Source organism: Gambusia affinis, linkage group LG11, assembly GCF_019740435.1.
Source record: "Gambusia affinis linkage group LG11, SWU_Gaff_1.0, whole genome shotgun sequence".
Taxonomy (NCBI): domain Eukaryota; kingdom Metazoa; phylum Chordata; class Actinopteri; order Cyprinodontiformes; family Poeciliidae; genus Gambusia; species Gambusia affinis.
The window spans coordinates 4894875-5035934 of NC_057878.1; the positions used below are offsets into that span (position 1 = coordinate 4894875).

The following is a 141060-nucleotide window of genomic DNA, read 5'->3' on the forward strand; positions in this document are numbered from 1 at the left end:
AGTGTCAGTGTAAACAGGCCTGCTCTGAGAGCCGCATGCTAACACTCAGGGTAATAGGGAGTGAAGGCTGCAGAGGTAAATTGGGGGCAAATTCACGGTGGATTAGCCAATGCAAGATTTCCAGCTGATTCTGCACACTGCGCTGAAGTAATCCAAAAATAACATCAAGAACCAAGTGATTACACCGTTCAGTAATGTACTTTTTATGACTCAGTAATGTAAATCCAGAAGTCAACACTTAGGGCTCCATCATAGCCTCCAGACTAAAAGGCTCTTTTTCAGGAATCGACCCAAACAAATTTGTCAGTACCCTCTGTCAGAGGTTTTCACAAATCTATTCTCCAAACGCAAGTCAAGTCTTTTGTTCCAAGCTGAATTTCCATTAAAAAGACTTTGTTGATATTCTAATGTTGAACAAAAAACAACTATGCAATTGAGGCGTTTCCATTGCATAAGAAATGCAACTAAAATCACAATGAATAAGTTTGTTCACGTGTCATTAGAAAACGTGCCGTGATCCTCAAACTACTTCCTGTCCAATTCTTCTTTGTGACTTGCGCGAGTGGCAAAATCCACTGTTGGCAAAAAAATAAAATAAAATACCTTGCAAACTTTGCAAAATTTCGATACGGCCACACACAAAAAAATCATCCCAGCCCCAAAATGTTTTCTTTCTTTTTTTTTTCTTTTTTTTTATGAAAAGACAATTTTTTTTGTTTTTTAAACTGGTATGTTGCCATTAAGCAAATTTACATGGTCAGTGGAAAAGCAGATACGATCTATGGTCACTTATCTGTGCTGGGTCGTGGGAGCTGGTGCATATCATAATCGAGAACTAAACCCTGGATAAGTTGGAAAACCATCACAGGACAAACAATACCGACTTTTCATATTTATCAATTGTCATTTCTTCTTTTGAATATGCAATTTGGCAAGGAAAAACTGCAAAGGTCTATTACAATAGTAATAGACGCAGGTATTCTTAATCAAAGAGAAGTATGAATAGATCAAAACCTGTGAATGTTGAATTTCTAAATGAATAAAAATGCTTAACCCTCCTGTTATGTTTGTTTCTGAGGTACAGCAATAATGTTTGTGGGTCAATTCGACCCGGGGAGTGTTTAATCATGCAATAGTGTCAGAAACCAAAAAAATCCTCCAAAACATTTTTGTATTTGATTATTAACTCCAATACTAATTATTTCAATCAGTATTTGTGCAATGCTGTTTTTCCATTTCTCAGAAATTAAGGATCAATGACGACAGCCTACTCATTTGGACATAAAAGTGTAAATCACATAAATAAACCTACACACAAAAACAATAATTGTCCTTGAAAGTGATTTTTTTTTTGTATTACAGTTTTATTTTTATTTTTATTGAAGGGCTGATCTTTCTAATTGATTTGTTCTGGGCCAAATTGACCCGCTGATTAAAATCAAGACAAACGAGTCATGAAGATGATCTTCCAGCTGACTCTACAGAGTAAACCTGCATGCTCAAAACATAGCTGGCTTTTGTGTCACATGCTGCCCAGATTTTTATGCCATATTTAGCTGGTTTGGAAGGCATTTACTGCCTAAATGAGCAGCGACCTCTGAATGCCACAAGTCTTTCCTCCACTGTGACACGATGTCCTGGGTTACAGAACAGGGGACGTTGCAACCCACATGTTCCACACTGTCCTAATAGCTGCTAGTTTGTCTGTTTCCCATCTTGTCTCTCGATTGTCAAATCGGATTACTCTGGAGAAAATATGAAAAGTCTCCATAGGCATTGTGGCCTGAAATATTTCCCATAGACTGGCTGTTGATTCATCCTTTGATGCAAATGCATTTGATCCAGGTTCCTTCAGGTTCTCTCCAGAAACTTGTCTTCCTTCTAGATTTGTTATTTTAAGAATGATTTTCTGTATTGCACTAGCCATGAGTAGCTCAAAGACTGACTTGATGTCTGTGATGTGAGTCACTGCCATCCTAGTCGGCCCTGGCTATTCTTGATTATATTTTCTGCACACTGTTTTCCTAGGTGCTTACTTACCAAACTGAATCTTGCTGTGAGAAAATATTTAAGTTGTGAACTGCAAAGAGTGGTAACCTGATGCCAAAGAGTGAAAATTTCTCTCACGACGGATGATGGGTGAGCTTGGGCGTGCATTTATTTTTCTTCGGAGACCTACATGCGTCACTTATCTTTGCATCTTGCTTTCGTAGTACTGCTGACCTTTTGAACTCCACGTCAATAAGGTTCGTTCCCTTGTTGATTCAAACGTGCATGTGCAAATTAGGACACATGCATGTTGCTGCAGCGTTTGCAGAGAAACACTGAGATTATGAATATTTGTGGTTTCTAAAAGCATAGAATTACAACACTTTGGTCTGATAGTTGGGCCGTACATGAAGCCTGCTCAGCAGGAATCATGCTGCTGCATGCTTATCATGGAAACTTTTTTTTTCCCACTGGGGTCAAACTTTCAAAAAGAACGTCACTTTTCAATCACGTTTAATTATCTTGTGGGTTTGGCCTAAAATGTGTAGTGCACGCAAGGATACGTTCATTATTGCAATTGCAAGGTTTCTTATTATTATTCTGCCATTTTAAGTGGCTTTTTGTAGGCCGCAACACGTTCAAAACTCACCTAGCGTCAACTAAAACTGTCCCCTGCGACAATTTTTCAGATTTCGATGGAATCAGCAGATGAGATCTGAAACCTGGTACATAAAGCGGGTTTTTGTAGCAATGTTCAAGATGTCAGCAAACTAAATAGGTGGAGTTTCTATATTTGTTAAGTCAGCTTTAGAATTGTGAATTTTACAAGTGTCTGTATCAACACAAACCCATAATTAGGTTAGATATGACGTGGCAAATGACAAAATTAAAGGTTTTCACCTCTTACACTTCAGTGGGGGGAAATATGAGCACATCTGACAAGATGACACAACTGGGACATGTTGAGTTGACAGAGAAGAGCAGCAGAAGTGATTTTTATTTAGTATTTTTTTGACTTTGATTTATGAAAATATTTGTTTCCCGACCCACATGATTTCCTGGCGAACCAACACTTTCGCTCGCAGTAAAAATGTGAATAGTTGGAACGAGACCTGAATCTAATTCACCAGACTCTAGCGTCTTGTTTACCCCCATTCGAGTATCTTCATCTTTATTGTTTAATTACAGAGACACACAAGTACACGCATGTTTGACGGTTTGTGTGTCGGCGTTTGAACTCCAGGCAGCAGAGCAGCGAGCCTCATCGCTGCCCCGGAACGTCGGCGCAAGAAACAAGAGCCTGAAGAACGAGCAGCTGGAGAACGTGAGGCAGAGTTCAACAGGGATGACGTCTCTTAGTCATGTTTGAGATTACACTAGCGCTAGGATGTGTAATCTCTCGGTCACTGGCAGTGAGCTGCACAACAGATGTGGAAGTGATAGTTAAGTGAGAAAAGACTGTTAAGATGCAGGTAATGCAGGTTTCACGGCTTTAAAATTAATTGTAAAAACATAAAAAGATGTCCCTGATAAAAGTGTGAATAAATATAAACCAAAAACACAACTGCTACACTTTACATGATCACCAGCATCTGGTGGTCATGTAAATAGATATAATAAATATATAAACAATATAATAAATATAAAACATTCAGTTTTGATTGGGTCTGAAAGTTGCAGTGCTGCTCTAAAGTATTTGCTTCTTACATTTTTGTTCTATCTTTGCTGGGGGTTTTTTTTTTTTTTTTTTTTTTTTTTTGAGGTTTCAAATTGCACAAAATTTTACAATCACACAAGGTTGACCATAGAAAATACAAAAAGAAATGTCGTTTTGCATCATGGATGTTTGTGTCTTTTACATGTTGAGCACAGCAAAATTATTAAATTTGAACAACTTTATTATTTTCATTGCATGTAGTGAGTGCACAAATGCATGCTGTAAAAACAAAAAAGGCGTTAAAACTTAGATTCTATTATCCTAAATACTAAATCCTGAATGGCTCCTGTCAGTATCAGAGACATTGATCTTGTTTAAATTAGGACACCGAAGCTGAATTAACAGATTTTTGCTAGAAGTCAGAAGTTTTAATACTTTATTGACTTGAATCCAACCGAAATGTATTAAATTCAAATCTATCTTATTGATCCCAGATGGAAATTAAATGTTGTAACTCTTACTAATTCAAAGCTTGTCAAAGCGTTACTGTAGATGGTGGTGACTGTGGGCATGAAAGAGCTCCCGTAATGGCCTATATTACTGATGGCACTATTAGAGCGGCAGTTTGTTCCTATTTACAGATTAAAAACAAAAACAAAAAAATCAAAGGAAAAAGTCCTAATTTCACTTTAATGGTCATAAAATGGTACCACCATTAAAGTTTGCTATGTAAATAAAAGACATGTTTCTGTAGCGAGTAATCGCCTCTACACTGTAAAAAGTAATAAGTTCACTTTACTTAAAAAAAGTTAGGAAACCGATTGCCTCAAAATCTTCAAGTAAAGTAGCTAAAAATAACTATGTTTAGACCACTCAGATAAAGGCAGTAAACCTGAGTGCCGTTAACTCAAAATCATTAATTGGGTTAACTGTAAAATATTCATTCAGACAACTCATGCAATGGCAGTAAACTTGAGTGCCGTTAACTCAAAATCATTAGTAAAGTTGACTATAAAATGTCAATTATGACTACTTCAAATTGTGAGTTATGTCAATTAAGCAGTACTCATAAAAATAAGTTATGCTTACATGTTTAAGAGTTCACATTACTTGCAAAATATCAGGAAACCGATTGCCTTGATATGTTCAAGTAAGATGAACCAAAAGTGTTAAGTTATTGGAACGAAGAGCCAACAGACAACAGTTTGAATGGAAAAAAAATGTTTAATAATTAAACAAGTTTACCTTAAATACAAGGTTCTCAAGTGTGGTTACATACACACTAACCTGGAAACAAAGTTTTCCATAGACTTTTTTTAGGGAAAAAAATGACATGACTTTTTTTCTAGGGTAGCCTTCAATCTAATATTGAATCCTTCAAATGGCCCTCAGTCTTTAAAACTTTGAGAATCCCTGCTTAAATGTCTTTGTTGACTGGTGTGAAACAAAAACTCAATTCTCAATACTAGAGCCTAACATTTATCATAACATTGATAAAGTAAATAGTGAAGTAGTGAAGTGAAGTAATGTTTCTCCTCATTAACATAAAACCATTTAGTAGTCTGCAAATGCAATGATGCTCTCTCCAACAAAAAAGAATCAAACAAGAAATAAACATCACTTTTCCAATAAGGGTAAAGGTATCAACGTTGATCCATAATGTCACATCACATTCACTCATTGCATCAGAAGATTTTTGAGTGATTGTATTTTTTGGTTTTAGGGATTTATGTCCAAGTGAGAAGCACCCTGTGGATGAAGTCAAAGGTGTACTTCAGTTGTTGAGGGTACTCCAAATTCAGAGAATAAATAAGTCCAAAGAGCACATGGCATGTGGAAGATTCCCAAGATCATTCATGACAAGACTTCCTTCCAAAATGATGGCAGTACTTGAAGACTGGAGGTGCAGTGAGTCAGTGGAGGCATGCCTGTCCTCAGGAATGATGGTCAGGATCCCAATGGGGTGTGAGACACGTCTGGGTCTTCGCAGTCCTAACAACAATAGAAGCAACACCACAATTACATATCAACATAACACTTCTTTAGGGTGACCAGGCGTCCTCTTTTTCCCGGACATGTCCTACTTTTCAGACTTAAAAATGTCCGGGGGAATTTAAAAATCGTCCAGGATTTTGGTCAACTGCCTCAAAACACATTACATAGCTTACAGTGCATTGTGATTACATTGCCACTCCGTTCCACTACTCCATTCCAGGTTTCTTTGTATGGAAAAGAAATCGGCAGCTTATGTACACACATGTGCTACCGATTTTGTGCTACCGCTGGTTCTACCCCCACACCCCGTTGGCGCATGTGTGTCCGCCGATTCGACCCTCCCGCCAACAAAAAAAGTGTCCTCCTTTTCAGAAACCCAAATCTGGTCACCCTACACTTCTTCATCACGGCTGCTTCTCCTACAGTTTACAGCTGTCCCACCTATGGCAGTCTACTCATCATAAGCCTTCTATAACAGTACAGCGGCTTTTTTAACCCGCCAACATCTTTATCCTTATCCCTTTTCCTTTTTTTGTTTTGCGCCCCGGACAGCTTTTTTGCTCTGCCGCTCCATCTTGTCGCCACTAAATAAACATGATATTTTCGACTAACGTTAGTCCCAGGCATCGCTAAATCATTACACATAAAGTTAACCTCAAAACCTGGACTTACGGATGAATTATATGGCCGAGATAACGAATATAAGTTTGCTAAAAAACAGTGGGACTTACCGTGACCAAACGTAGCTGCAGCAACCGCCGTATTGTTGACAGTTTGGCGTTTCTTTCAAACACGTCGTCACTCGTCAGTGTCCAATGCGCATGTGCGTTCAACAGCTGCCGAATGATGCCGAGTTTTTTGCTGGTTATGCAGATGCGTTTTGCTCACTCATAACTCCAAGTTTGGGTTACTTGCTGCTGATGAGTTTGATTACTTGCCTCAGTAGAAAGTTGTCTTTGCTAAGTTTAAGTTAGTATAGTCAACAGAGTAAGCTGGAATGAGTTCAGGTCACTTTTCTTTTTGAGTACACTTTACTTTTACATTTTACAGTGTAATATGTTCAAAATTACCACTCCACCTCATTTTTATTGCAAGAATTTGCCTTTTCCCAGGGCGCAGTAATGTCAGTGGGTTTTCTATGTGTACATTGGCGCCCATGGTGTTTGTGTTTGACAAAACGACCTGAATACTTTTCTGCAGCCGCTCTTGTTGGAATACAGTCTCACGTGCCGCTCCAGACCGGCACATGAGGTTTTTAAAACGCTCTTCATCCCTTTGTAAAGTTAAGGGAGCGGCTTTTACAGGTTTTAGGCTCTACCTGCCGATCGGTCCTGGAACAGAAGGTAACTCCGGTTATTGTTGCGTTCCCACAGACACGACACTTCAGGAAGCGTTATTCGCGCTCGTTTCCTAAAGCAAAGCCCAGATTACAGGGCAATGACTGCGCCCGTGGTGCGCCGCCGCACTTCACCACCGCATTTAGCCTTTCGTCACCTCTGACACATCCACCCAGGTGTGTTTGGCTGCCGTCACTGTCACGGTTTTTACTGGGCCGCTGACTGACAAGTAGGCAGTCTGTCTCTGTCAGGACTGTAATTATGGCTGCCGCTGTGGGAGCCTGTGGCATTGTTGTCATTGTTTCTGTTGAAGTGACACAGGCAGAGGGAAAGAAGAAGAATGATAAAGGAGAAACTGTCTGGATGCCAGAGGGAGGGAGCAGAGCAGGTCAAACACGTCTGAGATGACAGCAGACACAAACAGAACTGCGATTGGCAGATGATCATATCTGCATTTTTTCCCCTCCAGGGGGTCTTTTGTGGGCTCTAGTGTTCCTTATATGACAGTAGGCTGACAGGAAAGGGGGAAGACATGCAGCAAATGTCGGTCAGGTCCGGGAATCGAACCCGCGACAGCCGCGTCGAGGACTCAAGGCCTCCAAATGTGGGTCGCGCTGTCCCCTCCGCCATCACAGCACGCCCTGCATTTGTATTTCAACGAGTCTTTTTAAGATTAACAACACAAATCATGTTGAGGTTAGAGGTGGAGAACTTAAAATCAGGACATAAGATTTCGGCTGAAGCGAGGTTTTGGGTCATTTGTACTACATGCAAAAAAATTAATTCCTTGGATTGAGGGTGGGCATTTATCGTATTGTGTATCATTTATGTATCATAAATGTTGTATCGTGGTAAGAATTTTGATTTATAGTCACAGTAAATTCCAATTAATGATGTTTAAAAACCTCCAAATACGTTTTTCCTCCAATGTTTCATCAACAAGAGTATCAATAAAAATCAAAATGCAGTCACTGTGTGCAGTTTAGTGATACGAATCACACTTCTTTTTATGACCGGTGGCCTAAAGGAGCGCATTACAAATAGATATGTTTTTCAAGACCGTTATTTGCTTTCCTGGGGCTATGAGTGTTGTGACATGCAGCCACAGCTGTACAGTCACCGAAAAACAAATTAATGACTCTTTCTTCATCATTATCACAAAATGTTGAGATGAAACGTTAAATCCACATCACCCATAGTGAAACAATTAGGACGCCCTTTAAAAGCCTTTGTTTTTAACAACATATTTGGACTTATGGACATTTAATTCAATTTTATGAATTCTAAAGAAAAATTTAAGTTCTATAATGAGCTATAAAAACTGAAGAAGGGATCGTTTAACATTGTCTGTAAAAAAGGAGAATAAATAATGCAACTCCTGGAGATGAAAAACTGGAACACTGGTGACACAATAACCAGAATAACATCTTCTATCACAAACTAAATTGAATATTGCATATATCTTTTGGAACATAACTACACACCTGTGCATGCAAGCTGTATAAATCAGAGTGTTTTATACACATTGATTTAACAACCCAAAACATTTTTCATACTGAGACATCAAAAAACTTCTAATAAAATGATAATTTCATGATGCCTGAGTCTCATGACCTCTTTCTTTTCCCCTTTTTCTACATTACACCTCATATTTGATTCCCTTTTTTTTGTTCTTTTCAGTCCAGGCTGAAAGTATCACACCGCTGCCTCTGGGCTTAATGAATGAGTCACCACACATCGTGTGAGAGTTTTCTGTAAAGCCACGGCTATTTAAAGTGGCAGGCTGACGCCTTTAGTGCGTTGTTTATTGGAAGGAGAAAGAGTTGCTTTTCACTTTATTCCAACCTGAACCCATTGAACTTTTAAAGTTTCCAAAAATAGATTAAAAAAAATATTGGAGCAGTTCAAAGCTTGGTAAAAATGAAAGCCAACACGTCCAGGTGTGAGGTTTCCACCCCAGTTCTTCAGAAAAGGCTGATGAATAGGTCGTTGATTTCCGATTTGGTTGAATGGGAAGGTGTGAAATTTTTTGGAGCTGCATTTACAGATGAATATTGTTAGACTTGTCTAATCTTGTTGGCATAAATGACCAAAACAACTTCAGAGCGCAGTTCTCAAGGTTAAGGATAAGGATATCTTTGGATAAGCAGCTAACGTGCAAAAAATTGTTTAAAAAAAAATCCGAGTTCAAAAAGAAGAATTGGTTCACAGAACTCAAAGGACATGACGAATGACCAGAAAAATGTCCTACTTCTGCAACTCAATGGGTTTTTGACAGGAATCTGTCAATTAAACTTTCTTTTATGTTTTGCTTGGCTGCTAATGCTATCATAAACTTAGGAGGTCAAAGAGCTTTACTTCCAAATAGAGCTGACGAGAGAACAATGCACTTGAGCATAAAATTAAGTTTAACTCAACTTATTGCTAGTGAGAATTTCGATGATCCCAAAAGGAGACGTTTCAGTCCGTAGTTGTCAACTCGTAAATTGTGCAACCGCTTTAAGACTAGAGTCAAATTGATGAGGAAAAAAAGTCAAAATGATGACAAGAAAGTTGAAATAAAAAGTGTACTTCTATCTATATACTGCCTTACACACTTTCTCACCAAAGCTGGGGGAAAGAAAAACTGGAATGCCCTGGTTAAGATGTAAACATTTGCACAGTATTGCTGCAAATGCTCAAGAAACACTTGGTTTCTGTCACTTACAGGTTCAGTGCTTCATTTCCAGCTCAATTTGTTCTCTAAACAAACAGTCACTGAAGGTCCTCTAAACCTCCACCTGTTTCCAAATGGATACAGAGTTTTGTTTATATTGTCCTCTTCATATTTAAGATAAAGTCACAACAAAGTAGTCCACCTTAGTCAACTTTAGCTCTTAAACATAAGCTCAGTTGGAGTTAGTGAACGCTTCAGAAAAATTTTAATATTTATTTTTCTTAGCTAATTTAGCTTCATGTTAGTTAGTATCGAAGTGCTCACAATAGGTTTGTCAAAGGACTATTGTGCCACACAGTACAGTTTCTGTTTCCTCAAAATCTGCGGTGTCGGTTGCAGAACCCCGTCGGTGGGCCACGAGGGCACAAACCACCAAAAAAGAGGGCAGCAGGTCATGACCTTTTTAATAAGCACTCATTAAAAGCAACTCAAAGAAATGAATGCAGCCAGTGAATGCTTTCCCCTCTATCAACCCAGAGTCTCTGCTCCCTTTCTCAACCTACCAATCACCACGGACACGCTGGCGTGCACGACTGTGGACTCGTTCACCCGTGCTTTTTCACGCATTGGCCGACCCCTTATCTCTCAGGTTTAGAGGCATAATTAGGAGTTGGAGCCCAGCGGCTGACAAGGTACCAGTCGCAGGGACTTGTAAAGCTGGACCGTTTTAGACTGATCTTGCTGACCTTACACTCGCACAAATCACAGGGATCAAGGAGAGGATGGGAGATCAGCTCGTTAGACCGGCTAATTGGTCTGTCGTTGAGGATTTAAGTGATCTAAATTTTTAAAAAAATCTCATCACTGCCTGTGAGTGTTTTTATACCAGGCCACAAGGCTTCAACACAGAGATGCACACAAGACAAACAGAGAACAATATTCCACTTGTCTCGCTTTGCTACACTTGCAGAATGCCAGGCCTGCTTTCTCAGCACTGATACGAAACATTTCTCAGAGAGAGCCGGGGGTTGGCACCGAGTTGCTGTGTGTCCGCGGAAAAGAGATGCCCTTTTATTGTTTTTTTTTACGGCATTGGTGAGAAAAAGCAGGAATAAGTGTTACAGCCGAGTTTATGTGTGTGTAATTGTCGGCTGTTGTGGTTGGATGAAGGCCTTGGTCTTGCTGGGTGGGCGACAGAAGAGGTGAAGAGGTTGGTAGACTGGGGTTGTTGGCTAAATTGCCTTATCACAAGATGGAAAGACAAGCCCGCCCCTTTCCAACTGAATGCTCTTAGAAGTTGGATAAGCTGCTTTATTCCCATCCACAGTAAAACGGGGAAAAAAAATTGTAGTGTCCATGAAGAATTGGTTTAATTTTTACAGACCTTCAGCTTGAAAAACCTTAAATATTACACCAACTTTGATACACACACAAAAAAAATGCTCCACTCTGTAAATCTGAACATCTGTTTCCACGCCTCATTTGCCCTCTGGCTTATGGTGAAATGTGCAGCCGACAGATGTCTGCTCATTGCAAATGTGACTATTAACTACATGCAAGACATTCAGTACAACATCCTGTTCTGTCACTGATATGCTAATAATTTATTTAGTTGGGGCGACATGTTCAGATGTTGTCTCTTCTGACTACAGCACCTTCTTCCACCGCTGCGTCCCCTGAGCAAACTGCGAAAGGGTTTTCTTATGGCTGGTAGCCGTGGTAACTTTGTTAAAGGGTTTCTGATGATGCATAGAGCGGTGTTCAAAGATTGGTATATTGTTTTATAACCCGCTTTAAACTTTAGCTACCCCTATTGCTACTCAGGGGCAAGATGATCATCAAGCTTCAAGCTTTTATTTGAACATCCCTCTCGTACGTGAGGCTGTAGTAATTGTTGGACTTCAAAATCAAACAGTCGACTAACACCATCCATCAGTGAGTTACCATGGAGACAAAAATGTACCGTGGTGGACGGACATTATTAGTTAGTGGAAGAACTACGCTGACTTCTTAGCTGTTGTTCCTGCTGTCAGGAGATGCTCTGTCTTGAGCTTTACATCAAGTTCTAGAGTTATTAAACATACCTGGAGTGTTGCCCTGATTATTTCATGCATGTTCTTTAATCTCCATGGACACCATTCAGCAGTGCAGAACATCTGGATGGACCTAGCCCCGCCTTTGAGACACAGCTCCTCCTCTGAGCTGCAGCTTGCAATTTACAGAGCATCCCTGCCCCCAACTATCCCACTCAGCTCCTTCAGACTAGCCAGCAACAATTTGCAAAAGCTTGGTGGAACTGAGCATCAGCTGCACTCATTATATCAGCTACATCTCAGTACAACGCTGGTAAAAACATTGTTAAAGAGGAGCCATGTTGTGATGACTTCCTGAAGGCGGAGTTTAAGAAAAAGCAGGAGTTTCCTGAAGTCAAATTTCTTTAAAGTAATATTTGATATATAATGCATTTTTATAACAACAGAAGGTAACATAGTTACTTGATTGTGTTATAAAATTGAATATGTGCCTGGAAAATACATAATACTTTAAAATCTGTAGAAAACGTTGACTTTATCAATTTCCTATGCATAAGAGAAACACAATTTCATTTCATTGTATATTTTTTGACATTTTATGAAAAGGCAGTAAGTTACTTCTTTGGATTTTTATCGCTCTAGACTATCACAATAGGCCAGACAGGAAAAGATATCTCAGGGCTTCTACTGAAAAGGCCGCAGGGTTGAAGTCTCTCAGAGGCTTTGTATTGGAAATCTATACTGTAGACATAATGGGTAGTTTCTCAGCAAATACGGAGTAAATAAGAAACATTTCCAGTCACTGTTAACATCATCATCATCATCATCATCATCATCATCATTGTGCATTTTGTGAACTGGTGAGGTCATTTCATATGAAAAGGTCCAGTGCCTGTTTGTGTTAGCTGACCTGGAGTTAATCATAAGCACCATTTGCAGGCAGATATCTGCCAAAGGAAAACTGAAAGCTGACTTAAGAGACAGGGCTGCACAATGGAGCAACTAGCACTCTTGCCTTGCAGCAAGAAGATCCGGGATTTGAACCCTTGCCTACATAGTTAGCATGGGTACTCTCCCTGTAACACCTGCTGACGTATCAATCAATAGGTATGTCTCTAAAGGACTTCAGAGGTATGAAGAAGAGTAAATCATACAAACTTTCCACATGCCTTGTCAAAACAAATTGTCATGACTTACTTTGTGTTATATTGTTTGGTGTTGGCTTTGTGAGGAAGTAGGTCTTCCCTTAATCAGACAATGAAAATTGGGTATCTATATCAGTCAAATGTGGCCAAACATTTAAAGTCAGTTGATAAATCTAATGTTCCCTGAAAACAGATACATTCATTCCAAGACTTTGTGCAGACATCTTTGAGTTTTTACATTAAAATGTTCATCAGACGTTAAACTTCAACCATGTAACCCGACTGTCACAGAAACCCAATACTCCTTTGTTCTCCGTGACCCTTGAAAGCACGAACCAGCTTTTTTTTTTTGTTTGTTTTCAACGTGACCTTTGAGACACTGCTTCCTATAGTTATCATCTCAAGTCATATAAAATGATATGATATGTGAAATGCATGTGTAACAATAAAATGCTCAGATGACTGCTCAAGGCTTGGGTAAAGACATCAAGGGAGAGCTAATGAGATACACGGCTTAATTAAGAGCCTCTAATGAGCAAACTATCTGACAAGGATCTTAGAGGGGGTGCAGGCGGGGTCGTTGTTTCCTGCGTAAACACGAGGAGGGAAATCACCCCAGGTTAGGAAGTGACCCACATTTTGCAAGAGGGACGATGAGGGGGTGATGCTCGTTCCCGTATTTGCTGGCACCCCCTCGCAGGCAGACTGCTGATTGGTTCAATACCCTTGGTAAACACACACATACAACCCCCCACCTTGGCACACACACTCACCAAAACGGCATCCCCGCCCCCCATTTTTCAGCTGCCTACTGTACAGATTCCTCTAGCCAGGAAATTCAGAGCCCCTCACACTCTTTACTATCCCTCAATCTGCTGGAATGTGAAAAGTGTTTTTTCTCTCTAGACATGAAGTTTAAAACACTGTACAGATGTTTCACATCTTAAATAATAAAAGACACTTTTTTGTTGTATTATTTCTGCTTTTTGTTGTATAAATTCTGTTTTCTTATATTTAAAATATTTTAACAACACTTTTTTTTCTGGATGAGCCATATACTGTTTAACATCATCAGACAATGATATTATTTTTTTGTCTGCTCCTCATTAACTGACAAGTAGATCTTTATACCCCGAGGCATTTCAACAACTCACACCAGGGTGGCTTCGCTTCAGATTAAGGCAGGGAACATTTCTCAGGTGGGCACGTATGTTGTTGGGGTAGTGGCACAATCAACTCACGCGCATTCAAGCAGATCTCTAAGGCTTCATCCTGCCAGTTTTGACTGGAAAACCTCCTTAATAAGGATGCAATTTGTTTCTTCCCTGCTGGGTTCTGGATGGCCGCTCTTTGAAGGTTAAACTTTTGGCTGCGTCACATACAAGACAGTTTACCTTTACCATCTGATGTCTGCGCCTCTCCGCTCGCCACTTGTTGTCATTTCCAGTTAATTCTGCTTCACTGGGTAGCTGCCCTGGGTCTGCAGGCGACAGTGCTTCTGGCAGCTGCGCTCAGATGGAATAAAGGGCCGACAAAGTGACGTTGGGTCTGCTATGAAGCATTGCTATAAGCCCAACAGGAAACAGAGGAATGCACCAGAGTACTTTTAGCATGCTGTAAAATGTTAGAGGTAGAGTGGTGGATTTAATGTGTTTTATTTTTTAAGTCACATCGAGACAATAATAAAGGCTGTTATTCATTTTAAACTTGTTTTTACACTGAAAAAAGTGATTTTGGAGAGTGGTAAATATGATCTATACAAATCATATGAAATTTAATTAATTTTTTCAGTCAGCCAAGGAATTACAAAATAATGGGTAAATTCTACACATGCTACCCATTCGTTAACATTAAAAACCACTACATAGGAAAATACAGTAAAATATACCCCCGAATCTTAAGTCCGGTGCTCCAACGTTGCGCATGCGTCAAACCGCGTTTTTGAATGAGCGGGACAGGAAACTCTGCATCCTTTACCAACGAACCGTGAGCTGAAGGTAAGCTATTTTTGAATAATACCGCGAAGGCAAATTGTAATATTTGAAATGATGAGATATTACACTTCACTTATATTCGATGTGCATCTGTGTAACATGCCATTACTTGAAATCAAAGTTTGAATCTGTCCCTGGCGCCATCATGGCTGTTAACTGTCTGGACAACTGCAGGTACGTTGCAATGAAATGTGTTCGCGGTGTGCTTTTCACAAGATTAGCCAGCATGCATGACTGTGTCTGACCGCTAGTTTTAAGGTTATAGTCAACGCCAGTTTTTTGTAATATATTGAATGGGCTGATGTTTAGGCAACACATAGACTGTAGAGGGGATAGTTCAGCTTTTGCCGAGTGTGGTTAAGGTATAATAGTCATTAAGTATCTGCAGGTCTCTGCTCCCACATCACGCTGCACCGAGACACAGGCAGTTGTTGTTTACCCGTTAGCACCGTTGGCTCCCTCAACATGGCTGCTAGAGTCGGTCTCCGCCGCGGTCTGTTTAAAAACAAAATGATTCGCTCTCCAGATTACCTGCATGCATGTGTACTTGTGTCTCTGTTGTTAAAGTTTAGCGTTACTTCTCAGAGTTTTATTTTTACAATCGGAACTCTAAAGACTCATGTAAATATGACGTGTCGCACGTCTTTTCCGGTCAGTCGTCATGGAAACAGGACGCTCATCCAGCGTGCTGGATGTGGACCAGAGTGGAAACAAACATGTTGTAAAATGAAAACAAAGTACCACTGTATCCCGCCTTTATGTGTGTAAACACCCACTGTTGCTGCACCAAAATTTTTTAAAGGAATTGTGTGTTCAAGTAAAACATTTTAGAATTGATTTTATATTATAAATGTTTTCAGAATCTTGTAATATTGTTTATGAAGCATATTACATCTATAAATATGACATCTATAATAATGACAATCAAAGATTACTTATTCAAATCTCTACTGAACTAAATCTCCTTTTATTTCTTTGGCAGAAGAATATTGAAGCAAACCTATTCAAATAATCTGATAAACTATTAACAACCTGTCTCAACTTATTTTCTTTCTCTGTCTCTACAGCTGAGGAAGCACACACCAAACAGCAATGGCAGTCCAGTTAAGAGTCATTTTACAAGAACACAGCATTAAGAAGTTGACACTTCCAACAGGAATTCCCAATACAGTAGACGATCTTGTTTCCATAATTACTAAAACTTTCCAATTGCATGGGGAATATGGACTACTATACCAAGACAAAGACTTTGACAATCAGTTTTTCAGTGTCACCTCAACTGCTGACTTGTATGACAAGGCCACTGTTAAAATGATCCTAAAAGAGCCTAACATCACCCTTGACCTACACCCAATATTTGAATCAGGACCATCATCTACATTGAGCTCTTTGAGTTCTGTGAGCAGCCATCTTGCAAGTACTCCTGAAACAAACATCTGCCCTGAAGATCATGATGCATCCTCACAGGTGTCCGACTCCACATCGTCAGATTCCAGCGACACCATTATTCTGCCTGATTCATGTCGCCTTGCTGCATGGCCAGTGCCATTTCAAGTACCTGAGTTTTCCAGAGACATACAACTAAACCTTGCAGAGGCAAACAACTCATATCATGCCACTGGAAGACACTTCATGGATGCCAGCGTTAAATCAGCAATAATGCAAGAAATGTTTAAAGAAAGGTGGCCAGCATTATTCATTGAAGCTCAGGTGAGAATGTATTTATAATTTTTCCTTCCCATCAAGAAAAATGTATGTGATTACTATGAGATCTGGTCTGTCATTTAAAATTTTATTTTTGTCCTTTTATTTCCTAGATCAAGGAAGAGTTCAGATGTATCACGACAGTTTCTTTGGAGGAGACATTCATGCTAAAGCTTGATGAGTACACACCAGGTCTTATGCAGCTTATGCGTGCTAAAGGAGGGGCTGCTGGTTCCAAGATGCACCCTCTGTTGGACACTTTAAATGACGTATGTTATTTTACTTTTTTTCACAAATATGTCATTATTGATATACGTGAATTAAAAGTGAATTAATTTGTAAAGAATTGCTTTGTTGTGCACAAAGTTGAGCTCCTTACCAACTTAAACTACCCTTTGGTTTTTAAGCAATTCGGTCTTAGTGTATGCAATTCTCTCCCCACTCTCCACTAACAGTCTTTTCACTACATTGTATCTCCCTACAGACACAGAGCATTGAGGAAAAAAGGGATGCAGTTGTCTGCTGCCTCATTAACTACCTTGGTGAAAGACAAGAAGATCTTTTCCATGACTGCCAGGTATGTCATTGATAACAGATGATTGATTAACTCAAGGGATCCTCTCCTCTCCACTCCTTTCCTCTTTCTCCCCTTTTCCTATTATCTTCTGATCACTCCCCTCTGCTCTCCTTTAGATAAGTTGAAATGTATTGAAACAGCATCTTCAATAAAATTAAAAATGTGTATCTTTTTTGTTTCTTTCTTTTAACATGTAGGAATGTGAGGACTACACAGACAAAACAATGAAGGTGATCGTGATGCACAACATCATGGCTGAGGAGGATCCATCAGATGTGTCGATTGTGATTGAGGGAAACCAAGTGATGGAAGGATGTGGAAGGCGAACAAAGGCATGTGTACTGCTGATGGGACTGATATATGCCCTCAACCTTGACTATCCAAAGCAGCTCAAGAACACATTTGAAGCTTTTCAAAAACTCTTTTTGGAACTTGATGGGGAAAAACTACTGAAGAAGGTCCACAGCCTCAAAAACAAGCTCGTGCAATAGACATACATTTCCCCTCTTGTTCCAAGAGGAACTTTTGTCTGGACAGAGAGTTTTAATGGAGTCTAGTTTTATATTTTTGTTCTCTTCCCTCCTCTGCTCCACACACAGACACAGAAATATATGTACAGATGGATACACAAGTATGTTGCAGCCTCTCTCAGCCCACTCCATTGTTCTCTGATTTCTCCACATTGACAGAAATGGAAAAGCAATAGAAACTGGCCAGTCTGGTCAATACCACTGACTGAATCCTGAAGAATTTTGAACTCACCCTCTTTCCCTCCCCATTTGTTTGTTTCTTTTATTCTCATCCTGTCTCTGAGAGTGAGAGCAAGCACAGAAACTAAAGGATGTTGGTTTTCTGATCTGTCTTTATCCAGATGTTTGATACTGTACACACAGAAACAATCTTGTAGAGTTTGTGTGTGGGTTTTGTGGCTTTTAAAATAGAGTAAGGGGCCTCTGAAAGTGTTGTTTGCATTGACCAATTATCCAGAAAGAACATTTGAAGCCTTTAGCTTAGTGAGTTATAAAACGGGTTTATTCATTGAAATGTTGTGTGAAGGTGTGTACTGCACTTTATTCATTTTTGGATAATTTAGTGTATTATTGCTGCATATAAACAAGGCAGTTCAGTTATTTGTTGTGTATAAATACACCTGCAGATTGCAGATTTGCTCAGTCACTGTTGTGTGAGGCTGAAGAAACACAAGTAAGAGTTTAGATACAAGAAAATCTTCATGTGATTGGACATCCCTTGCACCTCTGCTCTGATCACCTCACTTCTCCTTTTCTCTGATCTACTCCTTTATTATTGAGCAGTCTGGATGTCCTAAAACAAGGATATGTTTTATTGTCCAACATTACTGAAACAGCATTTGAAGTTGTTAGGTTATAACACAGGTTCATTATTTGAAATGTTGTGTGACACTGTTGTGCTGCAGTTTATTCTGTGTTTTTGTTTTTGATGACTTTATGTATTAAAAACATTGAGAAGGTGTATGATCTGAATGTCTTTTTTGGGGGTACATCTTACCTTCTCTGAATAAGTAATGGTTATTAACTGATTTTAATTAACTTTGATTTGTAATTATCAGGTATTACCTACTAGCAAACAAGAAAAAGTTTTACCTAATTTAACTGAGTAAGTAGCTGTTGAATATATACATAAATATTGGGTAAATTTTACCCAATTTCTTTAAGTATTTCATATATTTTTTGTTCAGTTAATTTATACTCAATATATGGAATTGAATCTACCCCAACAGAGTAGATGCAAATTGTTACCTCACATTTATTAGGTAAATTCTATAGGTTACTTTTTTCAGTGTATGTGTAAAACATAAAACATCCATATAGCTTATCACACTGAACTCTAGAGGACTTAAAGAATCCTATTTCCAACTACGATAAACGTGATTCCAGTCATGTATGTTTAGTTATTTTCAGACGGTATGTGAGTAGCAAATGTTTTCAAATTTCATGTATGAAAGAGAATGTTTCCAAATTTTCAGAGGCCTCTCGAGGAAGCCCTGCATGTCTGACTTAGTCTATGGCGCCCCCAGGTGTCCGTAAAAACACTGCATGATCAATTTGTTTTTCTAAAGCATTTTACTGGGCAAATGTTTATGTGAACATTAATTATGTCCAATTCCTTTGGGAATTCTGACTAGCCGTACTCAATAATTGTTCAAAATCCAATTTTTCCAACCAAAATCATTTAATAATTTAATGTGTAAAATGAAATGTATTGGATGTGGTCAGAAAAGTGAGGTCCTATTTTTAGAAGTGGTCTCTGTGTTGATAAGGATGAAATGTGGCAAGGTGTACATGCTTACAGCGTTACAAATCTATTTTAAAATTAACACATTTTTATACCACCATGTTTGATAGGTTTAAAGAAAGACATTGATGTTCATTTTGTATTTTTCTCTTTTTCAGAACAAAGAAAAATACCTTTGGAAAAATATACAGACATTTATGTGTTGTCAATAAATTCACGAGTAAGAGGTCTCACTGGTAAAAAATTTAATATACAAGCGTTACACAATGTGTTAAGACATGGTGACAAGTCAAGCTAACATTGGAACAAACGTTTGTATATTTGATGATAGTTTCATCTACATGAAGATTGATATGTATATGTTTACCTGCGTGTTTTCTTTTAAGATGCACTAGTTTTCTATTAAATAAAGGCGAATAACATATAAGTGCTTACAACAATTGAAGACGCTTCTCGTGCGTCTGTGAACGTGCCAGTGTAGTCACGTGACGAAGTGAGCAACCTGCGCAGCGCCATCTTAGGTGGAACAGAAAAAGGAAAATCCAGCTTCTGACGACGTTAATGATGGAGAAAGGCGATAGTCCCAGTGCTGCAATTTGCAAACTATGTGGGAATGCATTTAAACTTCCAGGTAGGATATTTACAATGATTTTAATACTGTTTATCTTTGATGTGTCACGTTTTACGTAAAGTTTGCTTGGCACTGCTGCCAGCAGGTGGCTAATTTTTTTTAGCCACTTACTAGCAGTGCGCGTGCACAGACGTTTAAAATATAAATACGAAAGATGCGTATTAATTATGAGTAACTTGATGGTTGCAGTTTTTTAGAGGACGGTGTAACCACTGTAATATCTTACCCAGAGCATTTGGTGTTAGCAAATGAAAGCTAATTATACTACACTAAAATTCCCACTTACGTCAAAGTAGGACATGATGCGTCTTCTTTTTTTATTTTTATTTTTTTTTGTTTATTTATTTATTTATTCTTATGATGCGTCTTCTTACCGGAAAGGCGGCTCGGCTACTTGCGCCTTTTTTTAAAACCGCCAATACGCTTCCGTGTACGGTAGTTCCCTAATCGGAGTGTGGAAGAAACTTTATTTGGTTTGTTCTATCAAAATTAATAAGACAGGAACAAATGGTCTATTCTTCTGTAGCAGGATTTGTTAGAGCCAACTGTGAGTGAGGCGAGTTCAACCGCGGAGTTAAACATTCAGGCACTAAATAATCACGTTCAAGTTTTGATTTCACTATAAAATGAAAATAAAAATTTTTGGGGCTCTCGCTAGTCTCAGCGTGTCGTCATCCAGATTATGATATCCATAATATACATTCAGTTTAAGTGAATCGGGACTGATTTCCCATTATTATTACTATTTGTTTTGTTTTGAATTTTTAACTATAAGTTGGTAGTCAATCGTAAAGAGAAATGAGACTGTACTTTGTTTTTAAAATGCATTTGGATGAATGTTTTAATTTTTGGAACCAAAAAAGTTGTTCCCATTATGTTGAATGAATTAAATCTGGTCTGCCCTCCTGTAGTCAATGCTTACTCTGTTCTATCCATTTTACCACCTTTCAGAGGATGAAACCGATGGTAATTTGCCCCGTATACTTGCATGCGGCCACATCTTCTGCACAAACTGCCTTGAGTCCATACAGTGTGAAGGTGCCATAAGATGTCCAGATTGTGAGGTAAAGTCATGTTGTAGGATCTATCTTTCCCTCTGTCTCTTTTAGCCTCTTTTAACTGCTTACACGCACAGGCTGCAGCTTACATGACCATGTTTATGTGTGACTGTCATACCAGCCGCAGCTCCAGACAAGTTTAAGGGGACGGGGGCATCGGCTTATTTTGGGGGCGGTGGGCAAAATGAATCTATGTAGCAATAATATAACTTAAGTAAAAGAAAAAGTTACAGTGCAGTAAAATTACTCATATAAGTACCTTCTAAAAAAGTCATCTTTTAGCTAACATTATCTGTATTGAACAGCTTTACTCAGCTCAGTCGGTTGGTTTGGGGGGGAAAAGCTTTTCCAAGGTTCTTTGCGTTTTGCTGGTTTTGCTGCCATGATTCTGACACACATGTTGACAATTTGTTTTGGGTTTAACCAGGATTTGCTTAGGACTTATTATTTGGGATATTATAATCTAATATCAGGTAACTCTTTTAGTTGCAGTTATTTCATAAATCTAGTTAGCATTTGGTTCAAAACGGACTATTTGTGGACGTTTAACAGAATGGACTCTATATCCCATGATGCTTTAGAACTAGTAGAAGAAGAACTTGAGGTTAAACGAAGAATTAAGGAGGGTTTTTTTCCCAGAAAAGAGTTATGTGAGCTGAATGCCTACACTCATATATTATTATGTACGATTCGTTCATCCTTTATTTTTATTCACTAAAGTTCATCTGAATAATCCACCTGACTCCTTTTTGTCTTTGAATTAGTCGAATATACAACATCACACCTGCAGCAGGTCTCCTTCGCTGCCACACATGCTCATGTTGCGTTTAGAGGCGGCTCGGAAAAACAGGTTACGACGTGTTAACAGCGGATTAAACAGTTTTAACTGCTAAAAAAAAAAAGGCGACAAAAGGCACAGATATGGGAAGTGCGGAAGCCCCGACTGTATCAAGTCGATATAAGAATAACAGAGAGTTGGCCACTTATAGGTAAAAGCAACAAACAGCTTCCAGTCCAGGGGGGCAGGAGGGACACGGCGGACTCGGGCAATGGCCCCCAATACCCACCCACGCTGCCGGGCCTGAGTCATACATAAACAGACTGAAACTGATTAGACTACCTTCTAGGGAGGGAACAGATTGCAGAGAAGAATAAAAAGCTAAATTCGCGCTACAATCTTTGCCTCTCTTGGTTCTATCCATAAGGTGAGTTAAAGCCCCTTTTGCACTGCACTCAAACGGAGCCAGGCCGGACCCTGCAGTGTGGCCCAACGCTGGACGGTGAATGTAACTCTGTATCTGTTCCTTTTGTATGACATGTGCAGCTTGTAACATTTGACCATTTTTTTGGCATTAAAACCTGCTTTTATATTATTTCTCAAGGTCATTTACACTCAGGGGTTAAAACTATTCTGTTTTGAGTTGAGCTTAATGTTCAGGGTCATTTTCTGTTTTTACTGGAAACAGTTGCATGCCTTTACCGTTTATAAGTCATCCAACATTTTAGTAAATTCAAGCATTTTGTGGCCTTGCGCAAGTGTTGCGTGCTTAAATTTTTGAAAACCAATGATGATGTTAACGAGATGGACGATGTATTTCCAGTTTTGGGCAACCCTTCCAGAAGGGGGGGTTAACGGCCTGCAGGAAGAAAGCAGAATCATTGGTCTGATTTACACTGCTGAGATGAACCAGATCAAAAGGTAAAACAGTTTTCCTTACACGTGTTTTACCAAAATATAACAGCTGGTTTTCTTCTGTCAATTCAGAAAACTACATCATTCTAATATCCATGTTTCTTAAAGCCTCCGCTGCAATGTGCCAAAGGTGTGCCAGAAGAACAGATCACCTCGTGCAACGACTATTTCCAACAGTGACGTTGTGAAGCAGGTAGGTTTTAAACTATTATTGCCGTAATCATTTAAAGTTGCCTGTTTTTTTTCTTTGTGAATAAATCTGTCCTAAAATATACTTTACAAATGATTGTTCCTGTCTTTTTTTATATATCTTGAAAGTATTTATTATGTTACAAACTAAAACTCTGAGTAATCAGAAAATAAACAAATTTGAACTTTTAATTTTTTTATTATTATTATGTTTACTAAGCGTCGCAATGTACATGACGAAATGGTTGTGATCACAAAAAATATCAAACAAAACTTGTTTTGACTTTTACGGTTGTTTCCCCAGAGCTCTCAGTGTCTTTGGTCTCATCAATATTTTGATCAGAATCCAGAGATTAAAAAAAACCCCAAAAACAATTTTCTTGATTTTCACTTTAATTTACAAAATGTGAACTTAAAATAAAGCCATCATTGTTTTATCTGTTTTAAACAGATACAGAAAAACTTTTATCTAGTTAAATATTTACACTATTAAGAACACTAAACACAGATTTTTTCATTTTCCTTTAAGCAAGCACTTAATGGTATTACTACCCTAGTGTAACTTTAGGAGCTGCTCATTATTTTGCACATCTTGAACAGCCTTCAAATTGTGAACGAGTAGGAAATGTTTCCTTGAATGTGGTTTAGTGTTGGTCGACAGACAAACTAACAGAATCTTATTTTACAGTAGCTGCAGAAAACGGCTTCCTGCAACGTGGCATTTTATTTCCATTTCTTACCACCACTTAGAATCAAACGTCACAGACGGTCACAAATTATTGGCTCTTCTAAATACTGCATAATATATAAATTATATCGAAAGAGAAGCGTCATTAAAGTAAGCTTCAGATGATTGCATATTCCGATGCCGTTGTCAGAAAGTATGACCGCATATCTGCGTTAAAGAAAACAGGACAAACCTCAAACTCAATGTAATCGACACTCCCTTCTTCCTGCATTGTATAAAAACCCTTCACTTCTCACATCAACAGAGTTTTTTGAGCTTGGTCATGAGAGGTGAGTCTCTATTTTTTGGTGCATGATGTGAATGATGTTTTTTTACACTTTGGAGGTAAAAAAAAAAAAAAAATGAGAGTAAACTCTTTCACTTGATTACTTTCATGTCCAAAGTCTGGACAGATTAATGTATTCATAATACAAGTTCAAGATGGAGGCCACGTGAGCATTTGGACATTTAACTGTTTTTCTTCATCTGTATCGAAATTTGAATTCAAATTTTCGTATTTAGAACGGACTGGTTTGAACAGAGAATTGTGTTTTCTGTAGCCAGCAGACATTGAGAAGATTGAGAAGACAGTAGATGAGTCATTGGTCCAGGCTGCAGAAAATCTTGCCCAGCTGGAAAACATCTACGAGGTAAAAGCAGCACTGTGTCAAATAATCAGATTTTTATGATTGTTGTAGTTCCTAGAAACAAAATATGCCTCTATGAATTGCCTGTCTGAGGCTCTTACTGGGATGTGGTTGTGTGGATTGACTGGTCTTCGCCTGGCAGACCCTGACAGCTGACCTGGCGGAGCAGGTGAAGAGAGAGAGAACCCGACTGGAGATGGAGATCACCCAGGCCTCAAATAAAGCCATGCACACGATTCAGAAATGGTATAAACTATAACACAAGACTGTGCAGGGTTTCCCTCAGTGTATTATAAGCCTGGCGGGCCACCAGGCTTTACTTGTGTCCCCACCAAGCTAAGCATTGGTTTTTTACTTAAGTCTTTTTAAAATGTTTGCATTTTTAAGACTTTATAGTTGGTGTTCAGGTATTAATCTTCAATCTTTCAATAACATCTATCAAGTGATATTTTCAAATTTCCTGTCAACTTTAAACATATTTTTACTCGAAAACCCGACGGGCTGCTGGATGAACAGGCTTAGCAAGTTTTCTGGGGGAAACCTTGAGTATGCTTGTTAATATGATCTTGCATTCAGTTTCAAAAGTAAGACATTAAGTATTTGTTAGTTGATCTTTCCCTCTTCTGCTTAAAAGTCTGAAAGCAACAGATTAGTTTTAAAAAATGTTTGAAATTCCCAAAATATCTCCGTAATCCGTCATAATCTTGGAGTTTGTTGGTCAACAGGAAAGATACACAGTTGAACCAGCTAAAAAAAATGGAGACGCAGTTTCCCTCCAGCCAGGCAGTGGTGTCCCATGTCCAGGAGAGGATTAAAGCTTTGGAGATCGCCATGCAGATGGCCAGAGAAATACGCCGGGTGCCCTTCTTGGAGCAGTACTGCATCCTGGATAAGGTTGGAGATTTGATGGTGTTTGAAATCCTGCACGGTTGGAGTCCGTTTTTAGTCCCCGCAGAAATGTAAAGCTGTTGTGTTTGTTGACTCAATAATCACACTACTGATGTTAGCATTCACACTTTAATGGTCACCATTAACATAGTTAACATGCGCTTCTGTCACAACAGAATGAAAAACTAGCGCTCTAGCCCCGCCTCCCATTCCCTTACATCCAACACATGCGCAGTATGCTAATTACAACTTAGCAGCGTTTTGCATTTCTGAGTAACCCTCTACAGAAGGAAACGATCATGCTGGTTGTTTCTCTCATTAACAGGTTTTAGAAACACTGCAGACGCCGGTGGATCAGAAGGCCATTGATTTGAAATGCATCACTGATGGAACTGGAATGAGGTTTGAAACCAGATTCAGTTTTAATACAGTCACAGTGAAGTAGAGCTTTCTTATAATTTTGGGTTTCAGATAACAGTCTGTAAAATCTTGTCTTTAAAAATTGTTAAAGTTAAAGATTAAATTAAATATTTACACACGTTGTGTAAAAAGAACCGTTTTTTTTCCCCCCATCTGAAATCAAAGTTTAATATTCTTTTCCTGCTTTAGATTATTTAGGATTAACATGATTTGTCGTGGCTGAAGGCCAGATTATTTAGTTAGAACTTTGCATCACTTCGAACAATTTGGAAAAGCCCAGATGATGATGTCATGGCTTTGTTAGCTTCTGATAGGTTCATTCATAACATCTGAGTCAATTGTATTTACTTAAGACTGTAAATTTTTGTGTTATGAAGATAATTGAAATGTATCCAGTAACAAAATTTTGGGTCAGCAAGTCAGGTTCATTCTTGAAGTAGAATATCATGAAAAAGTTAAGTAGTTCTTGTCACTTATTTTATAGATTCATTACAGATGGTGAAATGTCAAGCCTTTATTTCTTGTCACTTTCATCGTTAAGGCCAACAGTTCATGCAAACACAAAGTTCAGAGTCCTCTCAGACAGACAGTTGCTTCTCTCAAATGGACGATGAGCGTAATCACACAGCCAGGTGTTGGTTTGAATAAATCCCTTCAGTTAACCTGACTAGGTTAACACAGGTCTTTCAGGGGGCGGTTACTGACATAAGATCTAGATATTTGAGAAACGTATGGACCAGCACCCAAATAGAGTTATAAAAAGAAGAAAGACAGTTCAGCAAAACGCGCCAGTGTGAATATAGACAAAGCTTTTTCAAACAGATGATGTCCAGCTGTGGTCTAGATTGAATTTCAGACAAAAACTAATAAGCAGAAGCTTTTAAAATGTGATGTCAAATGTTCTCTCTTTTGTTGTTCTTGCTGTCATTTCTCTGCATGTGTAGTGCATGTAAGAATGACGGCGCCTAAAAACAAACAACTGTTTCTAAATATAGATGTAATGGTGTCAGTTCACGGAATATGAAGTTTTGTATTTTATACTTGTCTTGTATTTCTTCTGTGTGTTACAGCTGTGTTTTTCAGTCAGAGTATGTGAACCGCTGTTTGACGTTGTCTCTGAAAATGGAGGCCTGCGGCTCAAACGCGTGAGTTTAAAACATTTTTAAAAAAATAATTAGTGTGATTCTAAGGCACGTGTCAAACTCAACTCTGGCCTGGCATAGTTTTTGATGTGGCCCTTTAAACTCCAAATTACATCAATTAGTCCCTCAGGTTTTCCACAAATCTGAAAAATTCATACAAAATCCACACAAAGTCAGCAGATCCCCACATTGTGTTCAGATTTTTCCTGCAAAGTTTTCTTAAAATTGGTCAAAAACATTGGGTTTAAGTGATTGCTGTCTCAGCCTTACTTGAGGTCAAGCTGCAGTCTGTGAGCGACATGGCGAGTGATTAAGAAGTGACATTCAGCATCAAATATTCCTAAATTAGCGCCACAAGTCAGCGAGATTTTGATTGAGAAAGAAAACAAAAAACCTGAATGGACTAACAAGGATTAATTTTAAGAAACTGAATACTGAAACAATCAGCTATTTATCAATATTTTAATAGTTTAGTAGGTTTTATTAATACATTCTGGGTCTTTAACAACGTTCAGATTTTTGATATGGCCCAAAATGAAAAGGAGTTCAATGCTGCTGTTCTATGTAATACTTAATGTTTATTCTTATTTTTCTGCTACTTTTTGGAGTCCTTAACATGTTTTCCTTAATTTATCAAGTTTATATTTGTGTACTATTGTCTGAACTTTCATAACTGGGCTTAAGATGACTGGAATAACACCACATCTGCTCTGATTTTGATTTTTTTGTTTATTATTTGCTAGCCATGACACTTTAAGTCAGTTGGTATATTTTGCTTGCTTGTATTCCAACATACAGTCTCCTCTTTGTTTACGTTTTTCTTTCTATAATAACAAACAGCTTTTTGTTCTTTTTATTTCAGTGTAACCAAGCAGCTAGTGGGAAACCACCAATCAGACGTCTCCATCAAAAGCTCTTCCAGGAAACATTTCAAGCACAGAAACAGCTGCTCCAATCTACCCAGTAGCAAGCCAGATAAATGGGAGCCAGAGAGCCAAAGGGCCAGTAGAGCATCAGCTCAAGGGATCCATCTGGTCCCACAGCCTAGCCCTAAGATCAGCCTTTCCCCCCACAGCTCGTTCTCAGACCTTGGAAGCCCCGATGTGATTATTGAGGAGTTTTTCGACGATAACCCAGAGCCTGGTGTGTAGCTCAGCCATGTGTCACTTTTAACTTGACGTCAGATTCAGGTGTAGTTGAGGCTTTGGTTTTTATTGTTGACATTACGTGTTTCCGTAGTGACTCCAACTGGACCTGAAATGGCCAACAACGAGTGGCGAACCCAGAAGAGACAAAAATGCCACCTGCGTGACAAAAAGTGTAAGGAAGGTAAGGAAGCAGCTCGCCAATCTTTGTTACATCTTTGTTTTGTAAATGTAAGACACCGATTTGAATCCGGCAAATAAAAATGGAATTCTATACGAGTGGAAGATTCATCTAGGAGCTACATCGAAGATTTAAAATAACTTCAAACACTCTGAACTGGACGCTCGCTTCATTTCCCAGTGTTGTCCATTCAGTTCTCCGTCTCATTGGGTTTTATTCAGTAACGTTTTTGTGCTGTTCTCTGCTTTAGTTACTCACTGGGTGGTGGTGACCCATGTGGTGAATCCCAGTCACTTCTACGTCCGCTATGTGGCTGAGAAGAAGGAAAGTGAGGTTCTGTCAAGGAAGATTAACGAACTCTGCTTTGGAGAAGGTTGCCAGTTTACACTGGGAGACATCATGGAGAGAGGTAACTGTGTCTCTGTCAGATTATTGCTTTCTGTGGCACTTTATCAAGCTCCTAGTGAAAACTAACCGTTAGTCGTATATTTAAGTGGCGGTGCAACTGTGTTTAAGTGACACATCTTTGAGGCTGAAGACTGCTCTTGATTTTACACGACTCTCAATGGCAGCAGTTCCTTCGCTGTGATAGTTGACACATAATTTTGTAACAAGTTTGTCTTTTCCTGAGTTGGAATATATAGCATATATTGTAGCTTAAAAGCTTCAGGTTTACAGTGTGATTTTACTTCTGAACATCCTTAGAAAGTCTTAAAAAAAAATCTTAAATCCAGGTCTCTAAAGTTAAATGAAAATGTCTTAAATTAATGAAAAAAATAATAATTTGGCCCTCAATAACTTAGTCACAGATCTCACATTTTATTTGTGTCTAGACTATTTAATCTTATATATTCAATTTATTTTATTTTTCTTGTTTACTTTTCTGTAAGGTAAATGATTGAGTCGCACGTAGAAGTTTTCATTACGTCTGCATTCATTACTCAAGCTGCTAATATGCTCTTGCTAGCTAGCATTTTATTGCCTCTGTTGGGGAAGTGTAACTTTGCTGCCAGTGGGGTGGATTAAGTTTATCTTTGCCACTTATTCACTTCCTTTGTACTTTTCTGTTGTGATATAGGTCTTAAATTTCATTCATAATGGTTTTAAAACGGTCGTTCAAAGCCTTAAATGTGATTTGGTGAAACCTGCAGAAATCCTGAATGGAGTTCCTTTCGTTCTATTTCAAAAGATTTCCTTTCGGTGTCCCTGCATATGACCTGAAACCCTTAAAAGATCCGCCTTTTGCATTTCTTCAGATTTGATCATAAACAAACATTAAGATAATCGAGTTTTGACTTTCGTCAGTCAAGTCACAACTGTTTGTGTCTTGATGTGTCAAAAAAACAAAATACATTTCTTTTCTGCCACCCTTAGTCTGTGCGAATATTCCTACGGAGATATTTAATTGTCGTTTTCCCTGCTCGTCTCCAGGCTCCGTGATCTTTGTGAAGTGGAAGGACGTGGTGTGGTGCCGCGCCACAGTGGTGGAAGTCTTTCAGAAAAGCTGCATTAAGGCTGTGAAGGCCTGTCCCGTCACCCAGCTGGCCAGTTTGCGGGTCTTCTTCCCAGATTATGGGTTCACTAAAAGCATCACCATCCAGTTGTACGTTGTAATTCGACCCGACTCTATTTGTGTGTTTCTCTTCGATAATACGACTGCAATATTTACTCTTTTTTTTTTTTTTTTTTTCTCAGCGAGGAGGCGGCTGCCGAGTCTTTACTTAAAGCTGTGAACAACCACCTGAGGAAAGTGGCTGAATCTGTGAACATAGAACTGAATAACTTTACTCCTCAGGCCATAAGATGTTCACTGAAAGACCTGGTCCCATATAACCTGGTAGGGTCACTCTAGATTCAAATGTTTAGAGCTACAAAAGCTTGATGTGAAATTGAAAGTGTGTGTGTGTGTATGTGTGCAGACAGAGGGCTGGAGCGAAGAGGCAAAGGCTGAGTTCTGCTGTGTGGTTGGATCTGCTGCTGTGGAGATGCGACCTTTGGGTCAGGACAGAGACTCTTTGCTGGTGGATCTAAGAAAAGCTCCCATGGAGCAATCCACTGATGTTCCCATCTCTGTCAGGGAGTACCTCGTTTTCATCGAGGTGGCCAGGTACACCTGCACACGTGTTTATTTTACCGTTAAGCATGTGTGACATGCTAAAAACCTGCTATAAATTTGAGATGTCGGAATCAGGACTTGTCCCCCAAATACTACACCTGGTTTTCTATCGTAGGTTTTACTCCCCAGTGACACTGGGCAGGAAGCCTCTGATGTACTACCCGCCTGTGTATCCGGAAGCCAGCACAGAGCTCGATGCTGTGGTCAGCCACGTCAACAACGTCTCTGACTTCTACATCCAGCTGGTATGAATCCAAGACACTAGAGATAGAAAACCAAAACAACTTCCCAGAACTGTTTCTGTAATCGTCACTTTGAGGAGGTTCGAGTCAGGACAGCTTTATATGCCGTATTTTCCGGACTACAGAGTGTACCTCACTATAAGCCGCATCTACAAAGTTGTTTTTTTTTTTAAGAACTGGAACATTTCATATATAAGCCGCCCGGGGCTATGAGCCACTGGTTCCTCCACTGCTCTCGGTTTTTCACAAGGACACAGCAGATTTATTAAAAAGGACGCGGCCCTGCATCTCCAACGCCGAACCAGGGATTTGTTCTCTGAGTTTACTCGCAGCGGCTCTATTTCCCTCCTGTACTACGAGATCGACAGCCCTCCACTTAAAAGCTGCATCATATGAACTTCTTTGTGTGGTTTGGTCTCCATGATGAGTTTGAAAACATTTCTCCGTCATGCCTGCTGCTACCATGTGCTTGTTCTAAACGAAAATCAGCACTTTCTTCTTTGATTTCCAATTTTGACTTTCAACAATTCACTTCCTGCTAAAGAGCCCCCTGGTGGTTGAAGAAAAATCCACCGAAAAGCCGCACCGGGCTAAAAGTGTGGGGAAAAAGTAGCGGCTTATAGTCTGAAAAATACGGCACTCCTGACTACTATTTTTGTTTTAATTCGCTTCTGTATCCCTTCTTGGTCAACAGGTTGACAACATGGAGTCCCTGTTGCTGTCAGCCAAGCTACAGGATTACTACAATGCACTGAAAGACGACGAGTTTCGGGTCTACTGCCCTGTAATAGGACAGGCTTATGTTGCCCGTTTTGAAGACAAGTTGTGGTACAGAGCTCAAGTCATAAGTAAGGATATCTTATATAAATTTATATCCTTATAAGGATATAAATGCTGTAGCATTTCTAATGTCTGCTGCGCCTACTGTGTAACTGCTGCAGCTAATGTGTTTATTTTTGATCCTTAATTTTCACTAACATGTAGTGATGTAACTGGTTTGCAGTTCAGTTGGATTTATGCTCCGTTATGTTTATAATAATCATACATACTGGGATCTCTAAGGCTCAAAATCCAAGGGTGAGAATCTTTATACAGCACATCTCTAAATGACTTGGTTAGAAATAAACATAAACGTTTGCAAAACAATGAAGGTAAAATATTCCCTTCAAATGAACAGTCGAATTAGGTTTGCATTAGATCTGTTTAGTTCTCTGAGATCTGGGGCAGTAAGAACAAACTAATTTTAAATCACATTGAAACAGTTGCTGTTTTCTTAGGTGCCTTTTTTTCTTTTCTTCCACTAATTATGTTGTCTAAATAGTCTCTGTTCCAACAGAAACTATTTTTAAGGCATGTGGAGAGAGTAATGTTTTCCTTTCTGATATGCATTGTGTGGGTTTAGGCCATCCCGGTGGACGAAAGGTGGAAGTTCGATATGTTGACTTTGGCAATAAGCAAGTTTTGTCAGTCAGTGACTTGAGGAAGATCAAAGATGAGTTCTTTGCTCTTCCTGCCATGGTAAGAGCACAACAAAAGCTCACATACCGCACAAAAGCAGCTACATAAAATGCTCAAGTTGCTTTGAAAGAGTGTGTGTTTCCTACTGTCCTTATTTCTAAGTTAAGTGTAATATATAATTCTGAATTTAGAAGTTTTTAAACAGAAAAGGCAAAAGCCGATTTGCAGCACAATATAAGGTTAACTTTTGGTGTCAAAAATGTAATTTCTGTGTAATGCTCTGAATGTTTGTGCGTGGCCCAGGGCCGTAACACCCAGTTAAAGTGAACGTGTTCCTCTTAAATCCAGGCAGTTCACTGCTGTTTGGCAGACGTGACTCCTTTAGACGGAGAGAGTTGGAGTGAAGCCTCCACCAAAAGATTCATCAGCCTTGCTCACCAACAACTGGTCACTGTCATGGCAAAAGGTGCTGACTGTGGGGTTTCTTTTAGAAACGTTCCTTTTCTTGTACCAAATCCTTATTTCAGATAAGTTTTCGTCACTGATTTTAAGTCTGTTCCTCCAGGAAAAGTGCCTAAGACTGAGCCTTTGCCCCTTGGAGTGTTTGTGGGTGGAGTGAACCAGCCAAAAACCAGCATAGCTGAGCTGCTGGTGAAAGAAAATTTGGTCTGCTTTAAAGAGAGGTAATTCTTGTATGAAGTACCTGGATAAATTGCAGTTTGATGACATCGAAAAATGTAAAGATTGCAGGAATATATGTTTTAGAATCAGTATTTCACCAGTATCAGTATGTTCTCTTCATTGTTTGAATGTTCCAGCCTAATGCTGGGTTGCTGGGTAAAAATAACGAAAAACAGCAACTTTTTAGCTTCATCTTGAATATAATGTGTATTTATCAGGCTATGGGAGACAAACTTAAGCTTCTCAGTTACTGAGAAGGAAGATGAAGAGATGAGCTGCAAGCAGAGGGTTATGTAATGGTATCAGTTTTAAAGGTGTAGTCCTCTGCTAAATCAACCTCTTTCATGAATGCTTGAGAAATTGTTTAATCTCCATGGCAACCATTCAGCTGTGTGAAACGCCTGCTGGACCTAGCTCTGCCTTCGAAGACGAGGCTCCTCCTCGGAGCCGCAGTTTCCAAACTTTCGCCTCACATAGCATTCCTCCCCCCACTCGACTCCTTCAGACTAGCCAGCAGCAATTAGCAAACACCTGGTGGAGCTGAGCAACTGCTGAGCTCATTATAGGAGCTGCTTCTCAATGAAACACTGGTAAAAATGTTGTTAAAGGGTTAATAAAGGGGCAATTTTTGTGATGACTTCTTGAAGGTGGAGTTTCAGAAGGAGCAGGAGTTTCTTAAAGAGACAGAGCCCCAAATTCAAGATTATATATTCAAAAGTAAAAATTCTTCTAAGTAATATTTGACATATTCAGCATTTTGATAACTACTGAAGGTAACGTAATACTTCCCCTTTAAATATTCTTGCTGATTCAGGAGCTGTACATGCACACTTATTGCTACCTACTTGTTATGCAAGCTCATCATATGTGAAAGGACTATAAAACCAATATGCTATATATTATTTAATTTCCCTTCCGGATCAGTAAAAGTATTCACAATTAAATTTAATATAAATAAACAAGATAAGATTGGAGACATAAAGTGCACAGACTAATATTTTTATCATGTTCTGTATTCATTCTTCCCTCTTCCTCTCTTACAGAGTCTCCATATTTGACTAATTTGCTTCCGCTACTGACCCCACCGCTTCCTCTGTTTCAGCAAGCAGAGCACCAAAAGCAAAAAGCCGTCTCGTCCCGATTCCACAGTCTGGGATCCTCCGCTCGAGCTGGGCGCAGCCACGGCGAAAGCTGAAGCTTCGGGTGACGTCACTATTGAGGAGCAAATCGACGAGCCTGTGGAGCTGCAGCTGCAGTTGAAGCTGCCGGACCAGCGCAAAGACCTCCAAGTCATGGTCACTCACGTCAACTCACCAAGCAGCTTCTATGTCCGACTCACCAATTCTGACCCTCAGCTTAAAAGGTGACCATCCATGACTAACTCGTGTCCGACATGATGTCTAAATCTACAAGATCCAATTACTTTGTGTTTATAAAACAACCCAATTCACCAGAACTGGGAGGGACTGCCAGCAAACACCTCAACTACAGATTCAGAAAGCAAAGCTACAGCTGCTTGTCCAACCCTGAATCTTTAAGCTCTGGACGTCAATAAAACTGTCACAAGCAACTTGCTGTTGAAGTAAATGTTTGATTTAATGTTTGTGCAGGATATGTGAACTGGTGAAGCAGGAGTGTGCCTCAATGGAGCCGCAAGACGTTGTGTGGAAGGCGGACATGTACTGCGCTGCCAACATTAATGGAGTCTGGGAGAGAGGACGGATCTGCAGCGACGTCACATCAAACAACACCGCAGAAGTATTTACACACTACAGACTTTCGTCTCTGACATCAGTTTACTGTAGCTGTTTCACTGCAGAACTGTCGAGAGGTTTGTTAAGATGTTGCAGCAACATGTAAGTAAATCTCTGAAAACTTTTACGGTACTTGGAGAGTGTCGGAGACGCATCACAGCTGTGATTAAGAGGTTTACACACACTTCCTGGAGCAGTGAGTGGCAAAGATTTTGGAGCTTTTAGTTCATTATTTTAAGCTTTTACCATACAGCAGCATACAGCTGGTAGGGATTTTTAAAATCAAGAACTGAAGCAAACTACGATTTGAAAGAGTACATTTAAATTAGTTGGTTACTTTCTTTACCATAGAAGAAGAATGGTTTCAATGTGACGAGTGGGTGACTATATGACCTAAACTTTGCGTCAGAATTCCCCTGTAGAGTTTTTGAAATACTTCAATGGTGGCATTAAATGATGACGTCTGTCTCTCTACTCACTGGTACCAGGTGAGACGGTGTGACCATGGCAACAAAGTGAAGATCCACGTCAGTAACCTGTACCCACTTCCGTCCTCTTTGATTGGCTCCCTGGCAATAGAGTGCACCGTGAATGACATCAGGTTGGTTCTGCTGACGTGTCAAAAGATCATAGCAACATATTATTCTACTACGTGTCCTTCGGTTGTTTATTGTTTTGCTTCTTCTGTTTATTTTTTCTTCTGCTCTATACAACACAACAGTCTTTTCCTCGTTTTTTTCCTATTCCTTTGGTTTCTTACTATTTTCTCTGTGTCTTCCAGAGTTCTGTCGTTGTGTTTCGTAACTTTTTTTTTTCTTCATTCCATTATTTCCTACTTACTATTTCTTCTTTCTTGTGACCATTTCATCCTTCAATGTGTCTTTGCTTCTTTTTTCTGTGTTCTTCATCACTTCCCTCTCCCTTCCCTTGATTTTGTGTCCTACTTCCCTCCTTTCCTTTTGGTGTCCTTCCTTCCTTCCTGTCTTAATTCTTGCCAAACATGTTATCCTAACTTGTATCCTTCCTCCCTTGCTTTTTCTCTTTCTGCCATATCCACATTTACATTTAACTCTGAAAGGTGGAGCCTCTGAATATATGGCAGAAATACAAAATGAGTTTGAATCCTGAACTGAGGAAAATCAATTGTTTGTTTTTTAAGGAAGACGCACCAGAGATAAATATTGCCGATGTAAATTAAAGAAAAAAAAACTGGGACAATAAAAAATATACCTTACCCTTTGGACAAAGTAAGGTAAAACATACATGATTCAACTTACAACGGCACCAAAAGCTGAATTATATTATTTAAAGGCACTTATATCAATTTGATAACTACAATAGAACTACTGAATATTAGACATTCCTGACTTTTTGAATAAAATGTGTGTATTTTGTGTCTCTTCCGACATCGAGACGTTCTCAATCTGTTTGTCCTCCAGGCCAACAGGCGGCCGATCGACCTGGACAGACACAGCCTGTGACCTGATCTCCTACTACCTGACAGGAGCTTCAGCTTTGATGACTATCAAGGTGTCTTACTCTCCTCTCCTCTTTTAATTCTTGCTGTGGAAACTAATTGCTTTGCGTCTCTGTCAGACGCCGTCTGCTCTTATGTAATGGGCTCTTTTGTGCTCGTTTAGGAGGAGACAGACGAGCATCCGCTGCCCGTCACGTTGTCCTGCTCCAACAGAATGGGAGACTACATCAGCATCGCAGACTTCCTGGTCGACGAAGGCCTCGCCTTCCGGGAAAGAAAGCCAAAGTCTGTGTGTTGTCATGAATGGCAAATTTCCAAATACATCCATTTTCTATCTCGGCTTGCCTGAAGCTTTGCTGTGTTTTTAATCTTGAGGGTATTCATGCTTTTTGTTGTTGCTGCAGGGCTGCAGCTGTCCAAAAGCCCAAAGAAACTGACACCCAGACTCCAGCCACGGACCCTGAAAGTTGTGAAAAAGAAAAACGCGCCTCCCCTCCATCCGTTTCTCCTTTCCTCTCCACCCAATCTGCTTCCATTCCTCCAAAGCCATTCCCTCGCTCAATTATAACAGCTGAAAAGGTGACATATTAGTGAGAAACTCACTTTACAACAGCTCGCCTCTGTTATTTCTCTTTTAATTTACGCTGAAGTTTTTCATATTTGCAGGTTTTATTCCTTGTAGAGGATAAAATAATGTAGATAAGCAGCTAAAGAACGGGGGACTGTAATGTGTGTTACGTACAGGTGAAGACTTCAATGTACAACCCTCCAGAGCTGCCGTGTCCTGGTCACATCCTCATCAATGTTTCTGCTATTGGAGACGATGGTGTCATTTATGCCAGAACACAGAGTGCAGGTAAACTAAAGAGATCCCTTAGAATGAGACAGAGTATGTGGAATACCCGTAGTGCAAAGATAGAAACCTAAGGACGGAGCATGAGGCTTAATATGCTCATATTTCATATTTACTTGTCTTGCCTGTGTGTGTTTTTCTCAGAGTGTCAGCTTGAACAACTGAAGGAAGGGATTCAGAAGAGCATCAAGACGTTACCCAGACAGAAGCCCTACACCTGGAAGTCGGTCCAGGGCTGTGCCGTCATCGGACCGGACATGTTGTGGTACCGAGGGCAGGTGCTGGAGCTGCTGGGAGGTCACGTTAAGGTCAGGAAGAACTGTGGAAACAGGATAAGTTGGATTGTTACTATGAACCATTTAAAGTGGATTTAATAGCTGATAACTTATTTTGAATATCCAACCACAAACAGTGGACAACTACAACAGATTATGTCAAGTATTGGACAAACGTTTGACATCGACCGTTTTTGTCTTTCTCCAATTACAAACGACAAGCGAATGTCCCGAACAAATCTATGGACTGATTTACTTCAGTTTTAGAGTGAGAGGACTCTGTGACGCCTTCTATTAAGTAATAAAAATTGTAAAACGTCTCTGGAAATTACAATCTTCATTTCCTGTGCAACAGCAGTGAGATGTTGCACAGAAACTGTCTTTATTATTTACTGCATCAGTAAAACCTTGTATTTATCAATGTCACTATGCAGGATTAAAAACACCATTACTGGTTTTTAGAGTATTCTAATTTCCGTTACTTTTAAGAGAGAAACATGTTTTCAGATGGATTTAATTTTTTTTATGCTGTTTCTAACTAACTCAATTAGTTCTATGAATTTCTGTTGTGGAGCGACTGTTGTTGTGAAATCAGCAGATAAAGAAAATGGCCGGCCTAATCTTCAGTGTGCATTCCCAAACGCAGATACAGTACAGACCAAACGTTAGGTCTATACTGTATCTGAAACCTTATGTGTGGATGGAACTGATGGATTCATTAATCTTTAATTTCATTAATCTTTCTTGTGAAAGTGCCTTTTAATGACTTTCTCTAACAGTTCGACCAAGTTTCATGATGTTGTGTTGTCAGGTACAATATGTGGACTACGGTCTGGTTGAGAACATCCCAGTGGTTCATGTGTATCCCATGCTACTGTGTGTGGAGGTTCCTCAGCTCTGCATGCCCTGCCAGCTCTTTGGCATCAGCCCGGTAAGAATGCCTCTCGTTTTGTTTGTTGTTGTTGTTTGTTTGTTTGTTTCACTTTGTTTACTCCAGTTGCTTCACGTTTGGACCGTTAGGTTGGTGGGAAATGGCAACGAGACGGAGTAGCATTGATGAGGGAGGTGCTACTGAACCGATCTGTGGGCATGCAAGTTGTGGTAAAGTATACTTTGGAATAAAATGCAAAATGTCAAACAAAAAGCAAACAATGTCAACTTGTCTGAGAATACAATTGAAAAGGACTTCTTGTGCTCCATATTTGTTATGCATGCAAATGCCAATAGTATATTTTCCTAGTTGGGTAGACTTATGGTACATATACAATTTTTAGTGGGCGATAAATTGTCGCAATAAATAATAATAGTGGTTTGAGACCATTTGAAGTATTGCTCTCTCAAACTTTAATTTCATAAAGAACATTTAAACCTGGACCTGGAAGATATTTTAAATGCCCCAAATAAAACACTGCAAACAAAAATCATAAATAAACCGCAAATAAAAACTACAAGTAACTGATTATGAAGTCTCTGTTAGCAAAGTTGCCCTTCTCAAAATCTTGATCATCTGAATGGAAATGATCGAGCTTGTTTTAATTTGTTTAATTGCTTATTGTGACAGGCCGAGTGTAATATCAGTCGCTGAGATTCTGACGCTCACAAAGGATGAATAATGAAGCAAAAGACAGGAAGGAAGAAAACGTATAATAAATGGAATAATGGAAATTTTGAGCAATTTCATTCTGTCCTAGTATTGTGCCGTCCTCCCTGTTACTCTTTGTTGTGAAGTTACATATTGGATAATCGCTACAAGCATTAGCAGCATGATTAGCAAGCAGCACAGAGTAGTGTCTGAAATCCAGTGTGTATTTACTGGCCAGGCGCTGCCGGCTGAACCCCGGGGAGCCCTCACAGTGGAAATCTTCCTGGATGGGATTAGTCTCAGCAGGATTCTGTGTCACAATGAACACGCCTCCATGGACGGCGCGCTCTCAACAGAAAAGGTCTTCCTCCATGATGCTTTCTGTTTTGATTTTCCTAAAGCAGACTTCACCACCTTCCGTTGCCTAGCGATATTTGTGCTCGTCTGCAGAGTCTGGTAGTGACGCCTCCTGCCTCCCTGCTGGATGTTTGGGATATCAGCACTGAGGTTTGGATCTAAAATGATGGCTGCAGATTCAAGAACAGCTCCTAGCTGTATACATATATACGGTTTTGGGCAGACATTTACCAAATTATATAGCATCAAGTTGTTTGGTTGGATATGAAACATATTTTTTTGTTTTGTTTTATTTCTTGCAGAGTCTAAAGGGCCCAGAGGAGCCAGTGTTGGGGTTCTTTGTCAGCCCAAACCTGCCACTAGAGGGAGAACACTTTGAAGTCAGGGTCACTCATTTGTGGACTCCCAATGAGGTTATCTGTTGGCTTCACTGTCACATCAAAAGTGTAGCAATACCGTACATCTGGGGTCTTCAACTCTGGTGTTCTGCAACTTTTAGCGGCGGCCCTGGTCCAACACACCTGAATCAAATGGTTGAATCAGCTCCTCAATAAGCAGTCATCATCATTTTACTCAGACGTGTTGAAGAAGTCACACAAATTAAAGTTGCAGGACACCAGCCCTTTAATAAGATTGCATACCTTTTAAAAATATGGTGGTTGTTGCTGATTCTTTTTGTTGCCAGATCTCTGCCTGTTTAAAGCTGGTCAGTAGTTTATTAATAGTGTTTCACCTTATCTGTCTTGTAGCTGTTCCTGTGGCCCCTGAAGGACACGGCTGGTTCAGAGATGATGGACGATTCTCTGGACGAAGCTTTGACTAAAATCAATGCAAACATCACCTCTATGCCACGACTGACCAGCTTTCCATATGGTAATGTTTCTCTAGATTCCCTTACCTTTTTATGAGGAGAAATCAGAGGTTTCTTATCAGTGGCCTTTGTGGAGAGGCTTCTTCTTCTTCCTGGCATCTTGAAATCATGGACTTGACTTCAATCATATCTGTATGCTAAGGTCAAATATATTACCTTAGGGGTGTGCGACATGACTTTTGTTTTTTCCAACAACTCTAATTTTTATGTCATTAAAAACAATGTTCTTACTGAAAACGTGTAGAGCACACAGGCCACTACTGAAAGACTCTGTTGTGCAAGAACCGACTTGTCATTTAATATTTGTCTTCTCGCACGTTTTTGCCCGAATTTAGAGATTTAGAGAATTCAATGACGGCAACATTCAGGATACATGGTTATGGTTGATCACCAAAGATATTATACTTGTGGAAGTAGTAGTATTGTAAAAATGTTTTATTTTTTCTGTAATAGATTATGTCTATTGGGGACTAATTACAGTCTGCAGCCTGAACCAACATTCCAAGTTAGTAAGTGTAAATAGGCAGGTGAATGTAGCGCAGTGTTTGTTTTTGTAGTTTGAAATCTGTTTGTGATCTCAAGATCTTTCTGCGTTTGCAGGTCGTCATAGTGGATTAGGGTTCAAATCAATCCTCAGGTGGTGTAACTCTGCTCCTGTGGGTACTGACACATTATACTTCATTTAAATACCTATTTTTGGTTTCCAGGTGGTCCATGTTTGGCAGAGTACAGCGATGGCAAGTACTACCGGGCCAGGCTGATAAAGTTCACCAGCATAGAGCCTCTGCTGATCTTGGTTCAACATGTAGATTTCGGATCTGACGACTGCCTGCCAACCAGCAAGTATGAATTTTGCACGGTGCCTTAACATTTCTTTTAACTGTTCCACTGAAATGCAACAAGTTTTCTGACTCCAAGACAAAAATCTATCTGGTGCAACAACAGTTTGATGTGGACCACATAAACCGAGGGGAATGGAGTATACCAGTTAGAATTGAAACAAACCCTGCTAGTTTACACAAACCAGGGTGTCGGCACATCCTTAAAAAGCCTTAAACTCATGTATCTAAATTTAAGGTCTTAAGACCTCTTCATTTTTTATTTTTTTTTAAGTAAGTACGTCTTAAATACATACATGTCGAGCCTTACATTTTGTTGTAATCTTCTGTATGTGTAGTTGGGGTTTTTTTCCCTCACAGGACTTTTCTATTTAAGTCGTGTACAGACGTCTTCTAGCAAAGGTAGAGCTAGCTAGCTTTTTTTTTATGTCCCTCACTGGTAAATGCAAAGTTATCTCCCATTGGCTAAATGACGTTCGTCCTAGCCATCAGCTCACTTCTGTTGCTAACCGTATGATTTATTTCTTTGCCATTTTCTTTTGTCCATTTCTGATACAGGTCTTAAATTCCATGCACAGTGGTCTTTAAAAGTCTTAAATTTCAGTCGAAACCCTGCAAAACAAAACTCCTGTTTAACTGACTGCTCTCTTGACATGTGAAGGTAGTGAAACAATTTGTGTAACACTGGATGCAAATGAATCTTGTGACATTACAGCACATTATCCGAAACAATGCCGCAGCAAAGTTGTGCTGTGATTAAAGTTAAAGTCGGCCTTTTCTTTGGCCTGGCACAATATATTCTCCACATGGGATTAAGTGACTATTTTGAGTGGTGTGCAGATTTTTGAGGGAAGGTGGATCAAATTATTTGCACTGAGGGAAACTCATTTCTGAATTCAAATGATAAGCCCTTGTAGCTGTGACGTACTGTAGACACAGATGTTTTTGTGTTTTTTTTTGTCTTCAAAATCTTGTCTTCCTGCCAGGCTGCGACAGATGCCTCCTGAGCTGCTGCTGTTTCCGACACGCGCAATAAAAGTCAAAGTCGCCGGCTTCAAGGCTCCGAGCGTGGAGCGGCGCGGAGACGTCCTGCCGTACAGCCCTGCGTGGAGCGTGAAGGCTGTGATGGAAATGACAGATCTGTTGCACAGCAACATCACAGCAACTGTTGTTGTAAGTAACGTGATTGTCTCTGACGAAGAAGAAGCAGAAATGTGTTAACTTTAATAAATCCGGGTAGTAGTTGTTAATTTTTCTTTGTTCTCCGCGCAGTCACGAGAGCCAGAGCTCAAAGTTCAGCTGTACAACGAGGACAGAGAGCTGGTCCATCTGCCTCTGGTGAGCAGCGGATTGGCTGAGCTCGACTAAAACTTACAGGTGAGCTTCCAGTTCTCAGAAATGAAAATGAACTCCTTAAATGGGGTCTTTAAACTTGACATGTTTTCATAAACAATACATCTCTTGTTTCCCAGGTGTTCTTGTTTCCATTGTTTTGGGCTTCAGATATTGTTTTATTAATGCTGCTCTGAGTTTTTACTTGTTGTTGGCAAAAAAAATAAGGTGCATCAATCTGTTGGCTGTTAAGCCGTGATTTAATTCATGTTTGGATGTTGAGTTTAAATAACCAATGTTTTCATGACCATTTGGGTTTTTTGGTTGTTTTTGTGTTGAGCTACACATTAAAAGTTCCCAAGTGCCAACTTGATGCCTGCTGAGAGTTTTCTTTTAATACACATAAATGGTTTCATACCTGAGAAACAGGAAAGAAAGTTCTTCAATAAAAATAAAATTTATTTAAAAAAATTTACATCCATCTACAAAAATAAATATTTAGTATTTTACACAATAAAAAAAACCATGTAAGTGTTAAACTTTTACCTAGTGCTTTGTTGCAATGCTTTAAAGAAGTGGAGGCACTCAATGAAAGTAAGCAGAACCTGGTTCCATCTCGGAACCTGGCTCCATCTCGGAACCTGGCTCCATCTCGGAACCTGGCTCCATCTCGGAACCTGGCTCCATCTCGGAACCTGGCTCCATCTCGGAACCTGGCTCCATCTCGGAACCTGGCTCCATGCTGGTTTGGTACACTAAGTTATACCCGGTTGTCCAGGACGACGTTTCCATCTTTGTCCTTGACCCTAAGCCGTCCTGTTGGGTAGCGAGTCTCCTGCCTGCCATCGGTGTAAACGGTCTTCACTGTGCCGTCTGGATACTCCCGCCTCTTGTATTCGGCGGTGTGTGTTTCCTTCTGGCCCGTGTTGAAGTGGATCTCTTTGGTGCCGTCCCTAATGCAAATAGAAGCTACAGCTTAATGGAAATCACCAGCGGTGGAACAAAACCACAATGACTGGGTGAAATTGTAACCAACAAGCTGAATGGTTTCAGCTTGCACCTCTTTAAGGACGGAGACCCATAAGGTTTATTATTTTAGAACTGAATCGAATGCTGAAAAAAACATAAAGTTTAAAGTCAAAAAATGTCAGACTAACTTTTACCTCAGTAGTTTCTTGGCGGCAGTTTTTAACCACAGTGTTTGAAGTATTATGAGTGAACTTACGGGTTGACCTGGATGATGGTCCCGTCGGTCAGCACGCTTTCCTCTCTGCCATCAGGAAACAGGTTCTTCACCGTCTGATCTGGGAAGGTGATTTCTTTGCGCCCATCTGGAAAATGTTTCTCTGGAACGAGAATAAATTATATTTGAAGAGTCTGCAGGAAGAAAATAAGTTAATGGGTTTTTTTTTATGATTTTGGTGCTAATTTATTGCTTTTGCAGCAAAAATGTTCTTTCTCATCTTCTAAGTTTTAATGAGTCATAAATGAATAAATCTGATTTATCGTCCATGATGCACTTTGAGTTGCAATGACTTAAGATTACACAGGGTGTCCGCACAGCCTTAGAAGGTCTTAACTCATTTTCGTTTTGGGCCAAATCAAGATCATGAATCAAATTTTATTTGTATAGCACATTTCAGCAGCAAGTGCTTTACATCATATCAGACACAAAAACACAATGCAACACAGAATCAACAATCAAAACAGAACATCAAGTCAAGTTCCGTCAATAAATTTGCAATCGATTACGTTTCGAATCCAACTCTAAACAAGTGGGTTTTTAGTTGAGATTTAAAGGAAGTCAGTGTTTCAGCTGTTTTACAGTTTTCTGGAAGTTTGTTCCAAATTTGTGGTGCATAGATGCTAAATGCTGCTTCTCCTCGTTTGGTTCTGGTTCTTGGGATGCAGAGCAGAACCAGAACCAGAAGACCTGAGAGGTTCTGGAAGGTTGATACAACAGCAGCAAATCTTTAATGTATTGTGGTGCTAAACCATTCAGTGATTTATAAACTAACAACAGTATTTTAAACTCTATTCTTTGAGCGACAGGGAGCCAGTGGAGGGACTTTAAAACTGGTGTTATGTGCTCTATCTTCCTGGTTTTAGTGAGAACACGAGCAGCAGCATTCTGGATCAGCTGCAGCTGTTTGGTTGATTTGTTGGACAGACCTGTGAAGACGCAATAATAAATGCGGCTGAAGATAAACGCATGGATGAGTTTCTCTAGATCTGGCTGAGACATTAGTCCTTTAATCCTGGAAATGTTCTTCAGGTGATAGAAGGCCGTCTTTGTAACTGTCTTTATGTGGCTCTGAAAGTTCAGGTCAAAGTCCATCACTACTCCCAGGTTTCTGGCCTGATCACTGGTTTTTAGTTGTAATAACTGAAGCTGTGCACTGACTCTAGATCGTTCCTCTTTAGGTCCAAAAATAATAACTTCAGTTTTGTTTCTGTTCAGCTGGAGGAAGTTTTGGCACATCCACACATTTATCTGTTCTAAGCCTCTGTTCAGTGATTGGATGGGTTCAATGAATGCTCTTACAGGGCCGGTTGTGCCAGAAGGTATTGACAAAACCTGTTCACAAACAGTTAAAATATCAATAAATTCTTAAAATTAAATATTGAACATCTTTCCAGTCCCTGCAGGATTTCACAATTGTTTTTGTGATTTATTTTGCTATGAAAATAATAGTGTTTGTGGTACTAATTTAAAAATATTTGCACTTATTTATGACAGTAAATGCACATTTTTATTACTTGTGGTATAGATTATGGGCTGTAATCTGGCATCAATTACGGCAGAGGCAGCTGTTTCGTGCAAGTGAGAAAGCTTTTAACAATTTTTGAGGAAAATTTGCAATAAACTCCCAATTATGTATTAGTGCAAAAAAGTGCAGGGATTTGTTGATTTTGCATGAATTTCCACAATAATTCTCAAGAAACTGAGAGGACTGATATAATATGCAGTAAATGGACAAAAACTGCATTGATTTGATTGATGAAATAATAGTTAAACACACTTAGTGATTAGTCTAGAACTTAGAAGAAGGGGTGCACCGAACAAATCGGCGGGCCGATAAATTAGTGCACTCCTACTTAGTGGGCTACATAAAAAGCACGTCTGCTCTCACCTGTCTGGTTGTTGGGAAAGTGCAGGACTTCCATACCGTCAGGATACGTGATGTGTGTGGTCTGAGCCTCAGCGTAGTGGTAGATCTGGTTGCAAGAAGCACATCGGAGACAATTAACACATCTGTTCTCCCCATAGCAAGCTTTCCATTCATTTCCCTCTAAATATTTAAAATGGATCATCTAGAGTGCATCAGGACTCTCTAGATGTCAGTCAGGTTTACTCAATACAGCTTATTGGAGGACAGAAAATCTCACCACTCTCTGATCGGCTGTGATTTGTTTTGTGTCTCCGTTGAAGAAGGTGACCTTGGCCGAAAGCCCGTCTGCCGAAACTTCTTTTCTAGTACCGTTGGGAAAGACGATGACGCGATCGCCGCCAGCCAGAACCTTCTCTACCTGAAAGCAGCACAGAGACAATTCAGTCAAACTCACAGGGCAACGATGCACCCATCGATCAGCTGTCTGGAATGGTTTTTTTTAAAAACTGTCCAACAATTTCAAAATCTGTCATTACATCTCTTAGCAACTAGAGATGGAGTTAGGTAAGTTTATAACTTTACTGATTAAAAGTTAATTTCAGTGTTTTGGCTTTAAAAGTGACTCATAAAACAGGAAGTTTTAACCATGACTTCCAACTAATGAAAATCTTTCTGATTAAGAAATGTCCGTCTGCAAACCTCACTGTGGTTGAGGAGCCCTTCATCACCACATAAAGTTCTTCTAAGCTTTTAAAGGGAATGCATATTTGGTTGTCTAACTTTTTCCATTTAAACCATGATTTCCTTGGCAGGTTTCCTCCAAACCTTTTCTCCAGTTTGACATGTTGCCTCACCTTGCCATCAGGGTGTGTGATGACCTCCTGAGGTGGTTCTGGATCACGGGCCTCGCAGCTTTCCGGTTGCTCTGGCTCTAGATCTATTCTCTGTAAACACACACACACACACCAGAGGTTCAGGTAAAAAAAAAAAAAATCTTAAAGGTATTACTGTATTGCTACTTGTAACTTGGAGAGTTCAATGAGCTTAAAAATACGAAAAGGCTTTTTATATCAGAGGTAAAGTTTTATCTGGATGCAAACGTGTTGTATTCCTCAACAGATTAACACAACATTAGAGTGAGCAGCTGTAATGGCGGCTCTTACTGGAGAGCAGTGGTGTGGATGCTCCAGTTTCTGGTTGGGTGGTTTTTCCTGGCTCCTGCTCGTAGGTCTGGGCTTTTCCTCCGTCCTTCTTCCAGAAAACGTCGTAGAGGACGACAGAGAAGATCCTGAACCGGCCGACCTCCTCAGGCTGCTTTTCATTCCTGCTGACGACCCGCAGAGCAGGAAGAACAACCATCATTCCGACTGCCGCCGTAAAACGGCTGCAGGTTGTATAATTTAAACATGTTTAATCTGAGGATATGTTTGTGTCTAAACAGGCCCGTTGGTGTAATTTCTAATTCCCCTGAAGACGGTTTTCCTTCCTATTTTTTTTTCTCCATATTTGACGGTTTAAAAATACTTTAATTTATACGTATTTCTAAATACGTATAATATTTTACATCTTGTTTCTCAGAAAAAGAACAAAATTGCTACCTCATAAAGACCTGCGTTTACATTGAGCATATTAACGGCTTTTTCAGATGTCGTAGGGTCTTACTTTGCACTCAAATGAAATTACTCCACTGTCCACATTAAGAACAGTTACGCAACGACGGGCTTTAACTTTGTATCACTCAAAGCTTGTAGAATCCGATTAAAACTCTCCGACTGCAGAACCTTCAAGTCTAGCTGAGGACAGCCTGCAGAGCGATTATGCAAACTGAAAACATCCCTTTATCCAGCAGAAACGACACACACACACACGACTAATAGAACCAGGGGAGAGGATTTCATCTCTAAATTATTGTAAGCATCTAAATCACTTGTCAAACTCGAGGCTCGCGGGCCAAATTCGGCCCGTCGTGGCTTCCTCTGTGGCCCTTCAGACTCCTGCGAGGCACCAAGATATAACCTTAAGGACAGTTCAGCGCTTAAATCAAAGCAGGTTTTACACTCTGCTTTTTCACAGAGAATCACGCAAACTCAACAGACCGCCACAGTTTTTCACGTTATTGTATAATTGTGAGCTTATTTCAAATTTTCTGCAAAAATGGTAATAATGAAAGAAAGAATTGCTTTTTGGGGTTTAGGTAATTGCTACCTCCCACCTGTAGGTGGCAGCATTCCTTTCTTCCACACCTTTCTTGATGTCAAGTCAGCGTTGATATGGCAACGAGTAACAAAGTCACATTTACTGTCAAACGTAAGTGCAAATATTGCTAATATTTATACATTAGCACCACAAAATCAATGATTTTTTATTTTTTTTGCAGGAAAGAAAAAAACTTCAGAAAAACAATCGTAGAATCCAAGATGGACTGATCAAAGAGAAAAGATAATTATTATTTAACTATCAACAGTACTTATCGAATAAGAGTGCTACTTGTTCATGTTTTAACAGTCTTGGAAAACATTTTATCAATACATTCTGGCACAACCTGCCGTCTGTCATTGTAGTAAAGTAAACCAAGGACAAGGACAACACTTGGGATGTTAAATCTGCTAGAGTATAAATATTCTTCCAGACTATAAATCCCATGAAGCTCTTGTTTCTACCTGTGGCTGCCTGGCTGTTATCCTTCGACTTCCTTCCTGCTGAGCTGAGCGGAGGGCTGGAGCCGCTTCCTCTAGAGTCCAAGGGAGTCTGAACGGGACGTGTCCACGTCATTAAAGTATTTTATCTGGCTTCTTTGCAAAGATTAACAACGTAAAACTAATTAACAGTCAGGCTTACCGCAAACGTTACTCCCTTAGCCACGCTGCTGTCTGAAACTCTGGGTCCGTCCTTCGTTTGGACGCCTTTCTCTGCAGAGGCGGAGCTTTTCCTCCAGGCACTGAGGCGCAGCTTCTCCAGCGTTCGAATCTTAAGATCAGAGGTCAAAAGGCGCGTGGCCGTTGAATGAACTGATTATGGGATCTACCTGGAGACAAACTGGACGTCGGGTTTCAGCGCAAGTCGAGCGGCTGCACCTCGTCCCGCAGAGCGGCGTTCTCCTGGTGCAGGGAGTCGATCTGCTGCCGCAGGCGGCCGTGTGTGGAGGCCCAGCGGCTCTCCCTCCTCTTTAGCTCCTCCTGCTGGGAGCTCAGCTGCTGCTTCAACAACTGTTGGAAAAAGGAGGAAACATTGCAGGAGGCGCGGTGGTGGGCATTTGTCGTGAACATTTTTATTTTTTTTTTATAACAATTTTGATTCGTCATTGTCGTTATAAATTTCACTTCATTATTGTCGAGTGTAAGTTCCTGTTTTCCCACACGAACATGAATAAACGGTAAATTCAACAAAAAGGAATTTACTGTTTATTTCTCAAATGTGAATGATCAAGAACAATATTTGTTTGTGGCTCTATGGATGCCGTCATGCATTCACAGCCATATGGTCGTCTAAGAAAAAAAAATAGTTTTATTGTTACAACAATAAATCCTCAACGTATCGCGATAAAATCTAAGTCCGTATCGCCCTCCTCTGGATGGAGGCTTAAGTGGCTCAGTCACCTGCTATGTGTGGGTAATGAGGTCTAACAGTAAAAGGATTACGATGACATCACAGTAGCTCCAATTATTGCATCAGCATGGCGAGTTTAAGATCTGACGCTGCGTTTGAAGTCGACATGTTCGCCCCAACGTTGGGATTAAAGATGAGGGAAGATTGAGTGGGGAAGAGGAAGATGCTAATCTTTGTTTCTGCTTTTTAGCGAAGTGGCTTCAAACACCAGCCTGTTAGTTACAAGTTTATCTAGTGAAATATTTAGGTGTAAAGACACAAAAGTATTTAAATGAGTGATGTGTGACATGGACCTGGATTTCCTCCCGTTCCTTTTTGTCAGGGATGGCTCTGGCCGCCGACACGTGCTTCTCAAACAGCTTGCGCTCTTTCTGCAGCTTCCTGTTCTCCTCCCTCTTGTACTCCTCAAAATTGGCCAGCTCCTCGGCTTTTGCTTGCTCGAACATCAAAAGCTCTTTCCTACAACATACAGAGGCAACTCTTGCAGGAAGCAGAGGACGAAATGATTCTTCTCAACAAAACAAAACAAAAAAAAAAAAACAATTCAAAAATCTTCCTTCCTTCCAGCCTCACCTGAGGTCTTCCTGTCTTCTCTCGTTCTCCTGCCTGAGCTTGGTCAGTGCAGTGTTCTCTTTCTTAAACCTCTCTATCTCCATCTCCAGCTCAGCCAGCCTCTCTCTGAGCTGTCTGGATTGGACCTGCTGGGCTGGAGATGAGAACAAGCACACACAGAAAAATAAAATAAAAAAATTTCAGAAAACACAACCCAGGTATCCACTAGTTTTACCTAAACTGAGCTACGGAAAAGTTCAATCACAGAATCTTAAAGAAGCAGTATTATGTGTCTTCTAGCCACTTAGTATCACTTTATAGCACAATCAAGTAATTGTTACCTTCAGTCGTTGTATGTATCAAATTTGACTTGAAAGAAATTTGACTTTGTAATTTAACGCATTGAAACCTGGTCTCTGTCTCTTTAAGAAATTTAAAGAGACAGAGTTTAACACCTGCTGCCGGCTAGTCTGAAGGATCTGAATGGGAGAGGGCTGCTTGGTCATTTGGAAACCCAGAAGCTTGGAAACTGCAGCTCTGTGAAGGAACTGCATCTTCAAGGTGGGACCAGATCCACCTAGGTGTTTTGCACAGCTGAATGGTTGCCATGGAGACTAAAAGATTTCTCAAACATGCGTTAAAGGATCAAAGCAACACTCCCATTTCATCTTGTTGGAATATTACAGCAAGATGTACAGCCAGAAAAACAAAGGTGATTTCACATAATACTGCCCCTTTAAGGATGCAAGTGTTGTCAGACCTGTGTCGTCCTGCTTCCTGTTCTCAGAGGGAGCAGGTGGAGCAGGTGGAGGTGCGCTCTGAGCTTTGGGCTTTAACGAGGGGAACAGTCTGGTCATGAGTTGAGAAGCTGGTGCAGGTTCGGTCTCCGGGCCTTCATCCGGCTCCACAGCTCTGCTCACCGCGACTTTCCTCAGCATAGCCTTCTCCTGTGGGGAAACTCTGCCGGCTGTCGGCTTGGGAACCGGACTGATCCCCCGACTGTCGCTTTCCGCCGTGACGGCCGTGTCGTCCAGGTCGTTCCAAGTGTCGTCGTCGTCAAATATCACCTTCCTCTGCCCGTCGTGTCCGTCCTCGGTCAGAGTGGAACCGTCGGCATTGCTGGCGACGCTGTCGCTCTCCTCATCTTCATCTTCTTCCACTTCGTCCCTGAAACTCTCCTCGTCCTGGTAAGACCTCTTGTCATAAGCGGGGTTAGGAGGTGCAGAAAAACAAACGGTGACTTCTTTGCCTCCAAACTCAGAGATCTCGTCGTTGCGTGGCGCCTCGGGTTCCCGGCCTCCCTCGGTTACTTCGTTCTTGAGCGCGTTGCCTCTCATGTTCCCCCCAGATGCTACCGACTCCAGAGAAATCCTTTCACGCTCCGACCCGTCTGCGAGCCGGACACCGCCCCCCTTCTGAGGTTCGCTTCCTGATGCCGACTTGATAGGGGTGGAGGAGAGTCGCCTCTGGTGGAGCCCAATGGCAGAGTGCCTCTTCTGCTGGTCCAAGCACAGAACCTGCAGTGCAAATGGAGAAATTAAATCTAGTTGGGTAATTAAGAACAGAGTCACTTCAATTCACTTTGGATGGTTTAGATCACAGTGGAGCTGAGGTTTTCTCCTTAGGTTAGAGCTTAGTTAAGGTTTTAAGACAGAAACCACAGAATTTTACTGTCAGATTTTGGTACTGGACATGAATCTGTATTCCTCACCTTCATGACGAAGGAGGAGTTGGATGAGAAGGACAGCTCCTCGGCCGCTTGCTCCAGCAGCTCAAACTCTCCCAGCTCCACGCTCTCCAAGTGTCGGTTGCACTCCCACCGCTGCAGCTTCTCCTGGAACGACAGCTCGAAGGAATCCCAAGGAAGTCCGCCTCCCGCTCCAGCCGACTGCGCTTTAGAAACACAACTCTTCTCTTTCCCGGCATCGCCTGACAACCCCACCTGTTTGATCACAGGGTTCGGCTGCAGATTGGGACCGGTGTTCCTCACCACCTGGACTGGGACGCCTGTATTATAGTCCTTCTCCGGTCCCAGCAGATGCTTTACCGGTCTGGGTTCCGGTGCAGTCTGACTGGCAGCAGGTCCGGTGTTCTGTCTCTGATGACTCCCCAGGACCGTGGTTGTCCGCGCCGCCCTGCTCTCAGCCCTGATGTCCTGCGGCGGCGAACGCACCCCCCTTCCTCGGTTCTCCTTGTTGAGCACGGCGGTTTTGCGTTGGACGGGAAGCGCCTGGCCGGCGCAGGAGCCGCCCTTCAGGATGGGACCGGGTGCAGCGTTGCTGCGGGTGATGGCCTGTGGTTTCTGTTCCTTCTTGTCCTTCGCTTTCTGCGCTGAAGCCTTGGAGCTGCTGGTAAATCTGGAGAGGCCCTGGCCTCGTTTCAGGAAGGGCCGCTTGGCTGGGAATGCAGCTTCAGGCCTGGCTGGCTTCTGATCAGATCGCAATACAAAAGGTTGAACGAACGTTAAAAAAACCCCATCTGCAACAACTCTAAAGCTTAAAATATCAGCACTTGAATAAAATGGCAAAAACAACAACCATGGTTCCAGGTCAAAATTTCAGATTTTACTAGATTCAAATGACTGATTTTTAAGGCATTGTTCAGATGTAAATACAAAATTATTATTTTTTCTTACGTATATTTATTTTATGTATGTGTTTATTATTTTATATTTTGTACATGTATTTTATTTATTTTAATAATTAATTATTATATTAAAATATAATGAAAAACGTGTTAATTTTAAATGATTTTTATTCTTTTTAATAAATGGATAGGTTTTTTAAATCCTGCATTAAAAGCGTCCTGTCTTTGAAAAGTCAAATTCATCATATTGACAACTGAAAAAATGGAATAAACTAAGACCTGGAAACTACTGCCTAGTAAACTTCAGATGTTTATCCTCTTACAGGCTGTTGCTGGGCAGACTTCAACCTCTCCTCCTCCAGCCTCAGTTGCTCCTCCAGAAGCTCCTCAAAGGTTTTCTTCTGCCCCCCAATACCTGGTTTTATGGGTCTGGAGAAAAGCACGAAGGGCAAAATGTCAGATATTGACATTTTTAATATTGATTCAAATGTAAGATGTGTTTACTTGTCATGCAAGTCCTTTTCCTGTTGCCTGCTGTTGGCGTCCGGCTGCATGAACGCATCATCCAACTCTAAACTCTGCTTCGGATTCTCTTTGTCGGAGTCCCACATGCCTGCAGGAATTACAAAGTGTAAAATTGACAAAAATTCATCTCAAAGTGACACTAAGCTGATTAATTTTTTTTTCCATCTAAAACCAAATATGTTTTACCCTCATCATCTTCATGTTCCTGCTGGTCAGAGAGCTGCAGCTCCTGCGGCAGGCCGCAGTTCCTATCAGGGCTGCGTTGGACTGTGTCTTTTCGCCATTGTGCTCCTGGCAGCCCTGGATTTTCTATGGCTCCTAAAATAGAGAACTTATGCATATTTTCTATTTACTGCATTAAAAAAAAAAAAGATTCCCCAAAGCAATTTAAGAAGCTTCTTTTTCCTGACCTTCAGTGCAGATACGAGGTACGTCCCCAACCCCCAGCAGTCTGTGCTGCTGCTCCTGCAAACACAGCAGCTCCTCCAGCTGGTGGGCTTTCAGCTGCTCATGCATGTGCTGCTGCCACTTCTTCAGCTGCGGGAATGTACGCATAATTACGCAGACAGCACAAATCGCACAGGAGACCAGGCTGGTGAACGGAGTCACGGAAAAAAATATGATTTTAAAATGATAAAAAAAAAAAAAAAAAATCCTTTTCATGAGATGCTACAGAAGATATCGGTTTCTCAAATGTTCTCGTTCCTTCTGGTGTATAGAGAGTGTAGCGTTGCCCCTCCCCCACCTAAAGAAAAAAAACATACTATACTTCCCCGTAACTGAAAAGAAAGGCAAAACTGGCTGTTTGGAGTAGTCGTGTAAACTAAAGGAGTGCTACTTTTATTAAGGTAACACTGCTTTACAATAATAAGTAACTTTTATAAACCATACAATACAGCTGTTATAGAGAAGGGTGAACCGTATGAAAATTTGGGCCGATATCAATATTGCTGTGATGGCCGATAATCGATATCGTTTATATTTCCATACACTTCCGACATCGCATAAACGTGACCGCGCCTTCTGCGTTACTTCACCCGACAATCGGCTGTTACACGACCCAAAGTTTGATTTATGGGGCCGATACAGATACATTTAAAAAATTTAAAATAGACTGAACTGATGTTGACTATAGTGCTTCCCTAGTTATAATCCATTCTAATATATCATTTTAGCAAAAGTAGAAATGGTTGCTTTCCTGTTTGAAACAAACGCAACAAGAACATGATGCTGTCTGGTGTCTCCTCCCAAGAGGTTTTGTCCAGTTGGTTTAGAGGGAACTCGACAAGACATGTTTGATCACAGTCTGTTTACCAACCACTAAATCCAGCTCGTGTTAAGAGTATTTACTTACTTCAACACCTCCTTTGCAGTTTAAGTCCTGGTCAGAATAAATAGCTTTTTAAGGGAGAGATGCCTAAAATAGCAGGGGACGTGGTATCAATAACCCTTTGGTTCTCAGGCTATTCTTAGCATTTCACTATTCGTATCTACCTGGGAGCACAGACGCTCCTCCATACAGATCTCCCTGTAGACTTTACTTATCTTATCCAGTTAATTAACTTCAGTAAAATCACTACAACAAAACGTCGCTGTGTCAACAGCTACTGTGAAGACAATTCAGAAAAACGTTGCATAATGTCACACAGCAGTTAAATGCTACACAAAGTAGCAACTAATCAAAATGTTATGCCTTTTATTTTTGATATTACCTTTAGAAAGAAAAAGATTCAGATTTTAAATAAGCTTTCATTTCCATTTGACAAGCATTTCCACAAACCTCCAGTTTTGCGCTTTCTTCAAAGCTCTGCATCAAACGCTCATGTGTGCACACAATGGCAATCCCAGATTGGTTGATTAGATTTTCCTAATTCTACTCTCTCTCTCTTTTGCAAGCATAATTAATAGCTATAGCTATTTAAGTGGAAGAAAATCCACACTGAATTTCTCAAGTATGAATCCATCTACTACAACGTTTTAGTAATTGAGACAGAGATGGCAGTTTAAATTCTGACATTTCTAATGTTCTCCATTTTCAAAGATGAATCTTCATGTTTAATCTTGTGTTAATCTCATACAGGATTCTAGGGGTTCATCTCTACATAAGCAACATAGCTAATAATCTGCGGTATCAGATTTACGACCTTACCTCTTCCAGCTTCATCATCAGGGGTAGATCTTGGGTTTTGCTTGTCGTTTCCCCCAAATTCTCGAAGTGTCCATCTGAAATCCCCTGTGGTGCAGGCCGGAGGTAGCTCACCGGCCTGGTTCCCTCTCCACATCCATCCACACCGAGGCAGCTGCTGTCCGTGGAGGCAGGCAGCGGAGCGAAATCGGAGACGAAAGAGTCGTCCGGATGCAGGGGAGCAGGTACCGCGGCGGCGGTGTTCCGCAATGACCCTGCTAGTTCCGGGGGTGGGCTGAGGATCACCCCGGCTCTGGTGCTGCTCGGCATCCACTTGGTCAAGAAGTCAGCCGAGGAGAACTGAAGCTCGGACGGTGATGACATGCCGACCCAGGATGCTTCAATAAGAGACTGCTAATCCGGGATTTGACAAACAGATTACGGTGACAGGTTGAGGGTTAATTTAACAATGAATGTACACGACGTCTAACACTCTGACTGCGAATCCAAGTTCCAGATAAAATGAGACAGCACATTCATTTCTGCATAAACGTCGAACCCAAGGTATAAATAAAAGTTAGTCTAACTCATGTCGCATACAAGGCAGTAAGCATAACATGAACGTGACAGGAACAATTAATTTCGGTCCTGGAAGCGAATGGTGAACATTTTTAGTGAAATGACGTAGCAGTTAAAAGGCCTGTTTACACCTGCTGGTATAATGTTTAACTTCACACGCAACGTTTTTAACGGTTATTACATTAATGTCCAAACATGTACATATACGGCAACTTCAGCCAGGCCAAGAATCCTTGTAATTACCTGTTATAAGCAAGACGAACGTCTTGCATGTGAAAAAGAAAATGTAATACATATGAAGCAAACAAAGATTTCGAATCCTGCCGCCATTATCAAAACAAAGCCCGCGAGAGCGGACTAATGTTGGTGCATTATGGGTAATGTAGTACAAGTGTCGTAAAAAATGCGTTCGGGCAAATTTTAATCCTTTTTAAAATACACATAAAACATATCCCAGCATTTTGTGTTATTTTGCAACAGTTTAACAACAGAAATTTTATAAAATACGTTTTCCTGGACGTTTAATAAGGTTTATGTATCCGGTTTAATCAAAGGTTCACATTTACACATTTCAAAATAATGGCTTTTATACATATATTATTTAATACACGGTTACACTTACACATGTGTTTTTATTTGCTTAAATTTACATTAACAATTAAAATATTTCAGGCGTTTCAGCAGTTAATAAAACACAAAGTAAATGTCAAACTCGCATGTGAGCTTTTATATCTAAATTTACAATCCGGAAGTGAAATTTGAGTGCTGTGATTGGTCAATCCAAAAATACCAAACTACCGAGACGTTGTCACTCTACGAAGTGAACTAACGTAGTTCACACACAATGGAAATAGTTAAATGTGATTCACACGGTAAGCTTTTATTAATAAGATACTTGTAATAAGTTGTCATGCAACAAAAACTTATTTTGTGCTTTATTACCGGCGGATTCTGTTGTATATGTGGTTCTCTTCTTGCTAACTTAGAATGTATGTCAAGGTGGGTTATTCTCCGATCTCGGTAATGGTTATAGGATTTAAATAACACTTTCTCTGTGTCCTCTCGCAGGTAGTGCGTGTATGCTAAAAACCGGTGTGAAAGAGGGACCAAATAAAGGGAAGAGCTTCTATATTTGCATTGACAAGCAAGGCTGTGATTTCACCCAACAGGCCAGGTATGTCAGCAAATTCATCAGCGAGCTCTTGTAATCAAGAAAATGTTAATGTTAACAATTCGTTAAAATAACAGTACAGTTACTGTAAAAATAAAGGACACTTTTTTTTTGTAATTACATTTGTTTTAATTACACATAGGCCTAGCTTGTCATATTCAGCTGTTAATCTAAATTCTCAACATCGCCTGTTCCAGTATCTCTCCTTCCCACTGTCTGCATCACGAAGAGTCAGTGGTGGAGCTCCAGGCGCTCAGCTACAGTCAACAACAGCAGAGCCACCGGTGAGGATGCGGAAGGATGGAGTTAGAAAAACAACAATTGGTTATTATTATTTTTCGTACTTCTTTAAATTAACATTAAGAACGTTATACCTGCTCCTCATTTGTCCAGACTCTACTACAGATGTGCTGTCGGGAAAAGAGAAGGTCAGAGATGGTGTGGAAACGTGCCCTGGACTGCTGTAAGGCTAACTTTGTCGACGTTCACTTCCCCCAAAACTCCTAGAACGCATAAACATTTAATATTGTTGTAGTCATTCATTTAAGTCTACATTTTATAAATAATTGCAGCAAGAAAAAGAAAGGAGAACCCCTCTAACTGACTCCCAGCTGCAGCCATCCTGCCTCCCTCGTGTCAAAAATCCCTTTAAAGCTCCCGGCAAGACGGACAAACCTTCGGAGCGGAGAAGCATGCAGAGCGCTGGGTGTGAAGAGAAAGAAGGGGAGAAGAAAACTGTGAAAGCAAGTTATAACGCAGAAGGAAGACCACGTTCTCAGAAGGAAAATACGGAGGCTGTAGCCGCAGGAGTGGGAGCGCGAGAGGGAAGAAAGTCGAGCGCACCTGAAACGTATCGAGGTAAGCTGCTCCCAGCAGGGATGAAGGTAACGAAGAGGATTTCAAGCGAGGAAAGCAGCAAGTCCAAAGCTGATGGCGTTGACAAGGTTGGGAAAAGTTCTGCAGAGGAGGGAGAGTCAGAAAAAAACATTTCCACGCGAGACATTGAGAAAATCTGTCAAATTTGCCCCGACCTACACAAAAACATACCGCAGGAAGCAACCAATAGTCAAACCTCTTCCTTGAGTCAAAATGAGCCCACAGCAGAAAAGAGCCTTGCTCAATCTGTCCCAGGCAGAAGCAGTCATGTTAAGACGGAGACCCACCAAGAAGAGGAGGATGACGACGTAGTTTTGGTTTCAGTGAAACCGGCGGCTCGCCAAACTCCCCCGGCTTCTTCTACAGTCCAAAAGACCATCACCAGCTTTCCTGGGTTTCAGTCGGCCGCTCAGGTGGGCGACCCGAAGGTGACGCGCTGTCTGCTCAGTGCCCAGCTTCAACAGAAGAAGGTTGGTGGTTCCACTAAACAAAGACTCTGCTGCCGTTTGATGCAAACGTTGACATTAACAATTAGTTTGATACTGCAAAGGATTAGTGCAGCATCGCACTGTAAAAAAAATTAAATAAAATCTTTCAAGAGAGGATTAAAAACGAGCGTGCTCCTCTCTCAGGTAGTATGGTTTTTAAATTGGCCACTCTTAATTTCAGGATGATGACAATTTTTCAAGATGGCTGCCTTTTTAGCGTTTTAAACAAGTTGTTGCCATGAAATGCTACCTATTTTTATGACTTGGATGAACTTTATGTCACTTTATACGTGTTCTGCTATGTTCATCCTCATCATAGTTGTAATATCAGAAACTGAGGGCTCTGCTGTTTGCCACCAGTTGTTCACTGGAAGGAGAGAAGGAGATGTGCGACAGACTGAGTGAGAGCCTCCATACTGCTTAGTGTTGGTGTTTGATTTTTAAAACGGGTTTGGCGTTAGTGTAGCTAAAGTTCTTGTTCAGCGAATTAGTGGTTAGTGAACCTAATTTTTTCAGTAACTACTGCTGATTTTAGTGCAAGCATACATTCTCCATTACGACCGTGGCGGTCATTTTGAGAACTGTCCAGGAGAGAAAGAAAACACAAGATCAAGAAAATGTATGTGAATTCTGTGGTTCCAAATATGCTTTGACACCAAACACATTCATCTAATCGGCAATTTTCAAAGACAACCGTCTAGAAAAGAAATATCGGTAATTATGAGTTGGTATCAATTATGTATTATTTGATACCGAAAAGTATTTGTTTGTGCCATATTGGCAAAGGTTGCACAAAGACACATTTACTTGATGACCATCTTGAATTTTTTACAAATAAAACAACAAGTTAGGTTGTTGTATCTGCATGTGGAAGACTTTTCTGGAAAATTCAGTTTTCTTCTGCGCTATATTTTGGTTTTTACCATCAAAAAGACAGTTAAAATGCGCAAACTATGAAAATAAAGCTTAACCAGACAACATAGTCGTATATTATTAGAAATTTTCTGCTGTTTGAGTTTGTGTGTTCGTCTGAGCAGGCCACTCTGTCTTCGGTGAATGTGGCGGCTCTGCCAGATAAAGGAGAGAGGCTGAGGTTGCAGGTTAAAGAGCTGGAGGACGCTCTGGAGTCTCTGAGCCTCGCTGCTGCTGCTCAGCCCGGTGAGTTAGGACTCCGCCCCCTCCCCCTTCCAAACGCAGTATCACAAATTTACACCTGCGGCTATCGAGAGAGAGAGAGAGACGCAGGTGTAGAGGAAATCCTGCCGTCAGTTGTTAACAATCCACCTCATTGGTTTTGCCACTCCTTTTTTTTTTAAATCTGTCCGGCCATATTGTTACAAAACAATAATTTCGAAGAGTAAATCTAAAATCTGACGGATTAAAGGAGCTGTTTTTGTCGTCTCGCCGCTAACGTGACGTTCAAACCTCTTCCAGAACCTGCGGAGGAGTCCGGGAGCAGCGGCTCCGCTGCCGGCTCCGCTCGGCCCGTCGTCAATCCATTCAGCAGGCCGGGCGGAACCGTCCTGCTCCCCTTCGCTCCAGTACCAGGGCCGGTCCGGCACAAAGCCTCTGGCAGCTCTGTGGGGATTCAACTGAGCCAGGGAAACGCTCAAACCTTTGGAGGTGAGTGTTGTGTATTTCTTTTAATTTGATTAGTACTTTTCTTCTTCTTCTACTCCCTCTTTTTTTTTTCCCCCCAGCAGATCTTCAAATGCACCCTTATTATGGCGGCAGGATGACGAATGAGCGCCTGTTGGCGGTGAAGAACGCCACCTGCGAGGCCATCGACCATCTTCACAAATCTCTGGAGTCGTGTCCGGATCCCGAGGACGAAGCTTCGGACCCCAGAGGCATCAAGGTTCCCCTCTCCTTCGCTCTTTTCTGCCGAGTCAACCGCAAAATGGGGCGTTTTGCTTCATTTTAAACTCTTTAAAGCTGCAATTATCAATAATAGACTGTTTGTGCTGCTCTCCTTTACTTTAAGAGTGTTCTGTGTGAGTAACGTTGAGTTTCTTTGTTTGGCCGGTCAGGTGCCGCTCCTGGCCCATCAGAGGAGAGCTTTAGCCTGGCTGCTCTGGAGGGAAGCTCAGAATCCGTGTGGAGGAATTCTGGGTAACTTTCATTCGTCCATGTATCACTTTTAGCAACACTTTAAAACCGTTACAGATTTTAAAATGGGCACAAATTAAAAACGAATCAGGTTTTTTTTACTGCCCGATATCAAATGTTTCCCAGAGATTCTGATTTGATTTTTAATCTTAAACGCAGGTGAAAGAGAGAAAAAGGTGCATTTACAGGAATCTCATATTTTCCATGTTTATTCAGCAAAGCGTTTATCCCTAACCTTTTATCATTATTATTTTTGCCTTTTGTGTGGCTACAGCGGACGACATGGGCTTGGGGAAAACCCTGACCATGATCGCTCTCATGCTGACAAAAAAGATGGAGGCCAAAAAAGAAGGAGAAAAGAAAGGAGAGAAGAAGTTGGACTCCTGGATCTCTAAAAGCGGTGATCCTTATTTGTTATCAGTCAATCCTTCGTTTTTGAAGAAACCCAGTGGGGCGACTGTAATCATTTCTAAACCGTTCATAATTAGATTGCGCATCGTTCATCTGGGTTGTGTTATTGCTTGTTTCGCTGTCCAGATTCCAGCATTGTGTCTTCTAAAGGCACTCTGGTCATCTGTCCCGCCTCCCTGATCCACCACTGGAAAAAGGAGATTGAGCGGCATGTAAAGACAGGCAGGATGTCGGTGTATCTGTACCATGGCTCCAACCGGGAGAGAAGCGCCAGAGCGTAAGAACCAACACTCCTGTTAAACACACCAATCACTTTCCTTTGCTTTGTCTCTTTGATCTGCATTTCTTAAAGTAGCTGGGACCCATTGGAATCTTTTCTGCAGCCAAATATACAGTATATCAACCATCCTGAGCCACGTTTGGTCTAAAAATGATTCGTCCCTTAAACAAATTATTGTGGTATTTTTAATTTTTACATTTTATTTTAATTTGTGCATCTCCAAACTGGCATCTTGGAAGCAGTGCCATGATTGTATAAATCAAAGAAAACCAAACATTTATTTGCTTTGCTAAATTCTTTGAGACACATTTGTTTTAGCAGGCGCAACAAAAAGAGGAGAGATTTTACATACCATTATTTAAAGCACAAGCAACTAATGTCAATTGTTTTGTATCTGGGGCTGCAATAAACAATTATTTTTAGTAATTGATTACTCTATTATTTATTGTGACAATTAATTGAATAATTTTATGCCATGATAATCCTTTTTTAGGATTATCTCATTTTAATCGGATAAAAAAAATTGCCACATTCTGCAGATTCTTCAATAAATCATTTTCATACAATATCAGAGATACCTTGAAAGATGCAAATAAACAATTAAATTCCCTCTTTAAATAAGAAAACACCATTTTTTTATTGCCTAAAATGCAATAACTCGGTATTCCTTTAGTGAACGCCTGATCATTTGTAGCAAAGGATGCATCTCCAGCTAAAATAATACATCAGTGTGGAAAAACTCAACTCTTTCTGCTTGACTTAACATCAATACAGTGTAGGACTGACCTGTTCATGTTTTGGATTAACTGATCAATAATTGAACAGCTAAAGGCGCTAAAGAGTTCTGGTTAGAACATATTTGAATGCACATTTACAAGCATCTTTTTTTTTTTTGTTTTTCCTTTTAACAAGTTCAAAATGAATAGATTTTTGTACAGTTTTGGACTGTGGTGTTCTTTCGGCACACCGCCTTTTTTGAGTCAGAATAGTTAGTAGATCACTATATTTGTTGAGGATCATTTCGATAATCGATCCATCACGATTAATCGGACTAATCGTTTCAGCCCTAATTGTGTCTCTCTTCCAGACTGGCAGATTACGACGTGGTCGTGACCACATACAGTTTGGTCTCCAAGGAGATTCCTGTCGAAAAGGAAGATCCTGATAATCCCGGCAGAGATCCCGATCATGTGGTAAATACAACAAGTCAAATCTAAAGTGTCAGGTTTTATGTGTAAATAATAGCAAAAACAAAAATCTGATCCACAAGTCTGTGATCACGTTAAATTATGTTGAGATTATTGTATTGTCACCTTCCTAAAATAATGACAGTTTTTTTGCCAAAAGGGATTTGGCAAAAGATAAAAAATAAAGACTTATTTTAGGGAGGTGATGATATGCAAAGGAAAGAAGAAAGTAAAACAAACTCACTTCAGCTCACATATTGTATATCTGCAGCCGTCACATTCAGGCCCTCTACTGCGAGTGACCTGGGCCCGTCTGATTCTGGACGAAGCCCACAACATTAAAAACCCCAAAGTGCAGACCTCCATGGCCGTCTGCCAGCTGAGAGCCCGCGCCCGCTGGGCCGTCACCGGGACCCCCATCCAGAACAACCTGCTGGACATGTACTCTCTGCTGAAGTAGGTCCCATCTGGTTGTCGGTTCAACTCCTGTCCTGTCCCAAAGCTGGAATAAACAAGTCTGACAGATTTATGTTTACTGCTAAGCAACATAATGTATGGTTAGATATTGGGATGCACGATATTATTGGCGTGGTATTGGTATCAGGCGATATTAGCTGTAAAATTTAATATCGAACATCGGCCTTTCCGTCAAAATAACTCACTGATGTAGAAACTGTTTTTATATGACAAACCAGCGAGAATGACGTCATATTTGCACTGTTTGATTGTTGTCATTGTCTGAGAGTAAATGTGTATGAATAAAGTTGACATTAAACATAATGTAAGTTGAAATTGTTACATAATTTTGTCAGCCTCCTTTTTAGCATTTGCATTTGGTAGCAGGCTAAATGGACAAAGATAATGCCGTATTTTAGTTCCACAGTAGAGAAAGCCATATAGTTTCAGTGATACCAGTACCGATAAAATATCAGAACTGGTATCGGTTATCGGCCAAATGAGTTTTAGTATATCGGCATATCAGATATTTACCAAAACTCCAGTATTGTGCATTCCTGGTTAAACTCAACTAAACTGTCATTTTGAAAGTGAGGAAGGAGTCATTTCTCACCCAGCAGAACCAAATCGTATTTATTCTTTGAAACATTAGCGTATGAACATAGACCCAAGTGAAACGAATTGTTCCACTAACTGACCAATTGTGTCTTAAGATTCTTGCGTTGTTCTCCGTTCGACGAGTACAAGCTGTGGAAAGCTCAGGTGGACAACGGCTCCAGCAGGGGCAGGGAGAGACTCGACATCCTGACGAGAACTCTGCTGCTGCGACGCACCAAAGATCAGCTGGACTCCATGGGAAAACCGCTGGTAGAGACACACACACACCGTCATCCTTAACCATCAAATGTAAACAAGGAGCTCATCCTTACTGCAGAAGAGAGGCTAACGAGAACTTTGGATGTTTCAGGTGTCTCTTCCCAAGCGGACCTGCGAAGTGCATCAGCTCAAACTCTCTGAGGACGAGCAGGCTGTGTACGACGTGGTGTTCGCTCAGTCCAGGTGAGAGACCGACCAATGATGAAATTATGTTTCCATTCATGTGTTATTGAGAACATGTAAGGGTGGAGATTTTTAATAAAATGTAGTGAAGTTTTGCTTTTTTATGCTATCAAAACAGATGGAGCAGTGGGGGGGGAATGAATGGGGTAGCCACACAACGCTAGCTAAAATACATTTATTTCTGTAATTTTATTTATTTATTTTGTATTAATTTATTGATTTGTTGGGTTTTCTTCACTGAAGAAGACGACTCTGTATGCCTTCCTGTGACATGAACACGATTCTGTGGGGTGCCCAGCCTTTATCTAGAGGGAGCCGTGGTCCCCCTAAGCCCCCCTCAGAGATGCGCCACTGAGATGGAGATTTTGTAAAATATAAATCAAATCCTATCTTGCTAATAATTAAACCCTAATAAAACTGTATTTTTTTTTTTATTTCAACTTTGTCTGAAAGTCCCAATATTTAACAATCACAAAGCAATTTAATGTTTTCCTTACAGCGTTCTGCCCTAATGCCAAGAGAAACCACTGTTTTCAGCATGCCAAGTTTGCCATGCTCAGAAAATAAAGAAAGAGAAACTACAATTACTTTTCCTTGCCCAGACTTGGAACTTTAGATATCTATTTTTTTGTGTGTGTGTGTGTTTTTTTTTTCTGTTGTAAAGAAATTAGGTGAGACGACGTCTATTGATTCATAGCTTCAGTGACTGAAGTAGAATTGTACAAATCTGATTGCAGAATTGTAGCGATGATTTTGGATTCCAGTTGGCAGAAAAAAATGTTTTCAATTAAAAAAAAAAAGATCATACAGTATTGATGTCTTTCTTGTGAGTAGGAAAAGGTATATATATATATATATATATATATATATATATATATATATATATATATATATATATATGTTTCCCTTTAGGTCTACTCTGCAGAACTATCTGAAGAGACATGAAGAGAAGGATTTGGACAAGAGGAACATGTCCAGCGTCAATCCGTTTGATAAAGGTTAGATGGATGGTAAAAGCATATAAAAAAATTAAAAAAACAGAAAACTAGGAACTAAAAACAGTGCTTGTGGCGTTTTCTCGCTCCAGTGGCCCAAGAGTTCGGTGTGTCCCAGGCTGACCCTCCCAGGTCGGGCTCTCGCCAGGCATCCAGCACCGTTCACATCCTCTCTCTGCTGCTGCGCCTCAGACAGTGCTGCTGCCACCTCTCTCTTCTTAAAAAGGTACATTAGTTTTTTTGTTTTTTTTTAGGTTTTAAAGAATTCATTTGACTTAAACAAAAACAAAGAAATCCAATCTCCCTGCATGCGTGATCGTTCTTTTCTACTTGCCTGCGCAGACGTTGGACTCGTCTGAGCTGCAGGGTGACGGGGTCGTGCTGTCGCTGGAGGAGCAGCTGAACGCTCTGTCGCTCTCCTCGACCCCGTCGCCATCGGGCCCCGACCCCAAAGACACCGTGGCCCTGAACGGCACCCGCTTCCCCTCACAGCTGTTTGAGGAGACCAGTGAAAGCACCAAAGTGAGTGACTGGTTTATATTTAGACTCTTGGATTAAAAATGTGCTGCACAACTTTACAAGGTGCTTCTTAAATTAGCGATGATGAGACAAAGATTTGTTTTTCTCATACCAGTCGTGATGCATATTATGAGTGGGAAAGATTATGTTGATTTCATAAATATGTTGGCACTTCTTTCCTGTGTGTATTTAGATTTCTGCGATCACATCTGAGCTCATGGTGATAAAAGAGAAGAGTGACAATCAGAAAAGGTAACAACGCGCTACCGATATTATTAAAAAAAGTAACTAAAGCTGTGAATAATTAGGATTTTATAAGGGTAAAGTAAAGAAATGTTGCTTCTAAAGTGTGTTTGAAATGAAACTTTTCTGTTTATTGCCTCTACTTCTATTAATGTCGCCAAAAGATCAAAATTAGGGTTGTCCCGATCCAACTTTATCAATATGATACCGATATTGACCCCGATATGATATTGGCACAAATCGTATGTACTTTTTATTACTTATTTTGTAACGTATTCATGTTAGAAAAGGCGTGGTCAGGTGACATTACTCAGAGAACAGTGGTCAATAACAAACAGGTTTGAGAGCAACTCACTCATTTATTAATCAGAAATTGGTCTGCATGCAGTATACAACCACTGCTGGATAGAAATGCTGGAGTGGAATACTGGAGCGGAGTGCCTCTGTCGTTTTAAATGCAGCCCGACAATCCGATGCTTGTTTTATTGGCTGATATCGGACCGAATTTTAATACCAAAATTGGATCTGGGCAGTAGGCCTGTCACATTAAAGAAAAAAAAATTGCCAGACAATATATTGTTGCAGTAATTATTGCGATAAGTTATAATATAGTTGTCTTGAGGCCATTTTCAAGTAATATGTTAATATTGGAATAATAATGCAAGCCTGCCCTCCTGAAGACCAATAAACTTTACTTTAAAAAAAAAAAAAAAAAAAAAAAGGTTTTATTGGCTCTAGTGGCCTTTATTTGATAGTTAATTGACAGGAAAGTGGATTAATGAGAGAAGGGGGAAGACATGCGGCAAAGGTCGCCAGGCTGGGAATCGAACCTGCGACGGCCGCGTCGAGGACCAAGGCCTCCTTATGTGGGTTGTGCTTAACTCCTGCGCCACCACAGCACATCCAACTTTACATCTTTTAAAGAAGACTTCACACTGGAAGATATATTTTTACATATCCATACACACACTCAACCGAAACCACCAATAAAACGGATTATCAAGTCTCTGTAAACAAAATAGCCCTTCAGAAAATATGAACCATCACAATGGAGTTAACTGAGCTCTTTTGAATTTAACCCACGATTTATCATAGTTGAATAATTGCTCATTGCAACAGTCTGCTTATGTATTATTTTACTACCTCCACTGATTACACTTGTTTCTTGTTTTTTACTTTCCAACACTAACACGAAACGTACTAAAATGACTTTATGATATATATGCCGCATGCGATTCTTTGCAGTGTGATCGTGTCTCAGTGGACCAGTATGCTCAACATCATAGCAGTTCATCTGCGGCGGATGGGCTTGACTTACGGGGTCATCGACGGCACCGTGAACCCCAAACGGCGCATGGACGTGGTGGAGGAGTTCAACACAAACCCTAGAGGACCTCAGGTACCACCTTAGCTAAATGTGATGATTCCTGAAACTAAATGATTTGGTTTTTATCTGGCAAATGTGGCAAGGAAACCGCTTTGCTGCCTTTAACGTAACAGTGTAAGAAGTTGTTGTTTGCTTTTCTAAAAGGTTATGCTGGTTTCTCTGTGTGCTGGTGGGGTTGGACTCAACCTTATTGGAGGGAATCATCTCTTCCTCATTGACATGCACTGGTGAGGTCACAGCTCTAAAAGAAAAACCACACTTCTTTGTTTTGTTTATGCTTTTCGTACGATTGAGCTTAGAGCTTTCGCACCTGATATTGTTTGAGTTTGTATTGATACTTTTGCCTGTTTTACAAGACAAAAGAATAATTTTTTTTTTTTTAAATCGACTACCTTCAGAATCATTTATCCAGATCTCAGAAAAATAATTCAGTTGTTATTCCGTACAGTCACTGCAGCACTATTTACCCTATTTAGTTTAGAAATATTGACACAGAAATGTCATTCCTTTAAATTCTGACAGGAATCCAGCCTTGGAGGATCAGGCTTGTGACCGAATCTATAGAGTGGGACAACGTAAAGACGTCACCATTCACAGGTAACAAAACCGTAAAATCTATTTATTTATTTTTTTCATTGACAGGCTTTACTTTCTGCTTTCAGCTATTGAAAACATGACATGTCACATTAGAATAATACATCAGACCATTAAAAATATTGTTTTCACTACATAAATGTGGAATCGATGAAAAGTAGAACAATGAGACGTACCTGTGTTTGTCTTTCTTGGGTTTGTTTATGTGTACAAATATATCTTTTACACTTTATGGCTGCAGGTTTGTGTGTGAAGGAACCGTAGAGGACAAGATTGCAACGCTGCAGATGAAGAAGAAAGAGCTGGCCCAGAACGTGCTTTCAGGAACAGGAAGCACAGTCTCTAAACTCTCATTGGCCGATCTCAAAATCATTTTTGGTGTTTAGAAACGATGAAAGTCTTGAGGTTATCCTTTTTAAATGTTTAAATTTTTTTTCCTTTTTCTGTGTGTAATGATGCAAACCTTCTGGAAAATCTTGAAAAAGCCGCATAATTATAAGGCATTAAAATTGATAAATGAAAGGTTGCTTCACTGTCCTCCCTACAGATAATGCTTCACATTTTGATTTATGTTTTTAACCATTACAAATTGCACAGACTATTATAAAAATGTCTACGATTATAAGTGGAAACACTTTTTACAGTAATGCTGCTATACCCGTCTCAGTGTGCATTCTAAATTGTAGTACTTTGTTTTCATTTATGCACTAAAGTGTAAAGTTTGTCATGTATTGTGAATACAAGTGATAATATTTTAATAAATTCACTTTATTTCAAACAAATTGGTAGATGTAAAACAAAGTCCACCCTAATAAAACGCATCACTCTTCTTCAAGCTGAAGAACCATAACAAATTATGTAGACTAAAAGCTTGCTGTATAAACTTAATAATTACGCTTTCTTTCACAATACTTTGAAATACATGGCAATGTATAATACTGTCAACTTTGAGAAGGCCGGAACTGATGGTAAAATGAAGATTTATTGAAGCCGTCCTTGTTTATCTTCTCCAGTAGCTCTGTGGTTCCGTTACTATAGATGCGTCATATTACTTACGTTATACCAAAATAAAAGCACCGAACTTTTAACGGCGGTTACAAGAAACAAAGTAACATTCAGTTGGCCTTTACAACTGTAGAAACTATAGTGTAATTATAATAACTTATGAGCTACACTTGATGTTAAATGTTTTAAATCTGCTCAAAAATCTGAAACGTTGAGACAACGAGTAGATCACTATGAAAGGTATAACTTACATTACGTTTTTAATGTAACATCTAAGCATGTTTGATACAAAAACAGTGTTTTCTCAGTTTCTGTTAAAATAATAAGGAAAAATCGCTAAGATATTAACAGCTACTAGGAACTTTCTCATAGCAGCTACATACAGTATCCAGTCTTTCCTACAGGAGGTGGGGTGACTTGAACGCCTCACCGTGAGCAGGAGGCGGTTGATTGTCTGCGCTCAGTCCAAGCTGAACAGCACAACCGGAGCGGACTGTGCCGCGAAGGTGCGCCACCGTCCTACCTCTGTCAGCACGGCGGCCTGAACCACCGGTCTGAAATAGCGCTGTTCTGGATAAAAAGCTTTCAACCCAGCAGTCATGGCGGCTGAGGCCGAGAAGGTAGAACCGGCTGAAAGCGAACAAGACGAAGAAGAAGATGTATACGAAGTGGAAAGGATTATTGACATGCGGGTGGAAGAGGTAAAGCTAACGGCTAACTAGCTTCCCGGCTAGCGGGCAAACATGGCTGGAATTTTTTTTCTTTCCCACTTTGACGACGCAATGCCCTCGTGAGAATAAACCCATTTGCCAAACTGCACTTCACGTAATTTTCGATGCAATTAATAGTGTCTAAGTCACTCTAACGTATGCTAGTAGTGCATTTCTACTATGACTCGCTGCTGCTCCAGTACGTCGCACCGATTCCCTGCACAACTTCTCCCATGATGTCCGCTTGCTTCTCCCCTGCTGAGGCCAAGGACAGGCAAATGTTTTCATCATGGCTGTTGCTGCACAGCTGCAACTCAAAATCCTTTTAAAAAAAAAGAAGAAGAAAGACACGTATAATAACCCCAATCACCGTGCAGAAAATGCACTGGTGTAACTGGTTCTCAGCAAACCTTAATGGTTACTGAAGTCTGTCCATGCGAGTGTACTAAAGCCAGCTAGCATGTTAACATTTTAGCAGAAACTATTGCTTAAGCTGGTCTTTCCTAAACTGAGCGCGGTATATACCTTGTAATGCAGATTTACTCAATAAACAGGATTGCTGCGAGGAGCGACGAAATACAGTCGATGCTTTTGGAGCAATAGCGTTGAAAACTAGCTTTTCGTTTGAGAGTTTAATAAACGAATCTTTTCCAAATGTGCATTTGTCACATTTACCGTTTCAGTGGCTAAACTGGTCAAATGGTTAAGTGCGTGTGGTTGTAAAGTTGTGAATGATGCTTCCTCGGAGGTTTGGTCAGGCTACATTACCAAACAAAACAATCACCTAATGGGTCGTAACCGAGAGTGAAATCTATACCCAGAAAAGCATATTCAAGGCAATCATTCAACTCACACCGGTCTTTGCAAAGTCTTGCTTTATGACAAAAAGAATTCCACAGTTAAGAAACATTTACGTAATTTAGATAATTTAGTCGTTATAAACTGCTTAAAACTTGATCATTTTAAATAGAACTGCACTATATCTTACAGCTGCACCCCTTATCACTTGAGGTCTGAACTGCTGATTCCGATTGTTGACCAATTTTATTTATTTATTTTTATGTCGTTGTTATTTTTGCCTAAAGCCTATTAAATTGAGGGGGGAAAATGTATAACAGGTAGCAGGTCTCCATCCAGTAGAAAATATAGGAATTACAAGAGTATCCCAATTTATGTAGTATATCGCCATGACAACCTCTGAAGGAAAAAGCCCAAAGAGAAGATGCATTAATGTCTTACATTTAATGAATTAATTTTTTAAGTGAATTCAAGGTGTGTCAAAGTACACGCTGTCCATTGATGCATTTATGTAAGAAAAAAAGGTGGGAGTTCTTAATTTTGATGCATTTAACTAAATGGGGATTTTTTTCCCCCCAGTATTTGATCAGTCTGTTATTGGTCAAAGCCAAACAATGGAAACTAATTAACGGGTTCCTGTATCCATGCTTTACATGTAGGATTTTCTTTTCTTTTTTTTTTCTTTTTACAATACAAATAGTCAAAAAAAGGCTAATTTGTGTCAAAATCTAAAGTACAACCAAGTGAAATTGATGCAGCGTTGCCCAAAACGCGTATCACAATTTCACTATATGAAAACACATGACTTTGCATTTATGTCTGAGAAATTTTTTATTTTTTTTCTATTAAAATTTTTAGTCATTCATGCAAATTTGCCCAGTTGGTTGAAGTGTAATAGACTTTCAGTTCTTGCGTGCCGTCAGCCTCGCACTGTCTGAGCTCAAAAATAATGTTTTGATCAAAAACAAATCACTGTGTCGGATCACAGTCTTCATCGTAGTACCAACGTGTGCAGCACTCCAACTGCAAAGGAGCGTTGGGATGGAAGGCTGTAAATTTTCAGGCAGCATATAGAAAACCTCCTGCTGGTTATTATATTTAACCACCAGGGATCCTGAAGCTCAGCACCCCTGCTGACATGAAGAGTGATATTTGATCTAATGGCTCCTCTGCTTGTTGTCAGGGCGAAGTGCTTTACAGGGTCCGCTGGAAGAATTACTGCTCTGACGACGACACCTGGGAACCCGAAGCCCATTTAGAGGACTGCCATGAAGTCCTGCTGGCGTTTAAGAGGCACCAGGCCGAGCTGAAGGCCAAGAAAGAGGCCGAGTCCAAGAAACCTGTGGTAAGACTCAAAGATGGCAGGTTAATGTACATTTCTTAAAAAAGGATTAAAAAAAAAATTTGATGATGTCCTTTTGTGTTCAGCAAAAGCTTTTGCCCGTAAAGAGCGACGTGTTCGACGCCAACTCGGAGAGCGACAGTGACAAAGATCGCCCGACGGAGGCCCCCGTCAAAAAGAAGAAGAAGAAGAAAAGGATCCGGGAGGAAGAAGAGGAGGATCCCCCTCCGAAGAAGAAGAAAAAGAAGGACAAACGCAGAGACGAGCCGAAGCCGCTCCCTGCGCCGGAAACGGACGACGAAGAGGAAGAGGCCCCTCCGACTCCGCCCTTTCCCCCAAAGGAGGCGAAGGTCGAACCCAAAAAGCGCTACGCCGACTCTGACGAGGAGGAGGACGGAGCGCTGTCTTCCAAAAAGCAAAAGAAGGAGAAGGGAAAGGACGGAGGGAAGCATAAGAAAATCAAGACGGAGGATGGGAAGAAGAAGAAGGTGAAAAAAGAGTGGAAAGTGGAGAGCTCTGACGACGAGGCCGCCGCTCCGGTGGAGGAGGATCTGAGCGACGGGCCGTCCGAGTCGCAGGTGGAGGACTCGGGCTCGGCGGAGGCCGTCGCCAAGCCGGCGGAGAAGCTCAATCTGGAAGATAAGATCAAGCAAAAGAAGGGCAAGTGGGAGGTGAAGCTGCAGGGCATCAAGGACCTCATTAGCGAGAAAAAGAGCAAGAAACCAGACGGCGGCCTCCAAAAACCCAAGAGTCAGAGTTCGAAAAGCAAGGAGGACGGCGCTCTGCAGTCAGACTCCAGCGACAACTCCAGCCTGCACAAAAAGGCCAAGAGCAAAGGAAGTGACGGCGCGCCCGCCGCGCCACAGAAAGCCCTTTCTTCCTCTACATCCTCTTCTTCATCCTCTTCCTCCTCCACCACCGTGGCTGCCAGTAAGGTCAAAGAGGACGAGGCGACTAAAGAGGAGGCGCTGGGACAGAAAGACGCCAGCGGCTCCACGAATCTCTTCGAAAAGTTCCTGTTGAACTGCGAGGCCAAGGACCGGGCCCCCCGCAGGCCGCCGCCAGTCACAGAGAAAAGCAGCAGCAAACCCACAAAGGTACAGACCTCCACCGTCCTTCATGTTCAGAACAGACGTTGTGATGCTCGTCAGAGACTCATTTATTGCGTTTTTTTTTCTCTCTCTCTGTCTGTCGATATAAGTTGATCGGAAAGATCGAGAAGATCCCCAAGCCGACCAAAGAGTCTCCGTCTCAGAAAGCAGAGCTGGAGAGGACCGAGCGGACGAAGCCGTCAGACGGTAAAGCTGCAGCACACACACATCAAAAAGCTGTTGTAAAACGTTGGGCATGACCAGCGCAATGCTTTGAAAAGTTGGAAATAAGGATGGTCAAACTTCAGAGGCTTGTACAGAAAGTTAGAGTTAGAGGGTTAGCATGAAAAGTTTCTTTTAGCTTTTCTACCAAACAGATTATTTTATTTTTATCTGTGGGGTTCTTTCTTTGTAGAATGATCTGCTGAATCAGATTTTTTTTTTCCTCTAAAAGATCTTAATGCACACGTCAAAAATGTTTCTTAATGGAGGTAAAAGCTTAAAAAAACCAAACAAAAGCAGAACTGGAGTAGGAGGATTTTTCACCCTCCTACATCTTTCTTTTTAAATTATTAAACAAAAACCAAACAAACAATGAAGCTACAGACTTATGGTCGACATGTTTCTGTACAGGTAGTTGTGTTAGCTTTTCATTTTGTAATATTTAAGTCAATCGGATAAAAAAAAATTGCATTTAACAAATCTGGAATATTAGAAATATATTAAAAGATGCAAATAAACAACATAAAAAAAAAAGACAAAATAAACATTTTATTGTCTAAGATGCTGTAACTTGGCATTCTTTTTTTAATTTATAGGGGCAAGAACTGCCATTTAAAATTAAGTGTTTTTAACTTAATAGCTATTTATATTCATAATAAATGTTTGGTTTAATTAGTCCTCTGAATATGATTTTTCTTTTCTTTTTTTAGCAAGTGGCATTTTTTTTGGGAGGGGGGTTTCTGTGCACTAACAATTAATCAGTTGCTACGTCTATTAATCGTCAACTAATTTAATCGCCCACTAAATTAGTTGACAATTATTTCAATAATTGATTGATCCAATTAATCGCTTCAGCTCTAAAGAATGTGAATTATTCAGTTGGGGGTTCCTCTTGCACAACTGGAATCCGACCTCTCATTTTGGGTTTTACGGCCAGATTTGAATTGTGATTTTGAGGCTTCTCCACCTACGATAAACACCTGTTGATACCAGATCCGTACTGAACTAAACCCACATAAGAGACGAAACGGGATGGATTCGCCTAAAATCGACAGTAAGAACCCGAGAACCCAACAGGATTACAATCCTAAACACACGTGGGAATGTTTGTGGAAACTACTGAAGCAGCCGATACCTTTACCTTGAAAGGAAACTCATTTCGTATCTCTGACCCGTGATGTTCTCCTGTCTTCACCCCCTGCAGCCCCCAGAGCCAGCCAGAGTCACGGTTTCAGCCTGGACAGCGACGAACGGGAAGAGGAGTCCACGGGGAAACCGCGGCCAGCAGACGACTCCAGAGAGCGAAAGGAGAGGGCAGACGAGGCCCAGCGTCCATCTTGGGAGAGGAGGAGTTCAGCCGACGACAGGAGGAAGAGGAGAGACGACAGCGAGCCCAGACTCTTCATTTCATGTGACGAGAACCAGGAACCACCAGAGGGCAACGATAAATCTGGTAAGCCTGGTTTGTTTGGGCTCAGATCCCACATCCCCTACCTCAACAGTTGAAGCTGCTTGGATGCTGATGGTCTTTCTGTTCTGTGTTGTACAGAGAGGGGTCAAGCCACTCTGAGCCTGGGAATGGATCTCAACCTGGACTGGATGACGCTAGATAACTTTCAGAAGCATTTGAATGGAGAGGATGAGATCTTGTCAGGTCCACCGTTATCACCCAGTGAGTGTTTTCCTTTACAAACAGCACGTCTGTTCTGTTGACTGAATAAATCAGCTTAAGTCTCTTAAGGAGGAAGTTTTGATAGAAGTATAAGATTATTGGGATTTTTGGCTTCCAGCTAACTTGGGATTATAATTAATCATCAGATTTTCTTTATATGTAGTAGTGAAGGATGGAGGAGTAGGTCTGATTTTTTGTTGTTGTTTGTTTTTTTACCTCACTAGAAAACTCTACTAACTGTCGAGGTTGTGTATTTCTACCATACTTTTCAAAAGTACTGTAAATGTGTTTTTTTGTTTTTTTTTTATAAAATTCACACTACACACACCAACATCCATCTGTTTAGGAGTTTGAGTAACAGACCAGCAGTAGGAACAGGATAAACGCTGTTCTGCTCTGCCTCGTGTCTGACAGGTGAGCTGCGAGACGCTGTGAAAAGCGGAGATTACATGGCTGTTAAATTAGCACTCAATTCCAAAGAGGACTACAATCTGGAACAAGAGGTATTCATTTGGTGCTTGTATGCATATTATTTTCATGCTGAGCTTAATTCTGTATTTAGATTTGTTCGTTTTGTGGCTCCCAACATTTCAAATCAGAATCACATTTACCAGCTTGCACCTTGGTTGCCCTGTGTGAATGTGTGAGAATTAAAGTCATGTTTCGTACACTGTTAAAGATAAACACGTATGCCTGCTGGAAATGACTTAACAAGCCATTAAAAATATTCAGAGGAAATATTACCCCAAATAGTGCGCCAATGGCACGGTTAGTAATGCGAATAGTGAGGTGGTTTGTTAAAATGGTGGTCCGGTTCTGTGTGAGCAAAGTATTTTTCATACAGTATTTATAGAAAGTATTCACCTCTTTGGATGTTTCAAACTTTTATTGCTTTAAAAAAAAAAAAAATCGATCATGATCAACAAAGTTTGGCTTTTTTTTTTTTTTTTTGGAAAAATTACCAAACAAATCCTTTAGTCAAATTGAAAAGGGATTTCTACAAAATACTGACAATTAAATACAAACATTTCATGTAAAATAAGTGAATATTCACTCTTCAATTCAATGTTTAGTTTATGTATTTTTGGACAGTTTTCACTTTGACAAGTTGTATCTTTTTTTTTTGTAAAAACAGATGTCATAAAAGCAACATTTTGTGGATGACTGATTAGTAAAATCAATAAAAAGGATAAAATATCCAATGAGGTGAATACTTTTTATAGGTTCTTTTAGTCAGGGATTTTTACTTTTACGTTATGAATTGAGTCCTGTATGGGGAGAATCAGTTTACTCTGGTCACTTTCTGCCACATGGGTGTTTGCTTCTCATTATATTCTAAGCAGCATGTTAGCTAGCACCAAAATGACCTGTAGTTGTTAGGAGAGAGTAAGTTTTTCAAACTGCATCTGAAGATCAACCACCAGACCTGATTTCTTCACACCTCCTAAAAAAGAAACATCCTGTCAAGATATTTGCTTCATCTTCAAAGGAACTTTGCCTCCGCTACAGAATCAGGTAGGACAATATTTTATGTCTTTTAACTTGTATTTATTCTCTGGTAAGGTTGTAAGATTGTCCGTATTGTAAAATGTAATTACTTTACTGGATTGCAATGTAGGATTGCATGTTCTTTAGCACAATCAGCCAAGATTTTCTGTTTTTATTGAACATATAATTTAAACCTGAATTGGCTTAGTATTTAAGAAGTTTATATTTTTAATCTAGCACCCTGTTTTCATTGCCAGCTATTGTTAGGAACTAGCTTACACAGTCGAGTGTAATACAAAAAAATTTATATTTTTCCATTTCTCAGTTATCAAGTTGTTTTATAAAGCTGTTTTAAGGAGACTGAAGGTTTTCTACTTCATTAATATTTAATGGGCATTTATTTAAAATTATTCACCATGTTTTTGTTTATTGCAGTGCATTAAAAATGTTTGTTCCGTGACTCATTTAGTCTTATGTTAATCATATCATGGCTGTAGAGCTGTAAAATGTATGGAAAAGGTACAAATTTGAGACGAGTGTTGCCTTTCTCTGCAGAGAACAAGCAAGTGGAAGACAACACACTAAGTACCTGGACAGGAAGATCCATTTTCAAGCAGGTACATACTGTAAATATGATTTCAAAACATGTCATATTGTCTTCATTAACTTTTTTTTTTATTTGGATTTTACTTAAGTAAGAGTATTTAAAAAAGGAAAAACCTAGCTACAATATGAGCATAACTGTGACTGGCAGGACACTCCTAAAGTTTACCTATTGTTTGTAACCCTGAAGAGCCAGTTCATGCACTGTTAGCTGCTATGGCCACATCAGTGACACACTTTGTTAAATTACCAGTTTATTCTGTAACACTGGTATTCAAACTTAAATTGTTTTTTTTTTAGTCATATATAATGCATGCAGATTTAGCATGAGTGCACATTTTTGTTCACTTCATGTAGCATTTCATCTGACACCCCCATCCTGACTTGCTTAGACATTTATGTTAAAGCTCTGCTTGATCCAATAAAGCCATTAAATGTTCTTAAATGGGTCACATGTGGTTTTTGTACTAAAGATTCAGGTTGTTGGTGCAGATGTTGGGTTAAAAAGCGATCACTTTGAGCTCTGTTTGAATGAGCCTGAGTCCTAATGGGGCATTGCCAAGGTGCAAGTGTTAAAAGACAAAAGGAGCATCAGAAGATGGGCAGCAGAATTGCAAAATTAATATCAGAACTAACAAAGTCACCATCATATTTGCCAAAATTCAGTAAACCCGCCAGCCTCTACCCCTTCCCCTTAATTAGTTACATCTAAAACATATATTTTTCATTCAATTCAAATATTTGTGGGATCTGATTTGGCAAAAAGTCTTACATTTACTCTTTTTTTGCAGGCAAGTACTATTGATGAGAAGAGATCATATGAAGGAGAGAGGAACTTGATTGAAGCTAAAAGAAATAAAGAGGCAGCAGCAAAGGAGAATATCCCACAAGATATGGATGGTCCGCAGAGTGACAGTAGAATTTCAAGCTTCCAAACTAGCACAAACGCTGAAAAATTAATAGCAAAGAAACATAAACGTAAACTACGGGGGGAAAGCAATAAAACTCAATCCAAGAATACATTACGTAAAACTTCAGTCACACAGAAAAGTCAAGGAGAGGAACAGAAGATCTCAGATGACACAAACGGTACATTATCAACCCAAATGACTCTGAACACTGTTAATTTAGATTTAACCAAAAATGCAGACAAGAGGTTAAAGCAGGTAAAGGAGGGAACTGGACAAAAGCACAAAGCAAGCAAAAGTAAAGCTGCCGAAGAAGGGAAAGACTCCAATGAGCACACAGACGGTGCATTGTTGGAAAACGTTGATGGTTTGGATCAAGCACTTACAAAGTCTGACGGAGAAGAGACGGTTAAAACACGATGGCTTCGGAGGAGAAAAACAAACGAGATCATGATACCGACGCGATCAAGTCTAAGGACCCGCAAGCAAGTGGTTGAAACAAAACCCATCATTGTGGTTAAAGAAAAAAAGGAAACTTACAAGAAACACTTGTGCGTGTTTTGCGAAAGTTATTTTACTCAAATCGCAAGGCACTTGGAACGTAAGCACGCAGAAGAACCAGATGTTGCCCATGCCATGCACTTTCCTAAAGGTTCCAAAGTAAGACAGACCATGCTGGACCAGATTCGCCATAAAGGAATTTACGAGAATTGTGACATTTCTAATAGTGGCGAGGGAGAAATTGTGACTAAGAAGCAGCTGAAGAAACCAGCCGTGTCTGTGCGTGACTTCTTGCCCTGCCAGCACTGTCTTGCATTTTATCGCAAAACTGATTTATGGAGGCATGAGCGAACATGTAAGATTAGAAAGGGAGAGCAGAGATCTTCCGAAAAGACAAACCGATCCAGCAGTTGCAATTCTGTCTCCGATCTACTTCCAATGTCGGAGTTTTTAACTGGAAGCTGCAAAGAAATCATTCAAATCATGCATCAAGATGACATTTCAAGACATATCCAGTTGGACCCACTTATTTGTAAATACGGCAATACCTTGTCTGTCAAGTATGATCATGATAAGTCTCAGTTTGCCTACATTGCACAAAAGATGAGGGAGTTGGGTAGGTTTGTTCTTGCTGTGAGTGAGCTGGACAAGACTGTGAAGTACCTTCACGAAATATGTCTACCATCTAAGTTTGAATTAGCTGTTGAGGGGGTCAAAAAAGTTAGTGGCTTCGACCCAACGTCTAGTAAGTTTAAAACTATTTCCCTGGTTTCAAAGATTGGCTACTCTCTAAAGCGTGCAGCAGAGATAGCATTTGGAGAAAGTCGCATGACGGAGGACAGTGAAACGGAGGGCGAATTGAAAAAATTCATCGAACTACTTGACACGAAATGGGCCTACTGTTTTTCTCGTGAAGCACTTGCCTGTTCTTTAAAGCAAGAAACCAAAAACGTGGATGTCGACAAGACAACTGTGACTGAAGATTTGATAAAACTCCACAGATTTATTACAGGAGAAGAGGAAGAAGCAAGGAAGGACTTAAAAGACAATGCCAGCATGTCGACATGGAAGAAGCTAGGTGAAGCCACATTGGCAAACGTGTGTCTTTTTAACAGGGGAAGATTGGGAAATATTGGAAGGCTTCTTCTGAAAACGTACTCTCAGAGGACGCGTGGAGGCACATGTATTCTCTCTGCGGATCAAGTCAAAAAAAGCACAAAGCTGGAGCTGGAACTTCGTTCCAGTTTTACAAGACTGGAACTTGAAGGCCAGTATGGACGAAACATGCTGGTTCTGTTAACAGACAGGATGGTTTCATCAATTGACTTGCTTGTTGAGAACAGAGAGCAAGCAGGCGTCTCCAAAACTAACCCGTACCTTTTTGCAAGGACGGAAGGGCCCTCTTTCATAAGAGGATTGGATTGTTTTCGAAGAGCTGCAGTTGAGTGTGGCGTTAAAAATTCAGAAGCACTTCTGTCCTCATCTGGAAGAGAGCAAATTTCCACCTGCTGGCAGCTGATGAGCCTCAGTCAACAAGAACTGGACAAAGTAGCAAAAATGTTGGGAAAGAGCAGCCAAGAATGTTACAGCCTTTCTCAAAATGCAACACTACTGGAGGAAATCAGCAAAGAACTGCTGAAAATGGATAGAACAATGCCAACAAGTCAGCCAAGCACTACAAAAGATGGTACGTATGATTTGTTCCCTCTCTCTTTTGGTTGTACGTTAATCTATTTTGCTATAATTTCTACTTTTCTACCATGGTGACAAAAAGAGTTTCTTCAGTTTATATTAAGTTACGACAACACTTAAGTTTGATTTAAAACAAGAGGCTCATGTTTACAATATTAGGTTCCTACAAAAACCGACTATTTGTAATAGCTGAACCACCCCTGTACAATCTCTCAAACACACACACACACACACACACCAGTCACCAGCTTCTTACCTTTGGGGGAAAATGCTGTGACTTTTTTCTGCATTAGGGTCCAAAAGGTGGCACCCTGAAGAATGACAAAAGTCATTACATTTTGTGTTCAGCCCTGAAAAGAGAGGTGACTTATAATAGTAGAACAACCTATATTCAATTCACGTTTGTCAGGTAAATAAGTTTTCAAAAAGGAGAACGTTGAACTTTTAAGTTGTTTGCGCACATTTTGAACCTTTTGTCAGTAGGCTTGTAAGGTAAAACAGTTGAATACATGCAAGGTTTCCAATTGTTTTTACTTTCTCTTTAAAAAAAAAAAATAAATAAAAAAAATTATAATTCCTTATACTCTTATTTTTTTAGGAACCCGACCAAAGCAGCTTTTAAAAAGAAGACCCTGGAGTGAGAAGGAACAGATGGCTGTCAAACGCTACTTGAATGAATTCATCACGAGGATGAAGGTTCCAGGCAAAAAAGCATGCAATGCCTGCATAGCTGCTGAGCCAGATCTTGGAGGAAGGTCCTGGACGGACATTAAAAACTATGTCCACAACACATTGCAAACAATGCGTAGGAGAAATAACCAGCTGAGGTCTGATGGCAATAAGGACGTTTTGAATACAAAGAGCTCCAAAACTCCAGAGCAAACCGTAAACTCCGATATGGAGGAGACAAGTGTTTGTACAATGACAACCGTGAATCCAGATCACTTGCAAGAAAGTAGCTTGAACTGTTGTATGACAATGCCACCTGCGGCAAACATAAGGGAACCATCACCATTCTCCCAGGATATTAACGCTAGTTATACGCCATTTTGCTCTTCTAATACAAATATGATCCACACAAGTCAGCCATTGATTTCAAACTTCACACCACTAAGCGCCACAGATACTCAAGTGGTTCCTACGTTTACCCCACACCACACTACAAATACCTTAATGTCTTCTGTATACGCATCAGAGAACAACCACAGCCTGTCCATGTCGTCTTTTTATGGGCAGAATACTACAGGTATGTTGCAGTCATCTGTGTATACCCCACTGGAAACTACAAATTCTCCACTGATTCCTTCCTATACGCATTTTAATACCCCATGTACTTCAATGGTTCCTACATATACACAGTTGAATACTCTAAGTGCACCAATGATTTCTGCGTTCTCCACGCTAAATGACAGAAGTAGGCCTGTCATTTCTTCGTTCTCTCCTCTTGACCATTCAAGTACCCCGCCCTACCACACCAGCCCTACCAGGGTCCACACGACTGCGCAGGTTGTTCCTTCAATCCATGAACATGCCTTCTCTGAAAGTGCACCGGTGGTACAGGAAAGCGCACCGGTGTCTTCTGTGAAAAAACGAGCCCCTCCGGGCGTGAAGCCTCAAAAAAGAAACAAACGTTTATGGAGCGAGGAGGAACAGGCAGCAGTGAGGCGGCAATTTGGAGACTTTTGTCAGCTGGCGAAGGTGCCGGGGAAAAAGGAATGCGATAAATGTTTAGCTGCCGAACCGGCACTGAACACCAGAACATGGAGGGAAGTGAAATATTTTGTACATAACTCTATACAGTCACTAAAAAGAAGAGGTCATGCAGTTGCTTCCAAACAGGATAGACCACCCGAACCAGAGACTCAGACTTCGAGCAGTGAGTGGGATGGTCCCGTGTATCTCTCCCTGTAAATAATTTGACTAGACTTGCACAAAAACAATGTGAGGACATGAGAGGTCTGTGGCTTTAACCTCAATCTGATTAGAGTGGGGAAGGGGAAAAAAGCTGCATTTGTGTCGTCCACAATGCCTGTTTGCCGTGATCTCACTTGTTTCATGTTTATTCTTGCATTTTCAGACAGTCCTGACATTCTACCAGCTATGTTTTTATTTTTATGTCCTTATGTTTTCAAAATCCAGTGAAACAATCTTCTTTGTTGCATGAATATCCCCAGATGTGGGAAAGGAAGAATGATTGTTCTATAACCTCACTCGGTTTAAGAAGATTTTTAAATATGACATGCTCAAATGAGACACTACCAGTGTTTTGTTACTCATCTGTAATGCATATCACTTTATACATTGGGGTGCAATGTACATTTTATTGGACAAGGATTTGCAGATCTCTATCAACCACAGAAAGCCAGCAGCTTGAGACATTTTTCACTTTATGTGGTAAATCCTGTGACCGAATATCCAAAGGATCCAACTCTTAAATATATTTGAAGAGTGATTTCTGACTGAGAATTGGCTTGCATGCAAGTCCTTTTTTGTTTCCTGTTGTACTGTTTTTAGTAGCATTTTATGTATTTTATTTAACAGAAACCCTTTTAGAGAGTCCTTGCATTCAAGCCAGCTAATGTGAGAAGTGTACCTTGTTGTGTATCATTACTACATCATGTCTTCAACCAGTAGCCGGTACTGTAGGTAGGTTTTTATCAACTTCCTTGTAATACTATAGCATAGAATTTATCTTGTACACTTTTCACTAAGACATGGACGGTTCTTTACCGGATTTTAAAGAGGATCATGTTATGGATTAGTTGCAATAGTTTTTCTTTGTACCCATTTGTATTACAAAATATTTTGTAACACTAAAAAGCGACTGTTTACAGCATTTTATTATTGTGCTTGATTGACACTATGAGTTACTGGTTGTTTCCCATTAATCTCTACTTGCTAAGATCCAGCTGCCTTACTGTGGTGTATTTTGTTTTAATCCTTCTATCCACCCAAGATCACATCAATTATGCAAATTTTGACCTTGACATTAAGATTTTATTGTTTTGTTTGGGGTGTTTTGGCAGAAAAATGTGTTATTTTAACTATTTTTGGATTGATGTTATCAATGTGCCTGACAGAAAGTGGCTGAAAAGTTTAAATTCCTAATATGTGGAAGTTACAGTATGGTTGAGTATTGAGTCCTATTGCTTGCTTAAAAAAAAAAAAAAAAAAAAAAAAAACAGGAAAGAAGGTGAATTTTGTTGTTGTCAAAGTTCAGTACAAATTTTATTTATTTTCCTTTGTACATTCAACAAGGCATATGCTATTTAGACTGTGTTGTATAGATACTTTTTCAAAGTTAAAAACTTTGTGATGGTCATTTTTGTTCTCGCTAAGTTGAAGAGAGAGAACGTTCTTCTAAGAACTAAGCATTACACGCCTGTTACAGAGACGTTTTTTCTAGCCTTAGTAGCTGCTAGTGAACCTAAGTTGAACCTGTGTTCACGTTCTCATACCAAAGTCATTAGAGTCGCTGTCAGAGGTCTCAGTTTGGCTGAAGGGGTGCTTTGAGGTCAGATACAGTAGCAAAGGATAGTAGGATGTGGAGCTTTATGGTGTGGTAAGAATTTATTTTCTGTTTGTTTTTTTGGTTTTTTTACGTGAATAGCTTTGTGGAAGTTTTTGTTTGTATGCAATGTTGCTGTAAAAAAAAAAAAAACACTTGTTGCTTGTTCATCCTGTTTACTTGTATGGTAGCTTCAGTTAATGTTTGACTGTAAGGAACTTATCACTTCTAATAAAATACATCTGGGCTTGATAAGGTGTTTTGTGAAAAAAAAAAATTCTTCGAAGAGATTTTGTGCCCTAACGTTTGCTTGTGTGTGATATATATGTTGCAACCTGCGTTGGTTCCCGAGGCAGGTCTTTTGATAAGATGGACACACACACAATCGTTCTAATATAGTCTAATATGCCAATTTGAAAAGTCAGAAAATGGATATTGGTGCAATTTGGAGTTGTGTGTTTTAGTTAACTTTAGCAGTTATGGCGCTTCCGTATTTATTCGTCTTAATATTTAAATTGATGTACTTGTGTATCTGGTGCAGTGTAAAAATAGTTTAAAATTGATTTTGATTTTAAGGATGTTTCTCCATTTTACTTTCGTCCGGTACGTACTCCTACTAAATTCTGTGTTTTAAAGCCGTCGCCATTTGTTCCCGTTTGTCCACAGGACGTGAGTGGCATGTCCCTGTGCATGCTGGCTGCAGCGGGGGGGCAGGATGACATCCTCAGGTTGCTAATAAGGAAGGGAGTGAGGGTCAACGCCAGACAGAAGAACGGCACCACGGCGTTGATGCACGCCGCTGAAAAGGTATCCATCACGCAAGCTGGGTCAACAAAAAACCATTTAATTATCTTTGGAATCCTGGACAGACAAAATCTCACAACTTTATCTGTCTTTCCTGGCAGAATTTTTTGACTACTGTTGCTATGCTGCTGGAGGCCGGTTCCTACGTCAATGCTCAAACGCTGGGAGGAGAAACGGCACTGATGAAAGTAAGCAGAGCTGCAGAATATTCCAAATCTCAGTTGTCACAATGTCGTTTTGTGCAAAATGGGCATTTTGTGTACCAAATGACTTTATAATCCCATACAGCTCATATTTTCCTCTTAGAAATTTCTGACTATATTGTCAGAGGATATCGTAGTTCAAATATCAAAAATGTTTGCCTTTTAATTATGAAAGATATGACTTTTTAACATCAGAGCTTCTTGTAAATATGTGAAATGTACAAATGTTATTTGTTGGAGGGGGTATTAGGGCCATTATTTACAAAGTGTATTATATATTCATATAATATTTTAATATATGTTATGGAGTTCTATATATGTTTTAATATGTGTTTTACATTCGGCATAACTTTCAAATAAATGTTCATAGCTTTAATTTAAAAAAATAGCTTTTTTGGTAATATTTTCAGGCAATATTAATGTTAGCAATAACACAATTTATTTAGATTTATTTGACCTTCAGACCACTTGTTCAAATGAATCAGAGGAACCTAATCTCTTCTCTCCACTTTTGAAAAATGTTTCCGTTTCAGGCCTGCAAAAGAGGGAATGCTGACATAGTGCGCCTCCTGCTGGAGTACGGAGCGGACTGCAACATCCTGTCAAAGCACAAGAACAATGCTTTGTATTTCGCCAATTTCAGCAACAACCTGATGGTGTGCGACCTCGTCAAGGACCACATAAACAAGTAAGTGCTACTTTCAGGTTTCATGATCGCTCTTCTTTATTAAAGCTTTGCATTCAGTCTTTACGAAAAATTGACTCTGCGGGAATATTTTGAAAAATGTTAACATTATTGAGTCTTTAAAAAGTCATCCTGCGTTTAGGATGGAGTAATCTGTTTGATACATGTCGCATGCCATTCAACAGTAGAGTAAACCGACTTTTTGTTTATGTTTCTGTCCTTCAGGCTGTCCAGTGTGGCAGAGGAGACCATCCGAGCGTACTTTGAGTCCCGCCTGGTGGTTTTAGAGCGGGTGTTCCCTCTGGCTTGCCACAGGCTTTGTGAGGGACCCGACTTTTCTATGGAGTTTCTCTACAAGGCGCAGCCACAACCAGAAGGTGAAACTCCTTTTTATTTGTTTTATTAAATGGGCAGTGTTATGTAATGTCAACCTTTTTTAGCTTTGTATCATGTTATAGTCTTATTCCCTCAACAAAAACATACTTGACTCTTTTATTCATGTTTGAGAAATGCTTTAATCTCCCGTGACAACCGTTCAACTGTATAAAATGCCCGGTTGGACATAGCTCCGCCTTTGAGGATGAAGCTCCTCCCCCACTCAACTCCTTCAGACTAGTCAACAGGAATTGGTAAATATATGGTGGGACTGTTCACTGCGTTGAGCTCATTATAGCAGCTAAAAAAATGTTAAAGGCTTAATAGGAGTGATGTTCTGATGACTTCCTGAAGCAGGAGTTTCAGCAAGACCAGGAGTTTTTAAAGAGACAGAGGCCCAATTTCAAGCTGTTAAATCAGAAAGTAAAATATCTTTTGAAGTCATATTTGATAGATATGGCATTTTTATAACAACTGAATGTAACATATTTACATTTACATATTTACTTTTTTAAATTCAACACTGAGGGAGACTAAATAAAAAAACATTTTTTTCAAATAAATTCTCTGAAATTTGCATCTGAAAGAAACATTTCAGCCTGTATGAGTATTATTTTACGGCACATTATATATGCGTATCAAAGATGTCGATGTCCGTAGATTCCCAGTGTTACTATGGTTTCTGTTCCGGCTGATATAACAAAATCTGTTTGTAAAACGAAGCTCCTGCCGAGTTTACATGAGTTCAGGCGCTGTCAGTTTGCTTTTGATGTAGACTTCAAATCTTTCTTCTTTTCTATTTTTTTTTTTTTTCCGTTCTACTCCAGGTTCAGGCATTCTGCTCTTCATCTTTCACGCCAACTTCCTGAATGAGATCATAGCCAGGCTCTGCGGGCCCTGCAGTGTTCATGCTGTGGTGCTCAACGACAAGTTCCAGCTGCCTATTTTCCTGGTTGGTGCAGATTCTGCTGTTTTCTTTATAGTGAAACAGATTTTAAATTAAAAAAACAACTGATTGGTTAAAGTGTGAAAACAGCGGGGAACTGGAAAACAAACCTCTTACGGTCTGTGTGATAACTAGAGGTGCCAGACTTTCTTGCACGTGGAAATGATTTTATCTCGAACCACAAAGGTCGTATCTGCAAATTCCTTGTTAACAATAGTCACCCCACTATTGCTAACTTTGTCTCTATAATTAGCAACTTCTCAATAAAAAAAAAGAAAAATCTGTAAATAAAAAAAACCAACATTTTTTTAATCTGTGACTCCAAATGTTTGTCTCACAAAGACACAATTCAATAAATTCACAAAAATGATCCACTTACACGTAACTGGTCAACTTACATCGTTTGTGATTATTTCAAAACGCTCAACTTACACTGCAACATTTAGAGCTCATTCAAAGAAAAGCTTTCACTCTCACTATAGATCTGACCTTTTACACAAGCAGACTGTAATAATTATGTAGAAATAATTAGAATCAGATAAAACGGTAATCAGGATTAAAAATATTTTCTTGATCATCTTTGAGAAATTGTTGAATATATCACAGCTAAATCTATTCAAACTAATTTCATAAGACTAGTTACCTTCTGAAAACATATGCTTCCATATTTGGTCAGTTCATGGAAATATACCAAATGTAATCTTTCTAAGAATTTGCTTCTTTACATACGCTTTTATGCTGTGTAGTAATCATCTTTCCTTTTGTCCTGTTTGTGTCTCTTCAACATTTCAGGATAGTCACTTCATCTACTCCTTCAGCCCGATTCCAGGGATCAACAAACTCTTCATCCGTCTCGCTGAAGCACCAACAGCCAAGGTGACAAATTCACAGCAACACCAGTAAAAACCTCTAAACTCTTACAACGCCGTACCTGCTTTATTGTGCACTCTAGTGAATGTCATTCATCAGAGGCAGAATGAGCCACACATCTAATCCGTCAAATTACAGTAAAATGGTGGATTGATGTTGCTGTTATGGCCAATAACTGATATTTATCTATATGATACATATTTCACTAACCTGTCGGCAGCACACAGCTCTGCTTGTGAAGCCAATTCAAGCATTTAGCCTGGAAAGATAAGTGAAACTTCCTCGGTGTTGACTGAGTGTTTGCATAGTGTAACAAGAGATTTAGTAATATTAGTTATCACCGTCACATGAGCAAACAAATACCAAATACGAGCAACTTCCTCCCTCTTCAGAAACAAACATCATCAAGATGGAAATAAATATCTGTTAATATCGGCTCAGTTTTATTTGTCAGACATGTAAGTAGTAGTCATGTTAAAAAATGACTGCTATCTGCCGGTACCGATAGCATGGATATATCCTGCATCACTTTCCTTAGCAACAGTCATACAGTATTTACATGGCAACCTGCTGTGAGGAAGTGATGGGGTCTGTCTTCATGCGGAGTGTGCAAACTTGGACCTGGACTAGAACTTTGTGTTTTGGTTAGTTGAGACCAGCTTTGTCTCCAGGTGGGTCTGGTGGACAACAAAGGAATATATATGAGAAAAACCATTTGTAAAATCACCGCAATATGGTGGGTGGAGGCAGTTTGCAATGATGTTTCTTTTCCGGTCACCATGGGAACCTTGTTGGAGCACACGGGCGGTTCTTTCTGCAGGATAATGATCCACATCTTATGGCCGAATCAGTACAGACATGGTTAGTTAGGCACAAAACCAACCGTCCTCTGTGGACTCTCCAGTCTGTGTCCATTTTTGTGAGCTGAAGAGAATAGAGTCTCTCTCTTTCTCTCTCTCTGTCTCTCGTCCTCCGTGTGACTTTCCTTGCTCTCTTTCATTTCTCTGCTTACAGATTAAAGTCTTGTTGCCCTCTCTATATGTGTGGGAACCCTACTTCCTGTGTGCTGCAGCCATGGGAAAGCTTCTAGAAGAAGCCGCTACAGTAGTGCTGTCCTTCTGGCTAAAGGAGGTTGCATTAACGGCAAAGAATTTTTGTTGTTGTCGTTTAAAACATCAATTTATCTGAAGAATTTTTAGATATCTGCACCAGAGACGCATCAGCTTTATCTAAATCTTTAGATGACGATGTTTTTCTAAGTTTACGATTGTAAAAGTCACAAGAGCCCGCCCTAAAGCTGGAATCCTGACTGGGGAAGTCAGGATTCCAGCTCAGATTTCAGCATCCACTGGCTTTGCTGGCTCTTTGCCACAACAGCTAGAAAATCCCACCGGTTTTCCGACTTGCAGCGAGACACTCGCATCATGGGCATGACGTCATTTCCTGATCTGAACCCAGACTTCCGAGGCAAACTGAACGCCTCGTTAGATGTTGGAAAAACAGAGGCTGGTTTAAGAATCTGTCTGTATATGTAGCAGAACACAATAACTTTTTGATTTCTTTGAAGAAATCTTTTAATTGGGCCTTCATTATTTTAACCTGGAGCGGTTTCCTGTCTTGAGTTTTGATGTTAGTTTCTGTTGGCTGCCCCCAACGCACAGCTCTCTCTTCTGCCAAAGGTCTTATTGACGAGCCTCGGGAATCATGTGATTTTTTTGTTCTCTGTGTCGTGGCTCAAGCATTAAGAGCTGCAGCTTTAGTTCAAACCTCTGGTGATGCGAAGGCAGCAGAAGACGTGTCAGTCCTGTAAGGCTCTAAAGACAGAATTAGAGAACGGAGCTCAGTCAGAGAGGTAAAAAAAATATATATCTTCAGATGGTGGCAGAGGTTTGCCATTAGACATTTCTACTTGTTTCCATGTTTGTTTCCTCTTTAGAACCGCCAAACATTTAATGTTCTAGATTTAGATGGAAAATTAAATTCAGCTTAGAAGTTTGTTTCTGATGGGAAAATCATCCTATGCATTATCTAACACTTTAAAAATTTAAGCTGTGCAGATTTTTCAGAAGCTGGCTTATTTTCCAACCTTTTTTGTCACAATTCCTTTTGCTTTGTATTCAGTGGTTTTGGCACTGATACTTAAAAAAGTTAGCTGTGCTAACCCTGAGGCACTAATTATCAACACTAGTTCTGCTAAATCGCTATGTGAACACTATTTAGTGCACGCTAATGCTAAAGCGCTATACTTATATGGTATCTTGTGGAAGCTATCGCTAAGGCGCTATGCCAACATGGTATTTAGCAGAAGATAATGCCAAAGCGCTAAACAAACACTGTTCTCAGTCAAAGGTAAAGCGCTATACCAAAGCAGTATTTAGCAGGAGCTAAAGTGATATACCAATATTATTTAGTGGAAGCTAACACTAAAGTGCTATTACCAACACGATATTTACCCAAATCTAACGCTAACATGCTAAACCAATACAGTATTTAGCTGAAGCTAATGCTAAAGCACTATTACAAACTCACTATTTGGGGGAAGCTACAACCGTTGAGCACCAATTTTATCTATGCATGTTCTGTATCGCCCTTACATATTGTATTCATGAGTATATCTTGATCTCTACTGTCGATTTTATTTTTATTTTACTCCTGTATGTTGTTTTTAAATCGGCATGCGGTCTCGCTCTATTTCTGGGGAAGCAGTGAGAGACCATGAGGAAACTGCCACCTACACATTCTTCCTCCCCTTCAAAATAAGAGCATGAATATAAACGTTGGTAACCAAAACGTCTACACGGATGTCAATCTTTATTCAACTGAAAGTTTACAAGACAGCCGAGTAAATTATTGCTCTAGAATCTATCTGGAAAAATTTAATTTAGGGGAAGATAAACGTGCTAAAGGTTTTTGAAAGTTAGCAAAATTGCTAGACAAAAAAGGGGAGCTCTGCTATATGCGGAAGTGTCCCCAACCTTGTTCATATTTTAATTACTGCTCCGACCATAGATGTGGGCAAGACTGGGTCATGATTTGTAGCCTCACTTGAATGGCATGGTCTCTTTTCTTACCCATTTGACTAAGTGAAAATGGCCTCTGGGCCATGTCGTATTATAAGTGTGACATTTAAAACTACGAGAAAACCTCAAAGTTAGGAAGTTCTTGATGTTATAGACACAGGAGGCTGACCGTATGTGGGGAACTGTTCTCCTTTCCTCAGGTGAAGCTCCTCATCGGAGCGTACAGAGTCCAGCTGCAGTGACGGCCGCATCAGAGCCTTTTCTCACTGCGCCGCTCGCTGTGGATCTAAGTGACGGCGTCTGCAGAGGTTCATCCTTCGCCGATCTGCGCAGCCTCTGGGCGGAGGGAGGCGGTCGGACGCTCCGTTTCTTTCCTGCCAGAAGAACTCCCAAAGACTGAAATCCCTCGTGTGTCGTGCCTTTTCCTGGGTTCCGCCTGCTGACTGGGTGGATAGTGTCGACACTCGTCGATCCTCAGTCTAGCTCATGCATTTATGTGTGGTGTCTCTCTTGCATTCTGAGAATTTTTTTTTTCCTTTTTTTTTACCCCTCTCCCATCACTTCCTTAGCCCAATTTTGACCATTTTAATTACGAAAGTAAAGTCGGTCTGGGTTTCCAAACCATTGTCAAACACGGCAGCAACAATTGGTTTCGCTAAATCAGCACATCACTACACATTTCCACTGGAGTCACAGGAGACGGAGCAGACGCTCAGAGACTTGTTTCCTCCATTTTGGCCCACTGTCATGTTCACCACCAGAGGGGAGGTTCTTTTAAAATGAGATGTTTTAGCCTTCCGTGCATAATTTTTTTTGTGGGGGTTATTTTCTATATGTATATATATATATATATATATTCCAGTTTGTACATATTCACATGCAATATATAAATATAAAAGCGAAAAATATACAGTTATAAAGTGTCATGTGATGACTGCTAATGTTTCACGGCTTAAGTTATTTGTGCTGTAAAAAGCTGTTTTAAGGCCTAACATTTCTCAGACCGACTTTCTTTATTTTTCTTGTAGCTACGAGAAAAGCTTTGGTGGTCACTGCAGGATTTAGATACTTTTTACACAGACTGTACATGACTGCCAATTAAAACATGCTTCTCAACCTCGGCTTCCTGATTTTTTTCTGAGGTTGAAAAGTCAAAAATGCACTAAAAGAAAGGTGGACATTTCTAAGTCTCCGAAGTCAAGAATGCGTGACATTTTAAAGTTTTCCAAGCCTCAGAAGTAAAAAACAAAAACAAAAAAAACAGGTAAAACTTCTGAAATTTGTACATTTTTCTAGAAAATTCCTGATTAATTTCAAAACTTGAGTTTTTTTTTCTCACAAATATATTACTTTTGTTTATGGGAAATGTCTTGTTGTTTTGTTTTGTTTTTTCTAGAATATTTCTGAGATTAATCTCAAAATGTCTTGTTTTAAAGATGTATATTCTCAAATGGAATATGTTCGTACTCAAACTTTTTCTTTTATTTGTACCTTTTTTTTCTCCTTCTATTGCTTCATTTTACATTTCAAACAACTTGCAACTTTTACTCAAAAAAAAAAAGAAAAGCCGAGTGAACCTGGCTAACCACAGCTGTTGTTTTCAAAGTAAGTCCTTGTTGCCGAGAATAGACCCAAAACATTTTTAGACAAGCAAAATAGGAAAAAAAAAAATCTACATCAGACTTTTTTCTTTTTTAACCTGCATTAAAATATTCTCTTTGAAGCAGCGGTCTGGAGTAAAGCATGGTGGTGGCAGAATCATGTTGAGGCTTACTGTAAAGGTGATCAGTGAAACCAATATTAGGTTAAGTAAGATACATCTATCAAATTCAGATATGTATTGAATTCTCTACATTTGCCACTTTGAAATCTGCTTAATGAAAAAAAATGAGGCCAGTTAGATGATCTGCATCCACTTCCACAGTTCAAGCCTGGAAGAATTTCGATGCTCACGGGGCGGCGGGGCTGTCTGATCTCTGCCCGCTCAAACAGAGCTCCATCAGCCGCTGGACATTAATATTTTATATGAAAACAAGGACATGCTCGTTTATTAGAGCAGTGCTTTTTCCAAAGCTGCTTCTAACTCAACATGATTTCGAGCTTTTCTGAAAGATTTTTATTGATCCAACAATTCCCCCTTTCAGATGCACATTTGATCAAAAGAGAGAGAAAAACAAAAAAATGGTTTACGTTGGCCTTGCCTGAGAGCAACAGTGAGTTATTTGGGGTCAGTCGGGGCTGGCCGCCGCCACACAGGGGAAACATATTGAGGTCAGACCAATCGGAAATCTGGATATTCTAAAACGGACGCAGGATCTGCAGCAAGAGCTGCTCTTAAACCACCAACAGTGAAAATGCATCTTGGAAATGTATCTCTCTTGTGATTGTACTGTGATTGTGGAAGGAATGCAAAAGGTAAGGTCAGGAAGTCCTGAGAGCCTAGGATTAACTTTCTTTTTTTTTTTTAACTAGGCTGCTTTTGAGGAACAAATCCAGTTTGGTTTGACGGAAATTTAATGTGAAAGACAAACACTAAGTAGTCCATTGGAAGGAAAACAATTTACAATTTTTGTGATTTCCTTTCAAATAAAATTCAGAATCCCCCTGAGATTCTGACTTTCAGCTTGTCTTCTACTAGCTGAAAGTAGTAAGTTTCAAACTTCTAACTTTCCGTTAGAAGTTTGAAAGTCTTCTAGTCCGTGCAGTGTTCCAGCTGTTCTCCAACCAGTCCAGTTTTGAAAAGACTACAAAGACGTGACAACACAAAGTGTTACCGAAATTGTGCAGACACAGCAGCTTCAATGTGAGTAAACTTCTAAATTTAAAGAAAGCTTTTAAAAATTCTCCCAAACAAGCAAAAATTAAAAAATCTTAGCCATTTTTTGGTATTTATTAAGTAAAAATGCCATTGCTAATCCTTAGTGAAGTAAAACTGCAAATACATACATTGATTTACTGGCAAACAGTAAGGGGCATTTCTTTTTGCACAGTGCATATGTGCAGCATCAGCATCATCATCCAACCCCGTAACCCCGAAACACGCAGCCAGAACTACGGCTGAGTGGTTTAGATCAAAGTACTTTGATGTGTCAGAATGGCCTAGTCAAAGTCGGGACCTGAATTTGTGGACAGGCTTCAAAATTTATGCTCTCCGGTCACTTGGACTGCAGGTGAAATTTTCTGCAAAAGTGATCAGTTTGTATTCCTTCACTTCTTCGACTGAAAGTCTTAAAGATGTTTTTCACCTGGACATTTGATCTTTGTGGGTTCTCTAGGAAGATGCTTGATCCATTTCAATAAAGACAATAAGAGAAGGTTCTTTCTGTCTGTGCTAAGCTGAAACTTATTTTGTTGTTGTTGTTTTATTTTTTTTTTACTTCAGGCTTGGTACTCTCCCACCATAAAAGGAAGCGCATGTGATTCAGAAAAACTAAGATGGTCCTGATAACAAAGGCTTACTTGTTTAACGGCCAACTTTGCAGAAGGAAGGGCTGAAAAATAATAATAATTTTAAAAATTACATTGCAACAAAATGGTAAAATGAACGGCGACCACTTTTCAAGTTTTCTAGGGCTAATAAGTACCGGTTCAAAAGAGAAAAAGAAAAAAATCCTGCTAATTTCAAAGGAATAATGCAATATTTTCTTATTCAAAATAGGAAAATATTATCATATTTTTAATGTGGCACAGTAATCTGACTGGAGGGATATTTGTAAATATTCTATGAATTTGGATCTTCCAAAAATATATTCTGAATTCAAATTATTCTTACAAATAAAACTTTAAAAATCCATAATAATAATAGAATATTCCTGTATAAAATTTAGAGCATACAGATCTCTTTGCTTTCTCCCCGGGCTACTTTCTCCTACTACTCTCCAGTTATACATTTCATGCCATTCTTGATGGCATTAACTTTGCGTTCTCTGTTTTTTCTCTCTCGGTCGCTGCCATCAATAACTTTAATCATCGTTGCCGCATGCTTTCACAGGATGAGAAAGTGCTGCAAAGTGAGTGGCCTGATGAAAAGTAGTGGCCCTTTTCAAAATGTCACTTCTGTTCTAGGACCTAACTGAAATCTGATTGGTTGAATTGTTTTTGTTAGGTTAGGTTCTATATTTCTGAGTATAAATCAGCCTGTTCATCTACATAAATAAGGTGAACTGAATGAGTTTAATTGGGATCACAGTCACATCTAAATGTTGGATTATAACAAATTATAAAACTGAACTGGATTATATGTAGCTGTATGAACGTGAGCGGGCCCTAATAATAATAATATTTTGCTCTATATAAACACAAATAAAAATTAATCACATGAGTAAAATCTAATGCTTTCTGCTTATGGAGTTCTTCCATGCACACACACACAGTCATGTTTTCATCACTTATGGGGACTTCATCTTCACTACCATTTACTTCTAAAGCCTAACCCTTACCGTAATCCTAACCATCACATACCTAACCCTTACCTTAACCTTTACCCTAAACCTAACCATCACAGACCTAACCACTAACCCAAAAACAACGATTTCTCTCATGGGGACCAGGAAAATGTCCCCACAAGGAGCGATGGTCCCCGTAACCCCACATTATAGACAGAAATAGGTTCCCATAAGGATATAAATACCTGGTCCACAACCACGCGCGCGTGCACACACACACACACGGAGTTAGATTTGTAAAATTTCCTCCAATTTTGTAGGGCGCTTATCTTTGCGCATGCATACAAGCAGAAATCTCAGACATTTTGTGCAGGACACAATAGGCAGATCTGGCAACCCCAGCAGCGACTCCATGTGACTGATTTGGAACTAATAAAATGAATCCTGGACCCACTTTCTGGAATAACGTGTTGTGTTTTCGAGATGTGAGTGGCCACATAACCAGAGATGTTTTCTGCACCATCATACGAGGGGACAAATCAGATCTGCGCATTTCGGAGAGATCTGAACGCACCTGGTCCGCCATGTTGCCATCATCTGTTCACAAAACGCGCCAGATTAACCCCAATAAGAGCCTTCCTCTGATTCAAAATAGATCTGCTTTGATCAGAATTAAGTTTCTATCCCAGGAATATGTATCTTTTGTCCACATACTGTCCTGTTCGTATATTCAATGCGAATTAAGAAGGTGTGTTTTTTTTGTTTTTTTTTTTTTTAGGTCTTGGTGGTTATTAACTGCTTTTCCTGGCCTCTTGGTTTCTGGCACACGTCTGGATGAAATTAGTGGGGAAAGCCGACGTCGTACCGACCAACACAGCTGACAACATGAACTCTCTCAACCCTGATCCCTGCTTCTGATTGGACCCGCGCGCGCTCTGTGCAACGCAGCAGCTTGTTTTACCTATGAGAGAGAGAAAGAAAAAACAAAACAGCTTCCCAACTTTAATAAACGCTCACTTCCGAGCTGAACTGCGAGTCAGTTGTCATAAGAGACATGATATGCATCGATAAAATGCAATTAACGTAATGGAGCGTTTTAATTGCCAGCCATGCACCGCTGATTGCTGCCGCTGCTGCGCTTGCGCGACGGACGAAAGAAATATTGAGGAAAAACGAAAAGAGAAAAAAGAGAAAAAAATAGTAGCCCTTCAGATAAGATAATGTGTGAGAGAGGGTTCACTCTGCCTATATTTCTGACTACTGAAAAAGCGCATTTGTTGACGTTTTATGCTTATGACCTACGGCTATTTAAAAATCAAAGTTACGTTTCTCCAAAAATTACATAAAACCGGTGAAGAATTGTATTTAATACAGAATTGTTGAAAAAATGTTGCGACCAAAAACAGTGTTTTTCAAAGTGAGGGCCGCTGCCCCAGTGGGAGCCACCAGGGGCGCCAGTGGGACCTCGGAAAACTGGAGGGGAAATATGACAAAAGCAAGAATAATAGATAAATAAATTACTTATAATCAGAAAATAATAAATATCTTTCATCATAAAATTTAATCTATTTTTTTATCATTATCATAAAATAAATGTTTACAGAAATGTTATTTTACATGTTCATCTTTTTATGAATAGAGGAAAAAATAGAGAAAAACCATTATGAATGCATGTTTCTTTACGTATTTTAATGTGGTAAAGGACGGTTCGATCCTTTTCAATTATAATATCTTGCACTCCATTAATCCACTAATAATTGCTTCATTCTTTAATTGTCGTAAACTGGAAAGTGTTCAGCAGTTTTTGCTAAAAATGGTTTAAAATTGTATGTGGGTTTATATTTAGCTCCCTGAGTCCAGTTGGTCTTTGAGGGCCGGCATCCTGCACATTTTAGTTCTCTCCCTGGTGGTAGTAACGACCTTTACAGCATGTCAATGTTCTTCTTAGGCCTCTAATGAACCATCATTGGATCCAGGTGCGTTAAACCAGGGAGAGAACTAAAACATGCAGGATGCCGGCCCTAGAGGACCGACTTTGGGCACCCCTCCCATGCTGTGTAAAACAAATTGTTGCCATTACAACGGGACATTTTTTGAGGTAATCTGTTGGGGTAGCAAATGAAATTACAATAAAATGCATTGGAGTTTGTAATTCAGAGGGTGCAGAGAAACGGTCTAAAATGTTACTTCATAATAAACACAAAAAATTGATTTGAAGAGCCTTCTCTGGAAAGCGAACCTCCTAAAACCACGTACACAAAGGGGAGCGGGCTGCTTGTGCTATAGACGATCTTTGCAAGGAACGTGAAGGGTTCTGCGTAGTGCGCACGCGCTTCCCTCTCGGATTAATGTCAAGGCACAAAAGTGGCGCTACAGCGTTTCGAGCTCTCCTCCGGTAAGGATATTTCCCACAAGGGTTTTATTTCCCACTTTCGTGCCTAATTGATTAAAGTTTCGGGAACTTGTGCGGGGGGGCCAGTGGGGTTCCTGGGGAGGCTCTGTGGAGTCACAGCGACCAAAGGAGATGCACTGAGAGCTGAATAAACAGTTAATTCGTCTAGCTTTCCTCCCCGGCTCCGCGGACTGTGGTCGCTGCCGCCTCTAGTCTCCAGTATTGTTCCGTTGGCTCCCTAATGGCGGACAGCAGGCAGTGCTGCTTTCCGCTGGGGGGTTGTGGGAGGTGTGTGGAGGGGGTGGGAGAGGGCTCGATGTTATCTGGCTCCGTGACTAACGACTAACACCTGGATTTTTGTAACCGTCAAGCATACAACGTAAATGCGATTTATTCGCGTGTTCCATCTCCAGCGCATGACATAAATAAAGGCAGTTCATGTGAAGCGAATGGGGAAGGGCGCCCCTAGTGGAGGCCGGTATATGCTGATTGCGCCAGGGTGGACTATGTGCAGGCTAACTTTCCAATTAAAACCCCAACGTGACAGGTATCATAAATGTTGGCGTTTTAAGCTGAATTTCGGGCCGGTTTTGATGTAATTGGTATATGTGATGCACCAGACAGCATAAAAGGGCCCAACTGGATGGGGGGGGGGGGTGTGCAATTATAAATGTTTGCAAACGTTTTCTTTTTGGGGGGGATGAGGGTAACGGGGTTATTTCTGGGTGTTGAGCTGTGTATTGTGCGCAAAATTTGCTTCCGTGCGTTTCAATCTTAGTAAGTTCTTTTCGTTTTTCTTTTTCTTTTTTTTTTTAGCGGCGTTTTAACAATGGCGCAGTCTGTGTCGGCTCTCCTCCCCTCTATCCGCCGCTAATCCAATGGCTGTTTGCGCCAGGAAGGGCAGGCAGGGGTGGAAACGGAACACCCTGAACCACGTTTTCTCCTGAACACCCCCCTCCCTCTCCTCCTTCCTCCCTCCAACTTGGAGGCTAGCTTTTCCTCCAACTCGGGTTATTTATGGAAGAGTTGCGCAGCCCAGGTAGCTGGCTTCACTGTCTTTGATCAAAGTTTTGGAGCAGCTCTAGTCATCGGCAAGTTAAGTCAGGATAAAGCGCTGAGAAGCAAAAGGGAAACGGAAGGAGAATTGGGTGGAAGTGGAGCGGGAGTATGGAGGGGGGAAGTAGTTCCCCCGTGGTAACCGGGCCCCTGGACCTCATTTGCCGCTATGGTGGCCGCTCCAAGTCCTGGTAAATTATCAAGGACACGGCCTGAAATCCTGCTACATGCTGCCTTCCTGTGGTCAATATCTTTTTTTCCCCCCCTCCCATTAAATCTTATCAGCTGTAAGTTCAGGGTTTGTAGTTTCATCTCTCCGCTGCCAGGTAACCAGTTTCTATCTATCTATCTATCTTTCTTTTCTTTTTTTTTTTTTTTTTTACCTCAACTCATCAGCTGCTATGATGTTGTGGTGGCTGCGCATTACGCATCACATCCTCAGTGACATAATACTTATATAATGAGCTCACGCTTTTTAATTTGAATAAGATATGCCGTCTTCTTCTTCTTTAGAGCAAAAGGGGGGAAAATGCTGCATATCTGCGCAAGCCGGATGGTGCTGGAAAGGTAGAGGAGCACCTATGGTGATGTGGCGCAGACGCTGTTTTGCCCCCATGAAGCGGGTTTTGTTGCAGGGTAGGCGGGTCTCTGTAACACACCGCCTGGCCCCTCCTTATCTGTGTCCACCTGGTGTTGACTATGGGAGCAAGGTTACATGTCAGAGCTCATTAGTGGCCGGATCCTCGTTTTTTCTTTCTTTTTTTTTTTTTTTCCTTGTTCCTCTCATCCACGTGCATGCAGACTGTCTCGCAGCTCTGCATTGCAGTCTGAACTCAGTCTATTTTTTCCCCCTTCAGAGCGCCACTGCTTTGCACCGATATTCATCCATCCCTCCATCCCTCCACCTCCCCCCATTCATGAGGCTGGCAGGCTGCAAAAAAAAAAAAAAAGACTGGCATCCTTTGCTTTTTGCGGCTTGGCTTTGAGGGGAGGGGAGGGGGGTGTGAGTAGTGCTCCACATTGTCCACAGTATTTTACCACCGGTTACCATGGCATTTGCAAACAGATGTTGTTACCTCAACACATGTGGTCTGACGACATCAGCCTGGTGTTCTGGCTTACGGGAGGTAATGCTGCTGCTGCTTCGTGCAGCTGCTTTGGGAGCGAATTTGGTTTTAGGAGCTGCTACAAAAAAAAAAAAATGACATGAAGATCCGGGACTGACATTTTGTTTTGCTGTGAGCTTCCTGTCACGTGAGCAGAAGCAGCGAGTCTTCCTCATTCAGCTTCAGTGTTTTGCAGGAAAGCAGATCTTGATTACTGTAGGTTTTAATGTTTTTGCAGCGTTTTCAAATCCTACTAACCCAAACATTTAAAAGCATAAATGCATTGTATAATTGTATTGGTTTTCATTTTAAATGGAAGACCAAGCAGTTATTCCTACTACTACTACTGGTATATTAAAGTAATGGTTTTCACACTTTTGTGCCAAGTTTGTTTCTAAATAGCAACATTTTTCCTTCTTCTGTTGTGTGAGGGGAAATACCTAGTGCTTTTGTTTCAGCCAGCTAACCAGCTGGGTGCAGCAAGAACTGGAGGAGGTGCAGCACTGCTTCACTTCCTCCATAGAGGTTAAAAACACCCGTCAGGCTGACACTTCCTCTAGAATCTACATAGGCTGGAAAGTAATTGCAGTTTTAAAACATCACTGTATCTTGATAGCAGTGACATAATACCAACTTGAACCGGCAGCTCATTTACATGTTTAAATATAAACTATACTGAAACTGTTAAGTTATGAATTATCCATATGTCTACATTTAGGACAATACTTAGTGACCCAAAGAGACTTTTTCTTCATTCTATGAGAATCTTTTGTCGGGCTATACTTTGCTAGAATCTTTCTGAGATAATTGGGATCAAAACCACATTGATAGTGGCAGGTCAGGCTTTTTTTAAAGATCGGTGATCGGCCATAAAACTGTAATCGGTGCACCTCTAGTAAACATGCCATTAGCTACTTACTGGTAACCCCGTTACTGTGTTGCATCAGACTGAGCCCTCGTCCCCATCGCGGTTCTCCCCCCCCCCCATCTACACTCCAATCAACTGTTGGCTATGGATTCACATCCAGCAGCAGCGAATCCATGGCAACCCACCCTGCTGACTCTGGTGGATTGCCAAAGAAAATATGATGCAAAATTGCCAGAAACAGAGACTAAGCTATGCTGCTGCATACATTAGCCATACTAGATCTTTGTTTACACATAAAAAAAAACAAACAAACAAATGTTAGATGTTTATACTGGAAAATATATTTTCCTTATTGGGACATACATGTCTTTTATTTTGGAAAATATGACAAAACATAGCTTTTATATATATATATATATATATATATGTATACGTATATATATATAGTGCTGAATACTTCATAGTCTTGCCTTATTTAATGCAATTACAAAATTTTGTCTACCTAATTGGTTTATTTTTCTGTTATGTTGAATAGGGCTGAAATGATTAATCGTGATTAGTCAGCAGGCGCGATGCTTGGGGCATTAGGGCAGTCATTCAGCCGGGCGCCATGTTTTTGAGTTAAAAAAAGTGTTTAAAGCTGACATGAAATTTGAAAATGTTACTTGATAATTTGCATTTTTGGAAGACTGAATTATTAATAATTAAACACCAGCTATATATTCTTTAAAAAATGGCAATAATAAAAAAAAAACTAAGATAAATTAACAATGCTAAGCCTGGTGGGGACACAAATAAAACCTGGTGACCCGCCAGGCTTATAATACACTGAGGGAAAGCCTGGTTGGGTTAATCGAGATTAGTTGGATTAATTTGACTAATTGAATTAATGCTCAATTAGTTGTTGAAATAATCGTCAACTAATTTAGGTATCGATTAATTGTTAAATGTACAGACTCAAAGGCCATTTGCTGAAATAGCAACACCCTCAGAGCAGTAATTCAGCCAAAACTATACGCATTTTCACATTTACTATTTAATATAAAAATCAAAAACTTTCTCTGTAAATATGTTTTACTCAGTTATCCTCAAGAGGCATACCTTTAGCTTCACCTGGTAAACATGCATGACAGTAGGGCTATGTTATTGCATTTCAGACAATTAAAATGTATATTTTTATTTAAAAAAGGAATGAAATTATTTGTTTTAATATTTGAATGCATTTCTTGTAGTTTAAGCGGTTAAAGTAAAGAAAAAAATCTGCAGAGTCTATCATTTTTAATTTGATTAATCGTTAGAATAACTGATTACTAAAATAATCGTTTTAAATTTAAAACTCTACACTTAATTTACAACTCAATAAAACAATGTTATGTTTGGTCATAGTGTTTACATTTTATTCATAATTTACTTGTGCGTATTATAAAAGATGTGCATCTCAATACACACGTTATCTTATTCTTTGTGATATTTAAGCAGCCAGGAGATTTTTTATATCCATAGTCATTAAAACATACAATGTGCGCTGGGCCTCCTGGAGCATGGATAAACAGTTGTAAAACGATTGTTTGTTTCTTTTTACTTACCCTGTCCTTAATTTAAAACAATTCAGAGAACAAGGAACATGTTTGGAGAGACAAACTGTGCGTGTCGCTTTTAAAATATGCCCTGAAACTTGACATGTTGGTCGCCTACGATCAGTCGTCACCAGTTAAAGTAGGATGTGTCCCAGTTTAGAACCATGTGACGTTTCACAGGGAGGCCGGGGGGTCATCCGCTGGCTGCGCCCGGCTCTGGTTCAGATCTGGGGGTGAAAAAATTTTCTCCTGCCTTATCAGGAACGTAAAACGACAGAAAATCCGCCATGCTGAAATTCAGCTTGAAGTAAGTTAAAAAAAAAAAAAAAGTTGTGAAATAGTGTGTGAGGGGGGCACTTCCTTAACCCCCGAAACCCACCTCAACCCCCCTCCTACGGAGATGCAGCCGTGGCATGGTGCTGGGATCAAAATGGCCACCAGGATGTTGTGGTTCTGGGGACGAAGCGCCGCCTGGCCTCTGCTCTGGCTCAGGGAGATGTTTGTGTGCACTCAGGCTCTTCCTGTCTGTTGAGGGGAATGACGAGCTTCAAAGATCAGTGCATCCGTTCTTGTGTACATGTGCGTTTCTGCGCCGCAGCTGTCAGCGGCGACGTGATGTATGGGGCTCGCAGCCACCCCGACTGCTACATGACACAAACGCAACCAGCTTTCACACCGCGCACATCCTCAAAACGTTCTCCCTGGCTGCAGAGCTCTGCCGTTCGCCTTTGGTTGTTAGAGTCCGCCTCGCCGTTTAAGCTCCGTTCATAAGTTATGCATCACTTCTGTTGGTATGGCGATCACTAAATCAACATCGCCGAGATGAGGCACACAGAGAGCCAGACTTTTTAGAGGCGGTGGGCCTTACCATCACCCTGGCAACTAAGGTGTAGCTTCACCGGTTGCCAAGGACGACGAGTGAGCACCTTTTTGCGGAGAAGTGGGAGGCAGCAGGTGAGAGAAGGCCTCCGGTTGGTTCAGGTGTGTTGGAGCTGGGATCTGTCTGAAGGTAGCCCTGCTGCAGTAGAGGTGGGCATTTATCGCATTATTTATCTTGATGAATTCTGATTTATCGTTTTTACAACAAATTCCAAATATGTTTGGAAACGCTCACAACTTTCTGTATTGAGATTCATTTGTCCATTTTCGCCATGGCTTGTTCAATGAGAGTATCAATAAATATCAATACAATCTGAAAATACAGTTAAATGAAGTTACTATGTGCAGCTTGGCGATATAAATTAGACATCTTTATGTGACATTTACCCAGTAAAGAAGTAATAACTAGTTCTTATTGTCACTTTATAACAGTGTGGCAAAATACGGTGATAAAACTTATACTGTCATATCGCAGCCTCCCAGTTATCATGAATTTTTTTTTCAGATAATAGAAAACTGGATTTATCCTAACAATAAATTCCAATTAATGTTGAAAATCCTCAAAAATGTATTTTTCTAATTTATTTCCCACTCTTTGTTCCATACAAGCAGCTACTATGTTACGTTCAGTGAGAAGAATGTTTCTTCTTTATGTAGCAGGTATCCTGAAAATACCTATTTGAAAACGAGTTGGATATTTTTTTTTTTTTAAGAGCAGTGTTTGTGTCCACTGATTTATCGCCCAGCCGATTTATCAATGCTGATTTTCTTAATTTTGGGAGATCGGTGATGGGCTGGTACGTGTGAAGCCTATCTCATGCACCTCAAATCAGCCACTGACCTCTTCTGCTCTGCTGTGAGAGAGATTCAATTGATAGATCGGCCCGGCAAGTCATGTCTGCACGTTTCCATTTAGCCACCCCATGGTTGTCAACTCGGCAACTTCCTTGTTATATTTAGCACTTTTCCAGACAAAAAATATTGGCCTTGGCCAAAATAATCATTGGCAGGTTAGGCTTTTTAAAGATCAATAATCTGTGATCGGCCAGAGAACTGCGGTCGGTGCATCCCCACTTTAAAACCAATAGCTGTGGTCAAGTACATCGTCAATATATTGATCTTTACTTTTTCCATCTCTATCAGGCATCTGTGATTAAACCGAGGCAGGAAGACATTGTCACTGCTTAGTCATGTTTCTGTTTATTTCCTACAACTCTTATCGTCGTGGCGCCATTTATCTGATGGCAGGTCAAGCTAAAAGCTGCTCCGTCCCAGTTAAGCCTGTCGCAGTTAATCAGTTAATTGCAGGATAAATTAAAATGAGCTTGATAATTTTCATTCCCATTAATATTTTTTGAAGGGCAACTTTGTGTAGAGACTTGATAATCCACAATTTCTCTATCTCTATACAGGTTATTCCTCAATAACGTCAGAATCACTGATGTATCTGCTGCGTTTTTTTTATTTGTCGTAGTAAACAAAAAAAAAGTTAAGCAACCTACAGTCCTTCAGCCTAGCTCTAATAAATTACACTTAATTGAAAGAATTTAGATGTTGATCTAATATATGGCTAAAGAAAGGGAGTTATTTTTAGAAAAGCTAACCCAATTAATTCATCTTTGTTTCAAGTAATATAATTTAGATTCCATCTGCGAAAATACAAAAGAAAATAGGTTTTGTCAGGTTTAATTTTGCTAATAGGTTAATTACGCAAGTGGTTAATGACATATTTCCTGTAGCTGTAATTAATTGCATCCCTTTTTATTTGATTTATTTGATTTGGTAATGGTAATAAATAATCGAAATGCTTGACCTAAATTGCACATCGTCACTACGGCGACACCAAGACGTGTATTTTGACTCGGCCAGAGAAATGTTGCAGGTTCTTTGAAGTCAAAGCACAGGTTTAGGAGAAGCTGGAGGGAAAAACAGATGTGAAAACGGATGTTTTAAAGGGTTAGTGCAACTGAATTTAAGAGGGAAAAAAATGGAGAACGATCTCAACCCATAAACAGGGTGAAACCATGGCAACCATGGGTTTTACCTCAGGGGATACCTGAGCTACCTGTCCAGCTGTCAGACATTATTAAACTAATTACTGGCGCAGGCCGCCTCCTAATTGCGTCCTAAACGGCTTCTGTTTGACTCGCCAGGTGGTTGCCTTAGCAATGGATGGGGAGTCAGAGCCAAGCCCTGTTGTGGCAGAGGACGCGGAGGAGAAGGCGGAGCTCCTCGACGCCACTCCTTCCTCCCAGCCGCCATCCCCACCTCCTGCCGAGGAGTCTGGGGAGCCGGTGTCCATGGAAACGGGAGACGAAGCCACAAAGGAGGGTGGCGTAGAGGACAATGACGATGATGATGTTGTTCTCGTAGAGGAGGAGGCTTCCCAGCCGCTTCCTGCTGCTGCTGCTGCTGCAACCTCTTCTCCAGACGGACCCGACGCGGAGAGTGCCGAGCATGCGGGCGCTGCACAAGAGGACGCAGCAGAAACGCCTTCCAAGAGCCCCGACTGTCCTCCGTCTTCCAACGCATCCATGGCGGCGACGATGACGGCAGTGGCCCAGAAGCCTCGGACCGCAGCCCCAGAGCCTATCGTCATCGATGACGAAGAGGACTGTGAACAGAAAGAAAACTCTTCCCCCTCACCTGCGCTCCCCGGGGAGTCCTCTGCCTCCCACTCGCCTGCCGTGCTCAGCAGCAATGACCCAGACTCGGGGATCAGGATCTCCAGCGTCACCACTCTGGGCTCCAGCAACCAGAGGGGCTCGGCGGCCAACACGCCGCCACATCCAGACGATGCCCAGGGCGACATCAACCTGATGATCACCTCGGTGACGTCCCTCCAAGGCGGAGCGGCGGCTGTCGGAGAGGTGAGGTTTAGCGTTGGAAGCGCAGGTGGAGATGAAGCGGTTCTGTTAGGTGGAGAGAAACTAGGACGAGTTGAGGCCCTATGAAATCTGTCTGAAATTGAAAAAACAAAAAGAAATTCAGGAAAAGAAAAACAGAAGAAATGGAATTTATAAAGTAATCAAAGTATGACATAAAATCAACTTTTTTTAATGTTATGAAGTTATTCAGAACAGAAACATCCCTGGAGTGTTGCTCTGATTTTTTTTTTTTATGGATGTTTGAGAAATCCTCTAATCTCTCATGGCAACCATTCAGCTGTAGAAAATGCCTGGGTGGATGTAGCTCCACCTTCGAGGTGCAGCTCCTCCTCAGAGCTGCAGTTTCCAAGCTTCCCTCACAGAGCAACTTTTCCCCTCCTTTCCCCCACTCAGCTCCTTCAGACTAGCCAGCAGCAGTTAGCAAATACCTGGTGGAACTGCATATCTGCTGAGCTCATTATAGGAGCTGCTTCTCTGTATAATGCTAGTCTAAACGTTGCTAAAAGATTAATGGAGGAACAATGTGGCGATAAGCTCCTGAAGGCGGAGTTTCAGGAAGAGCAGGAATTTATAAGGAGACAGAGACCCAAATTCAAGGTGTTAAATCAGGAAGTAAATTTTCTTTTAAGTCATATTTGAAACACATGAAACTAGTGAAGGTACAATAGTTACTTGATTATGCTATAAAATGGCACTCTGTGTGCTGCCCTTGTTTTATTTACCCAAAAAGTATGTAATTATGTTGTGAATGAAAAAATTGGACAAATCAATAGCTTAGGGTTTTACATTTACTAATATTCTGTTTCACACATGTAACAGACTTCGGTGGTTTAACAGAACATTGGTTTTTCAAGGTGTTAAAGTGTTTCCCCCTCATTTGTTTCAAAGAATTCAAACATTATGTGGAAAACTAAGAATCGGGTTTTTAGCAGAATACAAGAAAATCTCCCCTTTAATGAGGCTTTAGAGTTGAACGCAAAATTTGGGATGCAAAGCAACAGTCACCAACAACTCTCACATCCACTGATTTATGCAAATGTTTAAGAATTAACCGACGTGGCCAGCTGTTAGCTAGCTTCTTTAGAGAAGAAGTCGTATCCTTGTGCCTCCAGACGAAAGTGCAATGACAAAATGTACAGAAAACTTTGTTTTTGAGGGGAAGACGTCAACACTTTGGACATTTTTTATTTTTTTTCCCCATGGCAGACCAGTTTATTCTTTTTGGAGAGGAGAGCCCAGCGTAACCAGTTAACTGCGGCTATAGGAGCTGCTGTGGCCAAAATACTACACAGACTGCTGTATATCATCCCTTTTCCTCCGATATCATCTGTGAAATTCTGTGTTTTCTTATGAATTCCATTTTGTTTATCAAATTAAACAGTCCACGTTTTCCCGCATCACAGAAATCACATTGCCCTTCAAATGTCATTGGTTCTTCATCGCGTTGCTTTCGGATGTTTCTGCTGAATGGGGGGAAAAGAAAACAAGAAAACCCTGTAACCTCTGCCGCATCTGTCCTCAGGCGGATGAAAACGAGACAGAGGAGAACGGTCTGCAGATCAGCAGTGCCTTCAGTCTGAATCCTGACACCCCATCTGCTCGACCAACCGCCTCCTTTAACCCCGGCCGAGGCTCCGCCAGCCAGCTGGTTCAGAACGGAGACACGGGGACGCACAAAGGAGCAGGTAACGCCAGGAGTTAACCGCTTCCTGTCGGGTGAAGGGTGAGAGTGTAGGCCCTTTGCCGATTTGGTCGCTGGAAGATGGGGCCAGCTAGCAGCACTCATGAAGAATTAAAGCCTCCCGTTGCCGTCACCTGAGACCAACACGACGAGTAGCGGACCAACTGAACCGCCTCCCAAAAGTAGTCGAGCCTTTTCACGTTTTTTTCACATTAGAACCATAGACTTTGATTTATTTTTGGGGCAGAATTTATCTGGAAAAAAAAAAAAAGCACAATTTGGTAGGAGAAAAACCATTGGATATAGAACAGTTTGAATAAGTTTTAATACATTTTCAGTTAATTTATTTAGGCTTCTGTAGAAAGTTAAAGGAGGGAAAATTCTGGGTTTGCCGTATTGATATTTAAAATTTTGAGCCTTTAAACATCTCCATCTTGGTACAAATCTTTGAAAATGTTATCCTCCTACTTCACAATTATGCACTACTTTCCACTAAAGATCCCCGTTATCTTTCATATTAGAAAAATGACGGATATTTATGCAGGTACTGTACGCTTTTATGTCTATATTACGTAGAACCTCTTAAGGCTCTTTATTATCTACATGTTTTGTCTTTTAAAACAGACTGTATGGACATTCCTTATTAATCACGGGGGGTAAATTGTGTGGAGTTGGAGGATTTAACAGATGCACTTTAATCCTAGACTGAGAATCTGCTTAGGACAGGAATTACTCGGCTCTGGTTGACCAGTACGTCCAGCAGCAGCACCACACCACTACATCCAGATTGTCATGATTAAAATTAAAAACTGGGTTTTCACTGCAGCTTTCGGCACATGATTGTGGAATTCAATATTTCCAGATTACGTAATCATCATTTATTGATTTTTTTATTTTTTTTTTCCCCATGAAATGATTTACAAGTTCTAAAATTCTCTGAATTTTATTGTTTTGGTTGTTTTTAGTTATTGTCTTTCAGTTCAATCATTGATTGGGATTTGTTTAAAATTTTGGAAATGTCTCGTTTGCCGTTTAAGTCAGCCTTTTAGAAGTTTTTGAAGGATGTATTCTTATTAATGTCAGGATTCTCTGAGTGTTTCAGAGCTTCGCTGCAGCTTTTAAGATGCCACATTTGTGTTTAGCCCCTCTCTGCCTCCTGCGGCTGCGTTTCCAACAAAAATACCAAATGAGTGATTCTAAATGTGCAACCATGTAGGGAATGCAGGGAAGATTTCCTCACCTTCTCCTCCTTCTTGTAGACTTGTGGATCTCTCAGTCGGCTTCGGTTCCCCGGAACCAGAAGCAAAGTGGGGTGGACTCTCCGTCGCCTGCCACCTCGCTGCCAAAGCCTGCAGGCCAGTCTTCCTCCTCCTCCTCCTCAGGCTCCCAGACACAACCCAGGACAGTCAAGGTGGGTCCTGCTGGGCAGTGATCAATCAGTCAGATGTGTTATATCAACCATTTTACAGAAAAGAGCTTGAAAATAGTGTATGCAGGCAGGCCTCTCATAATGATGAATTTTGCTGGATGATAAATTGTCCCAGTAATTGCTGCGATAAACGATAATATTGTTATTTCGAGACAGTAGATTTTAGTGGGACTATGCTGAAACATCTTCCTTAGATGAGGAACAAGGCAAAACATTAGATGAGACATGGATAGACAGGTGTCTGATGTATATTGTATTATTATGTCATAAATTGTTAAAGTTTGCCCTCTCAAAGAGTAGCACACTTAAATTTTGTAATGTAGATTTAACATTGGAACTGGGAGATATTTTAAATATCCAAAATAAAACATGACAGACAAAATGGTAAATAAAACAAAAATAAAAACCTACACACAACCAAAACCATGAGTAAAATACATCGTGATGTTTCTGTAAACATTGTTGGCCTTCAAAAAATATTAATCATCAGCTCATTTTACTGCATCGTGCGATCAATTAATTCATTGCTTATTGCGACAGGCTTGCATGTAGTTGCAAAAAAAGATTATTGGGGAAAAAGAGGTTGCTTCCGCTCTGTCCATACCTCATCGATCTATGATGCATGGATGTCCCCCATGAATTCATATCACACCTTTTGTGTTTGTGTGTCAAAAAATGGGCTCAGAATGAGAACTCACTCAGTCAATCCTATGTGCTTTTCCAGACCTGATCCAAGTCTGGAAAAATGTATGGAATTGAATCTAAATATATATTTAAAAAAAAGATAAATAAAAAAATGTTGTATTTATCCAGATGAGTATCCATCTGTTTATCCTCTGTATCTGTCTGTCCTCCTGTAGGTCATACATTCCTGGGCGATCAACTCATTTTATCAATATATTCTTTAAAGGTTTTATTTTTGGAAAGTTGGAGTATTTTTTTTTCACCAATTAACTCCTTAGGTTTCCATAATGTTCTACAGCGTGTGTTTATTTGGACTTTGTATTCAGGTCCTCTCCCAGAAGGCATTGGTAAAATAAAAGCCAGTTTTTGGAAATATTTTATGTCATTAGTAATGTCTTAAGAAAAGAAAGTGACTTAGAAAAAATCTTATAAAATTGCACCTGGTATGAAAGAATGTAAGATGTTAGTATAAAGCCGAATCACCCAGCCTTTCATCCACGATGGACGGCCGGATACCTGGACTAAATTCATAGGAAACTTATTTTGATTTCTACTTGAAAATGAGCTAATAGGTCAGAAAATAGCCAATATGTAGTATTCCTACATTTGGAAAGCTTTCCTCTGTTAAATCTGTATTTTTACTTCCCAGGTGACCTGCGCCAACTGCAAAAAGCCTCTGAAGAAAGGCCAGACAGCCTACCAGCGAAAAGGCTCCTCTCACTTGTTCTGCTCCACCACTTGCCTCTCTGCCTTCTCACACAAACCTGCACCCAAGAAGACCTGCACCATGTGCAAAAAGTCAGCCTTTCATTTTCCCTCTTTCTGCCTGAAAACACACGTTACAAGCTCATAACAGACTTTTCCTTTAGCCACGAGTTTTCTTTTTAGGTTCTCATTTTCTGTAGATTTTTTTTTGTCAACTAAACCATGAGATTTTTTTATTGTTTTTAATTTCTTCTTCTTTCTTTCCACAGGGACATCACACACATTAAGGGCACCATCGTGGCCCAGGTGGACTCTAGCGAGTCTTTTCAGGAGTTCTGTACGACCGGCTGCTTGGGCGCGTACGAGAACAAGAACAACCCGCCTAAAACAGGCCTGAAAAACAAATGCACCGTCTGTGGGAAACTCACCGAGGTCAGTCTGTCCTGCAACCGCAACATCTTTTTTATTTATTCATTCATTTATTGCTCGTCGTTCCCAAGACGTGAATGTACCCGGCAGAGCTGCGTTCGCAATTGCAATTTTACTGGAAATCGTAAACTTTGTTTCTGAACACAGGCTGCAGTTTGGGATTTATGGGTCGTTGTTTGCAGGAGTCCCTGTAAACTCTGGTCTGCGATTCAGGAATCTGTAGTTTTTCACGCCGCTCAGCACTGTGAAGAGTGTTCACTGGCATCTAGTGCTTTTACAAACTAAGCTATTGACCCTCGTTGTAGGGATCCCGAGACAAACTGATCTGTCGATTCACTGTCCCTTTAAACCGCAGACTTTCCTAGGTATTCAGAAAAGCAGGAGGAAGATCAGGCATACGGGATGAGGCATTAAATGTCATATAATAATACTGCTGGGAGGATTTTCTGGATCTGGAAAACCAAACTGCTTCACTGGTTTGTTTTTTTTAACTCAACTTGTTGTGGTATCTGTCTCGAGTGTTGTGTGTCACACTCGAGGTTTCCATTACAAATGTGCACTGGTGTCCTAAATAAGCGTATTACAAATGGGAACGTTTTTCAAGAGCAGAATCTGTATTTGTGGGGCTATAGTTGCTGTGACACACAATTATGACCATACAGTTACCAAAAAAGGAAGTAATAAATGGTTCTTATCACGCTAATAATTATCGCAATAGTACCACAAAATATTGCAATAAAACTTTAAGTCCGCATCGCCCACCTTTTTTACCTGCCAACAGTATTTTCAAATGATTTCCCTCGGTGGTCTTGTCATAATTCACTAAAATGTGGAAAAATAATAAATATAAAAATGACTAATGAAGGGTTATCATCAGGCCCTGTGTGTTAGGGAATTGTAAAGGTATGCTGGATATTTGTTTTTAGTGAAGCATGTGTAGCTCCTTTGTTTACCAGAATCATTTACCTGTGTAATTCTGAACTAAACCAACATGGAGGTTCGGTCCAGCCCAGAGGAAACTCTTAATTCTCTCAGGCCGCTCCATGAGTCGCATCTTTCTTTCCTGTATAGCAGGGACTCGGTTTTCTGGCACGACTCTACCTGGGAGTTCTGTTTTTGTTTGTTTTTATTGCATGTTACATGGCAGAGTCCTGTTGCATTATCTTCCAGCCATCATTCAAACCATATCTTTCACCATCATATTGCTAGTTATCTCGACTTTGCCATATTGTATTTCCCCTCACATAATGAATTATTCATCTTTCAACTATCTTTATTCTCATCTGGCCTCCGTATAATCTAGTTCAATCTGTCTGACCGCCCTTTCCTGCCTCTTCTCTACAGTTCGCTTCACGATGAAATTCTGATCTTCTTTATTCATTTTGATGCGTATTCTACTACACAAGAACTTTTTAACCATTAAGTGACGTAGGTTAAAGTTTTAACTGCGTAGGGAATCTGTTCTTATTGTCTGCTGCCTTGTGAGGGTTTTACTTTCCCTCTCTTCCAGATTCGGCATGAGGTTAGCTTTAAGAACGTGACCCACAAGATCTGCAGCGACACATGTTTCAATGTTTACCGCAAAGCCAACGGGCTGATCATGAACTGCTGCGAGCAGTGTGGCGACTATCTGCCCAGCCGGGCGTCGGCCAACCACTTCCTGCTGGTCGACGGCCAGCAGAAACGCTTCTGCTGCCAGAACTGCATCAGGGATTACAAACAGGTAGCACCCGCCGCCCTGCTGTCCCCACTTTTTTTTTTTTTTTTTTTTTTGGGGACCATAATGCTTTCACTTGCATCTTGTTTTGACATGATGTTTTTTTTTCCCACCCAGGCCCACAGTAAACTCGCCAGCTGCATGACTTGCAAAACACTAATCAAGACGGGGGAGGTGCTCCAAAGCCTCGACGCAGGCTGTGCCATGAGCTCCTACTGCTCCGTCAGCTGCATGAACAAGGGAAAGCTGACGTCATTCATCAGTGAGTAGTCAGAGAGAGACGCACCGATCCGATATTAGTAAAGGTACCGATACTGAAAATAATTCTAGATCAGGTATCGTGGCACTGTGACCGATCCATAAGGGCAGATCTATTCAGTCTAATTCCATGCTTTGTGCTCTGAGTGACGTCATAATTTATTTATTTCACATTATATTTCGAATTCCTAATTGCACCATTTGAAAGAACATTTGCTGCAGTTTATTTTTACGTGTTGCACCAGTCTATTGTCTTAGTTTCTTATTTTACAATGGTTCTTATATTGCTCTTTGAACTGACTGAACAAATTAATTTTGTTTTTACATGTCTGACTAAACTTATGAAGCTATTGGCATATTAAAGTGATGTATTTATTTGGTAACTGGAGCAGAGTTATCAAAATGAATTTGTAATTCAGTACATTTGTCTGAAAAAGTAAATTCAGCAGTGTTTTTTCTGCATCAGGTCGGTATTTGCTGATGAACCTCATATATTGGTATTGGAAGTGGGGAAAAAGGTCCATCGCTGCATCCTTAACCAGAACCAGAACACACACTTATCAGGGTTTTACAAACTTTTGAACACTTCATTAATTAAAAACAGATCAGCTCTAATTCCAGGCCTCAACATCTGGTGTAAAACAACACCAGTTAGTCAGGTTTATGTTTTTAAACTGAGAGAAGTTCTCGGTTTGTTGAACATGGATTTGCTCTGTTCCATATTCAGTATAAATAACAATAAATATACTTGGATCTATGATCAGGAACGGTGGTGTGCAAAATGATTTCCTTATTTTTTATTTTTTTTTGCATGATTGTCACACTTCAGTGTTTTAGAACAACAAACTAATTCGGGATTGTTTTTAAGTTTTTTAAAGTAATCTCAATAGCATTTAGGTGAGGACTTTGACTAGGCCACTCCAAAGTCTTCATCTTGTTCTTCTTCAACCATCTGTAGGTGACAGCACTTACAGATGACCGAATGTTCTCTTTTGAATTTGTGTTTCCATTTATGACAGCAGGTCTTCCACGTTCAGAGGCAGCAAAACAGCCCCAGACCATCACTCTACCACCACCGTGTTGTACCGCTGGTATGGTGTTATTGTTACCCCTAATGTAACGGGCCACAAACTCACAAAGATTAAACTTTTTCACTTGTCGGTCCTCTGAAAGTTTTCCCAAAACTCTTGGGGATTATCAAGACATGTTCTGGGAAACACTGGTAGCCCAGGCTTGTCGTTCTTGTTGTTGCTCAGTCGTGGTTTTCATCTTGGAACTATTTTTGGCCTGAGGCAAGTGAGGCCTGCACTTCTCTGGATGTTGTTGTTGGGTCTTTATGACCTCTTGGATGAGTCATTGCTGCACTCTTACTGTAATTTTAGTCGGGGAGCCACTCTTGGGAAGCTTCGCCACTGGTCCATGTTTTCTCCATGTGTAGACAGCGACTCTCACTGTGATTCCTGACGCCATGGAAACGGCTGGGTGACCCTATCCAGAGTCATTTCGGTTACTTTCTTTCTTATTTGCATCTCGATATAATGTCTAGCTTCTGAAGAGACGATCACTTTCTCACACAGGGCCACAGAGGTCTTGAGTTTTTTCTCCCTTAAACATTCATTTAAAAACTTTATTAATTATTTTTTTTTGCTTACTTGTGTTTCTTTTGACTATTCAAATTGGTTTGAAACATTGAAGTGCGACAAAATGCGAAATATGGGAAATCAGGAAGATTTTTCTACACTACTGTATCTGTGCTTTTTTTGTTATTTTTCATGAATCAGTTGCAGTTTTTAATTTGTGACCAGTAAATTAGTACAAACTAATTTATGTATCAAGAGGGGCCCAAAAATACAACAAAAAAAACGTTTATTTTTGTACATTTTTTGTGTGTGTGTGTGTGCGTGTGTGTGTGCAGACAAGGAACCTACGTGTCATTTCTGTAAAAGAAGCTCATTGCCGCAGTACCAGGCCACGCTGCCAGAGGGCGACATCCTCAACTTCTGCAGCTCCCAATGTGTTACCAAGTTTCAGGTGAGATCTTAAAACGAAAGATGCTTCTGCTGTGTTGATGCTGTAGATTAAAAGTAAAACAGCTCTGTGGTAGAGGAGGAAAAGGGTTTGTAAAAACAACACATATTTCTATTTTATGTGTTTGTGTGTGCGCTTTGGGTTTTTACTTTCTTGGTGCATCTCAATAAAATAGAACATTGTTAAATTGTTTATATATTCAAATGAATCAATACAAAAAGAAAAACGTTTCTTATACAGGTTTAGTAGACACAGCGTAACATATTTAAGGAGTTCATTTCTGTTCATTTCAAGATTTTAACCCAATTAAATTAGTTTAAAGAACGTCACAGTTTTATGCCTGACTTTTTTTGTTTATTTTTTGTTCTTTCTTTACAGAACGCTTCCCTTCCGACAGCCACCAATGGTCAGATGCCCCTCAGCAACAGCTCTGTCCAGCTGAAATGTAACTACTGCCGAGGCGCGTTCAGCCTGAAGCCCGAAATTCTGGAGTGGCAGGTCAGACCTTCAGAAATGTCCCAAAGTATCCCACTAGTTGTCGGACCACATTTTGGACAACAAAGGAGCAACTAGTAGACATTAGATAGATGAGTTTTCACTTCATTTAAGCATTTCTATCTCTGTTTTAAAAGTAGAACTGCTAAAAATGAGCCAGCTCTTTCTTTAAAGTATAAACAACTTATCTAATATTTATTTGAAAGCATTTTCCAGTCACTACAAAAGAACTTCGCTATCATTTTTCTTATATAGACGTAAAAATGTGGGAGGAAAAAAAATACATTTTTTATGGCAAAACAACTAATCTGGACTTGAAATGGCTGCAGTAATATTGACATAAATGTGTGTTTTCAGGATAAGGTCTATCAGTTCTGCAGTAAGACATGCTGTGAGGACTACAAGAAGCTCCACTGCATCGTGACGTGTTGCGAGTACTGCCAAGAAGAGAAGACCCTTCATGAGATGGTCAAGTTCTCTGGCGTCAAGAGGCCCTTCTGCAGCGAAGGTACCGCCTCAGTTCTCCTCAAGGACACTTAACGAATGCAGCTTTTCCTTCAGAGGTTGAAGTAGGTACAATTTGAGTGTTTTTCTGAGCTGCTTTAGTGAAATCGGGTTCTTAAGCAGCTCCTTTCTCCTAATTCAAAGTCATTAAAGTTTGAGTAAATCAAATTGTCTCTTTTTCTTCATCCTGCTAATTTTTTTTATTTTATTTTTTTATTTGTTTTCTGCTCCTCCAGGCTGCAAGCTGCTGTTTAAACAGGATTTCATCAACCGGCTGGGGCTGAAGTGTGTGAGCTGCAACCACTGCAGCCAGCTGTGCAAAAGAGGCATCACCCGGCAGCTCGGCAACATGACCCGGGACTTCTGCAGCGAGGCCTGTGCCAAAAACTTCAACGACTGGTATTACAAGGTCAGCTCTCTCCTGAAGAAAAGTTAAACCGATTCACAGGCGGTTTGTATTTGTTGGGGAGGAAGTGGGGGAAGGACGAAGGGGGCGTTAACGTTCCCCTGCTTGGCCACCAGGCGGCGAGGTGCGACTGCTGTAAGGTTCAGGGAAACCTGACGGAGTCAGTGATGTGGCGGTCGGAGATGAAGCATTTCTGCGACCAGGAGTGTCTGCTGAGGTTCTACTGCCAGCAGAACGACCCCATCATGGTCACCCAGAAGGGACCAGAGAACACCATGCTGGGTACGGACCGAGCCGCTTCCTGTACATTGTAGTAATCAATTATTCTAGTGGTTAATTGAATTTAAAAAAAAGCGTAAAGTTCTGCAGATTTTTTATTTTGCCACTTTTTCATACAGTATTAGAAATGCTTACATCAAGGCTGATCTGCCAGACAATGATTTTTTTATGTTAAGTTCAAATTGTATATATTTTCTGTACAGTTTTGGCTCTGAGCTCTTTTTAGCATCTATAAACTCCAGTTATCAATGAAATCGATTACTAAATTAATTGACGATTATTTCAATAATTGATTTATTACGATTAATCTGATTAATGGTTTCAGCCCCAATATATTTATGTTTGTTTTTAGGGGAAGTTTAAGCCTTTCAACAAACTGTTCTGTTCATAAAGCTTCTTATTCTACGAGCTTTTATTTGATCAGCTGTAGTCAGTAAAACTTTCAGGAAAAGTCAGTCATGGCAACAGATCCGGTATCTATGTCACTCTGAAGGAACTCTCAAAAAGTAATGGATGTGTACAAAACCGCCAGTTTAGAAAACCTGTATCAAGAGAAAAAAACAAACAAAAAAAGATCCCAAGTCTCTTATTTCCACTATTTTTCCTAATATCCAACAAAACACAAACTATTGCTACTAAAATTGAGGCACAGCTACTTTACAGTCTCTGTTCAGTGTTTACACTTCATTTGAAGAAAATCTCAACAATTGAGCAGTCTGCTTGGAAAATGAACTCTTTTTGAGGTAATCTGTGTGTTTTTGTTTTTTTACCTTATAGGTATAGACATGCACGCCGCAAAGGCTGGGGTAAGTAAGAATGAATAGATAAAAATCAAATACTTTTCTTGAGAACATGTAATTATTTGTAATGTATGACAAATCAAACCTTTCACACCTCCAGATACGTAATTAATCAGTTAGTGGCATAATAAATACAATATATATTTTTTGAAGAGCAATTTTGTTTAGAGAGACGTTGAAATTAATTTTACTTATGGGTTCGGTTGTGTGTTTCATTTATTATTTTTGGTTGTCGTGTTTAAAAATATGAAATATCTTTTGGTTCCAGTGTTAAGTGTTTGTTACCAAATTTAAGTTCATTAGAGCATGAACTTGAATTATTATGCCATTATTGTTTAAAAATGGTCTCAAAACCACAACGTTATCGTTTATGGGAGTAATTACTGCCTCAATTTGTGGTGGTAGCCGGCCTACCTGCAGACTAGCCTGTGCTGTTTTCCGTTTACGCTGACCGCGTCGTTTTCTCACTCATTCCAGCTGGTGAACCAGAGTGCTGTGGCGTACTCCACTGGAGGAGTGATCAGAGATGTGAAGAATAAGGCGGTGCTGTGCAAACCGCTCACCCTGACCAAAGCCACCTACTGCAAACCACACATGCAGAGCAAGCATCTACAAACGGGTAAAATACCACACAGACGCAGCCAGTCGAACTTTGCCCTCATTTTGTCGCTTTACCACCACAAACCCTGAAGGCTTGTAGATGTATTCAGAGTAGAATGGGACTCTGCAAAGTGTTAATATCAGCTACTGTTAGATCTGTAAATTATATTAATTTGAAAGTTTGGTGTACCATGACAAAATATGGGAAAAAGTAAAAATGATCCTATATGTTTTGTTTTTTTTGTCAGGCTGGGCTATAAATCAATTTCTTTGGTTTTTGAAGATTTAATATTTAGAAAATCTGTTTAAAAAAAAAAAAATTTCCTCACCAAAGCTCTTCTTGGGTTCCATAGCTCACAGTGACGTCAGCACTTCTACGGCCGCCATCTTGTTTGACAAGCGTGCCTTACAGCTTACAGCTTCTATATATTTCTATTTGGATGTATTTCTACAGTGGAATGTAAGAGTCAGGCTAAGATATACATATTTTTTGTTTTAAACATATGACAGTAAAGTCAAAATAATACAAGGATAAAGTGTTATTACCAGAATAAAGTCATATTACTTTATGACAAAGTAATAATTTTATGAGAACTCCAAACATAAAAAATAAAAAGAAATTTTAAGTTAATACTTCTTTAAAATTTAAAACATTCTTCCAATCCAAGAAAATATTCAGACCATTTTCTTGTATTTAAACAATAATTCTCATAGCCCAGCCTTGATAGTCTGTCGTAAACCTCACAGAAGGGACGATTGGAATAAAAATAAAAGTGAGGGGGTGGAGGAATCAATCTGTTATGGGAAAAAAAAACCCGAAAGTTACATATGTGACTACGGTTCTATGAATCCCGGATGACCGACGGAGATTCTCGGTCACTCAGAATCCTTGCATTTCGCGAGAAGATTCTGTAGGAACAGAGCCTCAGATGACGTCATGCTATACAGCCTCTGATTGATCATCCAATATGTCACAGGTGTGACTCTGTTGATATTATTACTCGAACGGTTCATGCGCGAAGGGAACATTCAGTGCTTTCAGCACCGCCCTCTGGCGGTCAGTAGAAGTAAGATTTTATATTCAAGCCCAGCGTGTTGCACAGAAGGAATTCTGCTCTCACTGATTTGCTCATGCTGTACACTGTGGCATTTCTCTGTCTGCAGATGTAGATGACGGTGTGAAGAGGGAGTATATTCCCGTACCCATCCCTGTACCCGTCTTCATCCCAATGCCTATGAACATGTACGCCCAGGTCACCCCCACTCCAGTGTCTATGCCTCTACCGGTGAGCTCCGTGTTTCATCAACGCATTCACCGTTAAAAGTAAACGCACACACACACACACACAACGGACCGGGGGGTCCAATGTTGAGGCCCTCTGAACAATTTCTGGCGGCTGATTCGTAGATTGGAGCAAATCTGGTTTGTAAACATAGATGGGTGATTTCATCTTTTAGACCACAGGCATCAAACTCCAGTCCTGGAGGGCTGCTGTCCTGCAACTTTTAGATGTGCCTTTGCTTCACCACCTGAATAGAATATTAGGTCATTAAGGCTCTGGAGAACTGATCTACACAAGGAGGAGGTCATTAAGACATTTCATTCCAGTGTTTTGTACCTGTGGCATATCTAAAAACTGCAGGACAGTGACTGGAGGACTGGAGTTTGAGACCCCTGGTTTAGGGCAATGTTTTGTTTCTTTTTTCCCCGCCAGGGGGTCTTTTGTGGGTTCTACTGTCTCTTATTCGAAAGTAGGCTGACAGGAAAGGGGGAGAGACAGAGGGGAAGACATGCGGCAAACGTCGGCCGGGTCCGGGAATCGAACCCGCGACCGCCGCGTCGAGGACTGAAGGCCTCCAAATGTGGGTCGCGCTGTCCCGTACGCCACCACAGCACGCCCATGGTTTTTTTTTTTTTTTTTTTGGGTTTTTTTTTACAGATGGATAACATCATCTTAAAAAGTATTGGGCACAAAAAATGGTTTTGCATTTATTATTTGCATTTATTGCAGATTATTCTAACTAGAACCACAAACGTCAACTTAATTTTTCTTGAAAGCAAACTTTACTTCTAATTGTGTAAGACTTTTTTTTTTTTTTTATACATTTGCTTCTGCAACAATCTACCAATTAAAAGTCGGACAATTTTGTTAATTTTATTAGAATTGACATGTTTTAGTTTATTGAGCAGATAAAATAATAAAGCACAACAAATGTTTTTTTTTATTTTTTTTTTTTAAGAATGTTACAAAAGATATTAAAAACTGTGGCCCCCCCGAGTGCTTTCATCTCAACATCTTTGACCCTTATGGTAAAATGTTTGGACACCACCGAAGGATCAATTAAAAAAATAAAGCCTTCTGGAATTGGAAATATTCAAGGTGATCCAATTTTATTAAAACCTAAATCTCGCTCCTTCCAGGTTCCTGTGCCTGTGTTTCTGCCCACCACGCTGCAGGGGGCAGAACAGATTATTCACACCATGAAAGATCTGAAAAGCGAGGCGCCCTCTAATACCGCAGAGGCGGCTATTGTCATCGACGACGAGGAGAAACCAGGTGAGAGTCTGCCGAGATGTGCCGAGTCGCACGTGGCTCTGTTGAAGCGCGGACGCTTCAGAAACAAGTCGGCTCAATAAAACCTGCCGGAAGTGTCGACAGTAAGAGTCTGCCTGGTCGAACGTTTCAGATGTGAAGCCGTTGGCGGTGAAGAGAGAGAGTGTTAAGGAGGAATCCTCCAGCTGTGGCACCAAAAAAGAGGAGATGGTGAAGGAGGAGGAGGAGGAAAAGTATGAGCCCGACCTGGACTTAGAGGCAGACTACCCTCAAGGTAAACACCGTCCTCACAGCCGGGCCGGCGCTGCATCAACATACTGAGCCTTCCAAAAGTATTCACACCCCTTGGAATATTTTATATTTTGTGACATTTCTACCTCAGACTCAGGGCCGTGCAGAGACCTTTGGAGGGGCAGGGGCTCAAAGTTAAGAAAGGGCACATTGAACAAGATCTTAAAACACCAAACAACAACATAGATCAAGAATTTAATTGGATCCTACTGTATCATTGCCATCATGCAGGGAAATGCAAAGGAAATCTAGTCTATATTTTCCCCAACAATATAAAGTTTCTGTTTCTGCTGCTGACAGTCCTGGAGGGCTGAGTTGATCTGAGACTGTAGATGTTAAACAGACCAGAGGACAGAAAGTCTCTTCCTACTCTAGGAGGCCTCCAGACACTCAGGGGCTCCTAGAAATGGTTTAATTGTAACACAGACCATAGATCTAAACCTGTAGCATCATTTATAGAGAATGACATTATTACATTTTATTTAATGCATTCAGCTGAGGGGGAAAAAAAGTACATTTAGGATTTAATTAGGATGTTTACTTTGTAAAAGTTTAAAGAATCATCTTGATAGTTTGATTGTTGTTACCATGGCTACAATATGGTGTAATCTTTGTCTTTGAATTAGGTTTGTTCACAAATACATCACAGCAAATAACCAATAACTCTGCCAATAAACCTGGTCTCCCTCTCACAGATTCACCTTATCAATATCTAAACATGTTAGTGATGCTGAAGTTCTTAATAGGACGGGTTTTAGAGGGGGGGTTCTGTCTAAGGCCCCATATTACCTTGGGCCAGCAGCTTTAGCTTTATCTGGTTCAAATTGTGTAAAAAAAACTAAAGTGAAATTTTAAAAAATCCTATTAAGCACCTTTAACTATCAATTATTTGATTCGTTTAAAAAGTAGCCAATAAACAAGCCCTAAACTGTACTGATGTGAAGTCGAGCAGAAAGAACTGAGCTTTTGATTGTTTGGATATTTTTAGCTGCAGATGTGTTATAACATTTTAGGCAATGATTATTTTTTTAAATATTATTTAAAAAGGGAATTGAATTATTTGTATTTTTAAAAACTTTTCTAGTAAAATAAGCTTAAGTGGTTAAATGAAAAATATACAAAACATGGGAATATTATCAGAATAAGCAATAAAATAATCGATAGAATAACTGATCACTAAAATAATCGGTAGCAGCAGCCCTGTTGAGTTCAGGATGGTTCCTGTCATTCGGTTTTCCATCTTGTAGCGCTTTGCACTTTGAAAACAATTAAATTCTCGTCTCCTGAATCGGAAAATTGGACTTCCGACTTTTAAAGATGTCTTCATTCTCCTCCGACTGCATGATGCCGTTTCCTGACTTGTGTTTTCTAACAAGCCTTTAAGAAACAGCTGGATTAAATTAAACACACTGGGGACGCTGGTCACTTAGATTACTTCACCACATCTTATTTCATGTCATGTACCTCAAATTACTGACGTTTGTGGTTCTGACATGAAAAATGTGGAACATTTCAAAGCGCTGTGGTTGTTTCAAGACTCAGTTTGTCAAAGGCAAACTGTTGCTAAGTTCATAAGACTGAATCATTTGAACATTCGGCCTGTGCAGCGATCAACACGTTATACCCAAAATGCCGTTCTGTCACCGTCACGGTGTCGGCCAAGCTCCAGGAGTCGCTTTAATTCAATCTGAACCATTACTCTCTGTTCTGTTATCGCTCTTGTCGCGTCACATTTTTGTCTGCAGAGGAAGAACTGAAGCTTTAGCACATTGCGGCTTGTTTGTTTATTCGGATTTATCCCGCTAGCTGTCTGGCACACGGCCGGATACGGCCAAAAAAAAATGAAACGTCTTCGTCTCTCGGGTCCCTTATGATTTTCTCGTTGACCTTCTCTGTTTCAGTTTGTCACTTAATAGAGCCTCTTATCTGGCACCATCTGAATCTGTCGCTTTCTGGTGGTGCAGTGCAACAGCTGAGGCAAATATTTCTCCCTCTGTGGGTTTTTAGGCTCTGTTTTAGCACCGTCGAGGCTCATGTTTTTAAGGTCTGGATTTTGTCAAGGGATTTGGAAAAGTGCCGGAGTTGTCATCATCTCGCTTTATATTTGGGTGTGAAAAACTTTTCTTGCTGCGTGATTGAAGGTTTATTGGGTTATCTTGGACAGTCAGTCCCTGATTACTCACATACAGGGGAGAAAAAAAGTTTAAAAAAAAATATTTCATACACCACAAATTGATTTGAAGGTAGCATTATTTATAGCAGAACGACAGATTTGTAAATAAGCCAAAAAGTAATAATTGGAGTGTCTTTAATGACAGATGTGCCCTATTACATTAAATACCACAGCTGCATTTAATGCTGAGCTTGTTCTCTGTGTTGGGTTTTGCCTTTGAAAACTGAATTTATGATTAGAAACGCAACCCGCAGAGAGCTGCGTAAAGGAGCTGCGAGTAGATATTTTCCCCACATAAAATCTGGCTCTCTGTTGTAGAGGACTCCATCTTCAACCGCTGCATTTCCATTCCAGCCATCGCAGTGGACGTCCCGCTAATGTCGAACAAACAAATTCGCAATTGCAGTGTTTCCGTTAAATACGAAGCGCAATTAAAATCCTTTGAATGTGTTTTGTTCACACGACAAGTCCTTAAAAGATATGTTGCGCAGTCATCCTGTGAACACTTCCTGTTGTCTTTTTCTTCGTTGGTTTGTGCCACTGGCATCTGGTTGTTAGTCATGTGACTCGTCTGATGGAAAAAAAAAACAAAAACATGTTTGCGTTGCAGTTTTGCCCCCCTAAAAATAACCCATCTCATCTCATAACTTTATTGTTAAGTTTTTTTTTGTTTTGTTTTTTTTAATTGCCGTGTTTTCATTAAGCAAATGTACTTTTGAAATGTCAAATTGTGGTTCCAGTTATACAGTCATTGGAAGACAAAATGTTAGTCAAGTTTATTTGAATAGAAGTTCAAAGAGCTTTAGGTAACAAAAACGTCATCCAGTGAAACGAGCAATAAACATTACATTCAGTCAAATATGTTCATCAAAATCATTAAGCAAATATAAATAAAATATATCAATCGACGTTAGAGCAGTTTTCCAGTTTGCTGCTTCTCCATGTTTGGTTCTGGGGATGCGGAGTAGAAACCCAAACGTTTGCAGCATGATGGGGAAACAATTTGGCCTCAACGTCGAGCTCTTTTAGAGAGAACTGTGAAGGAAGGACTTAGGATTTCCTTAACTGGCTCCTCATTTTAACTCATTTCTGCATATTTGAACAAATCGGCGAATAATTCAGCTGCTCTTTTGTGCGTGCTGTCCTCAGCGTCGGATCCTGTCCCGGTGCTGGAGGGAATGGACGAGGACATGAGCTTTTCTCTGCCTCCCATCCTGGCCGAGGAGAAAGAGGAGCTGCAGGAATCTGCGCCTCGACCTCGGTCCAGAAGACTGGTGCGTGTGGACGCGTGCACATGACCGTGCTGCCCTCCAGCTCAACACGCAGCCTGATGACTGTAACGATTGTGTTGCAGGGCAGTAAAAGGCAGGCCATGGAGGATCTGCCTTCGTCCTCTCCGTCGCGTCCAAGCAGCAACTTGGAAGGAAGATCGCTGCCCCTCAAGTCTCGCTACGGCATCAACGCCTGGAAACGCTGGGCGCTGTCCCTCTCTGACCAATCAGAAGACACCAAAGAAAAGGATATTTCCAAACCAAGTGAGCTGAACCCAGACATATAAATGCAAAACTAGAATGCAAACGTGAAGTGAATGGTTGATGAGCTGACATTTCCATAAAGAAAAAGGTTCAGTTGGTCTATTTCAAGCACTTTATTTCTACACACAAGATGCATGTTGATACTTTTAACGTCTCCACATTACTGCTAATGTCGGTTCTGTGACACCTACAACGTGGGATTTTGATTCAACTTTATATCTGGTGCCTCTTTATTTTTACATGTAAAAGGGAAAAAAATGAAGAAATTATTTTGCAAGTGTTTTATTTTGAAATGGTAAGTTGCAGCCTGGACCTGTTTTTAATGATCGTTAACAAAGACGTTTGACAAAAGGTTCCGAACTGCAAAATTCAAAAGAAGCTTCTTTTTTTTTTTTTTTGCTTGAAAACATTTTTCTTAAAAATCAGAGAATTAAGTTTAGGATTTAATTATACTGGAAAATAACAGAGTAAGTAACATAACGTTACAGAAACAAGGTTCCTGCCTGGCCTAAAAGTATACAGTTTTATTTATTTAGATTTTTCAAGTCCAGATAAGGTTTTGAAAAAGACAGGAGTCTGGAAAGTCTGTAGATTTGTTTTTCATTTATTCTTTTATTTAATTGATAAAACCTTAAATTGTGGGGAGGAAAAAAAAGGAGGATTTTCACTTTTACAGTTTTTAAGCTGGGTTTGATTGGGACACCAAGCAAACTCATAGTTTTGGTATTTTTTTTTTTTTCCAAAACTACATAAACGTATCGCGGCTTACAAACTAGTTAATTAGTTAACTCACTTATGTTTGTTGCTTTTTGCTGTTACCTCCCTCTGTCTTCTCCCTCCACTGACACATAAACACTTAGAGACCTGGAGAACTTTTCTGGTTGGTGGTGGATTTTGCTACAACCTCAATGAATCAACACAGTTATTATTATTTCCCTCCCTGTTGTGAAGTTTATTCGTAGTAAGAGCCTCTGCGTGTTTCCGTGTCTCGCAGCTCGGTCGAAAAGCAACCTGTTGTCGTTGAACGGAGAGGAGCTGAACGCCGCTCTGTCCCGGTTCGTCAGAGAGGTGTGCCGGCCAAACGGGGAGCGCTACTCTCCAGACAGCATCCTCTACCTCTGTCTGGGGATTCAGCAGGTCAGTGCACTGAAATGTTTACCACCAGATCCCACAAAGCTTCAACCACTGAGCAAGAATAACTGGTACAGAAATACCAGACGGATTGACAGGAACCCGGAGGTTACCGCTCAACGCGATGTTGGCTCCCAAATAGCATTTGGTGCAGCGTCCAGTGTACTGGGAGGTTTTATGTTGAGTTAAAAATGTCTTCACCTAGTGGTCATGGACGTGAACTGCAATTTGTCAATATGACTGAGATCCAGACGGTTAAAGACAGAAAACGTTTGGTTATCGTTCCTCCTGCACTAATCATCCATGATGATGCACGGGTTACCTTTTTTTTTTGTCTTTTTTTGTTTTTGTTTTGGGCGGCGGGGATCAGGGGGTTCTGGAAATTAGAGTAAATTTTGCCAAAAAAAATCTTTTTAATGCTGTTTTCGTGTCGACTGCTTTCACCTGTAGTGTCGACTCTTCTGCTTTCCCAAAGTTGTGCTTTTGGGTTAATCCACAAAAAACAATCATTCATAGCATCACGTTTACCAATGACACACGTTTATCTTTTTCTAAATACAATCATATGAGCTTTTAGTTTTTGAGAAATATGAAACTTGTAGAGTCGCATGTCGATTTAGCCTGTTGGTGGGAAAATGACTAAAGGAAAACTCAAGATTTCCTCTCCTATATAAAATAAAATACAACAGAAATGTTACACTGCAGGCTAGCAACAAACTCGAACTGAACTCTTTTTTTTAATACATTACTAATTGCTTGTAATGTAGTTTATTTGTTTTTTTTATGTTGTTGAGGATTTATTTTTTTGTAAAAACAGATTTGTTCTTTTTATTTTACTATAGACCCAATCCAGAAAATGTCATTTACAAAATCAGTATATAGGTTGTTGTTTTTTTCTAGGTATCAGCAAATACCTAGTCTGATCAAATGTATAAATTAACAATTTTCCTCATTTTACTGGCTTTATTTGTAACAACTGTAATAAAATAGGGTAAACAATTCAATTTTCAAAATAAGTGTAAAACATTAAAACGGCTTTTGCTGACATGGCTGTTCTGTTTTCGGAGGTAGGAACCATGTTTAGGGTGAGTGTTTCCTGTAGGACGGGTTTGGGTGGTGCACAGCCTTTTCCCTCCTCTTCACCCATGTGAGGATCAGAGCGTGGCTGCTGAGAGGAGCACGTTTTTTTATCTAAACTCATCACGCGTTGGAGTTTTCGGGCAGGAAAATGTGAGATCTGACGTTTGAGAATGTTGATTCAAGTTTTGTTGAACGTTTCTAGAGTAATTTAGTTGAATTGTTTCAGTCTTGGACCTGCAGGTATCCTCTCTTTTGTTTGTTGACGTTACTCCTGATAGTCTACGTGTCCTTGTTGTTGTGTCCGGTGATTATATCATTGCTGTTCACATCCTGACCAACTGTGATGTCGACCTTTTTTTCTGAGGACGCTAAAGCTTCGTCGGCAGACGGCCTCAAGTCTCCATGTCTGTCCTCTGTACTGATGTGAGCTTTTCTCTCTCTCTCTTTCTCTCCGTTTGAAGCATCTTCACGCCAAAGGCCGGAAGGATGATCTGTTCAGCGACCCGTGTTACCAGCAGTTTGGAGAGGAGCTCAACAAGGTGCTCAAAGACTGGCAGCCCAGTGTGCTTCCTGATGGTAAGAGGAGCTGAACCCGCAACCTGCACACCAAATCCTACTGCTGGAAAATTGTGTTGTTTTGTTTTGTTTTCACTCCCTTAAATTCATCTTTAGCAGCAGTTTTTAAACGCAGCTAGAGCGCATGTGTCAAGCTTGAGGCCTGGGGCCCAAATCCAGCCCACCATTTCTTTCTATGTGGCCTCTAGACTCCAGAAGGATGAAGGAGTAGAACCTTCAAGAGAAGTCATGTGCTTAAATATCATTTTATCAATCAAATCAAAGCAGCTTTTATCAGAATATTGGTAAATTACATCAATCTGTCCCTCCAGTCTTTCTGCAATTCCACAATCTCAGAAAATCATGCAAATCCATAAACCGCTGTACTTTTTTTTTTTTTTTTTGCACTAATACATAATTGAGGTCATAGCAAATTTTTAACAGAAATAGAACAAAGTTGTATGAGAATTAAGTCAAAATAATACAAGAATATTGCAGCTTTATTCTGGTAATATCACAACTTCATTCCTGAAATGTGATGACTTCATTCCCATAACATAATGAAGTTATTCAACTTCATTCTTGTAACATCATGACTTTTGTCTCGTAATTCAGTTTAATCTCAGTACTGCCCTAATATCTTGTTAAATTAATGTTTAATTTTGAGACGTTTCGAATGACGACACAGCCGTTTACAGATATTTGAACCGTTTAGTTGGTTTCTGGCTCCTCTTGAAGACGTTCATGATGTTGGTGTGACCTGATGTGAAAATGCGTTCCACGTCCCCGAGCCAGAGGCCATCAGTGAAACATGTGAAGCTGCATCTCTGCGTGGCGCCTGGAAACAACATCACCTCTCACTGATAACACAGTGACATGGTGAAGTGGCAGCATGGCAGGACGCGGGTGTTCCTGTCAGCGTCCAGCGGGTCATGTCCAGTGATTATAACCTTTCTGCTGTTCACATCCTGATGCTCTGTGATTGCATTTTTGAAGTTATATGAGGACATGCAGGGGGGCACAGGGGGATCCTAGTCTGCTGCACGGCGACCGTAGGTTCCTCACAACGGTTACCGGAGTGCTTTGTGCTGCGTTCAGGCTCGCTGTGGGGCCGGGTGGAGGAGCAGAGCCTGTGGAGCGGCCGGCACCTCGGGGAGCAGAGTCCGGCCTCCCTGCTCCGCTCGCTGGTCTACCTGAACACCAAATACTTTGGTCTGCGCACCGTGGAGCAGCACCTGCGCCTCTCCTTCGCTAACGTTTACGGGCCCGATACCATCCATCCTGTCACCAAGGAGCACAGCGTCTGCATCCGCGTGCCCTCCATCCCTCAGGATCACCACGGTAACGCAGCTACCCGTGTTAGCTTTCTGTCAATTTTTTATGGACGTGGATGATTATGTTGTTGTTGTTGTTTTTTTTTTTTCTAAAGTAACATGGTGGCAATACCAAGTTAACAGCTGGTTTAAGACTCCTTTAAACTCCTTTAGTAGTTTTTTTTATTTTGTTATTTTTTTTTATTCTGGAATATGATTGTTTAATAAGAGAAATTAATCAGGTGCTTCACTGCAAAAACACCAAATCTTACCAATTATCTTATTACACTTGAAATAACAGAGAACTAACTCATAGCTTGTTTTAAGTAATTTTCTAACATTGGTTAAATCTACAAGCTCCACTGGCAAATGTGGGTTTTTTTTTATACTTATAGCGACATTTTTTTCCCATAAGTGAAAAAATGTCCCAAAATGCAGTACCTTTTCCTCAACATTAAGTAATTATTCTCTTAAAACAAGCTGAAAAGTTACTTTTAAGTTAGCTTTATCTTACTTCAAGTAGACTAAAATATTTGCTCTAGAAACTAAACCAAACATACTAATAAGGTTTTGTGTTTTTGCAGTGTGTTGTAATATCTGGACTTCCTAAAATGTCATCTTTACCAAGCAACACTTTGCATATCTTTACCAGGATATTATTGTTTATGTTTTATTGCTTTTCCTCTTCTGGCGGACGTCTCTGTTCAATATTTCTCTGCCGTTCCTTTCTAAATGCTTTATTTCTATGCTCAGGTGAAGCACAGGCAGAATCTAGGAAGAGGAAGCGCAAGCAGGCCGAGGTCAAACGGGGTGAAAACGAGGCGGTCCACCCGTCTGTCCGCTGCCCAGTGAAGAAGCACGAGTGTCGTCTCTACGAGCTCTACAGATCCAAGTGGTAAACACACTTCAATCCACGCTCCACTTTTACTCTTAAAGCTGCTTCATGTATTTTAGCTGCAGCCTGAAAAACCTAAATCCCATTTGAATCACGTAACCGAGATTTACAGTTAAAATAGAAAACTGTTTGTGTTGAGTTATGAGTATCGGATCCCTTTGATACGATTGTGTAAAAATTTAATATCTCAGTATTTACAGACGCATGAAAAATGTCGAGGGTTTAGCATAATCTCATTTTACTCTTTTTCAAAGTCGGGGACTCAGAAAACTTGAGGAAAAATTGGAGACAAAATGCAACAATAAAAATAATCTAATACAATTTTAAGCTTAGGATAACAAAAAAATTATAATAGAATCAAATATATATTTTAGTAATTACTATAAAATATATGCTAATGTAACTGAATGTTATTTGACTGCCTGTCAAATTTATGGTTTGAGGCGGTATTTCTGCTAAACAAAGAATGTGCAAACTTTCTAAAAGTTGACGACTCTTTACATATTTTGTAAACTTGCCTGTTGGTTTGCAAAGAGATGCTGTTTGAGAGCCCCAGTATAAAACAGACAGAAAAAATCAGATCAAAAAAACATGGAGTCCAGGAGCACCTGGTCAGTCCTGTGATTAAAACTCTTTGCTGTTCACATCCTGAACTTTATGTTGACTGGTCAAAGATGAGGACTGAGAATGTGGCTTCATTTAGAGTTTCTCAAAGTTTTGGACTCTATTTTGTTTTGTCATCCTCTAACTTCTCCTTCACTTCTCCCCTAATCCTTCCTTCATCCTCCCACCCCATTTGTCTCCTCCTCCGTTTCTCCGTCCTGTCCAGTCCGCCGTTGCTATGGGAGCGCCTCGACGTCTTCTACGCCCAGCCGGACCCCGCCCGCGGCCCCGGCGACCCCGTCTGGTTCAGCTCCACTCCGCTGGAGCGTCAGATCCTCGAAAGCCTCCTGACCCGAGTCCTCCTGGCCAGAGACATTTACACAGACAAGCCACTCCGGGAGGAAGAGGAAGACGAGGAGGAGCGCTGCGAAGGACCCGGGGGAGAGTAGCGCCCGCTTTCGGACTCCCACTCAGAAACCCGACGAGAGCGTTCGGGGTAATCTAGTCGTACGTCGTCCCCTTCACCCGTCTCTTATCCTCGTCTCTTCACCGACTCTAGTGACTTACTGTTTCCTCCTGGTGAGGGACGCCCACAGCGAGCAGAGGAAGCTCACAGTGGCCCAGGCTTCTGCCTCAAACAGAAAGTCGGAGGACAAAGCCTTTGATTTGTTTTGGGTTTTTTTTTTTATTTTATTTTGTTTTTGTTTTAGAAGCTGGAGAAAAACGACGGCCACGTAGGTGAAACGAGACGAGTAAACGTAGAGAGCCGAAGCTTGTCCTTACCATCAAACACCCCCCCCCCCAAAACAAGAAAAAGGTTAAAAATGTACGTTTAACCTTGTGTGGATGTGAAGGGATATCAGGATATTGTTTCCAAAACATGCAAATTTTAGTTCTCAGGCCAGCAGCTCAGACATATAGGAATATCTCAGTCAGCCCCTCCTCAGGCCGCCACTCAAAGAAACCAGGAAGTCCCTCATCACATTCATGATTCATGTCCTTCTCACTCTCACTGGACAGAGGAAGTGAAGCAAAACCTACTGCAGCCGAACCCCCCGGGGAAACGAGATCCTTTGTTTAAATGTCATTCTCTCACTTCAGCAGGTTACGAGTCTGGAAGACTTTTAAAGACGTCAAGCTTCAGTTTAGTTACAAAGTTCGCATTGCATATTTTGAGTTTTAATTTTCTCGATTCTGAAACAAATTTTTTTTGAATTTCGGTTCCTCCCCGATAACGCTGTGAGGGGAGTGGGTCGGCGTTCTCCAAACGGTTTTATACAAAGGAGAACATCAAACATTAATTAAAATATTTCACATTCTGAGGGTTTTTTTTTTTTTATTATTCTATTTTTTATTTTTAAATTTTCATCCCACTTGGTTTACTGTTAATGCATTCATGCTAGAACTCCACTTGAGAGAATAACATCCTGTTGGTTCACCAACACAGACAGCATGTGACTTGTTCTGGTTCTGTGCTGCATCCAGTGTTCACGTGGCTTTATGCATATTAGAGATGCACTGATCAGATATTTTGTGGCCAGTTCCTGATGTCCAATTTTGGAAAGTTCTAACCTAACACCAGTTTTAGTTATTTCTTTAAAATCTATTATTAAAAACAAATGTATATCTTTTTTCCTTTCTACTTCTTGACACCATATTTATAGTAAAATAAAATTATGTCTAAGAACGAAATCGGGCCAAAGTTCCACAGCTTGCACTCTTCATCACTGAAAATCTACATTTAAGGTTTTTTGCTCTGACGCAGCTATAAACTAAAAACCCAATTGAAAAGACTGACAAAGATTAATCAAATTTATTTATTTTATTTTATTTATTTTTTTTCAATTTTGAACATCTAATACGCACCATCTTGAAAGACATAAATTTTTTAAAATATTACAGTGCATTCAAAATAATTTAATTTTCCGTTTTAATATCAGAGAAAAGACTGGTACGTTTTCATTAGTTCTCTCATTTATAGTTCAAGTGAGCAATTATTTATACGAGGAGCAGAGGTAACGTCACACCGTGTGAGGGAGAGAGCAGTCGATGTTACACAGCTCTGCAGTCAAAAGCATTCCACTATTTGAAAACAAATATTAGTTTACATTTTAAACCTACTTTACTTTAGGGGCACATCATTTCCTGCTTGAGCTGATACAATCCTCTTTAAAAGGAAAAACTGCAACTTTTCTACAATACCTTTAGCTTCCTGTTAGCATTGCTAAAAAGAAAGAAAAAAAAAAAGTGAACACCTGGAATGTTTTCTAGAACCTTCAAACATCCTTTGCGCTTCCTCTAACTACTTTTCCTTTTAAGTAAAGCCATACTACGTCATTCGGTAACAACTTCCACACAGAAGAGCTGCTTGGTTTTTCTGTGGTGTGTTTACTGACTGGGAAAAGAACGGATTTTTAGCTCCCAGCTGGTTTGGAGTCGACAAATGAGTGAAATCGGCCTGTTATTCCAGCAACCAGACAATTTCTTGGTGCATCTCTAATATTCTCCACTGTTTGTGATTCTCTTAAAAGTCCTCTTTAAACAAGCGAATCCTCAGATTTTGGCCTGTAGACGGGAACTGGTTTCATTAGCAACATCATAAGAGGAATCCAGACGTGTACATTGCAGTAGATGGTCAAAATCGACACCACCAGAAACTCAGAGATGCAGAATTTCAATGTCGGCCAGATTATTTAGATTAAATAAGCCTCCATTTATCTTTATTTCAGAATGTCCAGTTGGCTAAAGTTGTCTGTGAAAAGCGAAGGGAGGAAAAAGAACATTTGCTCAAACTAGCATCGTTAGCACAAGGCCGACTGAACGGCGTTTTCTGTAGCGATCGACTTACGTTGACGCTTGTACAAGGAGCAACTTTGACACATTCTTGAGAAATGTGTTTAGGAATCAGAGTTTATTTTTTGGGGGGTTTCCAGGTAAAAAGAAAGAAACCAAGTCGTCAGGATGACTCTGAGGTCACGAGGGCTTGAAAATCAACAATGTGATGTTTCATCATCTGTTGTTTCACTTCAGGTTTCTGTACACTCTTTATGAAGTCATCTTGTTTTTTTTCTTTTAAACCTGTATAACGTCTGCATTGACTAGGCTGCCTTACCTTCCAACATGCTGTGTCTCTATTGGTTCACCCTCCCTCGTGTGATGTAGCATTACCAGAGTACCGAACCCAGACTGTGTGTCATAAATGCGTCCGATTCAGGTTGGTTATCTCACACATCGTCAACGCAGGAAAAACAACTGCAGCTTGCAAACCTGCAGGATTAAAACTGTCTCTAAAACTTATTTATTCCTTTTTTTTTTTTTTTTTTTTTTTTGTTAATATGTTGGGATTTTGCGGCTGCCCTTTTCTTTTTCACTTTGTTTCCACTCATTGGTTGCTGTCTGTCTGTCCTGCGGTGGTGAAGGATCCCGTAAAGCATGAAGGATGATAGTTTGAATTCGGAGCACTTCTTTTCAAGTCTCCCATTTTCCTGACACTTTTTTTTTTTTAGGTGTCTATTACTGCAAAGTAAAAACTTTTGTTGTAGCAAATTATTAATTGAAAATTTTTTTTCGAAACAGTTGAATTAGACTTTTTTTTTTTCCTACTTGTCTCAAAGTTGGGTTTTTTGTGTGGAGCTAAAACTCTCAGACTTCAGGCTGTTTCTCCTGTTCTGTCAAACTTGCCTCGTGTGCGTCCGTTCCCTGAAGAACAGGTTGTGTTTAGAGGTCTGGGTCTGCAGTGAACACACACTATGGTGGTGTATTCCACAGGGAGAATCTTGGTCCGGTGGCTCCATGCAGCTTAAAAATCCAAACATTAAAATTTTCAGAGGAAACCAGTTAACCAGACTGATTTATTATTTGTTTAGGTTTTTTTTTTGTTTTGTTTTTTCCTTGCTGGACTGAGAGGCAACAACCAAACCTGCCACTGGTTTGGCCCTACAGTACACGCTGTGGCTGGCTTTAACGCCTAATGTGAATGTGCCTATCTGTATATAGTGAAAGTGAGTGATTGTGACCTGAATCCGATGCTATGTGTATGGGCTGTTCTGCCAATACGGTTATGTTTAATAAATGATTTCCTTTTTTCTAACCAGACTTGTTTGTGATGCTGTTTCAGGCGTCTGCTTGCTTGTCACTTTTTAACTTTTCCTTTTTAGTTGAGTTTTCGGTTGGGAAAGTAAGATCCTTTTTTTTTTTTTTATTCAGTGAAGTTGGTTTGCATCTTTAGGGCACATTTGAGTGAAAACTCAGTTTTTATGGCCATGTATGTGTAATTGTAGTAACGTAGACTCTAAAGTTGACTGCTGATGTTGCTTTAAAAGTTTCTTGATCAAAATAATTGAGTTTTAGGGAAAAAATTAAAAAAATCCCTTTCATTTTCAGAAGCACATTAATTTTCACTTTTTAATTCATGTTCAGCTAAGGTAACCCAAACAACAATTTTTTTTTTTTTTTTTTTTTTTTTTTACAAATAAAAATTAAAAAGTGAAAATTAAGTTTTCTGGGACTGAACAAGATTCCCCAGATTCTGTGTTGCAGCAGCTCAGCCTGAAAATTTGCTTCCTAAAGCTCTAAAGTTTAAATTAAAAGAGCAACTTCTAGCTGAATTTCAGTTCAGTTTTAACTTTATTAATTCGGTTCAGTTATTTAGCGCTGATTTGCAAACAAAAATATTAATTCATCCTGACGATGAGACGGATTCAAAGTCGATCACTTCGAATTTGATTTACTCAAATTGGTAAATTTCTAGCTAAGGAGCCCCAGCTGACTGCATTGAGTCAATTCTGCAGCAATTCCTTGTAGGACGGATGCATGTGGCGAAAGTGGAGAGGAAAACGCCTTTTAGCAGGAAGAAACCTGCCCTGTTGCTGCTGTCCACGTTTCCCCCATCAGATTCGGTTCTCGCCGCTCCGCACCGCCCAGGCGGCAAAATATGCGCAACCCTGAAAGCTCAAACAACGTGTGGTTTTGGGGTGTAGGTTTTTTCGCTACTTATGTTGTGGTTAGTTGAAACGCCGACAGAATTAACAGCTCACCTCACAGGATCAGGACACATTGATGCATACATTTATCAAATAAAATCAAAATAAATAAACGCTTATTAGGTGTGGAACAATAGTGCCTCGCCTCATTTGCATATTGCTGGCATGAATAAAGAAAACGTTTCCTCTCCTTTTGAAAACCAAAGGGCACTTTCTCATTTCTCCCACTAGTAGGCGCTAAACCCCCGCTGTGAACCACTCCCCCCCCAGAAACGGGAGTAATTTCCTGAACTCCTTGTAATTCTGCACAATATCAGCATCCAGCCTGTCGAACTGTAGCGACCATCATGAGCCATCAGACAAACCGCTGGGACCGGAGCGCCGCCTGCAGCTACTGACGTAAGGCGACCTTCCCAAAACCCTGTGCACCCCCAACCCCGCCCCCAGCCTCTCGCTGCCCCGGCCTCGCCCTCCATGGAGCCGAGCAATCCCTCGTTGCTGCTGAAGGTGGACGGTCACAGGGACGAACCGCCGTTGCACAAGCCGGGCATTTGAAGAGGCCAGCTTTTTCCTTTCTGTGCTCTCGGAGTTGGCCGGGCTCCAATAATTTGACCCATTGATCCGGAGCTAAAGCAGCCCTGTGCGCCCACGCGGCCCGTCCTGCGAGGGAGCAGGCAGGGTGTAAAAACATTTTTTCACCCTTGTGTTTTTGTTTTGTTTTTTTGTTTTTTTACTTTTTTTTTTTTTTGTTTGGGCTCAATCCCCAGCTCTTTCAGGCAGCACAAAGAAAGCGCTGCACTCAGCAGGGTCGTGTGGACGAGGGCCGGGGGCGAGACTATAGGCGGCGATTAGGGCCTCTAATGTGCAACGAATCCTCTTTGAATCACATCATATGAACTAATGTCGCCATTTAATGATGAAACAACCAAGAGCTGCTGCTTAAATCTCCGTAGGAGCTGTTTCAGACCACCTTTTTGCTAAGATTATCTCCAGCTAACAACTTCGTTGGTCCTTCCTAAATTTAGTCTTGAAAAACCTGGTAAGACAAATTGTCCTAAAAAAACAAAAAAAGTCAAAGTATGGCTTTGAGTGAATATTCTGAACTGAATGCAAACTTAAGTAAACTAAAAGGCTCCCGCACCCCCCTAAAAATTACGTAAAAGTTCCCGAGAAGTGAATGTGAGAGTAGATTTTATCTTCACATAACATGACTAATACAAATACTTTATTTAGTAACACTTTATTTGAAGGTGTGTGCTGCATTAGACTGACACACCTTTTATACGTCGTGTCATTACGTGTGACTAGGTAAATAATGACACTTTTAATGCAACATTGAAGCTTGCATCAAAAATCTAGTACAGGTATCAACTGTTACTGGTTCACTCAACCCAGAGCAGGAGAAACTCTAAAGAAACGACTCATTACCTTCAACATTTATAGAATCAAACACGGAGAACCACTATCAAGACTCCAGAGGAAACCCTACTATTATTTTTTAAATTCTTATTATTAAACACAGAGAACCAATATGTAGTTCTATACTTTTATTTTTTGTATTTCCTCTAACTCGTTTAAAGCGCTTACAATTGTCTTGTTGCTGAAAATGCGCTATATAAACAAACTTGCCTTACCTAAGCTACAGTGTACATAAAATATAGTTAACAAAACGTAAACTTCCAAGTACACTGCCTCATTTTTAGCATAAAACAAGTAGACTCGTTAACTGGGACTCCAATTAACGAGTCCCAGGAGCAGATTCTCCACAGAGCAGAGCTTCACTTGAAGGTGAAGCTCTGCAGCAACAAGCGGAGCAGCAAAACATCACGTCGAGCACGCGACGCGTCCAGCTAGCAGCTAGCTAGCTACTCGACCTGACCGTCTTCCGCTTTACGAGCGAGCGCGTTCGATTTGCAAGCAGAACTGCGCGCGCAGCTACGTTACGGAGACTTTTCGGCAAACTATAAAAAGTGAAGGTCGAAAAGAATTAGTGTTAATTTTCTGCAGAGAAACCCCGATGAGTAACTCCAAATAAAATACAAAATGAGAGATGGAGGAACTCGGCGAGTCGTGAATTCAGAGTTCTGAGTTTTATGCTCTCAGGTGAAGGCAGCCAGGTGCATTGTGGGTCATCGTACTTCCACACGAGTCCTTCACGCTCAATAATAATAATACTAATTCGCGCCATGTAAGGCCCTCTCTTGCTGTCTGAGCAGTCAGTCAAAACAAGCCTCCCAACATGGCCACACAGCAAACAAATGCTGCAACATTACATCATTTAAAGGCAATAAAACAAGAGAGGCATATTAATAGCAGCAGCAAAGCTTGGAGGGTGACCTGTTTTATTTATTTATCCCGAAAAACAAAGCGTGACAGAGGAACTGCTTACCTACTTCATACAACAAAATGTCAGACTTTTATTGGTTTATGCCACTGCTTTCTCCAGCAGATTCTGTTTCTGAAGGAGGTCAGATTGAACCAAACAGAACATCAGCTTTAAAGACCCGCTTCATGTGCCAATATCAATGAGTCTAATGTTTTGCTTTATTTTTATTTTTTTTAACATCTTTGCATAAAGTTTAATTGTTGTTTGGGAAACTGTTAATGGTGCTCTGCAAAGGTGCAATTATTTACTCAAGAAACTGTCTTTTGTGATAAAAAAAAATAAATCTTATGCTGGTATCTTTATTTGTCTGTCATAAGCTAAACACTTTGTTGCTTTCTTCATTTGTTTATAGTGAATAACCTTTAAAGGTATGGTGTTAAAAATATTTTATTGGGATTTTATGCAATTAGAGCCCATTTGGGAAGAAAATGATCAATTTTTGAATTACTTTTTTGTTTATTTTGCCAATAACAAAAAGAAATGAATGTTATGTGTTTATTGTAAATAAATTTTGAAGGTATAGTGTTTTGCAAAAATGTGGTTAGAAACACAAAATTTAAAATAGCTTGTGGGGATTATTTGGAATTGGAGCATGTTTAAGTGGGGGGAAAAAAAGATTCATGGTTGTTTTTGGGGTTTTTTTGTTAATTTTTGTTTCTGTTGGCAATAAAAATTATAAAGGTTTGTCGATACTGAGGGAACCAGGAATTCCAGCTGCTATTTTTTTTACAAATGTCTCTACCGATTTTGCAAAAAAAAAAAAGAAAAGATATATATATATATATATATATATATATATATATATATATATATATATATATATATATATATATATATATATATATATATATATATATATATATATATATTTCCGCACATTCTTCTTTGTAAAATAGTCATATTAGATAGAGATCCTCTGTGAAGTTTAATTTTCAAGTCTGGACTTTGACTGGGCCGTTTTAATCATTCTACTGTAGCGTTGCCTGGTTGTTTTCTGAGCCTCTTTCCGAGTCTCAAACTTCCACTTTTTGACTCACTCTCTGGATAAAGAGGTCAACTGTGGGCTGCTTCACGTGGTCTATCACACAACGTCCCAATAAAAGTCATCGACGTTTGTGTTTGTAACACGTCGGAAGCGACTTAAGTTCTCTTTACACCGAACGTCCGAGAAAAGAAAACATTCCGGAGACATTAAAGGTTTTGTCCCGACTCATAAAAGTTTCCATCCAACAAAAGGCCGTCTTTTCACGAGCCAGAGGTCAGGCCTCCGAGAAACAAATTCATCACACTCCTGAAATACATAAAGAGGGCCTGAGGTATTTGTGGTGTGGTCTGAGTGTGAATTTGTTGGGTGATTAAAGGCTAAATTTAGCCTCCTGTCCGCTGAGGGCCGCAGGCCAGCGAGCCAGTGACAGACGTTTGCTTTCTCTTTTCCACCACTGGGCCAAGTGGGGCTTTACAGGGACCAAACTGGACAAATACCACTGTTCCTGGAAGTGAACTTCTTTTCTTCTCTCTCTCTACACACTGCAACACATCTTGTCTTGCATTATTTTATTAAATATTTCCTTCACTGAAGGCCAGTGTTGTGAAGTAACGAAGTACAAGTACTTAGTTACTGTACTGAAGCACAATTTTCGTGTATCTGTACTTTACTTAAGTAGATTTAATAATGGATACTTTCGACTTTTACTCCACTACATTTTACAGTAAGTATCTGTACTTTCTACTTCACTACATTTCTACAAAACTGTCTCGTTACATCCAAGTCGCATTGAGCTTTTTTTTTTTTTTTTGTTAAAATGTGATATTCAGGGACTTAACAAGGCGCTGTAAAATCCAAGCAATAACATGACCTACTAATTACGTGTGTCTGTTGTCACCCATCGATTCTTCTGGACGGATTTTTGGTCGCCTGTCATGGTGGCTTACAGGCTGAGTAACCACACAGTGCTCCTTCTTGCTTGTTGCTCCTTGAACAGTGTTCATAGTTGAGCGTTGTTTCTTTAACAAAGACAGAACAAAGAGTTTGTAATAATAATGAAACTGGTAAAAGTTATTTCAGCTCTACGTATTTCATATCTAGGTGTTCCATATAATCTGGCTGCTTGGTTTAAGTAACTCAAGCAGCCAGAGTATCGCTTCATACTATTGTTGTAGTATGAAGCGATACTACAACAATAATTATCGACATGCTTTCTTATTGCTTTGCATATATTAAATGTCAAATGCAACTACATGTACCGCAATTCAATTAAGTTCTAATTCAGTCAGACTGGTCAGTTTTAAAATGTCTATTAAAAAGGTTGTCTCATTGCAAAAATATCACAGTATTGTATTTTATTTAATGTCAAAAATCCAAATAACAATGAAACAAAAGAAAAAAGCTCCAGAAAAACTCTGTTGTACTGTGTAAAAATGTCCTGGAGTGGAAATTGACTGGTTTAATAAGGTCTCCTGTCGCTCCTCGGCCACTGGACCAAAGAGCCCAGCACCTCACTGCCCAACTCTGGACCTGCACTAAGGAGTCCGGCTCTCACTCTAACATGAGGCTTCACCCTTTACAAGATGCTGAATTGAGTAATGTATGTGAAGTAATGTGAAATCAAAGTCAATTTCATGCAAACAAAATTATTATTTTTTGATGATTCTTTCTTATGGAAACTACACAATACTGCCCCAAAGTTATATTTATATATACATATATATCTATAAATATATATTTATTTATATATATATATATATATATATATATATATATATATATATATATATATATATATATATATATATATATATATACACAGTACAGACCAAAAGTTTGGGAACAACTTCTCATTGAATTCAATTACAAAGTGTGTCCAAACTTTTGGTCTGTACTGTATATACTGTATGTCAAATATGACTTGAAAGACATTTAAATTTGTAACCTTGAAATTGGGCCCCTGTCTCTTTATAAAACTCCTGAAACCCCGCCTACAGGAAGTCATCACAGCATGGCTCCTCTATTAACCCTTCAATGTTTTGTACAGCTGAATGGTTGCCACGAGATATTTCAAATATTTCTCAAACATGCATTAAATAATCAAAGCAACAATACATGTATGTTTTTGATGAGGGAAGAACATTGTAACAAGATGTATAGCTCAAAAAAGTCAATTTTACATAACACCGCCCCTTTAAAACGCTCCATGTTGGTACCAAACATAATGTATTAATGCATGCATTAATAAAAATGTAACAGTACCAAAACAACAAACGTCATATGAGCCTTTGAGTTTTATTTAAGGTCCAGTGGTGAACCTGGAATCATTACAAAAACATTCTAAGTATTTGGAACGCTCCCAAAACTTGGAGCCCTGGGCTACTGCCCTTATAAACCCCTTGTAAAGTCCAGCCTCTTTTCAGAGGGTTTTACCAGAAAACTCCCTGTAGATCAGTACTTTCTGAAATAATCACACCAGCAAATACAACTAATCCACTCTATAAGTTACTTTTCATCCATTCCTCACTCTGCAGTGAAGATTAGTTCTGGGTCGGTTTTTTTTTTTAAACACTCTTAGACTTTTTAGGTTTTTTACCATTATTTTTGTTTGGTTTCCCCAGCGTCCTATGTTTGGGTCTTCCTTCCTTCTACCTTTGTCCATGTCACCTCAAGCGCTCAGTAAACGGCCCTTGGTTTCCTTTTGCATGGGCAGAAATGCTTGACATTGTTTTCTGCTGTTTGTTCAGCTGTGCTCAGTGAAGTCCTGTTTTCTGCCTCTGGCTTGTTGTTGGGGAATCACACTGTGCTCCAGTACTTTTAATGAATGAATGTAAAATCAAGATTTCTCACTGCCAATAAATTTGGTTATTCATTACAAAGGAATATAACTTTGAGAAAACCATCTCCATGGTACGATGAGTAAATAAGCCGGTTTTTAAACCCACATTAAATTACTAAAAATCAATGTTTTTTTTTCTTCTAAGGTGAACACTTACTGGTGGTTTTCTGCAGCTACCACCTCCAACTCATTTGTACCTCATACCATGTCGCCATTAAGGTGATAAAGTGTGAGTTTCACCCATCTCCGCCATGTCTTGAGCAGAGTTGTAAATCCATTTTTTCTCGCGCAGCTGTGTTAGAAGCGTGGCTCTCAGGTGTGAGACCAGCACCCTCGTCGCATTTTAACCGTCTCTGGATGTCGTTATGAAACGAGCCGGACTCGGTTCACTCCTCGTCAGAATGTGGAGGGAGGAACAGAGGTGAGAGGCTATAGAAAAACTAACAGGAAGTCAGAAGTACGGGAAAAAGAGAGAAACGTCTCGACTTTTCGTTTGATGTCCTCAGCATCAAAGCCAAATAAAGTGCATTTAATTATGAATCAATTATATCTTTTATTAAAACATATGAAGGTAAAGTGTTAATAAATAAAGACCAAGCTATTTTTTTTTTTTGCAATTTGGTTGCCACAATGGGGGAACAAACAGGGAGACGCTGAACCGCCCAATGACAACTAGGAGATAAAGGCCATTCTGCCCGGTAACAAACGCCTACAAGTAAAAAAAAAAATGTCCCCTCTCTATTCTCTGCATTTTTCATAATAAAACATTGACAACCACATATAAGCTTTTTTTTCCCCCTTCCAGGTTTTTTTGTGGGCTCTAGTGTCCCTTATATGACAGCAGGCTGACAGGAAAGGGGGAGGACATGCGGTAAATGTCGCCGGGTCCAGGAATCAAACCTGCGACGGCCGCGAGGACTCAAGGCCTCCAATATGGGTTGCGCTATCTCCTACGCCACCACAGCACGCCCCACGTATAAGCTTTTTTGTTTGTTTGTTTTTAACTGTTTATGCTACCTCTGGGTATTTCTGTCTCTTAAATTCATTTTTTTCTGTAAAACTGGCCTTCAGAGGAAAGAGTGTCAAAAATGTTTGTTTTTTTTATTTAACCCCTTTTTACAGAATAGGTAAAAAGGAACTTTTTCAGTTATTTTAAATATTTCTTTTCAGCGATGGTAAGTTTCATATTAAATTAAATCCAGAGAGCCATGAGAAATGTTCAAAGTAACGTTGTTCATGATGCTGCAACATCTCTGATGTAGCCAGCAGCAGCTGAAATGAATAAATAGTGAAGAAAACAAAGGAAAAGTGACGCAGTGACAACAAAGTTTAAAAAGTAAACGTTAAT

At 40.2% G+C, this 141060-nt stretch overlaps 6 protein-coding genes and 1 long non-coding RNA gene across 16 annotated transcripts; 6 read left to right on the top strand and 1 right to left on the bottom strand.

Moving 5' to 3' along the window:
* Positions 1 to 14539: 14539 nt before the first annotated feature.
* LOC122839844 lies at positions 14540 to 18903 on the top strand. 2 transcript variants are annotated; one of them, XM_044131821.1, is made up of 5 exons: positions 14540 to 14809; positions 15874 to 16516; positions 16624 to 16779; positions 16995 to 17087; positions 17285 to 18903. In XM_044131821.1, exons 2-5 carry the CDS (start codon positions 15899 to 15901, stop codon positions 17576 to 17578), a joined length of 1161 nt encoding a protein of 386 aa, XP_043987756.1. In that variant the 5' UTR covers positions 14540 to 14809; positions 15874 to 15898; the 3' UTR covers positions 17579 to 18903. The 2 variants fall into 2 exon arrangements, with proteins under 2 accessions (XP_043987756.1, XP_043987758.1); XM_044131823.1 differs by lacking the exon at positions 14540 to 14809 and adding an exon at positions 15423 to 15543.
* A 915-nt stretch (positions 18904 to 19818) lies between these two features.
* rnf17 (ring finger protein 17) lies at positions 19819 to 42287 on the top strand. Its single transcript, XM_044131824.1, has 38 exons — positions 19819 to 19992; positions 20944 to 21056; positions 22652 to 22749; positions 22852 to 22936; positions 24220 to 24309; positions 24449 to 24552; positions 25032 to 25200; positions 25520 to 25596; positions 26685 to 26759; positions 27619 to 27899; positions 27996 to 28085; positions 28333 to 28491; positions 29514 to 29685; positions 29778 to 29919; positions 30002 to 30189; positions 30314 to 30443; positions 31135 to 31288; positions 31843 to 31958; positions 32247 to 32364; positions 32464 to 32581; positions 33682 to 33942; positions 34190 to 34337; positions 34822 to 34934; positions 35773 to 35863; positions 35974 to 36095; positions 36215 to 36389; positions 36555 to 36666; positions 36808 to 36971; positions 37750 to 37869; positions 37959 to 38039; positions 38759 to 38881; positions 38971 to 39027; positions 39180 to 39290; positions 39627 to 39750; positions 40456 to 40591; positions 41574 to 41760; positions 41860 to 41964; positions 42060 to 42287. Exons 1-37 carry the CDS (start codon positions 19923 to 19925, stop codon positions 41953 to 41955), a joined length of 4770 nt encoding a protein of 1589 aa, XP_043987759.1. The 5' UTR covers positions 19819 to 19922; the 3' UTR covers positions 41956 to 41964; positions 42060 to 42287.
* Positions 42288 to 42360: 73 nt separating this feature from the next.
* On the bottom strand, positions 42361 to 55361 carry cenpj (centromere protein J). 4 transcript variants are annotated; one of them, XM_044131826.1, is made up of 20 exons: positions 55249 to 55361; positions 54451 to 54840; positions 52712 to 52838; positions 52488 to 52619; positions 52281 to 52389; positions 52100 to 52205; positions 50902 to 51618; positions 49951 to 50707; positions 49212 to 49344; positions 48932 to 49097; positions 48107 to 48238; positions 47871 to 47999; positions 47693 to 47780; positions 46196 to 46359; positions 45887 to 45976; positions 45310 to 45450; positions 45054 to 45138; positions 43145 to 43265; positions 42653 to 42872; positions 42401 to 42543 (listed from the first exon to the last, which is right to left on the bottom strand). In XM_044131826.1, the coding sequence occupies exons 2-19, from the start codon at positions 54808 to 54810 to the stop codon at positions 42680 to 42682; spliced, it is 3750 nt and encodes a 1249-aa protein (XP_043987761.1). In that variant the 5' UTR covers positions 54811 to 54840; positions 55249 to 55361; the 3' UTR covers positions 42401 to 42543; positions 42653 to 42679. The 4 variants fall into 4 exon arrangements, with proteins under 4 accessions (XP_043987763.1, XP_043987761.1, XP_043987762.1 ...); XM_044131828.1 differs by having other exon boundaries at positions 42361 to 42872; positions 46196 to 46356; XM_044131827.1 differs by having other exon boundaries at positions 42401 to 42872; positions 54451 to 54837.
* A 423-nt stretch (positions 55362 to 55784) lies between these two features.
* ttf2 (transcription termination factor, RNA polymerase II) lies at positions 55785 to 67302 on the top strand. 3 transcript variants are annotated; one of them, XM_044131832.1, is made up of 23 exons: positions 55785 to 55877; positions 56074 to 56179; positions 56374 to 56460; positions 56570 to 56639; positions 56749 to 57522; positions 58578 to 58698; positions 58975 to 59163; positions 59241 to 59398; positions 59571 to 59652; positions 59924 to 60049; positions 60187 to 60337; positions 61428 to 61533; positions 61799 to 61983; positions 62697 to 62850; positions 62951 to 63042; positions 63955 to 64040; positions 64130 to 64263; positions 64380 to 64559; positions 64750 to 64808; positions 66045 to 66198; positions 66331 to 66413; positions 66709 to 66783; positions 67022 to 67302. In XM_044131832.1, exons 1-23 carry the CDS (start codon positions 55850 to 55852, stop codon positions 67164 to 67166), a joined length of 3345 nt encoding a protein of 1114 aa, XP_043987767.1. In that variant the 5' UTR covers positions 55785 to 55849; the 3' UTR covers positions 67167 to 67302. The 3 variants fall into 3 exon arrangements, with proteins under 3 accessions (XP_043987767.1, XP_043987768.1, XP_043987769.1); XM_044131833.1 differs by having other exon boundaries at positions 59244 to 59398; XM_044131834.1 differs by lacking the exon at positions 55785 to 55877 and adding an exon at positions 55986 to 56004.
* A 597-nt stretch (positions 67303 to 67899) lies between these two features.
* mphosph8 (M-phase phosphoprotein 8) lies at positions 67900 to 90339 on the top strand. Of its 3 annotated transcripts, XM_044131831.1 has the most exons (15): positions 67919 to 68025; positions 68190 to 68486; positions 70477 to 70638; positions 70722 to 71732; positions 71837 to 71933; positions 73153 to 73401; positions 73498 to 73620; positions 74035 to 74123; positions 82987 to 83127; positions 83226 to 83312; positions 83861 to 84015; positions 84238 to 84389; positions 85215 to 85339; positions 86126 to 86209; positions 89424 to 90339. In XM_044131831.1, the coding sequence occupies exons 2-15, from the start codon at positions 68385 to 68387 to the stop codon at positions 89463 to 89465; spliced, it is 2619 nt and encodes an 872-aa protein (XP_043987766.1). In that variant the 5' UTR covers positions 67919 to 68025; positions 68190 to 68384; the 3' UTR covers positions 89466 to 90339. The 3 variants fall into 3 exon arrangements, with proteins under 3 accessions (XP_043987765.1, XP_043987764.1, XP_043987766.1); XM_044131830.1 differs by lacking the exons at positions 82987 to 83127; positions 83226 to 83312; positions 83861 to 84015; ... (2 more) ...; positions 86126 to 86209; positions 89424 to 90339 and adding exons at positions 76503 to 78807; positions 79411 to 82572 and having other exon boundaries at positions 67900 to 68025; positions 68178 to 68486; XM_044131829.1 differs by lacking the exons at positions 82987 to 83127; positions 83226 to 83312; positions 83861 to 84015; ... (2 more) ...; positions 86126 to 86209; positions 89424 to 90339 and adding exons at positions 76503 to 78807; positions 79411 to 82572 and having other exon boundaries at positions 67900 to 68025.
* Positions 90340 to 95892: 5553 nt separating this feature from the next.
* On the top strand, positions 95893 to 132610 carry zmym2 (zinc finger, MYM-type 2). 2 transcript variants are annotated; one of them, XM_044131837.1, is made up of 25 exons: positions 95893 to 96003; positions 103640 to 104356; positions 105897 to 106059; positions 107315 to 107466; positions 108818 to 108966; positions 109143 to 109305; positions 110813 to 111025; positions 111137 to 111281; positions 113193 to 113308; positions 113684 to 113803; positions 114158 to 114308; positions 114541 to 114713; positions 114827 to 114992; positions 115767 to 115795; positions 116267 to 116408; positions 117554 to 117675; positions 118812 to 118947; positions 119078 to 119218; positions 122558 to 122682; positions 122763 to 122943; positions 123938 to 124080; positions 125616 to 125730; positions 126808 to 127050; positions 127776 to 127917; positions 128747 to 132610. In XM_044131837.1, exons 2-25 carry the CDS (start codon positions 103655 to 103657, stop codon positions 128967 to 128969), a joined length of 4155 nt encoding a protein of 1384 aa, XP_043987772.1. In that variant the 5' UTR covers positions 95893 to 96003; positions 103640 to 103654; the 3' UTR covers positions 128970 to 132610. The 2 variants fall into 2 exon arrangements, with proteins under 2 accessions (XP_043987772.1, XP_043987770.1); XM_044131835.1 differs by having other exon boundaries at positions 110813 to 111281.
* A 4728-nt stretch (positions 132611 to 137338) lies between these two features.
* LOC122839851 lies at positions 137339 to 140427 on the top strand. The gene is made up of 3 exons (XR_006372128.1): positions 137339 to 137597; positions 140005 to 140133; positions 140359 to 140427. It is a non-coding gene; the product is annotated as an uncharacterized LOC122839851 (long non-coding RNA).
* Positions 140428 to 141060: the final 633 nt, after the last annotated feature.

Coding starts and splice junctions, on each gene's coding strand:
- ttf2 (XM_044131832.1), top strand. CDS start 55,850: ATGGAAATAGTTAAATGTGATTCACACG. Junction 57,523..58,577: donor CCCAGCTTCAACAGAAGAAG/GTTGGTGGTTCC, acceptor TCGTCTGAGCAG/GCCACTCTGTCTTCGGTGAA. Junction 60,338..61,427: donor CGGGAGAGAAGCGCCAGAGC/GTAAGAACCAAC, acceptor TCTCTCTTCCAG/ACTGGCAGATTACGACGTGG.
- LOC122839844 (XM_044131821.1), top strand. CDS start 15,899: ATGGCAGTCCAGTTAAGAGTCATTTTACAAGAACACAGCATTAAGAAG. Junction 16,517..16,623: donor CATTATTCATTGAAGCTCAG/GTGAGAATGTAT, acceptor TTTATTTCCTAG/ATCAAGGAAGAGTTCAGATG. Junction 16,780..16,994: donor TGTTGGACACTTTAAATGAC/GTATGTTATTTT, acceptor ATCTCCCTACAG/ACACAGAGCATTGAGGAAAA.
- zmym2 (XM_044131835.1), top strand. CDS start 103,655: ATGGATGGGGAGTCAGAGCCAAGCCCTGTTGTGGCAGAGGACGCGGAG. Junction 107,467..108,817: donor CACAACCCAGGACAGTCAAG/GTGGGTCCTGCT, acceptor TTTACTTCCCAG/GTGACCTGCGCCAACTGCAA. Junction 117,676..118,811: donor CAGTGTCTATGCCTCTACCG/GTGAGCTCCGTG, acceptor CGCTCCTTCCAG/GTTCCTGTGCCTGTGTTTCT.
- cenpj (XM_044131827.1), bottom strand. CDS start 54,810: ATGTCATCACCGTCCGAGCTTCAGTTCTCCTCGGCTGACTTCTTGACC. Junction 51,619..52,099: donor AGTCTGCCCAGCAACAGCCT/GTAAGAGGATAA, acceptor CGATCTGATCAG/AAGCCAGCCAGGCCTGAAGC. Junction 43,266..45,053: donor CTTTCCCAACAACCAGACAG/GTGAGAGCAGAC, acceptor TTCTCGTTCCAG/AGAAACATTTTCCAGATGGG.
- rnf17 (XM_044131824.1), top strand. CDS start 19,923: ATGATGGAGAAAGGCGATAGTCCCAGTGCTGCAATTTGCAAACTATGT. Junction 34,338..34,821: donor CATCAAACAACACCGCAGAA/GTATTTACACAC, acceptor CACTGGTACCAG/GTGAGACGGTGTGACCATGG. Junction 37,870..37,958: donor AGCTCTTTGGCATCAGCCCG/GTAAGAATGCCT, acceptor TTGGACCGTTAG/GTTGGTGGGAAATGGCAACG.
- mphosph8 (XM_044131830.1), top strand. CDS start 68,385: ATGGCGGCTGAGGCCGAGAAGGTAGAACCGGCTGAAAGCGAACAAGAC. Junction 71,934..73,152: donor GCGGACGAAGCCGTCAGACG/GTAAAGCTGCAG, acceptor CACCCCCTGCAG/CCCCCAGAGCCAGCCAGAGT. Junction 74,124..76,502: donor ACTACAATCTGGAACAAGAG/GTATTCATTTGG, acceptor CTTTTTTTGCAG/GCAAGTACTATTGATGAGAA.